Raw genomic sequence first — 144,179 nt, forward strand, 5'->3', positions numbered from 1 at the left:
TCAGAATAATGGTTTGAAGCGGAATCAGATGGCTATTTATAGACCATCTGATTTTGCTTGAAATGGACATGAAAGCTGTTCAAGCGGAATCACTTAAGAAGCGTCTTCAAGCGGAATCAGCCATTAAGTGTAAAAATTGTGTTTTCAAGCGGAATCAGAATTAACCTTTTCAAAATTTTAACTTTTTGACATTTTCTGATTTTTTACCGACACACCCAGTTAACCAAGTCCAAGTTAATGACCTCGGTCAACTGTTCAGCCCACCAAGTCCAAATTAATGACCTTCGTTGACCAGATTATGAAGTAGGCTGACTTTTTGATTTTGAAAACAGTTCAAATTAATGAACTTTCGAACTTTTCCACCTTTCAAACATGTACCAGTCACTTTCAGAAACTCCTGCTTACCCAAACCTCATGAATTAGACATGTTCTGCACAAAGCTTTGATCATCTGATCCCCAACGTCTGTTGTCGAAAATAAGATGAACAATAAAATCATTTTGGATTTTAGAAACAGATAAACAGAAATCTGTACACACAATATTTTTGTGAGCGTGTTAGGGGATCATATCAGCTGCCGACAAGACACTAGCACCGTTAAGCTTATATTTCATACTCAGCTTTAAACAATTCGCTTAGATTGTCGATATACTGATCCTCTTAAATTTTCACAGAATTTTCAATTTGTTGGGGATACAATTTAGTGTTTTAAGACTTAAACTTCTACATGTGTCCCACCTCAGAATATACTCCCGTATCCAGATCCCAATATTCAGTCTTGTAGGACCGTTTCTTGACCCGACGAGTCGATCAGAAGAGCGCTTAGACTAATTCAGAGGCGGAATTCATTGAATTAGTCTTCGTAAAGCTTGATTTCACTATTTAACGTCTCGTTTATTGATTATTTGACAAATATACAAGATTCGGAGACAAACGGGCAGGGCTTCGCCGTTTCACACACACATACACCGTTATCACTACTGGGTTCGCTCGTCCGGATGGCTTATATAGCCCAACCGGTTCGCTCATCCGGACGGACAAAAAAGCGAACCGAACAAGTCCATACGAGCGGACCAGAACAAGTCCATACGAGCGGACCAGTTGTCCTGCCGTTCGAGCGGACCACCCATATGTCCGCTCGAGCGAACCTAACTCTAATGGGCCTAATGAGCGAACCTATTGTCTAATTTCTATACAATCTCGTTTTCCATTCACAATACAATCTGCCCTACCCTAAGACTCGAACGAAGATGTAGTCGACAGACAACTGCACCAACAGACTCCCCCTTGAATGTTGACGGAATCTTCAGTGAGAGTCTTCAATCATTCACAGCTCTTCAATCTTGTTCGATCTTCTTCAGGAACTCTGCCTGGAATCAAATCTTCTTCAGAAACTTCTTCCTGGAAATATATGCCTGGAGCTTTCACTGGCTCTAACTTTCATCAGACTCCCCCTATCATCGAGCTGGGATCGCTGTCTGACATTTGTTATCACCATTGAAATCAAATCCTGGCTTTATCATTTTAAGCTCTCCTCAGGTTCTGCTGTACCTCCTTGCTTTCCGTAGCAACAGGATCAGAAACCTGCAAAACTCAAACACTCTATAATAAACCAAAATAATTGTGATTCAACTTAATGAATCAACTAATCTTTTGAGACTTTTCACAATTAAAACTTTTTTAATATTTGACACATTCCAATTACTGATTCAACCTAATGAATCATTTTAAACATTTCAAACCACTTAACCAACCTGTCTGTTCATCAAGTTTAGCCTTTGAGATTTTGAAAATCAGCTCTTCAACATCAGTTGTCGAAAATCTTTTTGGATTTTTCAAAATATGAAACGTAAATGCAAAGACAGAAATTTAAATGCAGAACAAACATATTTTTGTGAGTTTGTGCAAGAGGATCATATCAGTTTTTGAGACACCTTACAAGCACCGTTAAGCTTCTAATCGTTTTAAGTTCTAAACGATTCACGTAGATTGACGATATAGTTGTCCTCTTAAATTTTCATACAATTTTCAATCTATTCAGGATACTATTTAAGTGTTTTATGAACTTAGTTCAATTCATGTGTCCCACCTCTTGAATATACTCCCGTATCCAGAATTCCAATGTTCAGTCTTACAGGTGAGTATACCACAGCTGATATCTGTAAAGGGGTAAATGCGAAACCGTGAGAGCTCAGGTCAGAACTTTCGTTCAGCAGAGAGATGACGGCTCGACTTTTGGTGGGTCCCCTTTAGAGGATCTTTTTTACAACAGCAATGACTATCAATTTTATTGTTTAATCAGATTGCTAAGGGCGAGCTTGTGTTTCAAAGCTTTTAGCAGAAAGTATTATTCGGGGACTAGGTCAGTATTTCCATACAGCAGAAGTCCCGGAATAATACCCCAGATATCACTGAGTATAAAGACCTAGTATCTCAGAATACGGGACCTTTCAAACAAGATTTCGGGGGTTACCCATATATTACCACTTGTAGGACCGTTTCTTGACCTGACGAGTCGATCAGAAGAGCGCTTAGACTAATTCAGAGGCGGAATTCATTGAATTAGTCTTCGTAAAGCTTGATTTCACTATTTAACGTCTCGTTTATTGATTATTTGACAAATATACAAGATTCGGAGACAAACGGGCAGGGCTTCGCCGTTTCACACACACATACACCGTTATCACTACTGGGTTCGCTCGTCCGGATGGCTTATATATCCCAACCGGTTCGCTCATCCGGACGGACAAAAAAGCGAACCGAACAAGTCCATATGAGCGGACCAGAACAAGTCCACACGAGCGGACCAGTTGTCCTGCCGTTCGAGCGGACCACCCATATGTCCGCTCGAGCGAACCTAACTCTAATGGGCCTAATGAGCGAACCTATTGTCTAATTTCTATACAATCTCGTTTTCCATTCACAATACAATCTGCCCTACCCTAAGACTCGAACGAAGATGTAGTCGACAGACAACTGCACCAACAAGTCTTTTAGGTGAGTATACCTAGATGATATCTGTAATGGGGTGAATTGCGAGGCCGTGAGAGCTCAGGTCAGAACTTCCGTTCAGCAGAGAGATGATGGCTCGACTTTTGGTGGGTTCCCTTTAGGGAATCTTTTTTACAACAGCACATGATTAACATTTTGCAATGTGTCATCATTTTTATGCTGAGGGGAGGCTTTACAAGTAAAGCATTGCGTAAAGTATTATACGGGGACTAGGTTAGAATTTCCATTCAGTAGAAGTCCCGAGATAATACCCCAGATATCACTAAGCATAAAGACCTAGTATCTCAGAAAAAAGGGGCCTTTCAAACAAGATTTCGGGGGTTACCCATATATCCTGCAGATGTTCCCCACGTAAAAGCAAGTAATTTTTATGTTTATATCCCAAACAAACCTACTAATTTTGTAGAAACCTATCGGCACATCAACAACGAGACTGCTTAACGCATATTAAACATTACATTTCTTTGGCGTACCTTGTCTGTCCAGCTAATGTACTATCATTTCCCCTATTATACATAAACTCTTTTTCAGATTTTTTCAATGTTTTTGGATTTTTCAAGTTTTCTATTGTTTTTGGATTTTTGAAATTTTATCATGTTTTTGTATTTTTCTGCAACTTTCTCCCCCTAAAAATAAAAACATATTTTTGAGTTTTTGTTTTTATCAAAAAGCAGAAAATAAACTGTACAAACAAAGTTGACAACATGACGTAGTTCACATTTGATCGCCGCCCTCCTCGGCTTCACATTCTTCAACCCTCCCAGAACGCATATTTTTCTACCATTCAATTTTAAAAGATAATAAAATCTCTTTTTATCAAACGGTTTTGTATAGAAATCAGCCTTCTGATCATCGGTGTGTATATGTTCGATTCGTATCAACTTCTTCTCGTGACAATCAAGGATGAAGTGATGACGAATCTCTATATGTTTCGTTTTAGAATGTTGAACCGAGTTTTTAGTTATATTGATTGCTGCTTCATTGTCCACAAATATCGGTGTATCCAAGAATTGCAAACCAAAGTCACGCATTTGCTGTTGGATCCAAAGGATTTGTGAGCAGCAGCTGGAGGCTGAAACGTATTCAGCCTCACAAGTATAAAGCACCACAGAGGTTTGTTTCTTGCACTGCCAGGTAACAAGTCGAGTTCCGAAAAACTGACACCCAGTAGTTGGTGGACTTAGCGTTCTGCTTGCAGCTTCCAAAGTCAGAATTAGCGAAACCTGTTAGAGAGAAGTCACCCGAGCGAGGATACCACAAGCCGATGCTTGGGCAGCCTTTCAAATACCGTAAAATCCTTTTGACAATCGTCAGGTGTGACTGCTTCGGGCTCGACTGATATCTGGCACAAAGACATGTCGGGTACATGATGTCCGGTCGGGACGCAGTGTGATACATTAAGAATCCGATGATTACGGGTACAATGTCTCTTCCACCTTTACACCAGTCTCGTCAGGACAAATGCCATGATTCTGTGCTAGGGGGGTTGTTGCTGGACTGCATTGAGCCATATCAAACTTTTCAAGCACGTCCTTCACATATTTTGTTTGGTGAATGAAGATTCCGTCGGGCATCTGCTCTACCTGCAGCCCGAGGAAGAACTTCATCTCCCCCATCGAACTCATTTCAAATTTCTTCTTCATAACCTTCTCAAACTCTTTACACAACTCGTCGTTGGTCGAACCAAAAATGATATCGTCAACGTAGATCTGCACAATTAGGAGATGTCCTGCAACTTCCTTTGTGAACAATGTGCTATGGACTGTCCCTCTGGTGAACCCGTTGGCCAGCAGATGTTGGGAAAGCGTCTCGTACCAGGCTCTCGGGGCCTGGTGAAGTCCGTAGAGCGCCTTATCCAGCAGATAAACCTTGTTCTTGTGCAGTGGATCAATGAACCCCGGTGGTTGCCCCACATACACCTCTTCTTTAATCTTTCCGTACAGGAAGGCATATTTAACATCCAGTTGGTACACTTTCAAGTCTTTCCATGACGCAAACGCCAGGAAGATCCGAATAGCCTCAAGCCTAGCAACAGGCGCATAAACCTCATCATAGTCGATGCCTTCTTGCTTACTAAAGCCTTGTACCACTAATCGTGCTTTGTTTCGAACCACGACTCCTCTATCATCTCTCTTGCACTTGAAAACCCACTTCGTTTTGATCAACTTTTGATTTTCAGGGAGGTCAACTAGTCTCCACACTCCCAGCTTCTCAAATTGTTGCAGCTCCTCCTGCATCACATTCACCCAGCTATCTTCAGTCAACGCTTCTTTATATGTTCTGGGTTCGATCTGCGAAATAAAACATTTGAGTGAGAATTCTTCCTGTAAATGTGCAACCGACAAATAAAAAACATGTAAGAGCTTTGTTGATTTGGTCTCTTGTTTTAACACGATTTTGTAGGTCACCGATAATCTGCTTTAAAGGATGATAAGACAAGGTTCGAGGCATGACGGTGTCAGGCACGTCAACTTCCGATTGCAAGCTCGTTATGTCTAGATTACCGGTGTTATCCTCAGCTTCCGTTGTAGTAACGTTTGGTTCCTCATCAAAAGTAGGAGCAGATTCCTCTTCTGAGTCGTCAGAGTTGTCAAATGTTGGAGCTGGTTCCTCTGGTGGTTCGTGAGCTGTTCCACTTGGACCGGCTTCGTGATCGTTTGTGCCACCTGTAGGAATGCTTGCATCTGCCTTTGGTTGTGAAACTACTAAAGGTCTTGGCACTTGATCTTGTGAACTAGATTGTTGCTGTTGATATAGTAGAACAAGTTCATCAATACTTGGCTCGGTAGGAAGGTGAAACGACTCCCAGAGTTTGTCATAATCGAACAGAAATCTTTATCCAGGAAGTTGTGGTGAAGCAGTGTGCTTCTGACAATCCACATGCTGAACTTGTATTACTTTTCCCAGGCAAGGTACGAACACCCTCTTCAACGGGCTCGCGTAACCTACAAAGAAACCATCATTAGACTTAGCACCGAATTTACCATTTTCATCAATAAAAGTACATGGAGACCCAAATGGCTCCAAAAATTATAGATTTCGCTTGTAACGGTGTAGCAACTCAAAACTTGTTTTCTTGTACTTCTTAACGGTGAGCACACAGTTCAAAGTATAACAAGCTGCAGCCACTTCTTCGCTCCAGAAGAAAATTGGTAACTTGGAATCGACTAACATTGTTCGACCAATTTCTATTAGGGTTCGATTCTTTCTTTTAGCAACGCCGTTCTATTGTGGTGTGTATGGCGCGCTGAATTCATGAAGAATCCCCTTTTCATTGCAGAACTCGAGCATCTTGTTATTCTTGAACTCCGTTCCATTGTCACTTCGTATTCTTCAGATGGGCAGCTTATACAGCGTCTCTATCTTTTTGAACAGAACCATCAGCGACTCAAATGTCTGATCTTTTCTTTCCAAGCACACTACCCACGAAAACCTTGTGTAGTCATCAGTAACTACCAAGCAGTACAAATCTCCACTGATGCTCTTCACATTGACCGGCCCGAAGAGATCCATGTGGAGTCTCTCAAGTGGTACTCTAATCGAATTCAGTAACTTCTGTGGGTGTGACTTCCGAGTTTGCTTTCCCTTCTTACAAGCTACACAATCATCAGACAAATGAAAATTCTTTAAATTTACACCTTCTACTAAATCATTGTGCACCAGAAAATTCATTTTTCTAACATGAATGTGGCCCATCTTACGATGCCACATAATAGACTCCTTTTCTGTTGCTTTCGCTTTTGAAACAAAACATTGTTTTTGATGATTTGTTGGTGTTGCGACACTCATTTCAAGAATATACAAGTCGTTCTCTCGTGGAGCGCGCAACAACACCATATCATCAGGGATTTTAAACCCAGGTTTTAAAACCAAACATTCGTTTTTCGTGAAGTGTACAGTAAACAATTTATCATAGATTTGAGAAATACTAAGCAAATTGTTTTCCAATTCTATGACGTAATTCACTTTCTCAAACGAAATGACCCCATTTGTCAGGGTTCCTTGGCCCACAATCCTGCCACCCTGATTTTCGGCAAATCACACGTAACCTCCGTTGGTTAATTTTACGCCATAAAGCAGTGCAAGCATCCCCGTCATATGTCTTGAGGCCCTGCTGTCCATAATCCATTTTGAAATGATTGACCTTGGCAGCCCCTGCAAACATTACAGCAACTCATTCAAACAATGATACCCAAGACTTCTTAACGGTTGACACACTTCCAAACACTAAATCACATGGCACATCAATCTTTGGAAAGTTAAACGTGACATTCGGAACATCAGTTTTTACTTTTGGTTTTACTTCATTTGTGATCGGGGGAAACTCTGCAAGAAACTTATCAAGCTCAGACTCAAACTCAACAACATCACTTTTCAAACCTTTTGTTTCATTTTTTAGAATCTTTTCCATCTTTTTCTTCTCGACCGATGGTTTTGATTTCACAATCCATGATTGGTTTTCAAAAACTTTCGTTTTTGGATAAATCTTTGAAGTCTTTTGAGTCTTTGAAAATTCGCCAACCTCAAAGGTCGATTTCGGCTTATCTTCCGACTTCAAAGATTCACCTCTCTTTAAGATGCGGATTGGTGAAACCATTGGTTTTTTACCCTTTTTGTCAATTGGTGACTTAAGTTGTGGTTTTTGAACAACAGGTTTTACGACGGGTTTTTCAAAAACTTTCTTGCATTGTTTAGCCATGTGTCCGATCTCATTGCAGCGATAGCAAACTCTTTTGTCATACTCGACAAAAGTTGATTTGAATGACTCCTCTTTCAGTTTCTTCGCCGCATTGAAATCGTCAACGGCTTTCTGACTAAAGATGTATTATTTCTCATCATCCACACTTGGTCCAACAACAAAGACATCATTCATTTTATCCTTTGGCTTAACAACCTTCTTAGCCATCTTTTTCTCAAAACCAATTCCTTTGTTTTTAAAGTTGTTACCATTTTTCTTGTTGTTACCATTCCCTTCCCACTCCTTTTTACCCGAGTTGTTAGAACGTGACGTAACAAATGACTTTTTCGGTTTCGAAAAGAATTCTTTGTTGTTTACTTCAGCAATGTCAATTTCAACCAATTTGAAAACCTTATCAACATTTTCAATCTTTGCGTTCTGAAGCGGATACTCGAAATCAGAGTAAAGCTTGTCAGTTCCAATCATAGTGTAAACCACCATGATCGGATCATCATTCACACTCTTGTCTGATTTCGGTATGAAATGATCTAAAAAGTTACCCTCGTCTTTAGAATCAGTAACAGACTTCTCAGAATGAGATTTCATAACTTCAACCTCAGAGTTATCACTCTCTTCATCTAACACCTGATCGACAACAGTCTTGATGACCTGTGACTCGTTGTCTGTGTCGGATGCAGAGAATGTAACATCAATGCTCTCTGGCAATTCATCCTCAATTGTCCTTAGCTTGAGGTTCAATGCAGCTTCCACCCCATCTGGATACTTTTGAGTATAATGATTCCACATTGGGGGTGGAACACTGTTAAAGACCAGGGTTGCACTGGGCTGTTGTGGAACAATCTGCTCAAGGACATAGGATGATGCAACATAGCTCATCAATTTCTTATCAATTCGCTCATTTTCAATTTTAGTTAATTCTAACTCTTTCTTTAATGATGCGATTGTGTCAAGATGAAAATTAACTTCCACTTGTTTATCAAAAAGTGTTGCTTTTGCTAGTTTCGTGGCTTTATCATTTTCGACACTTTCCTTTTGAATCATTTTAATTGATCTGGCTAGTGTATCATATGCCTCTTTGACTTGTCCTAGATCAAATTTTAACATGTCAGCATGTTGTTTCAATTCCTGAAACTTAGTATCTTTTTCAAGACACTCCATGCACGGTTTTAAACACTTTTGGCATGGGGTTTCAGATATTGAATCCTTTTTCTCAACAACCTCTGCTTTATGAGCAGTTTTCACTTCCTATTTACCGACATCTTTGGACTCTGACTTAGACACTTTCTCAGATTTGATCTCCTCAATTCCTGACTCCATATCCGACTCCATTTGAACTGATTCGGTACCGACAGACTCGGGTTTCACAAGTTCTGTGTCTACCTCTTTCAGTTTCGCCATGAGAGCCTAGTCAGCAATTTCTTTCAAAGTGTCTTCGGTCATTTCTTTTGTCACATCGATCATCTCCTCGACAGACTCTATCTTCTCCTCATATCGTGGACACAATCCAGTCGTCGGTTCTTCAAAGAAACCTGCAAAAGATTCAAAGATTTTAGGAGGCATGATAGATCTCAATGAACTGGCTAATACCTCCTGTTCAGACTGATAGTAATACACTTCTGCAGCTAACTCCTCAATATCAGTCACACTATCTACAGTAAAATTTTCAACAACCACTTCAGGCTCAACCACACTCTCATACTCTTCAATTATCTAAACCATCATAGCCTGTCTATCACTTCCAGGGATGTATTTATCCCAGCTAAATCCCTCGGCTACTTTCTCGTCATCCTGGTTCACAATGAGAGCTTTCTCAGGTTTGTTCTCGATTTGTGGCCTTTGAACTACAGGTTGCTGATTCGGTCGGTGATAGATTGCCTGTCTGTAATAATCATTCGTGAACGGGTTCTGATGATTATTCACTTCTCTATTTGGGCATTCTCTTTTGAAGTGGCCTCTCTCTTTGCACTTGAAGCAGGTTACTTTAGACTTGTCGAAACCTAGCTTTTGATCTGGTCCAGAAAGACTGTTCCTGCCAGTGATCTCCATAAAGCACTGTGCTCTCCTCACAAGACTAGCCATGCCCCATTTAATGTCTATCAATTCAAGCTCCTCTGGGTCAATTTGATCGTAATCCTCTTTGGTCATGTCCGGATTCCCGATCTGTTGGTGCACTACATCTGTTGATTCCGTCTAGGATCAGGTCTTGCATTGTATTGTATAGCATACGGCACGTTTTACGAGAAAACAGGAGTCTGTATAGGTTTTAGGAGCATGGATCACTCATAGGGTCTTTAGAGGCTTGGGTCGCTTATTTGGCACATGTGGGCCGCTTTTGTGAACAAGTCTGGATCGCTCATATGGACAAGTGTCACATGAGCGGTTCCAGAGGTCTATATATAGGTGAGTAAGAGCGATCCTTAGAAGTCAGTCCTTATATTCCACGCCGAAGCTTTGCCGGTGTGAAGATCGAGCTGTAAATCATTTCAAATCAGTAAAACAAGCAGTTAGGAGGAAGAACAAGCTATATCTACTTGCATTTCTTATTATTCCGCATCTGAAACGCAAGAGTTAACCTCTGAACGACTCGTTTGGGTCAGCATTCGATCCTACAAGTGGTATCAGAGCTTGGGAGGAGGTTTTCTGCAGATTGTAGCTGATTTTCAGTGTTTCTTCTCACTTCTACACCTTCTTTTCTCATTTCAGGGAGATTTCACGGTTGAATTTCGTTCAAAAGCTCACAGACTGTGTAACATCATACTTAGACAAACCCTTGGAAGTTTCAGACCGAAATTCAGCGTAAAAACAGATCAAAACATGTTCGGAATGTGGACCGCTCGAAGTGACGTCATCTTGAATCGCCCTTAGGTCACTGTTTGGACCGCTCATTCGTTCACATTTTAGCTGGACCGCTCGTAAATTTGCTTCTGGATCGCTTATTAGACAGTTTCTGGACCGCGCAAGTGAACATATCTTAGACCGCTCGAGTGATCAATTTAGTTTCTGGACCGCTCGAAATTCTATTTCTGGACCGCTCGAAATTCTGTTTCTGGACCGCTCAAGTGTAAACTTTAGGACCGCTCCAAAGATATTTTCTGGATCGCTTCAAAGGAAATTGTTAGTTCGCTCCAAAGGACATATCAAGATCATTCATTTGGTTATTATCTGGGATCACTTATTTGTTCAGTGTTTGAATCGCTCGTTTGTCATTTGTCTTGAAAATCGTGCTAAGACAACATGAATTCTGAGTTTTACAACGCCTTTGCTACATCGACAACTCCAGCCGCAATTGCTCAAGCAAGAAAATGAGACAGGAACAACTCAAAATCCCCCTAGATTGATGAGCATTGAGGAGTATTATGGGTGGAAAGATAGATTTGAAAACTGGGTTCAAGCTAACCATCTTAGATCTTGGGAGTGTATATTGAAGAAATACACTTTGCCTAGAACAGAGTTGCAAGTTATTAAAGAGATATCTGAGTTTACTGAACAAGAACGAGCAATGTATAGAGCCGAGAAAATGATGATCAGTTTGTTGCAGCAGGCTATTAAAGAAGATATATTCATCTTGTTACAGCACGATAAAACTGCTAAGTCGATTTGGGATGCATTAAAAGTTAAGTTTGAGGGAAGCGAAAACATGATTAAAAGCAAGAAAGCTTTTTTAAAGAAAGAGTTCGATTTGTTTAGTAGTTTGCCAGGAGAGGATACTAAGAAATTGATTGAAAGATATTGTCACCTGGTGCGATCGTTATCGATGTTAGGAGTTGAAAAAGGTCGAGAGGAATGGGTGGATAAGTTGGCGGATGCGTTACCTCAGAAAGAGTGGGGAACGTATTTGATGATCTTAAAGAATACTGGTGTGTATGATGGGCTGACAATTTCACAGTTTATTGAGAAAATTGAGAGTCAGGATCTTGAGCAGCAAAAGATCGCTAGAATGAACAGTCCGAGTGGTCAACAGGACGTGAAGATGTATTACAGGGGTAGTATTCCAGCTACTGAATCTGAAAGAAGTCCGAAAATTCAAACCGCTTTCAGTGCTGGTGATTCATCTGAGAAAGCTGATCAGGGCTCGAACAAGAGTAGCAGCGGATTTTCATCGTTTCCAAGTGTGAATCCGAAAGAGACTAACACAAGTTTTCAATCTCAAAATACAAAAACTGGAAACGGATATGTGATTCAATGCAACATAGCTCTCAACCTACCAGAAGGTCAAAGCTTTTCTGAAGACACTGCGAAAGATCATATGGCACTTCTGGGTTCAGTTCTGTTATCCTATGAAGGTCTAGTGGCTGGTCGGATCGGAAATCCTATGCTCACTAAAGAGGATTACGATCAAATAGACGCAGAGGAAATGGAACTTATGGATATCAAATGGTGTGTTGCAAGTGTTCTTCGCCGGGCTGAGAAATTCAAAACCATTACCGGGAGAATGACTTTTTAGATGCTCATGTTTCAACTTTAGGTTTTGATAAATCTAAAGTTACTTGTTTTCGATGCAGGGAAAAAGGCCATTTCAAGCGGGAGTGCAAAGGAAGAGAAGCTAGCGGAGCACAGAATCCATTCGGGAAAGATGATTATTATCGCAAAGCTATCTATCAGCAAGTTGGACAATCCCAAGAACCTCAGACTGCTCATGGGAGAAAGATTGAAGATCCTAAGAGAGCATGTTTGGTAGATTTCAGCTGGAGTGATTACATATCATCTGAAGCCACAGAAGCACGCATTATCGATCAAGATGATGAGAAATTACCTGAAGGTTTCAGTTGGGATATGTTTGTGGATAAGAAGGGAGAGTTCAAAGCCTTCATTGCCAAAATTGTCCGAGAACCAAATTTGTTTGCTACTTGGATGAGATCTATCGGAGAGAATGTGAAAAGTGAAGATGAAAAGTCTGTGTCATCTGATGAAAGTTCAGACAGTACTGATAAACTTTCAGAACATTCTGGAGATGTTTCAGATAGCTCAGATGATAGCATACAGAGTTTTGACGAACTTGAGCAAAATGAAAATGTTCCAGAAAAGGAAGTTGTTTTTGACAAAACACCGTCTGATTCTGATATATCAGATGGTGATTCTGATAAATCTGTACACTTTGATAAATCACCTGATAACAGCAGCAGTGATGATGAGAAAGAGAAGCACATAAATATTGCAAAATCTCATTTGTCTCCAGAAAATTTTCATTTTTATTTTGCAGAAAGAATGAAGAAACTGAAGGAAAAACAAGCTGCAAAAGAACAACAATCTGAATTTGAAGGTGATGTTCAGAATGCTGAAAGGGTAGCTGAGAAGATTACTAAGATTGTGAATGAAGAAGAAAAGGTGATTGAAGTAGAAAAGGTGATTGAAGTAGAAAAGGTGATTGAAGTAGTGAAAACAATCGAAGTTGAAAAAATTGTTGAAGTCGTCAAGCCATGTGAGAAGTGTTTGGAAGCCTGCAAAGAATGTGCAGCAAAAGGTGACATCATAGCTGAGTACGAGAAAAAGAAAGAGCAGTTATTGTTCAATCTCAATTATGTGAAGGAATCGTACGACGTGTTGAACAAAATAGTAACTGGTCTCCAAACAACAAACTCAGAAAGAGAACAGGCGCTGACAATGATGAATGCAACTTTAATGTCGAAGCAAAAAGCTATAAATTTTTACATTGAAGAGAGTGCCAAATGGAAGCAAGAGTTGGAAACTGAAAAGATTGAAAATGAAAGAATTAGGAGGTTATTGTTGAGTTATTCTACCTCTGATTATCTTATTGATCGTGTTTATCCAACTGTTGCAGGTATGGAAGCTTTTCAAGACGAGAAGCCGAAAGAAAAGAAAGACTGTGGTAAGAAAACAACTGTTAGCTATAACAAGTGTCCGCCTCCAATTTGGGATGGGTATTCACCTAGGAAACCAAATGAGGAGCAACTTGCAAAAGCAGTCAATATAAAGCGTAAAACCGACACAACTGATGTCTTACCAGAAAACATTGATGTGACGTTTGCCTCATCCGATACTGATCATGAGTCTGAATTAATCAAAAAGGTGGTCGATCAGGTGTTGGATACTGATGAGGAGACAGAGTCGAAATCTAAGTCTGAAAAGCCAAAGTCGTCAGTCAACAGTCAAAATTCGTCGGTTAAACGGTCTTATAGTAAAGAATTTTTGTTATGAAAGGCAGATTTGAATGATGAAACATTAGAAGTTGTGTATACTTTGAATGGTTCTGACAAATTATATTACAACAAAGAGTTTCCGATAATGAGTATCAAAATGGAATTAATCAACAAAACGTTTAAACTAATAGAGGTTAATATTCCTGAATTAAAAGTTTTGAAAAGTTTTGATAAACCTAAAAAATATACTTCTAGAGTTCAACAACGTCTAAACAAGAAAAAAAGTAACAATTCTGGTTCTGGTTTTTCAAAGAAACTTAACCAAAATCGTAGCTACAAAAAGAAAGGTTTAGGTTTTGTTCCACCAGAAAATCATAAAATTGAGAAAAATTCTAAATCAAACACTGAATTTGTATCAGGTGGAAGCTCGGAAGATGAACAGCAGAAACCATTTTGGAGACAGTCTAACAAAGAGTTTCTTGCTGAAAGGAGAAGGAATGGAACTGGAGTATTTCATCCGAGAAATATTCAAACCTGTTTTAAATGCAATAAAGCTAGTCACATTGCATCAAATTGTCCGAAAGATATCAAAGCAAAACAGGGAGTTTCTCAGAAGTTGAAAGAAAAAGTTGTTGAAAAATCTAAAATTTTTGAAAATTCGAAAAATGAGGTTGGGGAATGTTCAAAGAAACATTTTTACCAAAGGAAAGGAAAAGACAACCAAGTGTGGGTTGCAAAAAAGGTAGAAGAAAAAGTCGGCGATGAATCTGGTTCCACAAAGCCAGAAGAGCCACAAGTTGTGGAGAAAATTTCAGTAAATGATGATGTTTTTCCATCACTGAAGTTTGAGGAAGTTAAAAAGAAAATTGGTAAAATTGAAATTTCAAATCAATTTTATGATGATGAAAAAGAATTTGATGTCGAGAAAACATTCAACGGAAATGTTAAGAAAATATTTGGGAAAATGTTGAGTGGGAGAGCTAAAGGGGTAAAAGATTTTTACACAACTAAAAAGCCGACATACAACCCTACAGCTGAAGAGTTGAAAGCCCTCAAGTCTGAGAAGACTTGGAGGGAAGTTTGTCTTCCATGATAGTCTTAGGACTACGCCGGAGATCCCAAGTTTATATCGTGGATCAGGAATCGGCATCTTTCTAGTATTTGAGAAGTTTGTTTGTAAAATTTTGAAATGTTTGGATGTGTGTAGGTTGAAGGACTACGCCGGAGCTTTCAGGTTGGTAATTGCGAAGCAGGAATCGGCATCCTGATTGGTAAAATGGTGATGTAGACGTAACATTCCTACAAGTGGTAACCTTGATATTACAAGTGATATTAGTGGTTATGGTTTGAGATGTTTACATTTACAAGTGGTACAGAAGAGTCTAAGATGCAAATGGTAAATCAGGGATATTAATTTGTACTTGATTTACTATTCATTATGAAAGATAGACAAGATGATGAACCACATCCCCGTTCTTAAAATTGATAAACCTAAAATTGGTTTTATCAACACAAATTCATTTTCCGGAAAAATCATTTTGATTAAAACAAACTTAAGTGTTTTGAAATCTAAATGAGAAAATGATTTGTGAAAGGGGGAGTTCAGATTGTTTATGCCTAGTGAATGGCGATTTGATGTGATTCAGTGTCAGTTGTCAAGTTTCTGTACAGTTCCTTTTTATGTTTCTAGTGGGTCAAGAGTCTAGAAGTTTTCAAATTTTCTTTAAAATGTGTTTGCATTTTAGGGGGAGTAGAAAATTTCAGAAAATCCAAAAACATTTGAAAATTTGAAAAAGCCAAAAACATGATAAAATTCAAAAATGAGTTTTGGTGCGAAATAGAGGAAATGATAGTACATCAGTGGACTATCACGGCACGCTAAAGAAATGTAAAGTTAAAAAGTGTTAAACAATCTTACTGCGGATGTGTCAGTAGATTTTCGCACATTTAGTAAATTGAAACGAGATATAAACCTAATTCAAACTTGCTTGATTCGTGGGTAGCTATTCTTGAATATATGGGTAACCCCCGAAATCTTGTTTGAAAGGTCCCATATTCTGAGATACTAGGTCTTTATACTCAGTGATATCTGGGGTATTATCCCGGGACTTCTGTTGTATGGAAGTACTGACCTAGTCCCCGGATAATACTTTCTACAAATGCTTGAAAAAGCGCCGCCCTCAGCAATCTGATTAAACAATAAAATTGATAGTCATTGCTGTTGTAATTCAAAAGATCCTCTAAAGGGGACCAACCAAAAGTCGAGCCGTCATCTCTCTGCTGAACAGAAGTTCTGACCTGAGCTCTCACGGTTTCGCACCTAACCCCTTTACAGATATCAGCTGTGGTATACTCACCTGTAAGACTGAATATTTGGGATCTGGATACAGGAGTATATTCAAGTGGAGTGATACACAATTAAGTTTAAGTCTCTAAAACATTAATATCGTATCTCGAATCGATTGAAATTTGTGTTGAGAATTTAAGAGGACAAACATACTGACAATCTAGGTAAATTGTTTAAAGCTTAAAATGAAATCAAGCTTAACGGTGTTGGTGATTTGTCTCATAAACTGATATGATCCTCGTGCACGAACTCACAAAAATATTGATTGTAAATATTTCATTTCTATATGTTTGTATTTTTTAAATGGTGTCTAGTAATGTCTCTCAGAAAATCCAAAAAGATTTTCAGTGTGTTTTAGTATAAATTTTAAAAAAAAAAAGTCAAAAAGATTTTCGACAACTGATGTTGGAGAACTGATTTTCAAAATTCCGAATGCTAAACATGATGAGCAAACGTTGAGGGGGAGTGTTTGTGTAAATCTAATTGTTTTCATTAATTCTAATCTTCTTCAAGTGGTTCATCATAAATTGTTTTGAGGAGAGTTATGTGTTAGTATATAGTGATTTGAAATGTTAGTGAAAGAAATTTATTTCTAGGTTGAGATTGTGCAGGTAGCCAAGTTTCAATCTTGGAAATCAATTCTGAAGATTTCTGTTAGAGTCAGATTGATAGATTCTGAAAGCTTGTGAAGATCAGATTATGATTCTAAAGATCATGTCAACTGTTGATGCTGATGAACTTAAGGAATCAAGAGATCTGATCAAGAGAATTAGAAAGTTTTATAGCCAGGCATTGATCCTGAAGATGTTACTGAAGAACAAAAGAATGCCAGTAAATCGAGAGGGGGAGTCTGAAGATAGAGAGAAAGAGAAAGCCCAGAGACTGATTTAGACTGCAGAAGTGAAGACACAGTTTTACAGTAAAGGTGTGTTAGCGACTCCATCAACATCTAAGGGGGAGTCTGTTGGTGCACTACATCTGTTGATTCCGTCTAGGTGTCTAGGATCAGGTCTTGCATTGTATTGTATAGCATAGGGCACGTTTTACGAGAAAACAGGAGTCTGTATAGGTTTTAGGAGCATGGATCGCTCATAGGGTCTTTAGAGGCTTGGGTCGCTTATTTGGCACATGTGGGCCGCTTATGTGAACAAGTCTGGATCGCTCATATGGACAAGTGTCACATGAGCGGTTCCAGAGGTCTATATATAGGTGAGTAAGAGCGATCCTTAGAAGTCAGTCCTTATATTCCACGCCGAAGCTTTGCCGGTGTGAAGATCGAGTTGTAAGTCATTTCAAATCAGTAAAACAAGCAGTTAGGAGGAAGAACAAGCTATATCTACTTGCATTTCTTATTATTCCGCATCTGAAACGCAAGAGTTAACCTTTGAACGACTCGTTTGGGTCAGCATTCGATCCTACATCTTACCCGCTACCAGAGACTCATACGACTCTAACACGGAAGCCAACAATGCAATATGTTGTTTCGCAGCTGATTCGGTGAACTCATTCCCATTCTTGATAGTGACTGCGATGTTGCATTGGATCCCAGAAACATACGCCTGATTGTTTGAACTAGACGTACTCTGAGGGGACGTCTGTTCAGTAGCTTTGACGTTTGGATCATAGCTGACAAATGGCGAAGGCTTGTTTGTTTATGAAGTATTTGATGAAGCACTTGATGTTGTATCAGCACTAAAACCAGTTTGTATCTTTGGGCTCTGGTTTGTTGTAACTGGAGTACTGCCTCTATAGTACAAAGATACATCTTGTTGAACATTTGCTGAGTTCATCTTTTTAATCTTCACCAACTCCAACTCATGAGCTTCAATCTTTTCTATGAACGAGCTGAGATTCAGATTCACAAAGTCAGAATTGTTCTTCTGCATCATCAGATAAGTGCTCCACTCGTCATATGGTAATGCATCAGACAACTTATCAATCCATTCTTCATTGGTCTTTTTGATTTCTAATCTCTTCATCTCAAGTACTAAATGGCAATATCTTTCGATCAGTTGCCTTGAAGTTTCACCCTTCATGCCGGTAAAAATATCAAACTCCTTCTTGATCAAAGCCTTCTTGCTCTTGATCATTGACACACTACCTTGAAACTTTACGTGCAATGACTGCCACATAGATTGAGCATTGTCTTCATGTTGCAACAACACTAAAATATCCTCTTTGATAGCCTGCTGGAGGATACTAATCATCTTTTTCTCGGCTTTGAAATCATTCTGTTCTGTCTCTGTCAGACTCCCAATACCCTTCTCCATACCTAAACCATCAATCGGTGGAACGTACTTTTTCTCTATCTTCATCCAGCATTCGAAATGGTTAGCCTGAACCCAGTTCTTAAATCTGCCTGACCATCTCGCATATTCATCCAGGTTCATTAACTTTGGAGGCTTTTGCATCGTTCCCAATTCATTTCCCATGTTGACGTTTTGAACGATACTCGCTGGACTCTGACCTGCTGTCATACCACTGCCCGCGAAGAAGTTATAGAAATCTTGATTTTCCATTTTAGGTGACAATTACTAAAAACTTTTCACCTTTTTGAAAAACAGGTGACTTTACTAAAAACACTTTCCACACAAACTGAACTTCGAACAAAATATCACGAACAAAATGGACTTTTACGATAAAACCCTAATTTCAAGTTGAATTAGGTATTACAAGCGAAATCTGAGTTTTAACTTTCAAGTGAAATAAGAACTGCAAGATTCAAGCGGAATCTGCAATTGAAGCGGAATCAGAATGATATCTCAAGCGGAATTACCACTCGAGCAGAATCAGGTAAAATCCTCAAGCGGAATCAGATATTCAAGCGAAATCACTGATTTCGCTTCAACTGTTCAAGCGGAAACATAAATTTTCAGGCGAAATACCTAATTTCGCGTGAAATGTCAAGCGGAATCACAAAAACCTCGTTCAAGCGTAATCAGGTTTCAAGCCATTTTTTACAACTCTTAAGCTGAATTTTAAGCTGATACTTTCAAGGGTTTGTTAAATGTCACTTTTACACAATATATCACAAACTCAGTCCATTTTGCTCGTGGAAATGTACAGAAATCCAAAAAGTGTAGTAAAAAGGCTCTGATTCAGGTATTTTAGCTCATAACTGGCTCTGATGCCAATTGTAGGATCGATATTGACAATCTAGTGCGTCAATCAGAGTCAAAATACCACTGTTTATGTGGCGGAATCACACAAACAGTTTGAATCAAAGAGAATGGAGTAGAAATAGACGGAATATCACTTTAAACACTGTTTCTCATTAATTGATCACAGAAAAATTTGGCAACAGTTCGGTATACAACTTGACAATTCTGTACCAAATGAGAAACAGACACGCATATTTATACTGTTCTGATTTCGCTTGAAATGACATGCTGTCATTTCGAGCGTAATCACAACTTCCTGATTTCGCTTGAAATGACAACATGTCATTTCAAGCGGAATCACTTCCTTAAACCATAACTTTTACATTCAGCCCCCTACACTATACATAGCTGACATATTTGACCCCTAGACCCTATACAAGCATGACTAAGACTAAGACGTAGGCTTTAGACATCGTGCACCAACAGTAGGCCCCTCTTTTGAAGGTGACGTTACCCTCAGCTAAGTGGTTTGAGTCAGCAAGGATACAATCCCAAGAATCCAGTTTAATGTATTAATAGTAGTTTACAAATGAGAGGTTCAAGCTATTCGCACCCCCGCCATCCAATACCAGTGGGTATTGAAGGAGGTCCTAGTAAGCTTGAACCAGTTCTTTGCAGGATCTACACACTGAGCAAGGCAAGAACCTTACCAAACCATTCCCCTAACCCCCGACCAGGTAGTCAACATGCCTTTATATAGACCGTAAAGACATTAATGATGCAATCTTTTACTTTATAAAGACAATAAAGTAACTTCAAGACACCACGGAAAAATGAGAGGAAGAATTCACCTTCAACATAAGAAACTAGTTATTAAAGTCATTAATACAAACCCAAATAAAAAGTGCCGAAAGATTAAATATCAAAAGTAATACATAAAAGACTTGTCTTCACCAAGTGATGTAAGAGGCTTAACCAAACATGGCCTTTGATTGGCAAGAACCCTTACAATCAATCTTGGATCCCGAGACTACTACACACTCTAAAGATGGGTGATGGATGATGGTGGTGGGTGTTGGTGTTGTAGTGGTGGTGGAGTGGTGGCAAAGTGGGAGAGTAGTGGTTTGCCAAGGGATGCCTTTGTAGTGAACCAAGCACCCTTATTTATAGACTGCACAGAACTCTGGGCACGGCCCCGTGGCCAGCCTTTTCTCTTCCTTTATTAATTGCAAGTGTCAGCAGAGGACCCCACATGGCTCCGTGTCTCCTGGGCACAACCCTGTGATCAACTTCGTATCTGTACTTGTTGGAACCTTGAGGTTTATACATAGAGAATTATGAAAGTACAAGGTTGACTTTGTTGAGTTTTAACTATTTCATTTGGGTCGAACTTTGTTGTGGGTTGGGAGATCTCGAGTGGGCCTTGGACTGTTTACGGTCCATTGTAGTTAGTATATAAGTTACCCTTAGTAATAGTTTAGGGGTTACTGTTTGCGCAGAAGCTGATAGAGGCCACTCGAGATCTCGGTTTTGTAATCTTGTATCCGTCATCAACTTAAGGTGAATTCAAGAGTATTTTGATTTGATTATCTCGTTTACATATTCAATTGTTTTCTTGAATCCACTTGTGTTTGGTTTCCGTACTTACACAAGTTAATCTTGATATCATTAAGAGATCCTATCGGGTTTTACAATTGGTATAAGAGCCAACAAACCAAGTCTTGGTTCGGTTTTGATATCATTGGATTCAAGAAAACATTCATCGGTACTAATCTTGTTTGCTAAGTGTTTTACAGATTTTTATCTTTGTGACTGTGTTCGGATTCAATTGTTCTTGTCAAATATTGTTCAAAGTCGCTGATTGTGGATTGTGATTCATTGTTAAGGTGTTTGCTGAAATTACGGAAGGTTGTTGGGGATAAAAGATTCAAAGATATCATATCTTTGAATTTTGGGAAGCTGCTGAAAATCAGGAATCACGGTTGCTGTTATCTCATCAATTTGTTTTGCAGGTCTCGACTCGCAACAGAATTGATCTCGAGTATTGAAGTTTTGATCTCCACATTGGTCTCGACTCGCAACTGCTTTAATCTCGAGTATTGAAGTTTTTGCTCTCGACATCGGTCTCGACTCGCAACCGCTTTGTTCTCGAGTATTGAAGTGTTTGTTCTCGACATCAGTCTCGACTTGAAACGATTATGTTCTCGAGTATTGAAACTGTGGTCTCGACATCAGTCTCGACTTACATTTGCTGTAGTCTCGAGTTGTTTCTGACTCGCAACCTCAGTTTCGACATACGGTCTCGACTCGCAACGTCAATTGCAACGTTAAATTTGGACCTCTGGACTTTTGAACTCAATTAATTAATTAATCAACAATTTAATTAAGAATTTAAGTAACCATGACCTCGAACAATCAAACTGTGGACTTGGCAGCTATGTCTAAACATCAAGAGCTGGATTCCATCATTGGAACTACCACTCGTGTTCCCCGGCTGTTGGATGGAAATGAATTCCCTGAGTGGAAGTGGCGTTTCGAGAAACATGTTAAGGTCAAAGATGCAAAAATCTGGCGTAGTATTTTAAGAGGACCAAGAGAAATTATGATGGACAGTCCAATTGATGAGAATGTGAAAGTAAAAAAACCGGTTGATAAGTATACTGAAGAAGAATTTAAGATTGTTGAGGAAGACGAGATGGCCTTTTCTTATTTGACCATGGCATTGGGACCAGACATTGCCATTGGTTTTCGCACTTGCAAGTCAGCTAAGGAATTGTGGGAAGCATTGATAGATGTCTACGAAGGGAATGAAGATATGAAAGAAAGTCGCAGAAATCTATTGAGTCAAAATTTCAACAACTTCAATCATATATATGGAGAGACTGTTGACAATCAAATTCAGAGATTTGTTAAGTTGGTTACTCAAATGCAGATGGAGGAAATGCCGACAACTAATGCTTCAACAAATAGGCAGCTTCTAAATGCTTTACCAAAAAGCTGGGATCATCACGTAGCAATGATAAAGAAAACCAAGGATCTGGCAAGATGCAGCTTATCTGAAATGATTTCTCACATTAAGGCCTGTGAGCTAGATGATAAACAAAGAGAAACAAATTACAAGAATAGTATGTTGGCTGCAGGATTCACCGCAACAAACCCAAATTCAAGCAACAATACTGCCTTTGTATCTCATGTTGGTTTTCAAATGTTCAGCAACTCTGCTTCTGCTAAAGCAGCTCCTACCTCACCAGGTCTGTACTACTCTGGAACTCCCGCTCCTGCTGTTGCTACACCACCTTCTGCTAATGCTAATGTTACTCCTACTGCTGTTGCATCGTCAAGTCCCACTGCTACAAACGAGATGATTGCTTTCTTCTCGCAACAGACAAAGGAAAATCTTGAAATAGCCGCTTCTGTCATAAACTGCTTGAATGCTTTTGCTGCTGGTAAACTCGGTCCTCCTAAGTTTTCCATGGATGATTTGGATCAAATTCATCCCGAAGATGTAGAAGAAATGGATATAACTTGGCAGATGGCTATGGCAGCATTTAGGGCTAAAAACTTTGTGAGGAAAACCGGGAAGAACAAACGGCAAGGTCTTACCTTTACAGGACCTACGAAAATGCCATTTGAGTTTCGTTGCTACAACTGTCATGAACAAGGTCATTTGGCTAGAAACTGTACCAAACCTAAGGTCAATAGTGAACAAACTCCAGTCCAACCTGCTGCACCTGCTACACCCAATCGAGAAAGAGCTCTTGTGACCACATCGAGCATGTCGGCTGATGCTGCTAGCAGTGGAAGTCCTCAACCTTTGGGATGGGCTCAAGCCTTGGTAGTTCAGCCTGATTCGCACTTCGATTGGTGTTCGGAAATTGAGCGACTGAACATCTCAGCTCCAGAAAATCAAACCAACTCGAGCAACATCGCTTTCATGGCCACAGATGATCAAGTTCCAGTAAATGCAGATGAGACGCCAGCATCTGAGGAGGAGCTTTCAGCTGAAAATATTGCCTTCATGACTCAGATTCTGTCAGCTCCTGTCAAGGGTCTCACGAAAGAAGAGGTAATTTCCGTTTTCTGTACTCCTGAATGTAGAGAACGGGTTGAAGCTTATAGAATACACAACGCTGAGCTAATCGAAGATTACAATGAAACTAAAAGGAAAACTTTTACCTTAACAAATAACGAAAAACTTTTCAAAGAGAAAATCGAAGCTCAGCGTAAGGACATCATTCAACTTAAGGATGATGTTAGTGTAGCTACAGCCCAACTTTTTATGGTTAAAGAAAAATTATGCGTAGTGACTAAAGAACTGGAGGATATCAGGGATAAATATCAAATTAATCAGTTAAATATTAAAAAATTTGATTCCTCTAGCAAATTAGTCAAAAATCTGTGTGATCAACAACTAGCATATCATAAAAAGAAAGGGTTGGGATTGGGTTACCATCAGGCTCCTCCTCCGTATAACAACAATTATACTTACCTGCCTATGACTGAGGAGGAGATGTTGAATGAAAGCAAAATGACATATGGTCCCAAAAATAACAAGCCTTCAGTAAATGTCAAATCTGCTGAAGAACAGGTGAAACCAACAGCTTGTTTTGTATCAAAGGGTACTTTTGATCATAACATTTCTTCATCATGTGCAGATAAAGTACCTTAAGTGATATGGGGAGACTTGTTTGGGAATGAACAAGTTTTAGATTCTGATTCTTCTAAAACATCTTCTGATGATACTAATTCTGGTTGTGTGTTTGGACAAGCGTTTTTGAACTCGTTTCATAGTTATGTTTCGTCTTCTTTTGGGCCTGATGTTTTGGGCAAAACTGTGAATGCTTGTGATGAACCTTTTAAAAATGCGTGTGATGATGAATGTTTTTCAGTCGCTGAAAATTGTGATTTTAATGTTTCTAACTCTTCAGCTGAAAATAGTGTGACAGGTGAGGTCCCTCAAGACACATCCAGTGGAACCACTGAAACTGTTTCTCAAGAGAATCAACAGCATTCCGATTTTTCTTCAGAATCGATTTCAGTGGATGTCCCCACTGTTGAACCTAGTGAGACCTCATTAGATGCCAAAGTTGAAAAGGAACCTTTATTCGTTGATGAAGTCTCAACATCTACTGAGATTAAAACTGATAATGATTTTCAAAAGGAGAAGAGGCCGTTTTAAATGATAATTTGAAAGAAAATTTTTGTTAAGAGAAATTTGAAACGAAATCTGAAACATTTTCTCAAAATGGTTTTGATGAAGTAATAACCAAAGATAATACTAATTCATCTAAACCTCATGCTTGTGCCAGTGCTAGTTCTGATCAACAGGTATCTAAAAGCTCAGAAAAGGCACAAGTAAGTCAAACAAGACAGAACAAGCAAGCTCAATCTTCAAGACCCAAGAGACCCGCATCTGCTGTGAAGCATCAAAACTTTCCCATATTGAAACGACAAACTTGTTTCAATTGTGGAATTGCTGGACACATCGCCAGAAACTGTGTTCATTCTCCTTCTGTGCAGTCTAAAAATAAACATGCACAAAATCAGAAAGTCAAGCCAAACGGATATCGTTATTCAGAGTCAGTGACGACTGATAAGTCTAAGACAATGAAGAATAACTATCGTAAGGTCAGGCCTTCTGATCAAGATTGGAATGCAGCCAAACGTAGAAATCAAAATCAACAAAAGGATTTTTCAAAAAATCAATCTAAGGCGTTTGGTAATTACAACTCTAAATGGTCGAACAAGCATTGGAAACCTAAAGCTAAGGCCATGCATTCCAACTTGCCTCATACATTACATCAAAGCTCTGCCAATAAAACTCCTTCGAAATTCTTAAATAAAGAAAATTTAGTATGGCAGAGAGTATCTTACGTTGATGCTCAAGGGAAACCCAGATCCACTATGGGCTGGGTTCCTAAATCTAACTAATCCCGCTATTCGTGCAGGAACAGCTGTGGAGGACTACCGTGCGCCTCTGGTACATGGATAGTGGCTGTTCCAGGCATATGACGGGAGACTTGTCTCAACTGGTCAATGTTAAAGAATTTGACGGTGGATATGTCTCTTTTGCGGGAGGAGAATCTGGAAGAATCACGTTGAAGGGAACTGTAAAAAATGGCGTTTTAAGTTTCGAAAATGTGAATTATGTCCCTGAACTGAAACACAATTTACTGAGCATCTCACAAATTTGTGACCGGGGAAATTCAGTTCTTTTTACAAAGAAGGGATGCTATGTACTGAAGCCAGGAATCGTTATTCCTGAAGATTGGTTTTTGATGACAGCTGAGAGACGGGGAAATGCTTATGTCATTGATATGAACAAGAAGCCATGTGAAGAAATTACTTGTCTCTTTTCGAAGATATCAGAACATGATGGTCTATTGTGGCATCGTCGTCTTGGACATGTGAATATGAAGAATTTGAATCGCCTTGCCAAAGGTCAACTGGTCCGTGATCTGCCAATCAAAGATTTTATGTTGGTAGAAAAATGTGTTGCTTGTGCTAAAGGAAAAGCTCATCGGAAGCCTCATAAATCCAAGTCTACACCGTCAACCAAAGCTGTGCTTGAATTACTTCATATGGATCTGTTTGGAACAGTGAATGTGTTAAGTATTGGCAAGAAGGCATACTGTCTTGTGATTGTCGATGACTACTTACGTTATACCTGGGTGTATTTTCTAAGTCACAAGAGTGAGGCTGCAGGCTTGATCAAACAATTTATTACTTTGGTGGAAAATCAAGCTAGTACGAAAGTGAAAGCTATTCGATCAGATAATGGGACGGAATTTAAGAATGTTACCATGGATATATTCTGTGCAGAAAAGGGAATAGATCAACAGTACAGTGCACCACGAACTCCACAACAAAACGGAGTGGCTGAAAGGCGAAATCGTACTCTTATGGAGGCTGCGCGTACTATGCTGGCTGACTCAAAGCTTCCTAGTTTCTTCTGGGCTGAAGCTGTTAGCACGGCGTGTTATGTCCAGAATCATGCCTTAGTTAATAAACGTCATATGAAAACTCCTTATGCGATTCTGGAAGGACATAAACCTTCGGTTTCACACTGTCGTATCTTTGGTTGCTCATGTGTGTTACTACTAATGGACACCAATGGAAAGTTTGAAGTCAAAGGGGACGACTGTTACTTTGTTGGATACGCTAAAGGTTCAGCCTATAGAGTATACAACAAGGTAACTAAAAAGGTCGTTGAGTCGTGCAACATTGAATGGTTAGAAGAAAACACTACTGATGCTAGAGTTGGACCTCATTGGTTATATGATTATGCTGGATTATTTAAATCATTTAACATGTTGTCAGGTTTCCCTACAGCTGCAGGTGTGTCTACTCCAAAACAACCGTTGTTATTCGGTGACACTGAAGAAGAAGAACAAGCTGAAGGACGATCAAGAAATCATACCATTGATCCACCGGGAATGATTTTTACTCGAAATCCTACGTCTCAGCTCCCGTCCCATTTATCCCCTGAAGGTGTTTCATCGGGTGGTACTGTCTCTGATAGTTCAGGATCTGCATTGTTTCCTGAATCAATTCCTGAAGACTGCACTGTTACCACTCCATTCGTTCATCATACTGCAGCATCTAATGAGGGGGAGTCAAGCAACGCTAATGATGACAATCAAGATGCTATTCCAGAAGATGAGACCGTACCTGACATGGCTATACCCACTAACGTCCAACGAAATCACCCTATGAAGAATGTGATTGGTCCTGTCAATGCTGGAATTTTGACAAGGAGCCAATCGGGAACCATCAATACATGTTTATATTCCTGCTATATTTCTCAAATAGAACCTAAAACTGTTGACATAGCTTTGCAGGAACCAGGCTGGGTAGATGCTATGCATGAAGAGCTGAACCAGTTTGAGAAGCTTGGAGTATGGAAACTTGTCAAGTTACCAAAGGGAAAGCGTAAACTTGGAATAGATGGGTGTTTTGAAACAAGCAAGACTCTGCAGGAGTTATTGTTCGAAATAAAGCAAGACTGGTGGTTCAGGGTTTTCGACAGATAGAGGGTCTGGATTACGATGAAGTATACGCTCCGGTTGCTCGACTTGAAGCTATCCGGATCTTCTTAGCTTACGCGTCATATATGGGGTTCACTGTATATCAGATGGATGTCAAGACAGCGTTTCTATATGGAGATGTGAAGGAAGAAATCTTTGTTGAGCAGCCACCGGGTTTTGTGCATCCGGATCATCCAGAATATGCCTACAAGCTCGACAAGGCATTGTATGGATTGCACCAAGCACCACGAGCATGGTATGCCACATTAACTGAACATCTTTTGGCTCATGGGTACACACGTGGCACAATACATTAGACTCTATTTATCAAGAAAGTGGGCAAGGATCAGATCTTGGTTCAAATTTATGTCGATGATATTATCTTCGGATCTACAAGCAAGGAGCTGTGCAGAGAGTTTGAGAAAGTTATGAAAAAGAAGTTTGAAATGAGTGCTCTAGGGGAGATGACTTTGTTTTTGGGTCTTCAAGTGAAACAGAATTCGCAAGGCATTCTTATTCATCAAGGGAAGTATGTTGATGATGTGTTAGCAAAATTCAAGTTTTCGGACGCAAAGCCAGCTGAAACACCAATGGCAGAGAGACCATTATTGACTGAAGATGAAGAAGGATCTCCTGTTGATCAACATCAGTATAGGTCTATGATCGGATCGTTGATGTATTTAACAGCCAGCCGTCCGGATATTATGTTTGCTGTCTGTAACTGCGCAAGATATCAGGCTAACCCTAAAACTTCTCATCTTATTGCTGTTAAAAGAATCTTTCGGTATCTTAAAGGCCGACCTCGGTTTGGTCTTTGGTATCCGAGGGATTCTAATTTTGACTTGTTTGCGTTTTCTGATAGCAATTTTGGAGGTACTGATAGTGACAGGAAATCTACATCAGCTAGATGCCAATTTCTGGGTGATAGGCTTATCTCTTGGCAATGCAAGAAACAACAAACGGTGGCGATCTCTACAGCTGAAGCTGAGTACGTTGCTGCTTCTGCCTCTTGCTCTCAAGTGGTGTGGATGCAACATCAATTGCAGGATTATGGTTTGACTTATCTCAATACTACAATTTACTGCGATAATGATGCTACAATACAAATTGTTAGAAATCCTGTTTTTCACTCAAAAACCAAGCACATAGACATAAAGGTTCATTTCATTAGAGACTGCTTTGACAGAGGTCTTATTACACTTGAACAAATCGACACAGATGCAAATGCTGCCGATTTGTTTACTAAACCTGTCAGCAGCTCAAAATTCAAAGTGCTTGTTGATTTTCTGAAAATGATCCAGTATACCGACTGAGCATGGTCGTTTGTATTTAGGTAAATTCGTTCATAAAGTTTTCTTTTCTTAGGTAGTTTTTATTTATGCACAAATTTAGGGGGAGAAATTCCAAAAAAAAAAATTGAAATTGAAAATCCAAAAAAAGAAACTTTGCCATGACTGGGAGATGAAATGAATTCACATTATGGTCAAGGGCTGACCCATGTAAGACCAGTATTGAAACCGTCTGACTCTAGAACGATGTGTTGGTAGGCTCAATCCATAATGACTGAAATCATTGACTGTTCTGTTCAGAACGAATTAGTACCTGGCCTCAGGAAAGAAAATCACTTGGGATTAGCTCATTTCTATTTGAATGCTTGTATGTTGTCCCGATACACACAATTTTGGTCTGACTCTGAATTTTCTCTGAAAAAGTCGTGTACCTCCTCTACTGCATCCAGATACATGTTGACCTGGAGGTGCTAGGCAACGACAGCTTCTGCTGCATCCAGATACATGCTGACCTAGCTGTACGTTGTCGCGCTATAGATCTAATACACCCGAAAGAGGCCCTCTAGTGCCCAAAAGAAACCCTAAGAAACCTATATCAAATTGAGAAAAACTCATTTGATCTGTATATTACATCATCTCTGCAAAAGATCTATTCTGTTCTCTTCTCAACCTATTCCCAGTTAAAATTTCAGAGATCTGGATTGGACTTGTGAAATATGTGGTAGGGAAGCTACTTGTGTGATAGAGTGTGCTGTTTACATATTTCCGGGATTTGATTAGTATTTGTCTGGGTGTTTAGTGTTAAGAAATCAAAATATGATAAATTTATTGCAGACAGTTACTTGAGAAGGCATAGGGAGATGAGTTTAGGTGGACAAATATACTAGCAATCGTGTAGATCTTTCAGTGGTAAATCAGTGTTGATAAGTGTGGTCAAGCCCAAAACCTAGTGATTTGATCCCTGAGGAATTATAGTATTTCCTATTTATTTTTGTAAATAATATCTTTATTATTTATTTTGTTTTAGGTTTTTGCTTTTGTGAAACATGCTCAGGAAGTAGAGGGGTCATATAAGAGATTATTGTTTTTTTAAAATTGGATTGCTAAAATAAATGAAAATTATTATTTGAATCCAAATTTTAAAAGGAACAGTGGTCTCGAATCGAGACTGTGGACTCGGCCCAATTCATTAAAGGCCGGCCCACAGACATAGTATTTAAACGGGATCTTGACTCGAGACCCCATTATGCACTCGAAAACGATTTCAGTCAACGTTGAAGACTCTCTCAATTCTCCGGCGACTGTTTGTGTTTTTCCGATATATCTCCGGTATCGACTTGTTGATTAAGGTAATCTTTGGGTTTATTGTTATCTTGTAGAAGGTTTGATTGAAGATTTGCAGGTTTGTTTGAAGTTTTGATGAAGATCGTTGAAACCTTATGAATGTTTGAAGATCCTGATGAACCCTAGTTTGAGTATATGTTGGTCTTCATAAAATCATGGGGTGTTTGTGGTGTTTGATCCAAAAACTCAGTGAACTTGAGTTGTTTGTAGGGTCTCGACTGAGATTGCGACTGAACACATGTGGGGACTCGAGACTTATAGTTGCGAGTCGCAACCTCGCTTGTCTCGACTGGGGTCTCGACTCAAAGTAGTGTGTCTCGACTGAAGTCTCGATTGAGGTTTCGACTCGACACCTCATGGTCTCGACTCGCAACCTCTTGGTCTCGACTCAAAATATTAAAGTCTCGAGTTGACTCATATGTATTTCAATAGTCTATGTTTTGACTGCTGATTTGTGTTATTTGTTTTTATGTTAAGTGGATTAAATTTTACTTTCATATTTGTGCTAAATGTTTCCGTTTGGTGCAGAATATGGACTTAAAATTCATTTCATCTCATAATCAAGCAGGTTATCTGGCTGCTCCTCCAGCAAAGCATAGAGAACTATATACATCGCTGATTAAAGGATTAAATAGCTGCAGATTGGTTCATGCACTACGAGAGAATCCAGTTGTCTATGAGGATTTAGTTCAAGCGTTTTGGAAGACTGCTAGTTTTGACGCTCTTGGAGCTGAAGGAAAGGGAGCACTAATTGCTGAAATTGAAAAGAAACCAATCGCTGTGACTGAACAGATGATCAGGGAGGTACTGCAGTTTAATGATCAGGAGACAGATCCTATTGAGCTGCCATCTGGTACAGTAGAAGCAATTCTGCCAAGACTTAGCTATGAAGGAAAGTACCCTCCATTGGTGAAGAAGTTCGTGCACCCTTATTGGCGATTGTTGGTACACATGTTCATTCTATGTATGACTGAAAATCGAGGGGGCACTGATCAATTAAACATCACTCAATCTGCTGCATTTACTTGTTTGATAACCAATGCACCATTCAACTACTCGAAGTACATATTCGAAGGAATGAAAAGGAATGTGACAGGAGTCCGAAAAGACAAATTTCTGATGTATCCAAGGTTTTTGCAGATGATTTTTAATGCTCGTTATCCAGACTTAGTGCGATCTGGTGACACTCTGGAGTTGAAACCTATGGGTCCTGCTTGCTTTGGTGCTCTAACTCCAAAAAAGGGTACTGAAAAGAAGTTCGAGGGTTTGATTCCTCTGGAGAAATTTGGTCAATTTGCTGAGACAGAGGATGTAGTTGCTGATCCAGTAATAGTACAACCTGTGCCTGTTAATGCGATGGTAGCTGAAGAGCATGACGTTCAGGGTGCAGTTGCTGATGAGCCTGAGACAGAGATCTTGACAATTAACTATGACGATGAAGGCATAGAAATTATGTGTGATTCGGGAGACGATGAAGAACTTCCTCCCGAGAATGAAGCTGAAACTGCTGTTTCTACTGTTCCTCCGGTGATTACTGCTGAAAATCTGGCTTTGTTATTAAAATCAGTGACTGATAAGATAGGAAATCCTCCTTCCAATCTTACAGTATCGAATGAAGAGCCTGTTGAAAACCCAAGAGATCCTGATTCTTTACCGTTGAAGCGAAAAAGGAGGGATCCTCGACTCGGTATATATGTTGAGCAAAGCAAAGATCAACCTGTGAGTGCTACTGAAGATGAAGATGGTTTGTATGATTTCAATTTTGAGAAAAATCTCACTGATACCACCACCACAATTGAAGATATCTTTAAGTCCAACACTGATTCTGAAAGGGATGATTTGGAGACTGTTACTGCAGATGTTTAGGTTTCAAATGTTAGTATTGATGCTACTGTTGATACAACGCCACCGGGTGTTTCTGATTCTGCTGGTCTGTCTAGAGTTGATCTTGATATGCCTAGTAGTTCAAGTGGTAAGAGACCTGAAGAACCGTTTAGAATGTTGTTTGATGATTCAAGTGATGATGGTGAGTTTATTAGTATGAGAGAGATGAAGAAACGGTTAACGGTAGTTGAGCAAGATTCAATTCATAAAGAAGCCAAAATCATTCAACTTGAAGATACTATAGTTCAAAAGAATCAACAAATTGAACAACTTCAAGGAGATGTTAGTTTGTTGTTCAACATGGTATATGATCTACGTGGAAAGCTGGAGAAGAAGTTTGGGAATGAGTTTTCTGATCCAACAGATGTAGAGAATAGAAGAAAAGCCTTTGATAAAGATGATGCTGAACGCAGTGCTGAGATGGAAAAGTATTTTGAGAGAGTGATTGATCCTGTTGCAGAGAAAGAAAAGGCTCAGAGAATAAAGAAGAAAAGGGAGTTTGTGATACTGAAGAACAAGAATCTTAATCCTGATTATGATGATGCTCAAGCAACTCATCATTTAATGGATGTTGGAGAAACTCTCTATGACAAAGTTGGAAACAGATCTGGTGTTGTTAGCTGGGGATTTGATCATGATCGTAAGAGATGGTGGATTAAGAGAAACGTTGGTCCTGTTGAATGGTACAAGGCTCCAGCTCAGTTTCAGACATTTACCAAGATTGATCTGACAAACTTGGCTAATGCACCTTATGTGGATGACAAGCCTGGTGGTCGTGGTCATTTATTTTGTGAGAGGTTGAAGAGGGAGGTTCTCCGTGGGTTTCCTTCAATGCACACTGCTGAATCTCTTGTAAAACCACTTAAAGGTGTTCGAGATCCATATACTAACAAGCGAATGAAGGCGGTTCATTGGCCTGCTACTGACAAAGAGAAGGTGATTCCATTAGTCAAAAAATTCCAAAAGGCGCCTTGAAATCGTTGCATTTTTGGGCATATGATGAACGACTGGGGCAGGCAGTGATCGTTTGTGATGACGATGTGAATTTCCGCTTGGTGGATCAAGTTGATTTGTTGAATGTTGATTATGAAGATCTGCAGGTATTAGCTCAGAATCAAATTAGAGCTACTGAGAAGTACGAAGAAGTTGCTAAAGGTTGGACTGCGGCTGTTGCCTCAGTTATTCATATACGTATGAAAGGTTTTGGTGGACTCAAAGATCGTTTGGGTGGTGCTCGTGAAGAATGATGTCTCAAGACTCTCTATGCATAATCCTAGGGGGAGATTGTTGGAACCTTGAGGTTTATACATAGAGAATTATGAAAGTACAGGGTTGACTTTGTTAAGTTTTAACTATTTCATTTGGGTCGAACTTTGTTGTGGGTTGGGAGATCTCGAGTGGGCCTTGGACTGTTTACGGTCCATTGTAGTTAGTATATAAGTTACCCATAGTAATAGTTTAGGGGTTACTGTTTGCGCAGAAGCTGATAGAGGCCACTCGAGATCTCGGTTTTGTAATCTTGTATCCGTCATCAACTTAAGGTGAATGCAAGAGTATTTTGATTTGATTATCTCGTTTACATATTCAATTGTTTTCTTGAATCCACTTGTGTTTGGTTTCCGCACTTACACAAGTTAATCTTGATATCATTAAGATATCCTATTGGGTTTTACAGTACTATCAAGATTTGGCAAGATTCTGCGTATCTTTGCGTTGACCACGCCCCGTGCTGAGCTGGGCACGCCCCCGTGGTGGGCGTGGAAGCTTTTACAGGTTTGTCTTTTGTGCAGGTCCCTAACCACTCCCCGTGTTCAGCTAGGCACGGCCTCGTGGTTAGTCTTCTGATTCTTTGTTTTTTCGGGATGCTGCCGAGGGGTCGGGCATGTCACATTTATTCCTTTTCTTTGTATTTATGTTGGTTTTGGCTGCTTATTTGCTCATTTTGTTCGTTTAAGCTCATTTGGTCCTGTAAATTCAAAAGGAAGACAAAAACACGCTTTTTCCAACATTAGTACTAAAAAAGGATTAGTTTTATGCCTCATTTGATGTAATTTATATGTTACATTTTGCATAAATCTACCCCCACACTTGAATCTTTGCTTGTCCTCAAGCAAAACTCTTTGATATGTGGCTTACACACCCAAATGGAACAGGTAGAGGAGAAGTTTTGGGCTTATCTTGAGTGTCGGGAATCCAAGATCTTTATTGAGTTTTATTTTTTTTTTTTTTTACAATCCTTATTCGTCATGATTTATTTAGAACACTTTACAAGAAAAAAATACTTATTTGGGCATAACATGCCTCTTTAAGATTCCTTTTATATACAGTTCACATACCTCACGGAAGATCACTCAACACTCGGCCGAAGATGTATTTTTGTGAAACACTTGAGACCGGCATGGAACTTGCTTCTACCATATGCTTTCCAAGCGATCAAACCTCCTCCTTTTTAACTGTAAACCTTCGTAAATATCAAGAGGACTTTGTGAAGGGTTAGGCTTGGGCTAAGGGTACGTGGTTTTGGTTAGTTGTTAGTAAAAATGGCTAAAAGCTTAAAAAGCGTCGGTCGTCGTAAAACTTTTTATTTTTATGACTTTTATTCAAACTAAGCACATTCAAACAAGATTTCTTTGAGGAACTTGTTTGTTTATTGCAAGAATTTCATTTTTTTTTCGTGTCACAAGATAACCGAGCTTTTTACTAAAACAAAGGGGTTGAAAAGAAAAAAGGTTTTGGTGGGTAAAGGGTGTTTGTTTTGTGGGTTTTGAAATGAAAAGGTATAGGCTCTGAAGGGGTATGGTCCCAAAAACCCTACGCAAGCGCATAGGACCATACCCTAACTTCATTCCAAAGAACATCTTAAACAAAACCTTGCGCGGCTACGCAGTGGTTCTAAACAAGATTTGGAAGAAAACTGTGACACCCCAGGAAAACTAGTGAACTATATAGCTTACGTTAGTGAGTGCATACAAAATTTCGGGACAAAATTTCTTTTTAGTTGGGGATACTGTGACAACACGCAATTCGAACCTATTTTGTGTAACGATACATGCTTATGTGATTTATTATAATTATTAATTGTTATGTTGTATGTGTTATGTGTTATGATTATGTGATATGTGTTAGTGAATGTGTAAATGATATGTTATATGAATACATGATCCGATCGCACAACAATCCACACACCCACTCGACCGCACAACAACCACGAATCACACAAGCCCTTTGGGCCGTAAAGCTTGTAACTGGACTTAAAGGCAGCCCATGTTTGGGTCGGCCCATTCCCCTTTACTCGTATACACTTGAGAGATGATTATCATCTCACACTTTTACACAACACAAAACACACACAAGTTTACAAAAACCCTAGACTTCCTCTCTCTCTCTCTCTCATTTTGCTCGGAACCCGACGGCAGCCCCTCCCCACTCGAAGCTTTGCACATCGGTTCATTCAACCCATTCGAATATCACGGTTAGTGTTGTATTGTTAATTGCTTTGATAGATGATGTCTTGATTATATATGATTATATGATAAATCATAATGTTTTGTGTGCATGGTTAATCGGATGGCTCGTAATATGTTGTTGCTGAATGTGTTGATGATTTAGATAGGATGCATGACAAATCGGCTGTTGTGTGATGTTATTTGGATATTGTTCACATGTGCGATGATAGGGATCAAGAACACGGATCTAGGATTTACATGTTTAAATGTTTTGAATTTTGTTCATGATCGAATCGAACTAGGGTTCATACGAATTCTTGATGTAATGGCCTGTTTGATCGATATTAGATTAATCATATGTTTGGATATTGTGTTAATTGATTGATATGAAAATAAGGAAACTGTTAGTGATTGTTGTAACCGATTTTGCTTGATTATGGGAATGATTGAACTAATCGCACAAAGAGCCAATCGCACAAGACTAGCCGGTCACACAAGGGAGCCCACTCGTACAAGGCTCCTGGTCGCACAAGGCCTCTAGTCGCATAAGACCTCCTTCGCACAAGGCTGGTCAGCCGTACAAGACACATCCAGTCGCACAAGGTTTGCTGGATCGCACATGCGTTAACGATTGGGCCTTCAAGCCCAAAGTGGGTCGCACAAGATACATGGACGGGCTGATAGTTGTTGTTTGTTGTGACTGGGCCGCACAAGCCCATATCTGATCGCACAACCCAACTCAGTCAAGATTGTTATATGTTATTTCACTTTGGGCTGTATGTTAGTTATTGGGCTGGGCTAGCTCATATCGCACAACTCGGCCGGATCGCACAACTTGATCCGGGCCGCACAAGTCGCTTATGTGTTAAATAAATTTATACGGGCCGCTTATGCTATCGGATCACGTATATTATTTGGGCCGGGTACCTTTGGGGTTAGTCGTTCAATCGCACAAATGTATGATTATACTACACTGTTGACTGTTAGCGTGCAATAAGTGTTGCCATGATCCATACGTGTTCCTAACATGTTAACTTATTTGATACATACGTGCATTACTTGAACCAAACCTGACTTGTATGGTAACCCTGTTAGGACGTGTTTGATCATTCTTAATTCAAGTAACTTTGGTATAACCTGCCGAGCAATCCCAGGTGAGTTCATTGCATTTTTCTCAAGCATGCGTCCCGGTGGTTTGGGACAACTGGTAAACATTTGGAAGGGAAACATTGGGTAAACAACTTAATCGGTTTTGGTTATTGCCTGGAGGGCAATGGGGGTAATTAGTTGATAGCGCTATTAGGTGGGAAACCTCACACCGGGCCGTAGGGACGGGGTGAACTAATTATCTGGGTTTCACTATGGTTGTTAAGAGGCACACTCCTCGGTTACGTAAGGGCGTTTTCCCTATGGTAACTAGCGTGAACAACATAGTGGGTTGCTAAGAGGAACACTCCTCGGTTACGTAAGGGCGTAGTCCCTAGGGTAACTAACATGAGCAACATCGTAACACAACATTGAATCGCACTAACATATATCTGGTAACGCAACACGTTAACGAAACCTCGAACTCACCAGCGTAGTCTGACACACTTGTTTGCATGCTTGTAGGTCGTTAACCTTGGAACATGGACTTGCTATCTGGGAGTGCCGGAGTGGTCATGGATCGAAGCTATTGGATTACTTATAATTGATACATTGGTTTTGAGTTTATTTTGAAACAATTGCTAAACGACTTATCATATGCTTCCGCTACATAACTCTTTGTGAATTAATATTGTGTTTGACATTTAATCTTGGCCATTAATGACATGTTTTATTTAAGTATTTACAATTGGTTCAATGTGATTGGTGGCTCAGACTCTGATGTGTAACACGCCTCGCGGGGTTTCCGCAGGTGGTATTTTGGGGGTGTTACAGTTTGGTATCAGAGCCACTGGTTATAGTGAACTGGGTTTTAAAACGTTTTGTAAAACCAGACTATAACCGAACAACTTCGAAAATCGATCATGACACTCAGCTCCAGATTGCAAGGTTCGTTTCTCTCTCACTTTATACATTACTTGCTTAGCAGTCACACACTCACAGCATATATGAACTGAAACATTTAACACCATAGTGACTTGATAGTGTGACACTACTCTTCGACTCATGTGAACCATAGACCTGTGATACCATCTGTTGTGTTATTTGAACGGGGGAAACTTTGAGCGCAAGCTAAGAGGCACTGAGATAAGCATGCAAATTGCCTTATTATTATGGGTGCACACTTAATAATAACGCGGGGTGCATGCAAGTCCCAGTGAGGCTTATCGAGCGTGAGAAGGGTTCTGCCTTATTATGTGTGAACTTGGTAGTACGTAAATATCAACCTGATACTTGATATCCATCTTGTTTCGATTTCCTGAGTTGGTTCATCTATAAATATAGAATCATGAGTGGACGAGGACACGGACGTGGCAACATCAACATGACTCAGGCTGAGTTGACTGACCTAATCAATACCCGCGTGGCTGAGGCTTTAGTAGCCTATCAAGCTGGTCAGCAAGCGCAACCTCAACCTAATCAGCCTGCGTGTACGTTCAAAATGTTTATGGACTGTAAGCCACAGACCTTCACCGGGACTGAAGGGGCTGTGGGACTTCTGAGATGGTTCGAGAAAGCAGAGTCTGTGTTTGCTATCTGTAACTGTCCCGCTGGGGACAGGGTGAAATATGCTGCGGGTACCTTGGCGGATGGTGCCCTAACATGGTGGAACGCCCAGGTACAGTTGTTGGGCATCGAGGCAGCGAATGCCACAACCTGGGAAAACTTTAAAGAACTGATCAGGGAGGAGTACTGTCCTCGGGATGAGGTCCAGAAGTTGGAAAACGAATACTACGACTTGAAGATGGTTGGATCTGAAGTCGAAGCGTATGTGAAGCGATCGTATGAACTGGCCGACATGTGCCCGAACTTGTCCCGGCCTATGTCTCGGAGGATTGAGTTATTCATCAAAGGGTTGCCTCCGCGTTTGAAGAGCTTGGTCACTGCAGCCCATCTCAATGATTTGACACAGATCGTTCGTCTGACCCATAAGATTGTGGACCAAGAGGTGGAAAGCAATTCGTTACCCCCGCGTATTTCGGCCACTACTGCTGCTACACCCACTGCCACTGCGCCCGCTAATGATAACAAGCGGAAGTGGAGTGATTATGACAAAGCATCCAGTGCTGGCCAGACTCAGAAAAGGCCAGACAACAGCAACCGCAACATCAGCCAGTCGTCTTCTATCAATCAAGGCCAGGGAAGTGGCCACAGCCAGGGTTCGTATGCAGGGAGAAAGCCACGGTGTAACAGGTGTGGCTATCATCATTGGGGGCCATGTGGTCGGACGTGTAACAAGTGTGGTAAGCCAGGCCATGAGGCCAGGGATTGTAGGACCTCACAACCCAAACACCAGCAGCAACAGAACCAACAGAACCAGCAAAACCAGAGACAACAGGGGCAACCACCCTAGCAGAACCAAGGTTTCAGGAAGGGGTGCTATCAGTGTGGCGACGAGGGCCACTTTAAGCGGGATTGCCCTCAGTTAAACCAGAACGGCAACGATAACAACCGCCCGAATAATAACAATGCTGGGAACAACGACAACAACAACAACAACAACGGCAATAACGGGGGGAATGGTGCTCGCGGTAGAGTGTTCCAGCTTGGAGCAGGGGATGCCAGGAATGAAGGCAACGTTGTAACTGGTACGTTTCCTGTTAACAATCGTATTGCTTCTGTATTATTTGATTCGGGTGCCGATTGGAGTTATGTGTCCCTAGAGTTTAGTCAACGATTAGGGATAACCCCAACACCTTTAGAAGTTAAACAAGTAGTAGAACTAGCAGATGGTAAAACGATAGAAGCCTCAAATGTCCTTTTTGGATGTAAACTAGATCTCGTGGGTCAGGTGTTTGACATTGACCTTCTTCCCGTTACGCTCGGTAGTTTTGACATAGTGGTAGGCATGGATTGGTTGTCTAAGCACCAAGCAGAAATTTTGTGTAAGGAGAAAGTTGTGCGTATTCCTCTCCCTGATGGGGAGTCACTGTTAGTTCAAGGGCATCGTAGTGGGACGATGGTTGGGATTATCACGGCCATGCGCGCACAGCAGTATCTACAAAAGGGGTATCCTGCACTGTTAGCGTTAGTCACCAACGCTCAGTCTGAAGAAAGTAAGACCGAGGATCTACCAGTGGTGCGAGAATTCGCTGATGTATTCCCAGAGGAGCTACCAGGGTTACCTCCTCATCGTCAAGTAGAATTTCAGATTGATCTTGCACCGGGAGCGGCTCCAATTGCTCGAGCTCCTTACCGGTTAGCACCTGGAGAGTTACAGGAGTTGTCCAATCAACTACAGGAATTGTTGGATAGGGGTTTCATTCGACCCAGTTCTTCGCCTTGGGGAGCCCCAGTTCTGTTCGTAAAGAAGAAAGACGGGTCATTCCATATGTGTATCGACTACCGAGAACTCAACAAGGTGACCATTAAGAACAGCTATCCCTTACCACGCATCGACGACTTGTTTGACCAGCTGCAAGGGTCAAGCTTCTATTCCAAGATTGACTTAAGATCGGGGTATTACCAGGTAAGGGTTAGGGAAGAGGATGTTCCCAAGACGGCTTTTCGAACACGCTACGGACACTATGAGTTTTCGGTCATGCCGTTTGGATTAACCAATGCACCAGCGGTTTTCATGGATCTCATGAACCGCGTATGTAAGCCATATCTTGACGAGTTTGTTATAGTGTTTATTGACGACATCTTAGTCTATTCCAAGAACAAGGAAGATCACGAGCGCCACCTACGTCTCATCTTGGAACTTTTGAGAAGGGAACAGTTATATGAGAAATTTTCTAAGTACGACTTTTGGATTCGAGAAGTGCACTTCCTTGGGCACGTTGTTAACGAGAAAGGGATACATGTGGATCCTGCGAAGGTGGATGCAGTTAAGAATTGGGCGGCACCAAAGACTCCGTCTGAGGTGCGACAATTTCTTGGTCTCGCAGGGTATTATCGAAGGTTCATTAAAGATTTCTCGAAAATCGCGCAACCTCTCACCTCACTGACACAGAAGAACACAACGTACTCTTGGGGAACGAAGCAGGAAGAGGCCTTCCAAGTTCTGAAGCAGAAACTTTGCAGTGCACCGATCTTGTCTTTACCAGAGGGCACCGAAGATTATGTGGTATATTGTGACGCGTCAATTCAGGGTCTCGGTTGCGTGTTGATGCAACGCGGGAAGGTAATAGCTTATGCTTCTCGTCAGCTGAAGGTGCACGAGAAGAACTACACAACACACGACTTGGAGTTAGGAGCGGTGGTATTCGCGTTGAAGATTTGGAGGCACTATCTGTACGGTACCAAATGCACCATCTACACCGACCATAGGAGTCTCCAACACATCTTCGACCAAAAAGAATTGAATATGCGACAGCGACGATGGGTGGAATTATTGAACGATTATGAATGTGCCATCAAGTATCATCCGGGCAAGGCGAACGTTGTAGCTGACGCCCTCAGCAGAAAGGATAATGCACCTAGGCGTGTACGAGCATTGCAACTCACGATCCAGTCCAACCTTCCTTCCCAGATACGAGACGCTCAGTTAGAAGCGTTGAAACCGGAGAACGTTCGAGCTGAAGCTTTACGTGGCTCGAGGCAACGATTAGAACAAAAGGGAGACGGTGCTTACTACGTAACTGGGCGCATTTGGGTCCCATCCTTTGGCAACTTACGAGAACTTGTAATGGAAGTGGCACATAAATCACGCTACTATGTACATCCTGGATTAGATAAAATGTACCACGACCTGAAAACTACATACTGGTGGCCTAGCATGAAGGCTCATATAGCAACCTACGTCAGCAAATGTTTGACTTGTGCTAAAGTCAAAGCAGAACATCAAAAGCCCTCGGGTCTACTGCAGCAACCAGAGATACCCACATGGAAGTGGGAACAGATCGCTATGGATTTCGTGACAGGACTACCAAGAACTCAGGCTGGGAATGACACTATTTGGGTGATTGTTGATCGCCTCACGAAATCAGCACACTTCCTAGCAATCAAGGAAACAGACAAATTTTCTCAGCTGGCAGCAGTGTATCTTAAGGAGGTGGTTTCTAGGCATGGGGTGCCAACTTCTATCATTTCAGATCGAGATCCGCGTTTCACTTCAGAGTTATGGCAGTCAATGCATAAATCGTTCGGTTCCCAACTCGACATGAGTACTGCTTACCACCATCAGACGGATGGTCAAAGCGAACGCACCATCCAAACACTTGAAGACATGCTTCGGGCATGCGTACTCGATTTTGGGAAAGGGTGGGAGAAACACTTGCCGTTGATAGAGTTCTCCTACAACAACAGCTACCATACAAGTATTAAGGCAGCTCCATTCGAAGCACTGTACGGCCGGAAATGTCGTTCACCTCTCTGTTGGCATGAGGTGGGTGATAGTCAAATCACAGGCCCTGAGTTTTTTCTTGAGGCATCAGAAAGCATTGTGCAGATCCGAAACCGTATGGCCGCAGCTCACGACCGTCAGAAAAGCTACGCCGACAAGCGTAGTATGGGAAACGCGGCAAACTAAACCCTCGTTATGTGGGACCGTTCAAAATTCTAGAACGAATTGGAAAAGTGGCCTACAGGTTGGAATTACCTGCTGAGTTGGGTAATGTCCATGATGTATTTCACGTATCGCAGCTAAAGAAGTGTTTGGTTGATGAAACACTAGTAGTACCATTTCAAGAGCTGAAGATAGACGACAAATTGCAGTTTGTCGAAGAACCAATTGAAATTATGGATCGGGAAGTTAAAGTTCGTAAGCACAGCCGCATACCGATTGTGAGAGTTCATTGGAACTCAAGACGGGGTCCAGAGTTCACATGGGAACGCGAGGACCAGATGAAACTTAAGTATCCACATTTGTTCCCCACAGATCAGGCAGAACCTAGCAAACTTAATGTTGATGCAACTAGTGAATTTCGGGACGAAATTCCCATTCAAGTGGGGGATGATGTGACACCCCAGGAAAACTAGTGAACAATATAGCTTACGTTAGTGAGTGCATACAAAATTTCGGGACGAAATTTCTTTTTAGTTGGGGATACTGTGACAACACGCAATTCGAACCTATTTTGTGTAACGATACATGCTTATGTGATTTATTATAATTATTAATTGTTATGTTGTATGTGTTATGTGTTATGATTATGTGATATGTGTTAGTGAATGTGTAAATGATATGTTATATGAATACATGATCCGATCGCACAACAACCTACACACCCACTCGACCGCACAGCAACCACGAATCACACAAGCCCTTTGGGCCGTAAAGCTTGTAACTGGACTTAAAGGCAGCCCATGTTTGGGTCGGCCCATTCCCCTTTACTCGTATACACTTGAGAGATGATTATCATCTCACACTTTTACACAACACAAAACACACACAAGTTTACAAAAACCCTAGACTTCCTCTCTCTCTCTCTCTCGTTTTGCTCGGAACCCGACGGCAGCCCCTCCCCACTCGAAGCTTTGCACATCGGTTCATTCAACCCATTCGAATATCACGGTTAGTGTTGTATTGTTAATTGCTTTGATAGATGATGTCTTGATTATACATGATTATATGATAAATCATAATGTTTTGTGTGCATGGTTAATCGGATGGCTCGTAATATGTTGTTGCTGAATGTGTTGATGATTTAGATAGGATGCATGACAAATCGGCTGTTGTGTGATGTTATTTGGATATTGTTCACATGTGCGATGATAGGGATCAAGAACACGGATCTAGGATTTACATGTTTAAATGTTTTGAATTTTGTTCATGATCGAATCGAACTAGGGTTCATACGAATTCTTGATGTAATGGCCTGTTTGATCGATATTAGATTAATCATATGTTTGGATATTGTGTTAATTGATTGATATGAAAATAAGGAAACTGTTAGTGATTGTTGTAACCGATTTTGCTTGATTATGGGAATGATTGAACTAATCGCACAAAGAGCCAATCGCACAAGACTAGCCGGTCACACAAGGGAGCCCACTCGTACAAGGCTCCTGGTCGCACAAGGCCTCTAGTCGCATAAGACCTCCTTCGCACAAGGCTGGTCAGCCGTACAAGACACATCCAGTCGCACAAGGTTTGCTGGATCGCACATGCGTTAACGATTGGGCCTTCAAGCCCAAAGTGGGTCGCACAAGATACATGGACGGGCTGAATAGTTGTTGTTTGTTGTGACTGGGCAGCCCATATCTGATCGCACAACCCAACTCAGTCAAGATTGTTATATGTTATTTCACTTTGGGCCGTATGTTAGTTATTGGGCTGGGCTAGCTCATATCGCACAACTCGGCCGGATCGCACAACTTGATCCGGGCCGCACAAGTCGCTTATGTGTTAAATAAATTTATACGGGCCGCTTATGCTATTGGATCACATATATTATTTGGGCCGGGTACCTTTGGGGTTAGTCGTTCAATCGCACAAATGTATGATTATACTACACTGTTGACTGTTAGCGTGCAATAAGTGTTGCCATGATCCATACGTGTTCCTAACATGTTAACTTATTTGATACATACGTGCATTACTTGAACCAAACCTGACTTGTATGGTAACCCTGTTAGGACGTGTTTGATCATTCTTAATTCAAGTAACTTTGGTATAACCTGCCGAGCAATCCCAGGTGAGTTCATTGCATTTTTCTCAAGCATGCGTCCCGGTGGTTTGGGACAACTGGTAAACATTTGGAAGGGAAACATTGGTAAACAACTTAATCGGTTTTGGTTATTGCCTGGAGGTTAATGGGGGTAATTAGTTGATAGCGCTATTAGGTGGGAAACCTCACACCAGGCCGTAGGGATGGGGTGAACTAATTATTTGGGTTTCACTATGGTTGTTAAGAGGCACACTCCTTGGTTACGTAAGGGCGTTTTCCCTAGGGTAACTAGCATGAACAACATAGTGGGTTGCTAAGAGGCACACTCCTCGGTTACGTAAGGGCGTAGTCCCTAGGGTAACTAACATGAGCAACATCGTAACACAACATGGAATCGCACTAACATATATCTGGTAACGCAACACGTTAACGAAACCTTGAACTCACCAGCGTAGTCTGACACACTTGTTTGCATGCTTGTAGGTCGTTAACCTTGGAACATGGACTTGCTATCTGGGAGTGCTGGAGTGGTCATGGATCGAAGCTATTGGATTACTTATAATTGATACATTGGTTTTGAGTTTATTTTGAAACAATTGCTAAACGACTTATCATATGCTTCCGCTACATAACTCTTTGTGAATTAATATTGTGTTTGAAATTTAATCTTGGCCATTAATGACATGTTTTATTTAAGTATTTACAATTGGTTCAATGTGATTGGTGGCTCAGACTCTGATGTGTAACACGCCTCGCGGGGTTTCCGCAGGTGGTATTTTGGGGGTGTTACAAAAACAGTCTTCAATAACCATGCGCCGGAGGAAAAGAGAGACAAACACTCAATTAACACCCTTGCGCAGGCTCGTGCAAGGGCACAATTAAGCTTAAAGAGTAAAACCTAAACATCTCCGCGCGCCTGAAGTCAAGCAACAAAAGGAATCTTTTCTATTATAACAGAATAGACACATGGAAAAGGCATAAAGGTTTACAGCTGTAGATCTTCTAGAAGGACTTAAGTGCTCATCGTGCATGGCCATTCGGTTACAACTGACTGTGACGTGGCACAATCGTGGACGCCCATCTAGATCACGATTATGGCACTCACTTGAAGGAGGATCTACACAAAACCACTTTCCATGTGGCATCTCCCTAGCCGTTGATCAAGCTCCCAATCCGTGTGCATGGATGTGAAGTTAACTATTAACGAAAAGTAGAATAACCGCTAAACGAAAAAGTGCTTTCCGTTACGTTCTCCATTACACCATTTTCCCGCCAAAAATCGGTTATAAATAAGGTACTGCAGGTATGATCTCACAAGTTACTTTTCACTTACTCTCACTTTTACTACTTTATCTTCTTCTCGAGATCACTGTACTTATTCTCACACCGGAGGGTGGTCACGGAGAGAACCCCCATTCTCCCTGCGGTGAGTCTAACGGCTTTCTGTTTTGCAGCGATCATCGGAGAAGGAAGCTAGCTAACCACTGAATCGACGAGAGGATTAACCCTTTTATGCAGAGACAAAACCCCCAATCTGATTGACTCCGGTCTAATTAGATCTCTGTTTCTTCAGGCTCAAAGGGGTTAACTAGGGGGGATTTTGGGTAGGTGATAAAGAAATGAAAAATAATGGTGTTGAAAGAAAAAAAAAGGTTAGTCCTAATGCATCCGTCATTTACTTACTTTGGTTTAAGTTGGTAACGACCGGGAATGTATCGTTGTGGCAAGTTCTAGAGTCGTAAGAACCAAGCGGCTATTCACACAAAAAATGAAAAATGAGCATTTAGTTAAACGATATATGCTTGGATGCTCAATAAAGGCTCAAAACTCACTTGTTGTGGGAATGGGTTTATAATGTGATCAAATATATATAATCAAATTTTAATTAGATTTGTCATGCCTTTTCATAATCTTCTTATTCGGTTAGTTTTATCACGACGCTATCAGTTGTAAATTTCTAAAAATATAACCTTTTTAGAACTTGTTATTCCCGAATTAAACCAAGACAAGTAAAAAAAATGAAAATTTTTGAAAAAGATTTGGGGTGATTAGCGGTTCCAATAGAGTTTTGTGTAAGGCTTGTTATTAGGACTTGCAAGATTCAAGGTTTTAGCATCCCCCAACACTTAAATTACACATTGTCCTCAATGTGTCCCAAAAATAAGTTTTTAGGTTGATTGAATGTGTAAAAAGGTGTTGAAAAACAAAATTTTATGGTACTGGCTGTCTGGCCACGGCCCCGTGTGGTCGGGCACGGCCCTGTGGTCAGATCGCCAGTACCAAAATTAAACAGAAGGCTGGCCATGGGACGTGTTCAGCGAGCATGACCCTATGGCTAGTTACCTGAACTGGGCAATTTTCTGTAGAGCCTGGGTACGGGGCGTGTTGGGCTGAGCACGGCCCCATGCTGAACTTGCTGTAATGCGAGAAAAGTTATCGGGAGGCTCTGTTTTCGTGCATGGGGTGTGGTTTTAACGTTCGCTTGGTAACCTTCATCTTTCCTTGTTTGTTAAACCATTATAACACCATCCAAACATTATTCAATAACTTAAACCATCATTCATTAAGAGTGCGAAATACATAGTTCATAAAATTAAAAGTGCAAACTAGAAGTTAAGATAGATAGGTAGGTCCTAGAATGCAAGAAATCTAAACCATGAAGAAGTTCTATCCTAGATGTTTTCATGACAAGAACAACAAAAACCCGAAAAATGATTTTTTTTGGTTGACTAAGGCTCTTAGAACTTCTATCCGGAGGGTGCTCCTCAAACATCATTGAGCCACTCCTCTATCTCCCAAGGGAGAAGGAAGACGAGCTCATTGTCCAAATCCTCTTGTGGGGGAGGTGCGACATCCACCGGAACCTCGTGTAATGCGTCTAGAGGAGGCTCCAGAGGAATGTCATCCCATCCGGTTGGATTGACAACTTCTTGCGCAAAGTTCCAATCTTCTTGTGGGAAGATTGCTTCCATAGGTGGCATTGCAAGAATGTTCAACCTCTGGTACAAAAGGTTGATTTCTTGAAAGCTACTCTCCAGCCCCACCGTCAAATAGTTGATACGGTCAATGAGAACCTCTTCCACTGATGTCATCTCATCAAGTGCTTCCCTTAGTGCACACACATATCAGACAAGGGTAGCTTCTATCGACGGCCTTCTCCCCCTTCGACTGTTTCTTGAGTGAGCTGAAGATGTTCCACTGTTTTGGCTTGACATTCTAAGAAACAAGTCGAAAATTTCAAAAGAATGAAACTGTAACTCCGGCCACGGTCCCGTGTCCGCTGGGCATGGCCCCGTGGTCATAACTCTGCAGATTTTTGAACCAAGGACTTTCAATGTTTTAAATTATTTTTTTGAATTTTGAAATATTTCTGAGCATAAATAACTTAAAACAGTGTTGTAAAAATTATTTTTAATAAGATTCCTTGGTTAAAAACCTTGCAAATATCACAATAAAGCTTGAAACTATGGATGTTTCAAACTTTAATGGAGGTTGAGGAGTTTTGGAGAAGAAGGTAAGTGACAAAAGTGGCAAAGACATGATGGTTGTTGAGAAACCTTCTTTGGAATATACCTTTTAAGGTATGTGTGAAGATCCCAACAAATCTTGGTCTTTGGAATGGGTCCAAATGTGTAGGAATCATGCTGACTTTATAGAAAACGACATCACGCAAACCACGCCCCGTGTCGGCTGGACACAGCCCCGTGGTCAGACAAGACTCTGACACAATTTGTCCATATTCTGAGCACGGGGCGTGTTGTCCTGGACACGACCCCATGGTCAATTTTGTGGTGGGCACGGGCGTGTTGACCTGGGCACGGCCCCGTGGCTTGAGTGTTTTATGAAGCTGCGTCTTATTTGAAGGTTTTTATTCGGATCGGGTTGTGATAATTCGAGCTTCCAAGACTCCACTATTGCATTAACATTAATTGTTTAAGTTGTTTGTTTACATGACTTTGTAACCGTACATGTTTAATATGTTAAATGATTATGTGAATTTTGTGTCGATATGCTTGGTGATGTGATATGTAACATGTATGAATAGGTTGAAACCCTAAGTTAATTCACCTTGTATAAGCTCGACAAAACCAAGTGTTTCGCCATAACAAACCTCGACGAAACAGGATTCGTTTCGTCATAAACATCTCGACGAAACAACTTGTTTCACCGGCCCAATGTTTCGTCGAAGCCCATTAAGGGCCCAGTACGATTACGCGTATATTTATAGGGTATCACTATTTCTTTCATCACACTTTTAGCAAATAAGAAACCCTAGACCTCTCTCCCTACTGACGGCGACTGTGTGCCCTCGAAGCCACCTGAAATCGATCGAGTTATTGTCCCGTTCAACCGGTTAGTGTGTAATATCTCGGATTGATCAAGCTGTTAAGTTGTTGTGTAGATGGTTGTCATTATGCTTGAATTTCATTGACTGTTGATGATGTTTATTTGTGAATCTGTTAACGAGTAGGGTTTCATAGTATCATAGATTTGAATAGACCTTGGGTCAATGAGGAAGGATGTCTGTAATGATAAATCTGTGAATATTGTATTGTGCAACGGCTATCTCATATGCTAGATTGTTAAGGTTGGCACATGGTTACTGTACGATTGTACGTTTTCTGTATAATCATTGATGATTACATGTTTGTATGTTTTATGTATAATGATTGATGATTACAGCATTTAGATGATTAGATGATATCTCGTTGTTCGAGATTAGTATAAAACGGCTGTTCAGAATGATTAGGGTTTCTATGTGTAACTGATAACACGACGTAACTGATTTATTGGACGAAACGGTTATGCCGACGAAACTGATGTCGACGTAACAGTTGCTTGTCGACGAAACACATGTCGACGAATCCGGAGTGTTTCGTCGATGGGGCTTACGATGAAACAGGGGTGTTTCGCCAGGAGAAATCACGACGAAACCGAGGGGTTTCGCCGAAGGGATTCATGACGAAACATGTATATTTCGTCAAGTTACTTAACTGCACAGAGAACTCAGTTAAGTCTGTTAAGGGTTAACTGGGTTAGTTAGCTGTTGTAAAATGATAAGTATGACTTGCATGAACTTGTATAACTGATAAAATGCTATGCGTTACTTGTTACTTGCATGCACGTGATGATCTTGCCTGTTAGTCAAACATTTGATTGTCAAATGATTTGTGTGTATGTGCAAACTATAGGCTTTGATTGAATTAACTGTGCAAGTAATTAACCATACCGAGCAAACCGAGGTGAGTTCACACTTTCTACAAGGCATGGGATTCCCAAGGGTTGGGGATGGGTTAATGAACTAAACGACACTCTACATATCCTCCTTGGGTAGGATGCCACTATAACTCCTACATATTCTCCTTGGGTAGAACTACGTACGCTCGTCCTCCTTGGGTAGGACAGAAACCTAAACTTACTAGACAAAACTCTATCATGAAGTCCCTCCTCTCTATATCGACTTAATCGCCGAGGCCGATGGCGAGCGGGTCATTAGTTCATAGCGCTATTAGGTTTAACAAACCTCACACCGTGTCGTTCGAACAGGCGTATACTAATGGACTATGGCAAACTGTCAGTGATGATAGACACTGATGTAGGGCACAACTTATATTTCGTTAGTGGTCGATATGGTACGGTCTAGTGGTTCACAGGGGAAGCCCCCCCTCCCACTGATTATGGTTATGTTTGGGTAAACAGGGTAAATTGGTAACTCACATGGGAAGCCCCCACCATCTATAAACATGTTTAGGAAACAAAAGTACTGATTAACTCGTGGTTTACGAAATAACTTATGATTTCAAAACAAACTGGTAAAACTGATCAACCAACTGTGAACTCGCTCAACTTTGTTGTTGACTCGTTGTTACATGCCTTGCAGGTCGTTAGGTACCTTGGAGCTTGCACGAGGAGGCGTGGATGTTGTGGGGCATGGGTAGTCATACGCCATGTTAAACATTTATTATACTTTTGAACTTACACTTTGGTTTTGGACATTATGCTTCCGCTTACAACTTAAACTATGTTTTGTTTTGAACACCAATTATATTTTGTTTGGGTTTGTGTTGAATTATATGCTATGTTCAATATGATTGGTGGCTTGATCCTGGTCAGTCACGCCTGCAGGCGGTGATACTTCGCATGTGGATTTGGGGGTGTGACATGGGTGGTTCCTTACTGGAGGGAACAACACCGAAGTGCCTAAGGTACCTTAATTGCTCTTGATTTAAACAAGAACACAAGAGGTCGTCAGAAAGGGTAAAACCTAAACTAAATACCGGTGGGCGAAACCAACCTTTATTCCCCTTATCCGGGCTCTTGTTAAAGAAGATATATGTCGAATCGCTCAGGTCTATGAGCGCATCGGTGGGGACCGATGGAGACTCCTTTACGGCATAATCAACACAGGGATGACTATCGCTCATGTTTTCACATGAGGTTGAGGTGCTTTCGGTATCGTCGATGTTGTTAGAATGCGAATGTGACCTCAACAATTCTCCTTTATTGTTGCCTTGGGATGAATAACTTGTTTTCATCTCAAGCTCTAATTCTTTTAATTTTAGGAGAATTACTTCTCCGAGTTGGCATAATTCTTCGGAAGTTATGTCGTCTGAAAGAGATGGTTGAGGGCATTCGGGCGAGAGATAGTGATCGTTTTTACTTTCGCCCGTCTTAAGGTTATCACAGGAAAACGATGGGTCTAAATAGTGGGGAGTGCAATTTAGAAAGAAACATTCTAAATCTTTATGGAATCCGCCACATATTTGACACCACTCACTGTAAAAGGAGCGAAAGTAAAAAATAATCAATATCACTCATATTTTTGTTAGAAATTACCAACCGTCGGGATCTTGCGGTTCTGTTTTCGGCAGCAACTGGAGGTTGGACACGGGGGCGTGTTCAGTGCGCACCGCTCCGTGGTCAGCTACTGTCCGACTTAAAACAGGATTGCCAGTAACGATTATTGGACACGGCCTCATGTCTGGCTGAGCATGAGAAACTGAAAAATTTAAAAAAATCCTAAAAAAATAGAAAAATAAGTAAAAATAATTAGGCCGTTGATTTTAAACTTTCTTAAAATCATTGTGTCCACGACAACAACGACAAAAACTTGGTGTGTGCAAAGCCTGATATATTTTTACTGATATTTTAAGCCCATTTTACAAATTAGTCAAGTTTTAAATTTATAAAACACAATATTCTACTAACAGTAAAAACACACTTGGGCAAGTGCACCAATCGTGAGCGTAGTATAGCGTTGGTAAGATTATGAGGTCATCCAAGGACACAAGAGCTTTTAGTACCGGTTTATCCTCAACGTCTGATCAATCTAATTTTTTTGAGAAAAGTTTTGAAACATAAAAATAAAAATAAAAAATGCAAATAAAAATAAAGTAAAAACAAAAGACAAGATAGAATCACTTGGATCCGACTCACCTTTAATGTATCCTTTGATGATTTTCGCACTTTCGGACTCTTTAAGAGATTATCTTAATTATAGTAGTAGGCCCCTCTTTTGAAGGTGACGTTACCCTCAACCCAGTGGTTTGAGTCAGCGGGGATACAATCCCAAAGGGTCGGAACATTGAAAGATAATTAAGTAAGTTATTAATGCGAAAAGGGGTAGGCCCCTCTTTTGAAGGTGGCGTTACCCTTGACTAAGTGGTTTGAGGCAGCAAGGATACAATCCCAAGAAGCTGGTTTAATGTATTAATAGTAGTTGTTTACATATGAGGGGTTCAAGCTATTCGCACCCCCGCCATCCAATACCAGTGGGTATTGAAGGAGGTCCTAGTAAGCCTGAACCAGGTCCTTGCAGGATCTATACACTGAACAAGGCAAGAACCTTACCAAACCATTCCCCTAACCCCCGACCAGGTAGTCAACATTCCTTTATATAGACTGTAAAGACACGAATGATGCAACCTTTTACTTTATATAGATAGTAAAGTAACTTCAAGACACCACGAAAAAATGATAGGAAGAATTCACCTTCAACATAAGAAACTAGTTATTAAAGTCATTAATACAAAGACAAATAAAAAGTGCCGAAAGATTAAAAATCAAAAGTAATACATAAAAGACTTGTCTTCACCAAGTGATGTAAGACGCTTAACCAAACATGACCTTTGATTGGCAAGAACCCTTACAATCAATCTTGGATCCCGAGACTACTACACACTCTAAAGATAGATGATGGATGATGGTGGTGGGTGTTTGTGTTGTAGTGGTGGTGGAGTGGTGGAAAAGTGGGAGAGTAGTCGTTTGCAAAGGGATACCTTTGAAGTGAACCAAGCACCCCTATTTATAGCCTGCACAGAACTCTGGCCACGACCCCGTTGTTGGTGCATCCGTCTGTCGTCTTCGTCTTGTATCAAGTCTTGTATAGAACATGCTAGGTTAGGGCACGAAAATCAAGATAATGGAAATAGGAGTGATTCCACTTGAAATGACTTAGGTTATGAAGGGGTAAGGTCCCAAAAACCTCATTAAAAGGATTTGAGACCATACCACAAACTGGCCTTTCAACCTTTTAACCTTGTGCGGCCGCGCATTGGTCTTACAAAAGGGAGAAGCTAATCAACAATTTATAGTCGCGCGCCCAAAGGATAGCATAAAATCCTTGCGCCTTCTTCCATTAGCAAAGGATTGAAATCCTGAGGATCAATACTTCCGCCCAAATATCCAAACTTGGATATTATTTTGCCCAGACTTGGGATCTACACATCTGTGTCCACACAGTAAGGTGTCACACTAGATTACAGCAGTAATCTTCTAGAACGAATATAATCGTACACCACCCAGACGGTTACAACCGTCTGGACACGTGTCATTACCACAGGCATCCCTGAAACCACAACAAAAGCATGCAATTGGAGAATGATCTCCACTTAATCACTTTGCACGTGGCAATCCTCCAGCCTTAGATCAAACCACGATCCGTGTGCATTCACGTCGGATCGAGGCAACTTGACGTGGGATCAAAGAATTTAACGGGAGAAAATATAACCGCTATGGCGTTAGCATCTTCTGTCATCTTTTCAATGACAGGTTTTCCCTCCCAAACTCCCAGTTATAAATACGAGAACTGTTCAGGTAAAAACTCAGATCACACTCACTTCTCAAATACTATCTCTTCTCCATTACCAATACTTATTCTCACACCGGAGTCGGGTCAAGGAGAGAACCCTCTTCTCCCCTTGGCGAGGCTAACGGTGCTCTTTTTTGCAGAATCACCGGAGAAGAAGTTCGGCAACAACTGAATCAACCGAGAGAGAGCTAACCCTTTTATGCGGATTCAAACCCCCTAGATATTTCGGTTCCGACCATTTATCTAGTGTTTCTTCATTGGCGCCCACCGTTTTCTCAGTTTTTCTAGTTTCTACCTCGTTTCGATTCAGTTCATTCCATTTTTCTGTTTTTGCACATGGCAGAAAATTCATCATCTCACCGGCAACCTGGTCCTCGACCAAAAATCGGAAACAATTTCCAAATAGAAGGATCCCCAGAACATTGGGTTAACAGATGCCAAGCTGCTTTAGACACAATCGTTATGCAAATCGCCAGATCTGATTTCCCAAACATCAGATCTGAAAAAGAAATCAATACTACAGAATTGGACCCACCAACACCACGTTGGGGGGACATCCAATCCAGCCAATCCAGAAATAGCAGTTATCAGAAACAAATACACATGGCTCATGGAGGTCCGTCACGAAGACCAAATAAACGAAACTATGATCAACATTGGAGAGAACAGCAAGTCGTGTTCCCTGTTGTTCCTGGGGGCCCTCAGGAAGAACGACCAGTGATTATCACTGGTATTTTCGGTCATTACCGAACGGACTATATGTTCATAGATCCAGGAAGCTCGATGGACATCATATACGAACAGTGCTTTAAACAGCTCGATTCAGAAGATAAAACACGTTTAGAACCGGTCGATTTTCCCCTCACCGGATTCTGTAATGAAGCTGTATTCCCATTAGGGCAAATCGCTTTCCCGGTGACTTTGTCAGATGGCAAACATTCACGAACAGTTACAGTCAATTTCATGGTCATGCCAGCAACATCACGTCATGATGTTTTGCTCGGGAGAAGGTCACAAAGAGAATTCAGCATGATCACTTCCATTCCACATGCTGCTTGTGGATTTCCGACAGAAACCGAAGTTGCAATTCTCTATTCAAGCGAAGAAGTCATGTCCGTGGACGATGAACCACCAGCAAAGGTAGTCAAATCTTCGGCACCGAACGAACCAGAGAAATGGGTTTTGAACAACGAATACCCAGAGCAGACCATTCTGCTAGGACAAGCCATTTCACCAGCATAACGCATACAACTGAAAGAGTTGTTGTTTACAACAAAGATATATTTTCCTGGTGCCCAGCAGACATGACTGGAGTTCCACGCGACATCACGCAACATTGTCTAAACATCAAACCATCAGTAGAACCTGTTGCTCAGGGGAGGTGCAGCTTCAGTGAAGAAAAAGCAAAAGCAATGGACGGGCAAGTAATAGAGTTACTCAATGCGGGAATCTTGCGCGAAGTGAAATACCATACATGGGTTGCCAACCCAGTGATGGTACAAAAACATAGCGGCGGGTGGAGAATGTGTGTCGACTTCAAGGACCTAAACAAAGCATGCCCCAAAGATTGCTACGCGCTCCCAGAGATTGACAAAAAAGTCGACTCTCTAGCATCATTCAGATGGAAATGCTTTCTCGACTGTTATAAGGGTTATCATCAGGTCCAGATGAAAAAAGAAGACGAAGATAAAACCGCGTTCCGCACAGATAAAGGCATCTACTGCTACACGAAAATGTCGTTTGGCTTGCGCAACGCAGGCGCAACTTATCAACGCCTAATAGACACAGTCTTCAGCGGGGATATTGGCAAAACTGCGAAGTATACATGGATGACCTCGTCATCATGAGCCATGAAGAGGAGACAATGCTCAACAATATCCAGCGCACGTTCGATTCCTTACGTAGCGTGAACTTAAAACTTAACCCGACAAAATGCTCCTTCGGCATGGAAGAAGGAAAATTTTTGGGTTTCATAGTTACAAGAGACGACTTTAAGGTTAATCCAGAAAAAGTGCAGGCCATCCAGCTAATGCCATCACCTACAACAGTCAAAGAAATGCAAAGGCTCGCCGGACGATTAGCAGCTCTGAACAGATTCTTGGCTAATCATGCGGCAAAATCTTATCCATTTATCAGTACGCTGCGAAACTGCGGAAAGAAAACTCCTTTTCAATGGACGCCTGAAGCAGAAGCACCATTCAAGCAAATGAAAGAATGTTTAATTCAGCTGCCAACACTGACCGTGCCAAAAGAAAAAGAACCGTTAATCTTGTATCTGTCAGCCGCGGAAGTAGTGGTAGGCGCAGTATTAATGGTAGAACGGGAAAATATCCAGACTCCAATCTATTATATCAGCAAAATGCTCACTGGCCCCGAAACTCGTTACTCAATGATAGAAAAATTGGTTCTAGCACTAATACACGCATCCAGACGCTTGCGCAGGTACTTCTCAGGCCATGTCATCACAGTTCTCACGAATTATCATTTAAGCCAAATCTTGTCAAAACCCGATGTGGCGGGAAGATTAGCTAAATGGGCCATTGAGCTGGGAGGCTACAACATTTTTTACAGACCAAGACAAGCAATCAAAGGGCAAGTTCTAGCAGATTTCGCCACTGAAGTTCCCATCGATAAAATACAAGAATGTGAGGCAATCCAGAACCCAACACATGTTTTCGATGACAGAGTCTGGACCTTACACACAGATGGTGCTTCCAATGATGATGGAGCAGGAGCAGGCCTCCGATTAGTCAGTCCGGATAATCACGAACTTACATATGCCATACGCTTAGATTTCCAAAGTACCAACAATGAAGCATAATACGAAGCATTTTTAGCACGTCTCCGTCTAGCACTTAAAATGGGGGCAAGAAACCTTGAAGCCAACGTTGACTCAAAGCTAGTAGCCGAACAAGTTAACGGTCGTTATGATGCGAAAGGGGAAGCTATGGCGTTATACCTTGAACAAGCACGAATGTTAATCAACCAATTTCAAACATTCAAAGTTAATCACATAAACAGAAGCGAAAACAAGCACGCTGACGCGCTAAGCAAGTTAGCTGCTACCAGCTTTAAGCACTTAGCAAAGGAGGTACGCATAGAGGTATTATCCAACCCTTCCATTCATTTCAAGCAAGTAAGCGTCATAGAAATGGGAGATCCATCCTGGATGTCTCCAATTATCTTGTACCTTCAACACGGAAAACTTCCGGAAGGAAAGGCAGAAGCTCGAAAAATACAACACAAAGCACTAAATTACGAGATGGCGGATGGCGTCCTTTATCGAAAATCATTCATGGGCCCATTACTACGCTGTGTTAATAAAACAGACGCCCAATACCTAGTCAGAGAAATCCACGAGGGATTATGCGGAATACACGCGGGACCGCGCATGGTCGTGGCAAAAATAATGAGCGCCGGATACTACTGGCCAGGAATGCACGTAGACGCAGTTGATCTATTAAGAAGATGCGAGGCATGCCAACTCCACGCACCAAAGACATTCCGACCCAAAAATCCGCTAATTCCCGTTACTTCCGCCTGGCCATTCCAACAGTGGGGCATCGATCTTGTTGGCCCATTTCCTGACGCGCCAGGTGCAGTAAAATTCATCATCGTCACGGTGGATTACTTCACAAAATGGGTAGAAGCTAAAGCTTTGGCCTCAACAACAGCAATGGTAATCCGCAAATTTATATGGGAACATATCATTTGCAGATTTGGACTACCATTGCGCATTATTTCCAACAATGGTACAAACTTCGCCGCAGAAGATCTTCAAAAATGGTTCAAAGAAATGAAGATCGAGCACAACTTTGCCTCCGTTGCGCATCCTCAAGCGAACGGTCAGGTAGAAAGCGTAAACAAACAAATCGTTGACGGCATAAAAGCGCGACTTGGGACAGCGCGCAGAGGGTGGGTTGACGAACTTCCCAGCATCCTCTGGGCGCATCGAACAATGCCAAAGACTAGCACCGGCGAAACTCCGTTCAGTCTAGTCTATGGATCTGAGGCCGTCATTACAGCTGAGTTAGGTTTACCGTCACCGCGCATGATAGCCATGGAAAAACAGAACAATGAACAAGAGCGAAGAATGGATTTGGATCTTCTGGAAGAGAGGCGCGAGAACGCCGCCATAATGGAAGCAAGGTACAAATCCAAGCTCGAAAAATATTACAATGCGCGCGTTTGTTTGCACCTTTGTCCCTGGCGATTTTGTCTTGCGCGATAATGAGGCTTCAAACGCTGAAAAGCCCGGCAAATTAGCGCCAAGATGGGAAGGACCATACGTCATTAACGAGGTCCTAGGCAAGGGGGCATATACCCTAAAAAGGATCGATGGAACCCTAGTCCCCCGCACCTGGAACGCACAACAGTTTCGCAGGTGTTACATATGAACCAAGTCTACAAAAGCGGAAAGAACATACAGCAATGTATTTCTTTATTATGTCTTGTATCACAAGCCTTGCGCTCTTATCAATACAAACATCATTTTTACTTATATCACTGTTTATTACAAATTGCATGTAATTTCTTTGGTTCGCGCGAAAACAATATGGTCAAACATTGTACACCTCATGAACAGTCTAAAACATGCAAGCTGTTGTGCCTTTTAGACAAACGTTCACACATGAGCACAATACCATCCCTCATTCGCCTTACCTATCCAAAAGCAATTATACACATGCAACATATTGTAATCCACACATACAAGAATTAAACCCTACAGGAGTAGAAGTATATCACAATATACATCATCAAAAAAGTGTAACATAAACACTTAACAAGATCATAGCAATGATCTTCAAAAAAAAATTTGTCCAGTACCAAAAAACTTACAAAAAGCATTAACAAAATCCGAAAACTGGTCCTAAGGTTAAACACCTAACCAGCATCGGAATCATCATCAACAACAGACACCTGATCACTCTGACGAATTTTCCGGCGTCGATATACTGACCGGCACTCCCCTTTTTGAAGCATCGGGAACCGAGCCATCAACCCATCGGCATCCAAAACAATACTAGCACCAGCAGTAACATCCGTATGCTGAAGAGCCTTGCAGTCAGAATCAACAACCACCGGAGAAACAAGTTTGACCAGATTCTTTACCGGAATAGTAGTAAGTGGCGGTGAACAAGAAAGAAGTATAAGACCTTTAGCAGCTTCATACACCCTAAAAATATCCAGCAAGAGACGAGTATGGTAAGAACGTTTCATCTTCTTTGATAAGAATCAACTAGGAGACAAGGTATCTCGAAAATACATATATATAAAGAGAACTCAACCTCGGGAAAGGAGAAACCTACCCATCATTAACTGTCAGAATTACATCACATCCAAACGGCGCTACACGAACCAGGGTCATTTCCTCATTAATGAAGTCTGACAAGCGCCACTACAAATCTCAAGACCAAAGAGAAAAATACCCACTCTTACTGCCAGCTGACGTCACTACATGTCAGAGCATGATTACAAAGTCACGTTTTTTCCTTTTCCAACAAAATAAAGCTTCCAAGAGAAGATTTCTTACGTCTCGCGCACAAAAAGCATTTCCCTCTCATAAGTCCAGTGCTCCACTTATTTGCATAAGTACAACACTAGACTCGGGGGACTTGAAGGGGTAAGGTCCCAAAAACCTCATTAAAAGGATTTGAGACCATACCACAAACTGGCCTTTCAACCTTTTAACCTTGCGCCGCCACGCATTGGTCTTACAAAAGGGAGAAGGTAATCAACAATTTATAGTCGCGCGCCCAAAGGAAAGCATAAAATCCTTGCGCCTTCCTCCATTAGCAAAGGATTGAAATCCTGAGGATCAATACGTCCGCCCAAATATCCAAACTTGGATATTATTTTGCCCAGACTTGGGATCTACACATCTGTGTCCACACAGTAAGGTGTCACACTAGATTACAACAGTAATCTTCTAGAAAGAATATAATCGTACACCACCCAGACGGTTACAACCGTCTGGACACGTGTCATTACCACAGGCATCCCTGAAACCACAACGAAAGCATGCAATTGGAGAATGATCTCCACTTAATCACTTTCCACGTGGCAATCCCCCAGCCTTAGATCAAACCACGATCCGTGTGCATTCACATCGGATCGAGGCAACTTGACGTGGGATCAAAGAATTTAACGGGAGAAAATATAACCGCTACGGCGTTAGCATCTTCCGTCATCTTTTCAATAACAGGTTTTCCCTCCCAAACTCCCGGTTATAAATACGAGAACTGTTCAGGTAAAAACTCAGATCACACTCACTTCTCAAATACTATCTCTTCTCCATTACCAATACTTATTCTCACACCGGAGTCGGGTCAAGGAGAGAACCCTCTTCTCCCCTTGGTGAGGCTAACGGTGCTCTTTTTTGCAGAATCACCGGAGAAGAAGTTCGGCAACAACTGAATCAACCGAGAGAGAGCTAACCCTTTTATGCGGATTCAAAACCCTAGATATTTCGGTTCCGACCATTTATCTAGTGTTTCTTCAGGTTATTTTCAAGCAAAATCAGCAAGTGTCCTTATTCCGCTCGAGATGGTTAGCAATGATTTCGCTTGAATGTTTATGTTGTAATTCCTCTTGGAATGCTCTTGACATGTTCAAGCGGAATCAAAGCCCTATAAATAGGCTGGCCCAAGCGAAATCAGTAATAGTTCATTCCGGTTTGCAACGAAGTGCTGCCGAAGTGTCGAATAGCTGTAAACGGCATTATTATCAATCAAACGACAGTTTAAAGTGTATTGCTTGCTGAATTGAACTCAGTTTCTTAGTTTCCACCTCTGAAACTGAGATAAACTCTTCTGATCGACTCGTTCGGGTCTGAAAACGATTCCATAAGTGGTATCAGAGCTCAGGAGGAAGAGTTCATACTAATTCAGCTGCATTTTCTGTTTTTCTACACCTTCTTTCAAATTGAACAATTTTTCACGGTCGAAAAGTTATGATTTTCTCACAGTATACTCGGAATTGGCTTTTATCAAAGCCTTAAAAGTTTCAAGTTAAAATTCAATCTAAAACATGAGTTTTTAGTAATTTCGCTTGAAAAGTTTCGATTGAATGATGACGTCACAGTGATTCCGCTTGGAGTTGATTTTGATTTTGCTTGAAATCATGTTCTTCCGCTTGAGTTTTGGATCTTATTCCGCTTGAAAATAAGATCCCGCTTGAGATATCAGATGATTCCGCTCGGACAGTGATATTCCGCTTGAAAGTTAGGATTGATTCCGCTCGAACTGAGATTCCGCTTGAATCATCTTTTGTGATTCCTCTTCAAAAGGTTATTTCCGCTTGAATTGTGATCTCGCTTGAACTAATATTTCGCTTGAAAGGACAGTTTTGATAAATCTTGATATCCGAAACATGGAGGAGGATTTTTATAACGCATTCGCTACCCCGGTTACCCCGATCACTATTGCACAAAACACGATGTTGGAAAACGAAACAGGGACTATGCAAAAGCCGCCTAAGCTAATGAATATCAAAGAGTATAAGGGTTAGGAAGGTCGTTTTGAGAACTGGGTACAAGCAAATTATCTAGATGCTTGGGAATGTGTGGAGACAAAGTATGTAAGACCGACAAATGACGATGAAGAGGTGATTGCTATTAAAGATCTGAGTGCTGAAAATAGAAAGAAATATAAAGATGAGAAAATGATGCTAAGTCTACTACAACAAGCAGTGAAGGAAGATATTTTGGTCTTATTGCAACATAACGGAAGTTCTTATTCGATTTGGAAAGCGTTAAGATCAAAGTTTGTTGGTAGTCAGAAAATGATTAAGAACAATAAATCACTTTTAAAGAAAGAATTTGATTTATTTCGAGGGTTGAAAAATGAGAGCACAAAGCAGATTATTGAAAGATATTGCAATCTTTTAGCCAACATGAGGAGGTTAAGCATTGAAAAAGATAATGAAGAATTGATTGAAAAACTTGCTGATGTGTTGCCACACGAGACTTGGGGCACTTATCTCATGATGCTAAGGAACAAGAAAGGGTTCGGTAATCTGACACTTAGCAAATTTATTGAAAAGATTGAAGCTCAGGAAATGGAACAGAGAAAGATCTCCAGGATGAAAGACTTCGATGGTGAACAAGACATCGGGCTTTACTACAAAGTAGGATTAAATGACAAAACCACAAGTTTTTCTCCAAAGATTGAAACTGCTTACAATGCAAAGAATTCATCCGCAAGTTCTTCAACAGGATCAAGCAGCAAAACAAGTTTCTCATCATATCCTTCATTTGATCCAAACTTGACAGTGACAAAGAGTGGTAGGAAGCTACAATGCAATATTGTTCTTAATCTGGAAAATGATCAAGATTATACTGAAGAAGTTGCAAAGAGCCACATGTCTCTGTTAGGAGCTGTTTTAGAATCATATGGAAGTTTTGTTGCAGGTCGGATCGGGAATCCAATGCTGACTAAAGAGGATTACGATCAGATCGATGCTGAAGAGATGGAATTAATGGATATAAGATGGTGTTTCGCTAGTGTGTTGAGAAGAGCTGAGAAATTCAAGCAGATCACAGGACGAGATGATTTCCGTGATGCGTGTGTTTCTACTTTACGGTTTGATAAATCTAAAGTTACTTGTTTTCGTTGCACGCAAAAAGGACACTTCAAGAGAGAGTGCAAGAACCGCGAAGCAAGTGGTGCTCAAAATCCGTTCAACAATGACAATGATTACTATCGGAAAGCAATCTATCATCAAGTTTCGCAATCATCAAGTCAACAAGAACCACAGGTTGCTCATGGGAGGAAAGTGATTGAAGATTCTTCAAAAAGAGCATGCTTGGTGGATCACTATGAGAAAAAGTCATCAACAAATTTCAATTGGGATAAGTATATTTCAGCTGATGGCAAAGCATTGGTATTAGATCAAGATGATGAGAAGATGCCTGAAGGTTTTACCTGGGAAAACTTCAGCTGGGATGACTATTGTCCAGACAAAGAAGTATTAAAAGCTCACTCAGCGTTTGTTGCTCGAATAGAAGAAGATAGTGATGATGATGTAAATGAGTATTATTCTAAACAAATGAAAGATCATTTGAAGATGATGGCTGAAAGTGATAGTGAAGACGAGAAAGCCAAGAAGAAAAAGAAAAAGGCAAAGACGCCGGTGAGTAGTGACGATGAGACTGTATCGGTAGTGAGACAAAGAGTGAAAGAAGTTCCAAAGTTTAAAATTGATGAACAAGTTGTTGTAAAAAAGTGTCCAGTAATGTGTGAAAACTGTGAAGAAATGAAGAAACAAAACAGTTTGTTGATTCACAATATGAACCATTTGAAGGAATCTTATGATGTTCTGAACAAAGCAATGAACATGTATAATGACACAAGTGAAGAGCAGGCTACAACAATGAAGACACTTCAAGGAGCTTTCATGACAAAACAAAAAGTTATGAACAACTATATCGAGAAGTGTGCTGCTGTAGAACAAAAGCTAGAGTTGCAAAGGATTGAGACTGAGAGAGTAAATCATTTGTTGAAAAGTTACTCATGTACTTCTTATGTCATTGATAGGATCTATCCGACTGTTGAAGGCATGAAGGCATTTGAAGATGATGAAGTAACTGAAGAAAAGAATGCTGGAAAAGTTTCTGAAGAAAAGACTCCAGAGAAAAAGACTGAAAATAAGAAAGACACTAAGAAAAAGGCTGACAAAAAAAATTCTGGTAAGAAACAAGGTGTCAGTTACAACAAGTGTCCATCCCCGCTGGAAAATGGATATTTGCCCAGAAAACCAAATTCTGAAAGAGTCATAAAGGCTACAAACTTACAGTGGGAGTCAGAATCGTCAGTCAATTTGCCAGACAGTATTGATGTCACGTTTACATCTTCTGACACTGATCAACAATCTCAATTGATGAAGAAAGTGGTAGATCATGTGTTAGATAACGATGAAACTGAGGAGTCAAAGTCGGAGTCCATGTCGGAGTCAAAGTCCGAGTCCAGCACTCCGGGTCAAAATGAAAAACAGGGCAAAAGAGTTTATAGTAATGAATTCCTGTTATCAAAATCTAATTTGGATGATAAGACATTTAAAGTTGCATATACTTTGAATGATTCGGACAAATTATATTCTGATGAGGAATTTCCAATAAGAGGTGTCAAAACTGAGATGATAAACAAGGTTTTCAAACTAACATAAATCAATATTTCTGAAATAAAAGATTTTAATCTTAATGATAAACCTAAAAAATACACCTCAAGAGTTAAGCAAAGAGAAAACAAGAAAAAAGGTTATGGTACTGGTTCTGGTTTTCAAAAGAAACCTAACCATGGTAATTTCAAAAAGAAAGGGTTGGGATTTACCCCAACAGAAAAACAGAAAAATGAAAAATATGTTAGTGATTTTAAATCAAAAATGATATTTGTTTCAGGAACATCATCAGAAGAAGAAGAAAAGAAAGCATTTTGGAGACAGTCAAACAGAGAGTTCCTTGCAAAGAAGCAAGAAGAGATGAAGAGAAAGAAAACTCGAACCTGTTTCAAATGTGGTAGAATTGGACATCTTGTGGTGAACTGTTCGCAAGCAATTCAAACCAAACAGGGAGTTTCTAAACTCAAAGAGAAAGTGGTTGAGTTTGAACCACTTATTGACAGAACAAAATTATTCAAAAACTCAAAATTTGAAATTGGTGAATGTTCAAACAGGTTTTACAACAAAAGATCTAAATCTAACAACCAGAAATGGGTGGTCAAGAAGTCTGTTGATAGCTCTAGCGATGATTCTGATAGGTCAAAATCAGAGGAGCTATCTTCTGGCGATGAATCTGATTCCACAAAGTCAGATGAGCCACAAGTTGTTTCAAAAGGTGAAGAATCAGTTTCGACTGTGGATGATGAGAATTTTCCACCACTTCGGGCTGAAAATTTTAAGAAGAAAATTGGTAAAGTGGAAATTTCAAACCAATTTTATGATGATAAAAAGGTTTTTGATGTTGAAAAGGCCTTTAACCACACTGTAAAACATATTTTTGGAAAAATGATTGACAAAAAGGTCAAATGGGTTAAAGAGTTCTATGAGAAGAAGAGGGGGGGTAAGAAACCGAGTGATAATGACTCAGTAACACCCAAGGCTCATCAGGCTTGGGTGGATATTTTCTTTGAATAGAAAAACCTGACTTGCCGGAGTTCTCAGGTTCGTAAGCGTGGAACATGAATCGGCATCATTCTTTATATTTGATTGTGTTTTACGTACAAGTGGTAAATCAGGGACATTAATTTGTACTTGATTTCCTACAAGTGGTTAAAAGACAAAATGATGAACCACATCCCCGTCCTTACAAATGGTAAAATCAACTAAGCTTATTTTCCGGAAAAACCATTTTGATTAAAACAAACTTAACTGTTTTGAAATCTAAATGGGAAAATAGTTTGTTGAAAGGGGGAGTTCTGTTTGTTTACGCCTAGTGGATGGCGAATGGATGTGATTTGATATCGGTTGTCAAATTTCTGTACAGTTTGTTTTCAAATTTCTTTATATGTGTTTGCATTTTAGGGGGAGTAAAAATTCAGAAAATCCAAAAACATTAGAAAATTTGAAAATGTAAAAAACATGATAAATTCAAAACGAGTTTTGTTGTAAAAAGAGGAAATGATAGTACATCAGTGGACTATCACAACACGCTAAAGAAATGTAAAGTAAAAATGTGATAAACAATCTCACTAAGGGTTGCACATTCAGTAAAGTGTTTTCGAGATATAAACCTAAAATTTCAAACTTGCTTATATCGTGGGGAACAACTTCTTGGATATATGGATAACCCCCGAAATCTTGTTTGAAAGATCCCTCTTTCTGAGATACTAGGTCTTTATACTCAGTGATATCTGGGGTATTATTCCGGGACTTCTGCTGAATGGAAATTCTAACCGTGCTTAAGACGTGACCATTTCTTAATAAATGATGCCAAGGATATCCGGAACAGGGTCATTAACCCCCAAATTCTTTGTTTCAAACAAGACAGATTAAAACGGGTTACCTCAATAATTTAACCACTAATCGATTAAACATTCATTACCCGACCAAGCGGTATTATTATAATACCGTATCCCAAGCCCGTATAGGGAAAATAAGTTAAAAGTATTTACCTGAGCTTAACATTCAGGCGTATATTCTAATCAGCAAGCACAAGTACCTCTACTGGGGCTCTCAATCTGGAACGAAGTTAGGGGGAGTAAAAATTCAGAAAATCTAAAAACATTAGAAAATTTGAAAATGTAAAAAACATGATAAATTCAAAACGAGTTTTGTTGTAAAAAGAGGAAATGATAGTACATCAGTGGACTATCACAACACGCTAAAGAAATGTAAAGTAAAAATGTGATAAACAATCTCACTGAGGATATGCCAGTAGGTTTTTGCACATTCAGTAAAGTGTTTTCGAGATATAAACCTAATATTTCAAACTTGCTTACATCGTGGGGAACAACTTCTTGGATATATGGGTAACCTCCGAAATCTTGTTTGAAAGGTCCCTCTTTCTGAGATATAGGTCTTTATACTCAGTGATATCTGGGGTATTATTCCGGGACTTCTGCTGAATGGAAATTCTAACCTAGTCCCCGTATAATACTTTCTACAAATGCTTGAAACATAGCACAGCCCTCAGCAAAAATGATTAAACAATAAAATTGATGATCATTGTTGTTGAAGAAAAGATCCTCTAAAGGGGACACACCTAAAGTCGAACCGTCATCTCTCTGCTGAACGAAAGTTCTGACCTGAGCTCTCACGGTTTCGCATCTAACCTCTTTACAGATATCATCTGTGGTATACTTACCTGTAAGACTGAATATTGGGATCTAGATACGGGAGTATATTCAAGTAGTGGGACATGCAAATAAGTTTAGTCTCTAAAACATTAATCTCGTATCTTGAAACAGTTGAACTTTGTGTGAAAATTTAAGTGGACCAATATACTGACAATCTAGGTGAATTGTTCAGAACTTACACAAACTCACAAAAATACTGTTTGTAAATATTTATTTACTGCATTCCTTATATTCAAAGATCCAAAAAGATTTTAGTGTGTTTTAGCTTAAATTTTGAAAAATTCAAAAGGATTTTTGACAACTGGTGTTGAAGAGCTGATTTTCAAAATTCCAAGTGAAAAACATGATGACAATTGGTTTGGGAGATTGTGTTTAAAAGTTTAAATCTTTCAAGTGGTCATCAGAATTTTTTTGTAGAAAAAATGTTTTTGCAAATGGTAGAAACTATATTCCTCCAAATGGTTCATCAGAGACTAAATGATAGATCATTTTATGATTGTTTCAAGTGGTCTGAGTGAGTTGAAGGTTTATATTAAAGACTTATGTTTGAGGTAGAGATTGTGCAGATAACCTGAGCTGGAAGAGAGCCAAGTCACGATATTGGAATGGATTCTGAACCTGTGAAAGCCAGACTACGATCCCAGCTGATTAAGAAGAGGAGTCTGAATGACAAAGAGCCCGGTTCTGATCCTGAGATTGTTTCTGCTGATGAATTTAAAAGATTCAACATTTGAGAGAGAGTGATATGTTGGTGCTGATGAAGAAGAGAGATCAACATCTGAGAGAAGGAGTTTGTTGGTGATGATAGAGAAGAGAAGATAGAGATTGAGGATACTTACATCGCCAGATACTTCAAAGAGAAGCCCAAAGGCTGATAAAGACTGAAAGTGCGAAGACTCGACACTGAAGACTCCGTCAACATCTGAGGGGGAGTTTGTTGGTGCATCCGTCTGTCTTCTTCGTCTTGTATCGAGTCTTGTATAGAACATGCTAGGTTAGGGCACGAAAATCGAGATAATGGAAATAGGAGTGATTCCGCTTGAAATGACTTAGGTTATTTTCAAGCGAAATCAACAAGTGTCCTTATTCCGCTCAAGATGGTTAACAATGATTTCGCTTGAATGTTTATGTTGTAATTCCGCTTGAAATGCTCTTGACATGTTCAAGCGGAATCAAAGCCCTATAAATAGGCTGGCCCAAGCGAAATCAGTAATAGTTCATTCCGGTTCGCAACGAAGTGCTGCCGAAGTGTCGAATAGCTGTAAACGTCATTATTATCAATCAAATGATAGTTTAAAGTGTATTGCTTCCTGAATTGAACTCAGTTTCTTAGTTTCCGCCTCTGAAACTGAGATAAAATCTTCTGATCGACTCGTTCGGGTCTAAAAACGATTCCACACTCGTGTCCAGCGGGCACGCCCCCGTGGCCGACCTTTTCTCTTCCTTCATTAATTGCAAGTGTCAGCAGAGGGCCCCACACGGCCCCATGTTGTCACACCCCGACCTCGTTAAAACAACAAACCGCGGCAGAAACGTCGGGGAGTGTCGTAACAGAATCATTGTTTCACAACACATGGATTTAAGTTTCGTTTTATTGAATTAAGTTTATTACATTGTCTCGAAATTAAAAGCAATACATGAACATATTGTCCTTCATTGTTATTAAGTTACTAAGGCCTCGTTCATTCCTATGTGAGCATGCATCAAAATCATCATCAAACATCATCATACAACAGTACCTGAAACATATGTGAAAATAAGTCAGCATAAAAATGCCGGCGAGTACATAGGTTTTGTGAGTGTGTCAGATTCATGGCTTTGAGTCCATATTGCAATACCTCGTCCAACTACGAGAGTTGTCGAGTGTGTACCTTGAAATCAAAAGAGTTTGATATTGTAGTATGTTTTATCAACTTTACAAGTTGATATATGTGTAAACCAAAACCATTGTAGCCATGAATCTTGACTGAAAACATTTGGCTTTGTAAACCAAGTAGTAAATCGTCGTTGAAAGTAAACATTGTATGGTTTATATCTTTAAGTAAATCTTGTAGTGTAACTTCGTTTTGAAAACATTTGTCCAAGTGATCTAGATAACGCAACGACATGTAATGTGTTAAAAGCACTTATATATAAGAAGTACTAGCGGCATATCCACCATGCTTTTATCACATTACACCCGCCCCGTTACCTAATCACCTACCGTAAACCAACCGTTCATTTCGTTCAAATCGTTCACATAGTTCAAATAGTTCCAATCGTTCAAATAGTTCAAATCGTTCACATAGTTCAAATAGTTCCAATCGTACAAATAGCTCAAATCGTTCACATAGTTCAAATAGTTCCAATCGTTCAAATAGTTCAAATCGTTCACATAGTTCAAATAGTTTCAATCGTTCATGTTTTAATTATGAAAACTAACTTTTGGTCGTTCTCGTTGAATACATTCAAACCTGTGTGACTCGTCCATCGTTCAACTCGTATTAACAAACCACCAAAGGGTAAGTTAACAATCATCAGGTTCTGTCGTTACCCACATTACCCCCATAACCATGGTGATAGTCTGATAACAGAATTTGTCAGGTCCTATGGTATCATAACATCCTATGGTACCATAACATACTACTGGTCAGCTTGATCATAGTTAATGAATGTCATTCAATTGTCTTTCGACCAACGCCCCAACAAGTTCGTTCATACTATTGAAATCGTTGGGTTTAATATAAAGCATTGCATTCGATTTAGAAAACGCGAAATCGTTTAGCACATATGAATCACCCCAAATCAATTGAAAGCTGTAAAATAGGGGAACTATGTACTCACTTGAGATTGCAAGGTATCTTCGATTTAAGTGAACTAACAAAGCTCGGTAATCAAGGAATCAAGTGGCACCTAGTATCGGATCACTATGTTAATAAATCGACACATAAATCGGGAGATCGGGTAGAATGAGGTCTTGTAAACCAAATGAGTATTGGAACTCACATGATATGGTTTAACAAAGCCTACATTCTGATTTGGAACCTATCCTAAGTGCTTACGACCCGTTATGACCCGTTAAGGTAGTCTACGCTACTTTAACGCGTCATTCGCGCGAATGCACGTTCGAGATGCCTAACTAGTTCTATGGCAAGTATTATATGCCCTAACATGTTTAGATATGTCGAATAATCAGTTTCGTTAGTGCACTATGTCTGTTGACTTCGTCTTGTATCATGAAATGTAATAGGATTGATAGATCAGGGTTCGTAGTACGAGAAATTAGGTTTTATGTGGTTTCGGGTAATTCCGCACGAAATTACCAGATTGGTAATTCCGATTGGAATAGGTAATTCCGTTTGAAGTTAATTTCGCATGAGAGTTAACAGGTTAATTCCGTTTGAACCAAACCATGTTAATTCCACACGGAATTACCCCACTATATATACCATGTGATTCCGTTTCATTTGTAACGGTTTTCTGATTTGGTACCGAAGTGCTGCCAAATCGTCTCGAGGTGCTGTAATACTATTACATCATTAATAGAGACATATTAAAGTGAATCAAGTTGTTATCTTATCCGTTTCATTTATTCCGCCTTTGATTCGGATCCAAAACTCTTCTGATTGACTAATTCGGGTCATACAACGATCATACAAGTGGTATCAGAGCTCAGGAGGAGGAGTTCTACCAAATTCAGCTTGATTTCATCAGATTTTCTTACTTCTACACCTTCTTTTCTTAATTGAATAAGATTTAACGGTCAAAATGGATTGAATTTCACATATTTCATGCGAAATAGTGTTTTAACTAATCCTTGAAAGAATTGGACTAAAATTCGATCTAAAATTGTTAAAAACTTGTAATTCCGCTTGAAAAACTGTTCGGACAAAATGACATCAGCATAATTCCGTTTGAATTGGTTCTTAATTCCGCATGGAATTACCTAGTTTGGATTAATTTCGCTTGAACATGCAGTTAATTCCGCATGGAATTTAATTTCGTCTGAATCATTTCATACGAAATTATAATTTCGTTTCAAATCAGTTAATTTTGTTTGGGTTAAAGTTAATTCCATATGGAACTATATTTCGTTTGGACGAGTTCACACGGAATTAGTATTTTCGTTTGAAAAGGTTATTTGTTGATGCATTGATTGTCTATCGCCTTCGTCAATCCGAGTCATAGTGAGAAGCCGGAAGAAATCAAGCGCATAATGTCATATTTAGTTAGAAATGGCAAGGTGGCAAACTTGTAATTAATGAGAACTTTCATTAAGTTGCCTTGACCATATAAATAGAAGGTTATGTCATGATTTTAGTTAGATTTGGTGGAAAAGAGTTTAGTAGAAGAAGTAGAAGACTTTCTAGAGAGAGAAAGTGTAGAGAGAGAAAGTGGTGTAATCGTGATTCTTGTACCGTTCAAGTCGTATTTCTTAATGGAATCACGTTAGTAGTACGTTATTGTGTGTTTGGTCATGCACGTTCACGGATTCCGCACGTGAAACGTTTGTTACGCAATCGAACGACGTAAAAACCGGTCCTACAATTGGTATCAGAGCTAGGAGCTCGATTGCACGATCAAACACATCGTTTTTGTACCAGATTTCAACGATTTCAGAGCCAAATCAGATCCGATTTCATCGATTTCTTCATCTTCTACTCATTTCTTACGTTTTTTACTGAAAAACGTCAAATTGAACGAGTTTTCACGGTCCAAATCGTCTGATTTTTGGATATGTTGTGCGTATAGACCTGTTCTACAACCCTACCAAGTTTCAGATTGAAACTCCAAGTCGTTTAGGAGAAATCGCAGTTTTTGGGTCCGAATTTGCGTCACACTATACAGATCCGCTCGTTTGGTATTGTTGTGGTCCGCTTATTTGGTCAGAAGTTTGGTTCGCTTATTTGGAATTGATTTGGTTCGCTCATGTGGCATTAGTTCAGGTTCGCTCAAAGGTCTGTGCTTATTGGTCCGCTTATTTGACTTTTTGGTTTGCTTATTTGACATTTGGGTCCGCTCCAAATGTCTGATATTGGTTCGCTGTTTTGTCATCTTCTTCACGAGTTTGTCTGATGATTACAGGTTATCAGTTGTTGTTATGGCTTGCACGTGAAACATTAAACATCGGCCTAATCCCAATTTGTTATTTTGCACCGTCACTGTTAGCCCATGTGTTGTTGTCGTTGCCTGCATGTGATGTGTAATAGTTGTTGTTGACTATTAATGTGCCGCCCAAATTAAACAACATCAGCCAAAACTTTGATTATACATCATCATTAAAAACTTGGCCCAATCCCAGTTAAATCTTTTGTCACCGCCCCATATTAAAGAATTAGGTTGTTTGTTACTGTGTGATTGTAGGCCCTTTGCACCGCTCCACTATATACCTTTGGCCCAATCACGTGTAAAGGCCCACTAAAAGATTTGTTGTTATTTGTCATTGTTAAATAAGTGTTGTCGGCCGATCGTACAACAAGTTGATTTTTTGTGTGACTCACTCGATCGAATAGCGTTTTTTTTCCGATCGCTCAGCATACTATCCGTTCGATCAACTTTCCGTCCGATTCAGTTGATTGATATTTTTACTGATTGTTTATTTGTGTGTTTGCAGGTAATTCAAAATGATTTGTTGTCACCGGATTTTCATCAATCGGATATTCATCAGATTTTTGTTTGTGTGAAATTTTTTGAATTGATTGAAAATCTGTTGTTGTGTATTCCTTATTACCAAGACATGCATTCTGAAATTTATATTGCACTGAACAAGTTCAATAATTTTTCAGGTATCGATGGAGAATCAATTGAAGAATTGATCAAAAGGTATGTCGAGTTGTATTGGGAGATGGTGAGATTGAAGATAACCAAGACCAATGAGGAATTGGTTAACAAGTTAGCAAATGTTTTACCGGGTGATGGGTGGAGAACGTATTTGTCAGATTTGAGAAAGATGTACTTAGACGTGAATTTGAGTTTGTTTATCGAAAAGATTAAAGAGCGAGAACTTGAAATACAAAAGATTAGTAATGCAGAAGCAGCTGATGAAGCAAAATTCAAATCTGAGGAAAATGTTCGAGAGGTAGAGGAACAGGTTAAAGAAATTTCAGCTATCAGGGTGGAAACGAAAACTGAAGCTGTAAAAACGATCGAGATGTGCTCAAATTGTGAAAATCTGAAAGCTGAAAATGCCAAACTCTTGAGGGATTTAGAGAGTTTGACATTAAAAAACGAAAATCTTAAAAATTCAGAAAATGTTTTGAAAAATCAAATAAAAAATTCAGAAATTGAAAAAGTAAAAATGGAAAAAGATTTTCAAAGTCAAATAAAAATTCTTGAAGATGGGAGAGATGCGTTTAGTAAAAATAACATCGAAAAGCAAAAAAAATGATAAATTCTCATCTTCAAAAGATTATCCAACTTGAAAATGAAGGAGAGCAAGCTCGAAAGAAAATCAACGAGCTTGAAAATAAATTGAAAGGTTTTGTAATTTCTTCAGCGTATGTGAATATTTCATGTCCAAAACCGATCAATGAAATTCCAATAAGTGACAATGTCACAAACTTTGACAATGTCAAAAGTTGAAGATTGTGATGAGAAATCTGATGATGAAATTGAAAAAATTGAAAAACAAAAATTGTTTTTAGAATTAAAAGAAAAATTCAAAAATACAGTTTTGCAATCTACTGAAATAGGTGAATGCTCAAAGCAAAAAACCTGTTAAGAAGATTGTTGAACAAAAACAAATTGTTGAAAAATCGAAAAATGTTCAAAACAAAAATAAAAGCTCATCAGATCAATCATCCAATCGCAATCAAAAATCACAAAAATTGAAAAACGAAAACTCAAAAATTGTTGGTAATAAGTGGTGCAGGTTTGACCACAGTGCTCAAAAGCCAAATCTAACAATCAAGAGGAGGAAAGTGTATCACCAAGCCAAACAGTGCTTTGATCTGAGCGTTTGGTATGAAAATGGTGATTGGTATGATAACAGAGTGTGTTACAAATGTGGCTATCAAGGACACATTGTTGTTAACTGCCAGAATTGGAGTTATGAGACGAGGAGATGCTATAATTGTCAAATCAAAGGTCACATTGCCAGAGATTGCCCAAGGAATTCAAATGAAAGATTGAGGGTTATTTCTCAGAAATTGGCAAAGAAACCAGTCACTGTCAAGCCCAAGGAACTGAAAGTTTCAGAACAGAAAGTCAAAGAACAGAAGGTTCAAAAACCTAAAGTTCAAGAAACGAAAGTGAAGCTTTCTCAGGGGCAAAAAGACAAACTGCGAAAGAAGAGGAAGAAGGCCAGAGAATATCTGGAGAAGATTTTGTCCTCGGGTTCACCGGACAGATCTAATAAGAGTGCTGATGAATCAATTCACTCGACTGCAAAGTCAAGTAAACCGAATTTGTCAGATGCAAATCTGAGGACAAAAGAGGAGCTAAAGGAAAAGAAGAAAATGGTCGGCGATGAATCTGACATGTCGAAGTCAGACAAGCCACCTTCCGGCGATGAATCTGACTCATTAAAGTCAGACAAGCCAAATTCAGAAGATGATTCTGATTCGTCAAAATCAGAGGAGCCACAAGTTGAGCTCAAAAGTGAAAATTCAGTTCCACCAATGGATGACACAAACTTTCCACCATTGCGAACTGAAAATTTTAAACAAAAAGATGGTAAAGTGAAAATTTCGAATCAATTCTATTCTGAAAAGAAAGAATTTGATGTCGAAAAGGCTTTTAATGGAAAAGTGAAAAATATTTTTGGAAAGATGGTTGAGGGAAAGGTTAAAGGGGTTAAAGAATTTTATGAAACAAAAAGGAATGTTCAAACCCCGAATGAAAATAATTCAAATACACCCAAGGCTGGTCAGGCTTGGGTGCCTGCATTAGTTGCCGGAGTTCCCAGGTTGGTAAGCGTGGAACATGAAATGGCACATTTTTTGAGAAATTTCACTCTGGTGATTTTTCGTCTTTCAAAAGATAAATCAGGGACATTAAGTTGTACTTGATTCATCATTCCTACAAGTGGTAATTTGAAAAACAAAGTGATGAAACCCCGAGTTTATGAAATGTCACACAAAACTAATTTTCCAGAAAAACCATTTTGATTAAAACAAAATTAAGTGTTTTGAAATCATAATGGGAAAATAGTTTGTTGTGAGGGGGAGTTCTGATTGTTTACGCCAAGTGGATGGAGAATTGAAGTGATTCTCATCAAGTTGTCAAGTTTGTACAGTTTGTTTCAAATTTTCTCAGAAAATCAAAATTGAAACATATTTTGATTTTAGGGGGAGAAAAATTTTAAAAAAATTAGAAAATTTGAAAAAGTCAAAAACATCGAAAATTTAAAAACGAGTTTTGTTGTGAAAAAGAGGAAATGATAGTAAATCAGTGGACTATCACAGCACGCTAAAGATATGTAAAGTCTAAAAGTATTAAACGGTCTCACTAAAGATGTGACGATAGGCTCAGCTAGACTAGTAGATTTGCAATAACGATACAAACTTAAATGTAAAAGCCTAGTTCTAGTGGGAAACATGGTTGAAAGCATAGTACTTAGTTTTGTCCTTCTTGACTGTGTGCCTACTCAGTAATCGCTGAATGCCAAAAAGCATAAAAACTGGTTAAGTCTGTGAACTTTCACTACTTTGCTGAAAAATCGCCGTGATTGTGCATTTCATTTTGCAAAGATTTAAACTTGTTTGATTTCTTTATTTTGTTTAAGCATCGGACATCCTCTGCGTATACGTGAGTATCGACCTGGATGTTCTTGCATAAACGTTCTGCTTTATTTTCTTTGGTGTTTCGTTTAAGCTTTGGACCTCCTCTGCGTATACGGGAGTATCGACCTGGTGGTTAAAGCCTAAACAACTTCAACTTGTTTTATTTTCTTATTTTGTTTAAACATTGGACTTTCTCTGCGTATACGGAAGTATCGACCTGATTGTTAATGTTTAAACATTCTGCTTTATTTTCGCACATATCACAGTTGATGAAAGTTTAAAGGCATTACTTGAGTTAGTGTATTGCATGATGAGGGGATATGCTGAGATCGTGGGGTCCATAAGAATCTTAGCGCAAAATTAATATACCTTAAACGTATCGGTAAGCATTTCAAAAGTTTTTAGATTGAGCTTAAGTGGACAACAATATCGCCAATCAACTTGAATCGTTTAGAACTTAAAACGATTAGAAGCTTAACGGTGCTCGTGACGTGTCTCAAAAACTGATATGATCCTCTTACACAAACTCACAAAAATATGTTTGTACATATTTCATTTCTGCATTTAATTTCTGTTATTGCATTTATGTTTCTTATTTTCAAATATCCAAAAAGATTTTCGACGACTGATGTTGAAAAGCTGACATTCAAAATCTCAAAGGCTAAACTTGATGAACAGACAGGTTGGTTAAATGGTTTGAAATGTTTAAGATGATTCATTAATTTGAATCAGATTTTGGATTGTTTCAAATTTTGAAAAGTTTTAAATGTGAAAAGTCTCAAACGTTTAGATGATTCATTAATTTGAATCGCAACTTTATTGGTTTGTAATAGAAAAGGTTGAGATGTGCAGATTTCTGAATATGTTGATACGGAAAGCCAGGCGTCGATCGCAAAAGCACGGAAGCTTGACGAAAGGGGGAGCCTGAAGAGACTGAAGAAAAAGAGCAACGGAAGCTGAAGACAGATCCACCGAGATTCTGTTCAAGCAAGAAGACTCAAGAGAGAGAGAAAGACAAGTCGCTACGAGTTTCACTACGAGATTGACTACAGCAATATCCAAGGGGGAGATTGTTGATGCATTTATTGCCTATCGCCTTCGTCAATCCGAGTCGTAGTGAGAAGCCGGAAGAAATCAAGCGCATAATGTCATATTTAGTTAGAAATGGCAAGGTGGCAAACTTGTAATTAATGAGAACATTCATTAAGTTGCCTTGACCATATAAATAGGAGGTTATGTCATGATTTTAGTTAGATTTGGTGGAAAAGAGTTTAGTAGAAGAAGTAGAAGACTTTCTAGAGAGAGAAAGTGTAGAGCGAGAAAGTGGTGTAATCGTGATTCTTGTACCGTTCAAGTCGTATTTCTCAATGGAATCACGTTAGTAGTACGTTATTGTGTGTTCGGTCACGCACGTTCACGGATTCCGCACGTGAAACGTTCGTTACGCAATCGAACGGCGTAAAAACCGGTCCTACATTATTCCGCTCCAAAAGTAATTTCGTTTGAGACTTGATTTCATTTGAAAATTGTGTCAAGATCATTTCACGTCAACCGAGTGTCAGTTTATTTCAGTTGTTTGATAGTGTTTAAACCGATAAGTGTTTGTTTGCATGTTTGTTTGATTCGAGTGGATTCAAGAAGAAAACATCATGGCTGAAATCAAGGTGACCCAAGATCGTTATGCTGACGTGTCATTAGTTTGCTTGTTTGTTTGTTTATTTGCTTGTTTGTTTGATCGTTAAACTGATAAGTGTTTGTTTGCTTGTTTGTTTGATTCGAGGTGATTCCACCATTACAAGCCGCGAACCAAAAATCAAAAGGTGTTGATACTGAAAAAATGTTTAATAGTAATGTTAAACATAGTTTTAGTAAGATGGCTAATGGTAAGGAAAAAGGAGTAACAGAATTTTATGAAGAAAAGAGAAAAGCTCAAAAAACGCCTAAGACTGGTCAGGCTTGGGTGTCAAAATTGGTTGGTTAAAATTCTGACTTGCCGGAGTTCCCAGGTTGGTAAGTGTGGAACAGGTATCGGCATCTTTCTTGAGAAATTCACAGGTTGGTAACTGTGATATTTCGAATTACAAAAGACTAATCAAGGACATTTAGTTGTACTTGATTTCTCTTTCCGTCAAGTAATTAAAGGAAAACAATGTGATGAAAGAACCCCGAATTTGTGAAATGATACACAAAACTAATTTTCCGGAAAAACCATTTTGATTAAAACAAACTTAAGTGTTTTGAAATCATAATGGGGAAATAGTTTGTTGTATGGGGGAGTGTTGATGGACTACGCCGAAACCCTCACGGCTGAACAAGCATGATTACTGTCACAGATTGAAAAACGGTTTTCTAACTGTCAAAATCAATGGGTTGTAAATCATGGGGGTACTTGATAATAGATTTTCTGCAAATCAGAGCACTTTAAGCAGAAAATGGATGGCGAGACAAAGTTATCAGTGTCGGTTTGTCCAATTTCTTTAATGATTTTGCATTTTAGGGGGAGAAAAAATTGTTAGAAAATACAAAAACATTAAAGAATTTTGAAAAAGCCAAAAACATGATAAAATTCAAAAATTTGAGTTGTTGCGTAAAAAAGAGGAAACTATGGTATATCAGTAGACAGTTACAGTATGCTAAAGAATTGTAATGATTAAATAGCGTTAAACAGTCTCACTGATGATATGTCGATAGGTTCTTATACACTTAGTAAACTTTTTCGGGATATAAACCTAAATTCAAACACTTGCTTATTTTGTGGGGAACACTACTTGAATATATAGGTAACCCCTGAAATCTCGTTTGAAAGGTCCCATATTCTGAGATACTAGGTCTTTATACTCAGTGATATCTGGGGTATTATTCCGGGACTTCTGCTGTATGGAAGTACTGACCTAGTCCCCGAATAATACTTTGTACAAATGCTTGAAACACAGCATCGCCCTCAGCAAGCTGATGAAACAATAAAATTGATAGTCGCTGCTGTTGTAACTAAAAGATCCTCTAAAGGGGACACACCAAAAGTCGAGCCGTCATCTCTCTGCTGAACGGAAGTTCTGACCTGAGCTCTCACGGTTTCACATTTAACCCCTTACAGATATCATCTGTGGTATACTCACCTGTAAGACTGAATATCTGGGATTCTGGATACAGGAGTATATTCAAGAGGTGGGACACATGAATGAGTTAAGTTCTTAAAACATCTAATTCGTATCCTGAATCAGTTGAAATCTGTATGAAAATTTAAGTGGATCAGTATATCGACAATCTAAGTGAATTGTTTAATTCTTAACGTGTAACTAAGCCCAACTGTGACAACTCAAATTTCCAAGATTCTATTTCGCATTTATTGCACGTTCATGTATTTGCACAACTGATTGCCATGGAATTATATATGTTGTGATTGTTTGATTGTGCATAGTTGGTTGTTAATTGTGAAATTGGTAAATATATGAACTTGGTGGTAAAATTATGAAATTGTTATGAGATGGTGTACTATTGTAAAATATAATACTTGAGGATGTAGAGGACAATTAGTGAAATTCTAGTCATACTTAACCCTAATCTCATTTCACTAATCACATTCACAAAAACCAAGGCACGTACATTCACTTTCTCTAACAATCATCATCACCAAATCATTGGCAACACATCACAAGTTTGATTCCTCTCTAGGATCAACACAAGGTAAATGATTATTGTTTATTGATTTCTTGATGCTATCAAAGGATTATTGTTTTCTTGATTATGTGTTCATGGAAAACCCTAGTTTCTCATGTGATAGTCTGTGATTTGATCTTGAATAGTTGAGATTATGACATGATTAGATACTTGCTGGATAGGTTATCATTGTGATAATTGTTGTTGTTGATTAGCATTTGGTGAATTGTTATGTTCTGCCGTCATTGTGTATGAAGTTAGGGTTTGTCCAGAATCGTATGAAAATGGAACGTAACTGTTACAATCTTCATTACTTGTAGTCTGAGTTTAATCCATGAAATGTTACCCGAATTTGTTAGTGATTATTGTCTGAGTTTTGTAATCAAGCATGCATGATCTGAGTTTATGTTAATATGTTGCCTGAGTTTAATATAATGACATCCAGTCCGAGTTTATTGAGTGGAACATGTCTGACCTTGTTCAAAGGGTTAAGATGTCCGAGTTTCTTGATCACACTAGCATGGCCGAGTTTCCTCATATGTGGTCCGAGTTTATGTTGGACATGGGGTCCGACTTTAAACTCATGTGTGGTCCGAGTTTAATGTTAGATCACCTAGACCGAGTTTAGTTTTATGATCACACCATATCCGAGTTTAATATCACACCATATCCGAGTTTAATATCACACCATATCCGAGTTTAATGATCACACCATGTCCGAGTTTAATATTACACCTAGTCCGAGTTTAGTGTGATGATCACCTTGTCTGAGTTTAATTAAAGCATGATGGTCCGAGTTTATGGGGTGGCCATATGTCCGAGTTTGTGAAGCCCCCATCCCCTATCCGAGTTTCTTGACACCCACCCCCACTGCCCGAGTTTGTCAAAGAGAGGATGGGTTGTCCGAGTTTGATGCTCATGTGTGGTCCGAGGTTCCTCATAAGATCCCTAGGTCCGAGTTTTGGCAGTAGATGAGGGGTCCGAGCTATTGAACGCTTAGATTCCGAGTTTGTTAAGGGACTTGTTTGGTCCGACTTTAAATTGTTATATGTCCGAACTCATTGACTTGTTATTGCTCCGATCTTGTTTACTTGTATGTATGGCCGTGACAGTGAGCAACCAAATTCATAATGTTATTGCCTGATGAACTGTGATATTAAGTGTTATGCTTATGATGTGATTTCATGTTGATATACAATCTGAGTTGAAGGTGATACATAATCCAAGCTTCCTGTTAACACTAAGTCTAAACCCTGGAGGGTGAACATGCTGCCTGCTACCTGTTAATTGTTACTGCATGTTAAAACATTGCATGTCACTGAATAATACTGCTTAGTACTGTATGATATTATAACTACTACTGTGTGATATGATTCTGTAACTTACTGGTTGAGCATCAAGAACCTGTAAACCCTAATTGGATATCGACGCTCATCATGAATTCATGTGCAATATATCCTAGGTCGTGTGTAACGGACTTAGAGATTTATAAACCCTAGAAGCAATAACATACCGAGCAAACCAAGGTGAGTTCACACAGCCAAGGCATGGGGTTCCCAGGGTGGGAATGGGATTTGAATATTTACTGGTACTTGTCTATAATGGAACGTGGTGATGTGATTTGATGAACTATGGTACATACTCCACTGTTAGAACTACTACTAGACTAGTAACACTTATTGAACTGATCTTCGCACACCTGCCAAGGGTTGGCCGCGATAATATGACTGACTTCGCACACCTGCCTTTGGAAGGCCGCGAACTGTAATTTACTAACCTTCGCACACCTGCCTGGTAGGCCGCGATACGGATAAACCTAGTCTAGAATACTCGGGATGAACATCCCCCTAATATCTTCGCACACCTGCCTGGGAGGCCGCGATGGAAACTGATACGATACACGACATAACGAACGAACATACTACTACTCACACTATACTATTACTGAACTGTTAACTGTGAACTCGCTCAACTAGTTGTTGATCCTCTGTTACATGCCTTGCAGGACATTAGGTGCATATAGAGCTTGGACAGGGAGGAGCAGGTCGTTGTGGAGATTGGATCGTGGATGTTATGTTATACTTACAACACTTGAACTATTTACATACATTGGATATCATTGTTACGCTTCCGCTACTTAAATTATGTTTTGTTGGAACATCAATCGTATTGAATAATTGGTTTACATTTATTATACTTGACATTAACTACAGGTTCGATATGATTGGTGGCTTGATCCTGGTCAGTCACGCTCCCAAGCGGTGATACTCCGCAGGTGGATTTTGGGGGTGTGACAGATTGGTATCAGAGCCATTGGTTATAGAGAACTTGGTTTTAATATGGGAAAACGTTTTTATTAAAACCAGACTATAACCAGAACAGTGCTCTCAACGATCCACAACGACGCTTCGCTCCACGTGCAAGACTCGACATCCTAGGTAATAAGGTTTATGTTTATTACCTGCTTGCTAGAACAGCATAGAACTTTGCTCGTAGTATGCTTACATTACTTTGCTCACTACTTGTTATTGCTTGAGAACACCTATGTGCTTACACTCTTCTGTCATCGCACTATTCGCGAATCTTTCTCACTTATGTTGCCTTTGATGTGAAGATCAATGGCCGGACGAATTAACATAACTCAAGCCCAGCTAGAGGCTCTCGTTCAAGCTCAAGTTGCTGCGGCACTTGCAGCTGCTCAAGCAGGTCAACACGCGCAGCAGCCTGTCTGCACTTTCAAGAACTTCATGGACTGTCGTCCAAGTACTTTCAGTGGCACCGAGGGGGCAGTGGGACTCCTCCATTGGTTTGAGAAGCTAGAGTCAGTATTCGAAATGTGCGAGTGCCCTGGGCTCGCAAGGTCAAGTATGCAACTGGCACCTTGGAAGGAATAGCGCTGACTTGGTGGAACGCCCAAGTCCAGATCTTAGGGTTGGCAGCTGCTAACGCCACACCCTGGAACGATTTTAAGGAACTTATCAAAAGGGAGTACTGCACACGTGAAGATATTCACAAGTTGGAAGACGAGCTGTATAATTTGAAAATGGTTGGATCAGAGATCGAAGCGTATACTAAACGGTCGAACGAGCTAGCCGTGCTATGCCCAACTATGGTAGACCCTCCATACAAGCGTATTGAGATGTATCTCAAGGGATTGGCGCCAAAGATCCAGAGCCATGTGACATCGGCCAATCTTGACAACATTCAGGCTATTCAGCGCCTCGCTCACCGTATTACAGATCAGGCAGTGGATCAGAACAGACTGCCAAAGCGTGTCAAGGCTACTGCTACTGCTATCACCACTTCTGCTACTCCCAGTGACAACAAGAGGAAATGGGAGGGGGATTCCAGCAAGGGATCGGTTTCTGTTCAGTCTCAGCAGCGCAAGACAAATGACTATCAGAACTCGAGTCAGCAATCATCTGGCAGTCAGGGGCAGGGTGGATATCGGGGAATTCACCCACTGTGTAATAAGTGCAACAGACACCACAGCGGAAGATGTCGCAGGGAACAATGTCAAAGATGCCTCAAGATGGGTCATGAGGCTAAGGATTGTAGAAGCTCTCGACCAGCAAATCAGAACCAGCAACTCCCACCGCCAGCTCCACAGAGCCAGCAGCAGCAACCACAGCGTGGAAACCGGGGATGTTTCTAGTGTGGGGCAGAAGGTCATTACAAACGCGATTGTCCTCAGTTGAACCAGAATCAGAACCACAACAATAACCAGGGCAACGGGAACAACAACAACAACAGGGGAAACAACAACAACAATGGCAACGAGGCAAGAGGTCAAGCTTTCGTGTTAGGACGAGGAGACGCAATGAATGATATTTGAATTTATAACTTCTTTTTGGGTTTTTCATTATTATGTTTCCGCTACTCGAACAAAGTTTGGTTTGAACATCAATTGTATTGGGTTTTATGAATTATTTTAACTACTATACTTTATGTTTGATATGATGGATGGTTTGATATTATTGAGCGCACCTGCCGTATTTATGGACCCTATGAACAGGGTGTGCAAACCTTATCTTGACAAGTTCGTCATTGTCTTCATCGACGGCATTCTGATCTTCTCCAAGAGTCAGGAGGAGCACGAGCAGCACTTACGTCTTATCTTGGAACTTCTTCGAAAGGAACAACTGTACGCAAAGTTTTCTAAATGCAACTTCTGGCTTCGTGAAGTCCACATCTTAGGCCATGTGGTGAACAGGGATGGGATTCATGTCGATCCATCCAAGGTAGATTCGATCAGGAACTGTCCTGCACCGCGTACACCGACGGAAATACGTCAATTCTTGGGTTTGGCGGGGTATTGCAGACGGTTTATTAAAGACTTTTCGAAGATCGCGCAGTCGCTTACTATGCTGACACAGGAAGGTGTCACCTACCGTTGGGGAGATTCCCAGGAAACCGCTTTTCAGTACTTAAAGGATAGGCTTTGCAGTGCACCTATTCTCTCATTGCCAGAGGGCACAGACGATTTTGTGGTCTATTGCGACGCATCGATTCAGGGGCTTGGTTGCGTATTGATGCAACGGGATAAAGTTATTGCCTACGCTTCGCGACAACTTAAGGTTCATGAACGGAACTACACGACGCACGATTTAGAGCTGGGAGCTGTTGTTTTCGCGCTTAAGATATGGCGACACTACCTGTACGGTACCAGGTGCACCATTTACACCGATCACAGGAGCCTCGAGCATATTCTTAAGCAAAAGGTTTTGAACATGTGTCAACGAAGATGGGTTGAACTACTGAATGACTACGAATGCGCCATCAAGTATCATCCAGGCAAGGTCAATGTTGTGGCCGACGCCCTCAGTCGAAGGGACACCCTACCTAAGCGCATGCGAACGCTACAGCTTACTATTCAGTCCAGTCTTCCTACACAGATACGAGATGCTCAGATAGATGCATTGAAATCCGAGAACGTCATGGCTGAAGCCTTACGCGGTTCAAGGCAACGAATGGAACAAAAGGAAGACGGCGCCTACTATGTGACAGGACGTATTAGGGTCCCACTATATGGCGGTTTACGAGAGCTCGTGCTGGACGAAGCACCCAAGTCTCGCTACTCGGTACATCCAGGGTCGGGTAAAATGTACCACGACATTAGAACTACATACTGGTGGCCTAGCATGAAGGCCCACATTGCAATTTACGTCGGCAACTGTTTGACTTGTGCGAGAGTCAAGACAGAGTACCAGAAACCCTCAGGCCTACTTCAACAACCCAGGATACCACAGTGGAAATGGGAAGAAATTTCCATGGATTTCGTTACGGGTTTACCTAGATCTCAGCGTGGGAATGACACTATATGGGTAATCGTGGATCGACTCACCAAGTCTGCACACTTCCTGGCTATAAAGGGAACAGATAAGTTCTCCACTCTTGCAGACATCTATCTTAAAGAAGTTGTTTCGAGGCACGGGGTGCCCACCTCCATCATTTCGGATCGGGATGCACGATTCACGACAGAACTATGGCAAGCGATGCACAAACCTTTCGGCTCACGATTAGACATGAGCACAACGTATCATCCTCAGACGGATGGGCAGTCTGAGCGCACGATTCAAACTCTAGAAGACATGCTTCGAGCATGTGTTATCGATTTCGGCAATGGCTGGGAAAAGCACCTCCCTTTGGTGGAGTTTTCTTACAATAATAGTTATCACACCAGCATACAAGCCGCTCCATTCGAGGCATTGTACGGACGTAAATGCCGGTCACCTCTCTGTTGGGCAGAGGTGGGGGATAGTCAGATTACGGGTCCAGAGATTGTAGTGGACGCCACGGAAAAGATTGCACAGATACGACAACGCATGGCGGTAGCACGCGACCGTCAGAAAGCCTACGCGGTCAAGCGTAGCAAGCCTTTGAAATTTCAGGTCGGGGACAGGGTGTTATTAAAAGTCTCACCCTGGAAGGGTGTGGTTCGATTTGGTAAACGAGGCAAATTCAATCCACGGTATGTTGGACCATTTGAAATCACTGAAAGAATAGGCCCAGTAGCCTACAGACTGAACCTACCAGCTGAACTCGGTGCAGTTCACAATGTATTTCACGTGTCGAATCTGAAGAAGTGCCTGTCAGATGAGACCCTCATAGTTCCTTTTAAGGAACTCACTATCGACGAGCGGTTGCAGTTCGTCGAGGAGCCAGTTGAAATCACGGACCGGGATGTTAAGGTCCTCAAACACAAGAGAATCCCTCTTGTTCGAGTTCGTTGGAACTCCCGACGTGGCCCAGAGTACACCTGGGAATGCGAAAATCAGATGACAGAAAAGTACCCCTAATTATTCGAAACCAATGCAACCACTACTGAGGCTGAAGCTACTACTACTGAATTTCGGGACGAAATTCCAAATCAACGGGGGGATGATGTGACACCCCAGGAAAAACCAGTGAACAATATAACTTACCTAGCTTCCTCAGTGAGTGCGTACCAAATTTCGGGACGAAATTTCTTTTTAAGTTGGGGATAATGTGACAACTCAAATTTCCAAGATTCTATTTCGCATTTATTGCACGTTCATGTATTTGCACAACTGATTGCCATGGAATTATATATGTTGTGATTGTTTGATTGTGCATAGTTGGTTGTTAATTGTGAAATTGGTAAATATATGAACTTGGTGGTAAAATTATGAAATTGTTATGAGATGGTGTACTATTGTAAAATATAATACTTGAGGATGTAGAGGACAATTAGTGAAATTCTAGTCATACTTAACCCTAATCTCATTTCACTAATCACATTCACAAAAACCAAGGCACGTACATTCACTTTCTCTAACAATCATCATCACCAAATCATTGGCAACACATCACAAGTTTGATTCCTCTCTAGGATCAACACAAGGTAAATGATTATTGTTTATTGATTTCTTGATGCTATCAAAGGATTATTGTTTTCTTGATTATGTGTTCATGGAAAACCCTAGTTTCTCATGTGATAGTCTGTGATTTGATCTTGAATAGTTGAGATTATGACATGATTAGATACTTGCTGGATAGGTTATCATTGTGATAATTGTTGTTGTTGATTAGCATTTGGTGAATTGTTATGTTCTGCCGTCATTGTGTATGAAGTTAGGGTTTGTCCAGAATCGTATGAAAATGGAACGTAACTGTTACAATCTTCATTACTTGTAGTCTGAGTTTAATCCATGAAATGTTACCCGAATTTGTTAGTGATTATTGTCTGAGTTTTGAATCAAGCATGCATGATCTGAGTTTATGTTAATATGTTGCCTGAGTTTAATATAATGCCATCCAGTCCGAGTTTATTGAGTGGAACATGTCTGACCTTGTTCAAAGGGTTAAGATGTCCGAGTTTCTTGATCACACTAGCATGGCCGAGTTTCCTCATATGTGGTCCGAGTTTATGTTGGACATGGGGTCCGACTTTAAACTCATTTGTGGTCCGAGTTTAATGTTAGATCACCTAGACCGAGTTTAGTTTTATGATCACACCATATCCGAGTTTAATATCACACCTTATCCGAGTTTAATATCACACCATATCCGAGTTTAATGATCACACCATGTCCGAGTTTAATATTACACCTAGTCCGAGTTTAGTGTGATGATCACCTTGTCTGAGTTTAATTAAAGCATGATGGTCCGAGTTTATGGGGTGGCCATATGTCCGAGTTTGTGAAGCCCCCATCCCCTATCCGAGTTTCTTGACACCCACCCCCACTGCCCGAGTTTGTCAAAGAGAGGATGGGTTGTCCGAGTTTGATGCTCATGTGTGGTCCGAGGTTCCTCATAAGATCCCTAGGTCCGAGTTTTGGCAGTAGATGAGGGGTCCGAGCTATTGAATGCTTAGATTCCGAGTTTGTTAAGGGACTTGTTTGGTCCGACTTTAAATTGTTATATGTCCGAACTCATTGACTTGTTATTGCTCCGATCTTGTTTACTTGTATGTATGGCCGTGACAGTGAGCCACCAAATTCATAATGTTATTGCCTGATGAACTGTGATATTAAGTGTTATGCTTATGATGTGATTTCATGTTGATATACAATCTGAGTTGAAGGTGATACATAATCCAAGCTTCCTGTTAACACTAAGTCTAAACCCTGGAGGGTGAACATGCTGCCTGCTACCTGTTAATTGTTACTGCATGTTAAAACATTGCATGTCACTGAATAATACTGCTTAGTACTGTATGATATTATAACTACTACTGTGTGATATGATTCTGTAACTTACTGGTTGAGCATCAAGAACCTGTAAACCCTAATTGGATATCGACGCTCATCATGAATTCATGTGCAATATATCCTAGGTCGTGTGTAACGGACTTAGAGATTTATAAACCCTAGAAGCAATAACATACCGAGCAAACCAAGGTGAGTTCACACAGCCAAGGCATGGGGTTCCCAGGGTGGGAATGGGATTTGAATATTTACTGGTACTTGTCTATAATGGAACGTGGTGATGTGATTTGATGAACTATGGTACATACTCCACTGTTAGAACTACTACTAGACTAGTAACACTTATTGAACTGATCTTCGCACACCTGCCAAGGGTTGGCCGCGATATTATGACTGACTTCGCACACCTGCCTTTGGAAGGCCGCGAACTGTAATTTACTAACCTTCGCACACCTGCCTGGTAGGCCGCGATACGGATAAACCTAGTCTAGAATACTCGGGATGAACATCCCCCTAATATCTTCGCACACCTGCCTGGGAGGCCGCGATGGAAACTGATACGATACACGACATAACGAACGAACATACTACTACTCACACTATACTATTACTGAACTGTTAACTGTGAACTCGCTCAACTAGTTGTTGATCCTCTGTTACATGCCTTGCAGGACATTAGGTGCATATAGAGCTTGCACAGGGAGGAGCAGGTCGTTGTGGAGATTGGATCGTGGATGTTATGTTATACTTACAACACTTGAACTATTTACATACATTGGATATCATTGTTACGCTTCCGCTACTTAAATTATGTTTTGTTGGAACATCAATCGTATTGAATAATTGGTTTACATTTATTATACTTGACATTAACTACAGGTTCGATATGATTGGTGGCTTGATCCTAGTCAGTCACGCTCCCAAGCGGTGATACTCCGCAGGTGGATTTTGGGGGTGTGACACCAACGGTACTTGTAACTTGTCAAAAACTGATATGATCCTCTGTCGCATACTCAAAACAAAAATATTATTTGTAAATATGTTTGTACATATTTCTTTACTGCTTTATATTTTCAGAAAATACAAAAAGATTTTGATTTCTGCTTTATTTTCGATAAACCGATGTCTGAGTTGCTGAGTTTCAAAATCTAAGAAAGCTGATTGTGTTTCTGAAAATAAAACAAGTTCATTAATTTGAAACTTGAAATTTCTAGAAAAGTTCAGAAACAGTTTGTGATATCTCCAAGGTCATTAATTTGGACTTGGATGACAAACTGTGAGGGAGTTGGATTCTTTAATGCTGCCATATTTATAAAGTTTGTTGATAGGGGGAGTGTATTAGAGAATTTGATTGATGATTTTAAAATGTTGTTACTTATCATTTGTATGAGTGATTGCAGGAAAAGATCCAGACTACTATCCCAAAAGCAAAGTCTGAGGGGGAGTCTGATGACAAGCTGGAAGAGAGGATGAGCTTGTAGCTGGAAAGCTAGGTGTCGATCCCTAAAAGCACGAAAGCTTGACGAGAGCTGACAAAGGAAAAGTTGATGATAGAGCTAATGATGAGATCTTGGTGAAAAAGTCAAAGAGAGAAGATGATCAAAGAGAAAGATTGAAGGATACTTACATTGTTACAATCTGAACAAGATGGCAAGATGATCAAGACTGAATAGGTGGCATAACAGAGAATGGTCACTGAAGACTTCGTCAATATCCGAGGGGGAGTCTGTTAGTGCACTACGTCTATTGACTTCGTCTTGAATCATGTAATGTAATAGGATAGGATAGAATATCGAGTGCACGAGGGTCGAGATACGAAAAGTGGTGGTTAAGCAAGTAGGTCCGCTTATATGGACATTGTCCATATGAGCGAACCACAAAGCAACTAGGTCCGCTTATATGGTAGACCATATAAGCGAACCACCATCAATCACACAGGTTCGCTCATATGAGCATCCACATAAGCGAACCTGGACCACTATAAATAGTGCACATGTTTAGTTCATTTGGTACGGATCTGAAAGTGTAACGAAGTGCTGCCAAATTGCTTCCAGGTTGTAAACATTGTCAAGAATCAATATAAGAAGCATTATATTTAGTTTGAGCGTCTGATTCACTGATTCCGCCTTTGAATTAGATAAACGACTCTTCTGATCGACTCATTCAGGGTCAACGACGATCCAACAACTTTAAATGTGCAGGTGCTCGACAAAATCAAAGATTGTGAGAATGGAAATTGGAGCAGCCTGGCACAACGAGGAGAGGAGGCTGCTGAACCCTGTGTTGGTTGAAACAAGGAGTTTGTTTGTTTTTTGTTCATAAATAAACAATATTTCAAAAACTCTAAAAATTGAAAAATTAAAAAAAAACCAAAAATATGTTTTCATTTTGTCAAAAATTTGAAAAATCAAAAATATGTTTGTTTTTAATTTTTGTCAAATATTCAAAAATACAAAAATATGTTACTTGAATATGCTGAAACCCTCACGGTGGAACAAACATGATTAATTTCACAAGATTGAAAAACGGTTTTCAAACTGTAAAAGATCAATGTGTTGTAAATCATGGGGGTATTTACTGCTTTTCATGAAATTCGGTACACATTAAGCAGAAAATGGATGGCGAGACAAAGCTATCAGTGTCGGTTTGTCAAAATTTTCTTTGAATGGTTTTGCATTTTAGGGGGAGTAAGAGTTTCAGAAAATACAAAAACATTTGAAAATTTTGAAAAAGCCAAAAACATGATAAAATTCAAAAATGAGTTTTTGTGTAAAAGAGGAAATGATAGTACATCGGTAGAAAATCATAGTACGCTAAAGAAATGGAATGTTTTAATGTGATAAACGGTCTCACTAATGATGTGCCAGCAGATTTTTACACTCTTAGTAGATTGTGTTCGATATATAAACCTAATAATCAAGATTCACTTATTTCGTGGGGGAACATCTCTCGGATATATAGGTAACCCCTAAATGTTGTTTGAAGGGCTTTCTATTTCTGACATACTAGGTCTTTGTGCGTGGTGATATCTGGGGTATTATACCTGGACTTCTAATTTTGCGGAAGCAATAGCCTAGTCCTCGTATAATGCTTTGCATTGCTTTAATCATAAAGCTAGCCCTCAGCATAAAAATGATGAAACATTGAAAAATGCTAATCATGTGCTGTTGAAGAAAAGATCCCCAAACGGGACACACCTAAAGACGAGCCGTCATCTCTTTGCTGAACGGAAGTTCTGACCTGAGCTCTCACGGTTTCACATTTACCTGATTACAGATATCATTAGTGTACATTCACCTGTAAGACTGAATATAGAAGTCTGGATACATGAGTATATTCTGAGGTGGGACACGCAAATAAGTTTAAGTCTTATAAAACACTAAATCCGTATCTCGAAACAGTTGAACTTTGTGTGAAAATTTAAGTGGACAAGTATACTGACAATCTAAGTGAATTGTTTAGAACATAAAGCGTTTAAAAGCTCAACGGTGCTAGTGATTCGTCATAAACTGATATGATCCTCTGACAGGATGTCACACCCCCAAAATCCACATGCGGGGTATCACCGCTTGGAGGCGTGACTGACCAGGATCAAGCCACCAATCATATTGAACATAGCATATAATTAAAAGTAGTTTATGAAATCCAACACAATATAATTGGTGTCCAAACAAAACATAGTTTAAGTAGCGGATGCATAATATGAAAACCCACCATAAGTATTAAGTTCGAAAATGTTATAATGTTTTAACATGGCATCCACTGTCCATGTCCCACAACGACTGCGCCTCCCAGTGCAAGCTCCATGAGTACTTAACGTCCTGCAAGGCATGTAACAGAGAGTCAACAACAAAGTTGAGCGAGTTCACAGTTGATTGTTCAGTTAATGAGTTCGTTTCAGAGATCGTAAGATCGTTTCATAGTCATGCGTTACCCAGTACCCTTGTTCCCAAATCTTTACAATAATAAGTGGGGGCTTCCCATGTTGTATGTACTTGACTAGTTGTACCTATAGGTGTCATTCCCAACCCGAGGACAGTGATAAGTATGAGTTTACGTAGGTTTTACGTAAGTGCCCTTCCCTAACCGAGGACGGTAGTACGTAACGAGTACGTAGCTTTTAGCGCTGGTGTCCTTCCCTAACCGAGGACAATAATACGTAGGTTTTACGTAGGTTCTAACACTGGTGTACTTCCCAAACCGAGGACAATAGTACGTAGGTTTTACGTAGGTTTTAGCACTGGCGTCCTTCCCAAACCGAGGACAGTGTTAAGTAGTCTAGTAGTGATGAACGTACGGGTAGTCATACAAATCCTATTCCCAACCCACCAGGAATCCCATGCCTTGGAAAGAGTGTGAACTCACCTTGGTTTGCTCGGTTTGGTTAACTACTTGGTTCCAATTAATCAGTCAAGGCCTATGGTATGCACGTGTACATAAATAGTTTATATTCGCAAAGTTCACGTATAAGTACAATCACAGTGGGCATAGAATCAGTGGTCACCAAATAACACAAAGCACATATTCAATCTCATGCAATTCATGCTTATCATTTAACAACAGTTAACTAACCCAGTTATCCCTTAACATACTCGAACTTAGTTACTGTGCAGATTAACCACTCGAGGAAACAACCCTGTTTCGTCGTGATTTCCCTTCGACGAAACCCATCCCTTTCGTCGTGCATGTTCTCGGCGAAACACCCTCCTGTTTCGTTGTAATTACCCTCGGCGAAACACATCCCCCTGTTTCGTCGTGACATCAGTTACGTCGTGTTATCAGTTACACAGAAAACCCTAATCATCTACAATCGTTACACAATGATCACCAACATCACACATCAAACATACAATCTGAATTAATCATACAATCTGAATCAAGCATTCAATCAATAACCACGGTTCCAATACTTAACATCCGACCGACAAGAATAACGAACCCACTCACATACAATCATGGTATCAGGTTTAACAATATCAGTTAATCTATATCATCGATCAACATCCTATTCGGCTCAACAATAACAAGAACCCTAATCAAACATTAATCAAATCATCATGATCACAAACATCCATCACTATCCATCATCATTAAACCCTATTCTATACCAAACTGTTAATGAGCAATCATACTAGTCATGTATTCAAGGATCACCGCGATAAACATAATAATTTCATAAGTAATCAGATATTATTAAATAATTAACCGAAGATATAAGGAGTAGAATAAAGAACTTGAAAGTCTCAAAGGATGATAGTGATGGTTGCTGTCACTCAGAGGAATAGTTCTAGGGTTTCTTATTTGCTAAAAGTGTGACGAATGGAACCGTAATACACAATAAATAGTCGCGTAACGTACTTGGCCCTTAATAGGCTTTGGCTAATCATGGGCTGGCGAAACACCTTGTTTCGTCGAGGTGTGTGTGACGAATCACACCTGTTTCGTCATCGCGGTTTATGGCGAAACACTTTGTTTCATCGGGTCTAATCTCAACAGTATACAAGTTCATGTTCATGAAATCAAATAAATCAAACACTTTAATCACATTACACAGATAACCTATCAACAACCATCTCAACTTATAATCCAGTGTACGATTACAAGGCAAACAAGTCGTGTAAGCAACAATTAAATAATTAACGATCAATTAATGCGAAAATGGAATCTTGGAAACTCGTGTTGTCACACTAACCCGAACTTGAAAGAAATTTCGTCCCGAAATTTAGCATGCGGTTACTGAGGAAGCTAGTTGTGTTGTGTAGTTTACTTGTTTTCCTGGGGTGTCATCATCCCCCCGTTGATTTGGAATTTCGTCCCGAAATTCTGTAGTAGCTTCAGCCTCAGTAGTGGTTGCATTGTTCTTGAACAACTGGGGATACTTGAGTTTCATTTGATCTTCTCGTTCCCAGATGAACTCTGGGCCACGACGGGAGTTCCAACAAACTCGAACAAGAGGTATTCTGGTATGCTTAAGGACCTTAACATCCCGGTCTGTGATTTTAACTGGTTCCTCGACGAATCACAACTGATTGTCGATAGTGAGCTCCTTCAAAGGAACTATGAGGGTCTCATCTGACAGACATTTCTTCAGATTTGACACGTGAAAACGTTGTGAACCCCACCGAGTTCTACTGGTAGGTTCAGTTTGTAGGCCACCTTGCCTATTTTCTCGATGATTTTAAACGGTCCGACATATCACGGATTGAGTTTGCCCCGTTTGCCAAAATGAACTACACCTTTCCAAGGTGAGACTTTGAGTAGCACTCGATCCCCAACCTGGAACTCGAGTGGTTTCCTGCGCTTATCAGCGTAGCTTTTCTGACGGTCACGAGCTGCCGCCATTCGTTGTCGTATCTGGGCAATTCTTTCCGTTGCGTCTACTACAAGTTCTGGACCCGTGATCTGACTATCACCCACCTCTGCCCAAGAAAGAGGTGATCGGCATTTACGCCCGTACAATGCCTCAAATGGAGCGGCTTGAATGCTGGTGTGGTAACTGTTATTATATGAAAACTCCACCAATGGGAGATGTTTTTCCCAGCCATTGCCGAAATCGATTACACATGCCCGGAGCATGTCTTCTAGGGTTTGAATAGTGCCCTCAGACTGCCCATCCGTCTGAGGGTGATAAGCTGTGCTCATGTCTAATCGAGAGCCAAAATATTTGTGCATTGCCTGCCACAGTTCCGAAGTAAAACGTGCATCACGATCGGAAATAATAGAGGTTGGCACCCCGTGCCTCGAAACCACTTCTTTTAAGTAAATGTCTGCTAGAGTAGAGAACTTGTCTGTTTCCTTCATAGCCAAGAAGTGTGCAGACTTAGTGAGTCGATCCATGATCACCCAAATAGTATCATTCCCATGTTGAGGTCTAGGCAGGCCAGTAACAAAATCCATGTAAATTTCTTCCCATTTCCATTGTGGTATCTTTGGTTGCTGGAGTAGGCCTGATGGTTTCTGATATTCCGTCTTGACTCTCACACAAGTCAAACATTTGCTGACGTAAGTTGCTATGTGAGCTTTCATGCTAGGCCACCAATACGTAGTTCTGAGATCATGGTACATCTTATCCGAACCTGGATGTACTGAGTAGCGAGACTTATGTGCTTCATCCATCACAAGTTCTTATAAATTGCCATAGAGTGGGACCTAAACGCGTCCTGTTACATAGTAGGCGCCGTCTTCCTTTTGTTCTAACCGTTGCCTTGAGCCGCGTAAGGCTTTAGCCCTGATGTTTTCTGGTTTCAATCCTTCTACCTGAGCATCTCGTATTTGTGCAGGAAGACTAGATTGAATGGTGAGTTGCAACGCTCGTACACGCCTAGGTGTAGTATCCTTTCGACTGAGGGCGTCGGCCACAACATTAGCTTTGCCCGGATGGTACTTTATTGCGCATTCATAATCGTTTAAAAGCTCGAACCATCATCGTTGACGCATGTTTAGTTCCTTCTGTTTGAAGATATGCTCGAGACTCCTGCGATCGGTGTAGATGGTGCACTTGGTACCGTACAGGTAATGTCTCCATATCTTGAGCGTGAAAATAATAGCTCCCAGCTCCAAATCGTGTGTAGTATAATTCCTTTCGTGAATCTTAATTTGGCGCGAGGCATCAGCAATGACTTTATCCCGTTGCATCAACACACAACCAAGACCCTGAATCGATGCGTCGCACTAAACCACAAAGTCGTCTGTGCGCTCTGGCAATGAAAGAATGGGTGCACTGCAAAGTCTATCCTTTAAGTGCTGAAATGCTGATTCCTGTGTATTACCCCAACGATAAGTGATGCCCTTCTGCGTCAGTAGAGTAAGCGGCTGCGCAATCTTCAAGAAGTCTTTGATGAACCTTCTGTAGCAGCCCGCCAAACCCAAGAACTGGCGAATTTCTGTTGGTGTGTGAGGTGCAGGCCAGTTCTTGATCGAGTCTACCTTGGATGGATCAACATGAATCCTATCCTTGTTTACCACGTGACCTAGAAAGTGGACTTCACGAAGCCAGAAGTTGTATTTTGAAAACTTGGCGTATAGCTGTTCTGTTCGAATGAGTTCCAAAATGAGTCGTAAATGCTGCTCGTGTTCCTCCTGACTCTTAGAGTAGATCAGAATGTCGTCGATGAATACAATAACAAACTTATCCAAGTAAGGCTTGCACACTCTGTTCGTAAGATCCATGAAGACTGCAGGTGCGCTTATTAACCCGAAGGGCATGACCAGAAACTCGTATTGGCCGTCGCGAGTTCTGAATGCTGTCTTGGAGACGTCCTCGTCCTGGACTCTCAGTTCTTGGTAGCCTGACCTCAGATCAATCTTCGAGTAGTAGCTCGACCCTTGCAACTGGTCGAATAAGTCATCGATGCGTGGAAGAGGATAACGATTCTTCACGGTCACCTTGTTGAGTTCGCGGTAATCTATGCTCATACGGAAGGTACCGTCTTTCTTCTTCACAAACAACACTGGAGCTCCCCAGGGCGAAGAGCTAGGACGAATAAAACCTTTATCCAACAGTTCTTGCAATTGTTTGGACAGTTCTTCCAGTTCGGTTGGAGCTAAGCGATAAGGTGCTCGAGCTATGGGTGCTGCTCCAGGAGCTAGTTCGATCTCGAATTCGACCTGGCGATGAGGCGGTAGACCAGGTAAATCTTCACGAAATACTTGAGGGAAGTCGCGTACTACTGGAATATCCTCTATTCTCTTCTCTTTCGTTGATGCGTCAGTAACAAGTGCTAAAATAGCGGTGTGGCCCTTTCGTAAACACTTCTGGGCCTTAAGAAAGGAGATGATGCCCACCACGCCACCACTCTTGTCGCCTTGAACTTCGAGAGGTTCTTTACCAGAATGGGGAATGCGAACAATCTTTTCCTTGCATAGGATCTCTGCTTGTTGTTGGGATAACCAATCCATCCCAATGACGATTTCGAAACTACCCAGAACTATAGGAATGAGATCGATAGAGAAGGTCTGACCAGCGAGGACAAGATTACAACCCTGAACTATGTGTGTGGCCTCTAGACTTTTACCATTTGCTAACTCTACGACATGCTTGGTGTTCAAAAGTGTTGGTGTGCGCTTGAGCATTTGACTAACTTTTAGAGACACATAACTGGTATCGGCACCCGAATCAAGTAAAACAGTAACATAAAAGTCGTCGAGAAGAAACTTACCCATCACCACGTTAGGATCATTCCTTGCTTCACCTTGACCCAGCATGAACACACGACCCCTAGCACCGTTGTTATCATTGTTTCTCCCATTGTTGTTTCCATTATTGCTCCCATTGCCTTGGTTATGGTTCTGATTCTGATTCTGATTTAGCTGTGGGCAGTGTCTCTTGAAGTGACCTTCAGTGCCACAATGAAAACATCCTTTGTTGCCCTATTGTCGTTGCTGATTTTGTGGTGCTTACTGTTGCTGATGGCGATTCTGGTTTGCAGGCTGTGAGCTCCTGCAATCCTTAGCTTCATGACCCATCTTGAGACACCTCTGACAACGACCCTTGTTGTACTGACCACTGTGGTGTCTGTTGCATCTGTTGCACTTTGGGTGATTTCCTCGATATCCACCCTGCCCCCGACTACCAGAAGATTGTTGACCATGACTCTGGTAGTCATCAGTCTTTCGCTGTTGTGCCTGGGACTGAACTGTAGTCGAACCCTTGCTGGAATCCCCATCCCATTTTCGCTTGTTGTCACTGGGAATAGCAGAAGTAGTAGTGGTAATAGCACTGATACGTTTAGGCAACTTGTTCTATTCCACTGCCTGGTCTGTGAGACGATGAGCAAGACGAGTAACATCCTGGATAGTAGCAAGATTAGCAGAGGTCACATGGCTTTGAATCTCTGGTACTAAGCCTTTAAGGTACAACTCAATGCGCTTGATAGGAGGATCCACCATAGTTGGACACAAGATGGCCAGCTCGTTTGACCTTTTCGTATATGCCTCTATCTCTGACCCTGTCATCTTCAGGTTAAAGAACTCCACTTCCAACTTGTGGATGTCATCACGAGTGCAGTATTCCCGCTTGATCAATTCTTTGAAGTTGTTCCATGAGGTGGCATTAGCAGCCGCTAACCCCAACATCTGAACGTGCGCATTCCACCAAGTCAGCGCAATGCCTTCGAGAGTACCAGTGGAATACTTCACCCTACGAGCCTCAAGGCATTCACACATCTCGAAGACCGATTCGAGCTTCTTGAACCAGTGGAGGAGTCCAACGGCTCCTTCAGTGCCACTGAAAGTGCTAGGACGACAGTCCATAAAATTCTTGAACGTGCATACAGGTGGCTGAGCGTGCTGACCTCCTGCTTGGGCGGCTGCAAGTGCCGCAGCAACTTGTTCGTTAATCAAAGCCGTCAACTTGGCTTGAGTCATGTTGACACGTCCACTCATGATCTTCATATCAAAAGGGAAACATGAGTGAGAGAGGTTCGCGAAAGTGCAATGACAGAAGAGAGTAAGCACACATGTGTTTCAAACATTAGTTGCTACGTTTATCTAAGCATACCATGAGCAAAGTTATATGTTACTAACAAGTAGGTAATAAAACATAAACCATATCACCTATAGTGTTGAGTCTTGCACGTGGAGCGAAGCGACGTTGTGGATCGTTGAGCACTGTTCTGGTTATAGTCTAGTTTTTTTCCAAAAGTTTTCCCCCTTTTTTTTTAAAACCAAGTTCACTATAACCAATTCTCTGATACCAATCTGTCACACCCCCAAAATCCACATGCGGGGTATCACCGCTTGGAGGAGTGACTGACCAGGATCAAACCAATCATATTGAACATAGCATATAATTAAAAGTAGTTTATAAAATCCAACACAATATAATTGGTGTCCAAACAAAACATAGTTTAAGTAGCGGAAGCATAATATGAAAACCCAACATAAGTATTAAGTTCGAAAATGTTATAATGGTTTAACATGGCATCCACTGTCCATGTCCCAAAACGACTGCGCCTCCCAGTGCAAGCACCATGAGTACCTAATATCGTGCAAGGCATGTAACAGAGAGTCAACAACAAAGTTGAGCGAGTTCACAGTTGATTGTTCAGTTAATGAGTTCGTTTCAGAGATCGTAAGATCGTTTCATAGTCATCCGTTACCCAGTACCCTTGTTCCCAAATCTTTACAATAATAAGTGGGGGCTTCCCATGTTGTATGTACTAGACTAGTTGTACCTATAGGTATCCTTCCCAACCCGAGGACAGTGATAAGTATGAGTTTAGTTAGGTTTTACGTAAGTGCCCTGTAGGAACGTTTTACGACCTGACGAGTCGATCAGAAGAGCGCTTAGACAGAATCAGAGGCGGAATTCATTGATTTGGTCTTCGTTCAGCTTGATTTCACTATTTAACGTCTCGTTTATTGATTAATCAACTGTTTACAAGCTCTGGAGACAAATTGGCAGGGCTTTGCCTAACCAAACAAGACCAACACCTATCCCTTTTCAGATCCGCTCAAGCTACCTATTTATAGGCTCCTGGATTCGCTTATACCAGATGTATGGTTCGCTTATATGACCTGGATGGTTCGCTTATATGGACATGTCCATATAAGCGAACCTCATATGTACAAATAAGCGGACCTACATCAATATGTACATATGAGCGAACCTAACACTCTAAACCCGTACAATCTCCTGTTTTCTTGTACAATGAGCCCTAAAATAACATTCTAAGACTAAGACTTGATCCAAGACGAAATCAACAGATGAAGTGCACCAACAGACTCCCCCTCAGATGTTGATGGAGTCGTTCATCAAGTCTTTGGCTGCTTCCTATCTGTACCTCTTTTAGTCTTGATCAATCTCTAGGCTCTTCAATTTTGGTCTTCTTCAGGAAATTTTCCTGGAATCATTTCATCTTCAGGAACTTCTGCCTGAAATAATGTGCCTGGATCTTTCTCTGGCTATAATTTTCATCAGACTCCCCCTATCATCATGCTGGGATCACCGTCTGGGATTTGTTTCCACCATTGAAATCAACTCCTGGCTTTTCTCTGATCAGTTCAAATATCTATACAAACCTCAAACACTTATAAGAACATTTTCAGATTTAACATTAAACAAACCTATGAAGATCTAAAAGTAGGTTAACATTCAACATAAACTTCAAGTTTAATGAACCATTTATCCGTTTTAAAATCTTCACGTTTTCACACTCTCTCTCCCAAACCACAAGTTCAACATGTTTAGCACTTGAAATGAAGAAAATCAGCTCTTCACACTCTGTTGTCGAAAATCTTTTTAGAATTTTCAAATTTCAAACAAAAATACAATACTTTTGGATTTTTGAATTTAATGAAATACAGAAATGAATCACTATTTTTGAGAGGTTGTGCAAGAGGATCATATCGGTTTTTGAGACACATCACTAACACCGTTGATCTTAATTAATCAGCATATGTAAAAACAAATTTACTTCTGATTATCAGTATTGTTATCCACTTAAACCTCTACACAAGTTTTCAATTAATTCAAGATACATATTTAATGTTTTAGAACTTAGACTTATTTGCGTGTCCCACCTCTTGAATATACTCCCGTATCCAGATTCCAATATTCTGATTTACAGGAGAATATACTACGAATGATATCTGTATATAAATTAGGGGATATGCGAAAACTGAGGGATCTCAGGTCGATACTTCCGTATGCGCAGAGAGATATCAGTTTCGACTTTAAGGTGTGTCCCCTTTAGGAGATCTTTTAGCTACAACAACTGATTATCAATTTTATTGTCTAATCAGCTGAGGGCTTTATGCTATGTTTCAAGCATTTTGCAGCAAGTATTATCCGGGGACTAGGTCAGAACTTCCATTCAGCAGAAGTCCCGGGATAATACCCCAGACATCATTGAGTAAAACACCTAGTATATCTGAAAAAGAAACCTTTCAAACGAGATTTCAGGGGTTACCTATATATCCAAGTAGAGTTCCCCACAAAATAAGTAAGTTTGAATTTAGGTTTATATCTCGAATACAATTTACTAATTGTGTGAAGCCTACTGACACATCATTAGTAAGATTTGTTTAAAACACTTTTGACTTTACAAATCTCTAGCATGTTGTGAAAGTCTACCGATTTACTATCATTTCCTCTTATAGCAACAAATCTCATTTTGTATTTTTCAATTTTTTAAATTTTTCAAAATTTTACTACTCCCCCTAAAATCAAAATATGTTTCAATTTTGATTTTCTGAGGAAAAATTGAAAACAAACTATACAAGAAAATTGACAACATTATGTGAATTACCTCAATTCACCAATCTCATGCAAAAACAATCAGAACTCCCCCTCACAACAAACTATTTTCCCATTATGATTTCAAAACACTTAAGTTTGTTTCAATCAAAATGGTTTTGCCAGAAAAATTAGTTTGTTTACCAACCATTTGTAGGTTCGGGGTTATCTCATCATCTTATTTTCTTCAAACATTTTTTTAAAGATTTATCATTTCCAGTTTCAAAACCCGAATAACATTTGTAGAAAATCAAGTACAACTTAATGTCCCTGATTTACCACATTTGAGGCGAAAGATCCCCAAAGTGAAATTTCTCAAGAAATATGCCGATTCATGTTCCACGCTTACCCACCTGGGAACTCCGGCAAGTCAGGTTTTTTTTTTTACTTAAACAGATTCACCCAAGCCTGACGGTCCTTGGGTGATTTCGAATTCTTATTCAACAATGGTGGAAAATTTTTCTCATCCATTGTTAAACCAGAATTCTTCTTTTTTACCTCAACCAATGGCTCCTCTGGCTTTGACGAACTAGAATCATTGCCCGCAGGTGGCTTGTCTGACTTTGACCTATCAGATTCATCGCCGACCATTTTCTTCTTCTTCTTTTCCTCTTTCGTCCTCAGATTTGTATCTGATGAACTCATCTTGCTTGACTTTGCAGCCGAAGAAGTTGATTCATCAGAACTCTTATTCTTTCCAACGGATGAACCCGAAGACAAAATCTTCTCAAGATACTCTCTTGCTTTCTTTTTTTTTTCCTCAGTCTGTCTTTCTGCCCCTGTGAAAGTTTAACTTTCTTTTCTTGAATTGACTGTTCTTGAACTTTAGGTTTCAGAAGCTTCTGTATCTGGGGCTTGACTTTGACTGGAATCTTTGCCACTTTCTGAGAATTAACCCTCAATCTTTCACATGATTTCCTTGGGCAATCTCTGGCAATGTGACCTTTGATGTTGCAATTAAAGCATCTCCTCATCTCAAAATTCCTGCTTTGGCAGTTAACAGCAATGTGTCCTTGATAACCGCATCGGTAACACATTCTGTTATCGTACCATGTACCACCTTCACACCAAATGCTCAGATCATAGCATTGTTTGGCTTGATGATACGCTTTCTTCAAGTTTGCTGGATTTGGCTTTTGAGCACTGTGGTCCGACCTGCACCACTTATTACCAACAAATTTTGAGTTTTCATTTTTTACTTTTTGTAATTTTTCATTGCGATTGGATGATCGATCTGATGAACTTTTATTATCTTTTTGTTTATGTTCCACTTTCTTCTTCAAAGGTTTCTGTTTAGAACATTCACCTTTTTCAGTCGATTGTAGAACAGTTTTCTTAAATTTTTCTTTCAATTTCAAAAACAATTTTTGTTTTTCTAATTTTTCATTTACATCATCAGATTTTTCATCACAATCTTCAACTTTGACATTGTCAAAGTTTGTGACATCGTCACTTATTGAAACAGAATTGATCGGTTTTGGACAAGGAAATTTCAAACCGTCAGATGAAGTCACAAAACCTTTCAATTTCTTCTCAAGTCCATCAATCTTGTTTCTAGAATCCTCAGCTTCTTTTTCAAGCTAAGATATTCTACCAAGATGAAACTTGATTGAATTTTCATTCTCATTTTTCAAATTTTCAAGAATAGATTTTTCATTTTCCAAAACTTTTATCTGTTCTTGGAATTTTGATTCATTTGCTTTCAGATTCTTGTTTTCCAGCTTAATCCAGAAATCCTCATCTTCTGAAGATTTCTTTTTGCTTTCAAACTCTTCAATTTTCTTTCTAGCACATTCACTTTCTTTCTCCAATTTTATAATTTTCTGAAGATGTGAATTGATCAATTTTTGCTTCTCAATGTTGTTTTGGCTAAAAACATTTCTCCCATCTTCAAGAATTTTCATTTGATTTTGAAATTCTTTTTCACTTCTTGTTTTTTCAATTTCAAATCCTTTAATCTTTTCTTCAAAAACTTTTTCCTTATTTTTCAAATTTTTGTTTTCAAATGTCAAACTGTTCAAGTTAATTAACAGTTTGTCATTTTCAGCTTTCGACTTCTCACAATTTTCTTTCAACATAAGAATCTGTTTAATATCAGCTTGCTTCTCGTCTTCCAACTTCTTGACTTTCGATGTCAAACTTTCCGCATCCTTCAAGAGTTTGTCATTATCAGTCTTGAAGTTGTCACATTCGAAGCATACTGTTTCAGAGCATGAAGTTTCATTCTTCACAGATTCTTCAACTTTCGGGGTATCCTTTGTTTCCATCTTGTATGTTCCTGCACGAAAGAGTTTAACAAAATCAATAGGATTCATACTATCATCAATATATCATTTCCTTTTGATATCATATTTCAGAATACTCTTTGTTGCAAGAAACCCACGAACTCTTTCATCAATTTCAGTAAGTACATCCAACTCCAATTTATTTAAATTCTTTTCCATTTCGTTCACAAAGTCTCTCCTTTTCTTATCTTCCTTACGAACCTCTGCTTTAACCTCATTAAAGAACTGATGTGGATAAAGCTCTTGAAAAAAATCTTTCTGTTTTAGCTCAACCATAAACTCATCCCATTTAGCAGGTAATGCAGTTGTCAATTTCGATATATGCTCATCATTTGTCATTCTAATACCCGTTCTCCACAAATTGTCCGGTAAAATTTTAAAACGTGTTTCCATCTCATTCAACGTTTCATCCTTTTGACATATGAAAAGTTCAAAACTTTTAATCCAAATGTCCCTACTCACATTCCTAAAATTGTTATCCACAGTTCTCATATACCAACTATTTAAACATTCAAGATCATTGTTTTCCTGCTCATCAAACTTCATTGTCATTTTACCGATAATCCCGACAAATCTTTAGTGAACACAAAAGCGAACCACCAAGGATGACAGAAAAGCGGACCAGACAACAACCTTAAAAGCGAACCAGAAATGCAGTTCGAGCGGACCAGATGTGCACTTCGAGCGGACCAGATTTGTTCGTTCGAGCGGACCAGTTTATGTCTTAAAAGCGGATCTAATGCAATATTTGGAGCGGACCAGACCAAAATATGTCCCTAAAAGCGAACCTTTAGAGCGAACCTAAAATGATGCCGTAAAAGCGGACCTTATTCGGAACACATTTTGACCCATTTTTAGTCCGTATTTCAGTCCAAAACTTTCAAGGGTTTATCTTTGTTCAATAATACACAATCGGTGAAATTTTGGTCCAATTTTGTCCGGTAAAATTCCCTGAATTGATGAAAGAAGGTGTAGAAATCAGAATTTTGAGCGAAAATCGAGCTAAACGGTAAGAACTTTTCCTCCTAAGCTCTGATACCACTTGTAGGAACGTTTTACGACCTGACGAGTAGATCAGAAGAGCGCTTAGACAGAATCAGAGGCGGAATTCATTGATTCGGTCTTCGTTCAGCTTGATTTCACTATTTAACGTCTCGTTTATTGATTAATCAACTGTTTACAAGCTCTGGAGACAAATTGGCAGGGCTTTGCCTAACCAAACAAGACCAACACCTATCCCTTTTCAGATCCGCTCAAGCTACCTATTTATAGGCTCCTGGATTTGCTTATACCACATGTATGGTTCGCTTATATGACCTGGATGGTTCGCTTATATGGACATGTCCATATAAGCGAACCTCATATGTACAAATAAGTGGACCTACATCAATATGTACATATGAGCGAACCTAACACTCTAAACCCGTACAATCTCCTGTTTTCTTGTACAATGAGCCCTAAAATAACATTCTAAGACTAAGACTTGATCCAAGACGAAATCAACAGATGAAGTGCACCAACATGCCCTTCCCTAACCGAGGACAGTAGTACGTAACGAGTATGTAGGTTTTAGCGCTGGTGTCCTTCCCTAACCGAGGACAATAGTACGTAGGTTTTACGTAGGTTCTAACACTGATGTCCTTCCCAAACCGAGGACAATATTACCTAGTTTTACGTAGGTTTTAGCACTGGCATCCTTCCCAAACCGAGGACGGTGTTAAGTAGTCTAGTAGTGATGAACGTACGGGTAGTCATACAAATCCTATTCCCAACCCACCGGGAATCCCATGCCTTGGAAAGAGTGTGAACTCACCTTGGTTTGCTTGGTTTGGTGAACTACTTGGTTCCAATTAATCAGTCAAGGCCTATGGTATGCACGTGTACATAATCAGTTTATATTCGCGAAGTTCACGTATAAGTACAATCACAGTGGGCATAGAATCAGTGGTCACCAAATAACACAAAGCACATATTCAATCTCATGCAATTCATGCTTATCATTTAACAACAGTTAAGTAACCCAGTTATCCTTTAACAGACTCAAACTTAGTTACTGTGCAGGTCAACCACTCGACGAAACAACCCTGTTTCATCGTGATTTCCCTTCGACGAAACCCATCCCTTTCGTCGTGCATGTTCTCGGCGAAACACCCTCCTGTTTCGCCGTAATTACCCTCGGCGAAACACATCCCCCTGTTTCGTCGTGACATCAGTTACGTCGTGTTATCAGTAACACAGAAAACCTTAATCATCTACAGTCGTTACACAATGATCACCAACATCACACAGCAAACATACAATCTGAATCAATCATACAATCTGAATCAAGCATTCAATCAATAACCACGGTTCCAATACTTAACATCGACCGACAAGAACAAGGAACCCACTCACATACAATCACAGTATCAGGTTTAACAATATCAGTTAATCTATATCATCGATCAACATCCTATTCGGCTCAACAATAACAAGAACCCTAATCAAACATTAATCAAACTGTTAACGAGCAATCATACTAGTCATGTATTCAAGGATCACCGCGATAAACATAATAATTTCATAAGTAATCAGATATTATTAAATAACTAACCGCGATAAACATAATAATTTCATAAGTCTCCAAGGATGATAGTATTGGTTGCCGTCACTCAGAGGAATAGTTCTAGGGTTTCTTATTTGCTAAAAGTGTGACGAATGGAACCGTAATACACAATAAATAGTCGCGTAACGTAATGGGCCCTTAATGGGCTTCGGCAAATCATGGGCCAGCGAAACCTTGTTTCGTCGAGGTGTGTGTGACGAATCACACCTGTTTCGTCGTCGCGGTTTATGGCGAAACACTTTGTTTCGTCAAGTCTAATCTCAACAGTATACAAGTTCATGTTCATGAAATCAAACAAATCAAAAACTTTAATCACATTACACAGATAACCTATCAAAAAACCATCTCAACTTATAATCCAGTGTACGGTTAAAAGGCAAACAAGTCGTGTAAGCAACAATTAAACAATTAACGAGCAATTAATGCGAAAATGGAATCTTGGAAACTCGAGTTGTCACACACGAACTCAAAAAAAAATATTGTTGATGTGTGTAAAATGCAACATATAAATTACATCAAATAAGGCATAAAACTAACCCTTTTTAAGTACTAGTGTTGGAAAAAGTGTGTTTTTGTCTTCCTTTTGTATTTTCAGGATTAAATGAGCTCAAATTAACAAAAGAAGCAAAAAGACAGCTAAATCTAGCATAAATACAAGTAAAGGAACAAAAGTGGATTGCCCGACCCCTCAACAGCATCCTCCCAAGCAAAACAGAGAAGGCAGAAGACTGAACACGCCCAGTGCTCAGCGAGCATGGGGCTGTGCCCAAGAAGCAGCAGAAAAGACAAACCTGTAGAAGCTTCTATTGCTCACCACGGGGCCGTGCCCAGTGAACATGGGGGCGTGCCCAAAGTACTGCAGGCGCATTAATTGTAATTGCGAATTACAATTAATGAGGAGAGATAGTGTCAGACGGGCACGGGGCCGTGCCCAGCGGATACGAGGCCGTGCCGAGGCCTCTGTTCAGCCTATAAATAGGAGTGCTTGGCTTCATTGCAACTCATCCCTTAGCACACCACCTCTCTCACACTTCATCCACCACCCACCACCATCACAACACCATCATCCACCACCATCATCCATTGTCCATCATAGAGTGTGTGAGTCGTCTCGGGATCCAACATTGATCTTAAGAGTTCTTGACAATCAAGGCCATGTTTGCCTAAGTCTCTTACATCACTTGGTGTAGACAAGTGTTTAGTATAATACTTTTTATTTTTAATATTTTGCACTTTTTATTTGGTTTTGTAATAATGACTTTAATAACTAGTTTCTTATGTTGAAGGTGACTTTTCCTTATCGTTTGTCCGTGGTGTCTTGGCATTATTTTACTGTCTATATAAAATAAAAGATTTTCACCATTCATATCTCCACGGTCTATATGGAGGTATGTTGGCTACCTGGTCGGGGGTTAAGGGAACGGTTTGGTAAGGGTCTTGCCCTTGTTCAGCGTTTAGAGGTCCTGCAAGGGACCTGGGTCAAATTTAGTAGGATCTGTAGGATCGTTTTTGACCCGAATGAGTCGGTCGGAAGAGCTCTAGTTCGTTTCAGAGGCGGAAACTAAGAAACGAACGTGAAAACCAGCTGAAAATACACTTTAATACTCTTTTGCATTGATATGACAGTGTTTACAGCGAGAAACAATACCGGCAGCACTTCGGTATGACTTTTCTAACCGTTACAAATGACACGACATGACAGCTATTTATAGTAGAGCCCTATCCGTTTGAAACATCTCAAACGGTTACAATCAATTCAAACGACACGGTTCAAACGGCCACATGTTTCAAACGGAGACTTTCAAACTTTGGGCTTCAAACGGTGGGCTTGTCTTCAAACGGTGGGCTTGTCTTCAAACGGTCAAGAATGGTTACACTTCAAACGGTAGTCTTCAAACTCTTGGATTCTTCAAATACTATCAGCTCATTGGGCCATCTTTTGGTGGGCTCTCATTGGACCCTCAAATGGTCCAATAGTAACAAACTGCCACAATTATTAACCATTTAATCATATTGCATCTTGTCGTTTTGTTGTTCCTTTAATAATGATCATATTATGATGATGTCACAAGTGTGATGTCATGATTAAACATGATGACATCATACTTGATCAGATCCGCAATGAAACCCGGACTCGACATTAGACGAAGACGACAGATGACTGCACCAACAGACGACAGATGACTGCACCAACGACATATGCTCTGATACCACTTGTAGGATCGTTTTCGACCCGAATGAGTCGGTCGGAAGAGCTCTAGTTCGTTTCAGAGGCGGAAACTAAGAAACGAATGTGAAAAACAGCTGAAAATACACTTTAATACTCTTTTGCATTGATATGACAGTGTTTACAGCGAGAAACAATACCGGCAGCACTTCGGTAAAACTTTTCTAACTGTTACAAATGACAAAGAGCTGAACCCTATTTATACTAAAACCTGTCCGTTTGAAATCCTCTCAAACGGACATCAATTCAAACGATGAACAGTTCAAACGACGGGACAATACAAATGGGTGCATGATTCAAACGGTGACTTCATGTTGGGCTTGACTTCATGTTGTTGGGCTTTCAAACGGCACTTGTGATTGGACCTTCAAATGGTGAGCTTTCATTGGACCAACATGAGGCAACACCTTATTGGACCAATTATAATTTTGTCTTTAGTGATGTTCATATGATATAATATGAAAACGGCCAACATTGTATTTTTTTGTATCATGACATCACTTGTGATGTCACCTAGGTGATGTCACTCGTGATGTCATGCCCGATCGGATCCGCAACGAGACTGAGACACGACATAAGACGAAGACGACAGATGACTGCACCAACAGACTCCCCCTCAGATGTTGACGAGTCTTAAGTGTCGAGTCTTCAACGACTTCAGTCTTTATCAGTCCTTTGAGCTCCTCTCTCTCTCTGTCTTCAAACTCCCCCTCTCGATTTGCTGGTATTTCTTTGTTCTTCAGCAACATCTTCAGGATCGTTGTCTGGCTTTCACACCTCACAACTTTTCATCTAATCCTGCAAACACTCTACCTCAAAGTAAACTTTTCTCACATATATCTCAAACATAAACATATGCACTAACACTGACACTCTCTCAGATTACACACACATGATGAACCAGTTGTTGATTTAATTTTTTTTAAAAATATCTTGACAATTTATACACACTTCCCCTCAAAACAAAGTCATCATGTTAGCACTCGGAATTTTGATAATCAGCTTTCCAACATCAGTTTGTCGAAAATCTTTTTGAATTTTTCAAAATTTTGCTAAAACACACACAAAATCTTTTTTGATTTTTCAATGAAAAGAAATGAAATGCAGACAATGAAATATTTACAAATATATTTTTGTGAGTTCGTGTAAGAGGATCATATCAGTTTATGAGACATGTCACTAACACCGTTAAGCTGATTTCATTTTCAGTTCTAAACAATTTACCTAGATTGTCAGTATATCGGTCCACTGAAATTTTCACACAAAGTTCAACTGATCCGAGATACGATATTAATGTTTTAAGAACTTAAACTTATCCGTGTATCTGTGACAACCCTCACAAAACCAGGTATCCGTACGACTTAATTATCTATTAATTGTTGCCTAATTACTGTGCTTAACTGAGATTTCTGATAAACTGCTACTTGACTGTTGATACTTGTACATATCTGCATCATACTTTGATTTTCCGTCACTACATTATTTACTTACTGAACTCTAGTGACAAACATGATGCACAATAGCACAGTAGCATTTGAACGGATAACCTATTTGACATGCTGATATAGCCAGCATCAGGCAAACACTGCCTCTAAAGGCCTGAATGAGCCAAAAATATTTTACTACACCCATAGTGTGTGTAAGGATACAAGGGTTGTATAACCGCGTCTCTAGGAATAAGATACAGAGATTGGATGTGCCTAAAACGTATTCTAAGCACAAAACACAGCACTTTTTATCAACACACTAGCTTCTAGCTAATTAATAAAGTGCCAAAATATGGGGAAATATTCCTGACACTTTGCAGAATAAATTGTGTCGCTAAAAATATTATTTACGACGCTTAAAGGATTACGTAAGCACTTTAACGGATTACTATCCAACCGAACAACCGGACTATACCCGGAACATAAAAATATTGCCAGAAATATTATTGGTCTTTTTCTGAGCCAGTTAGGGTCCCTGATTACCCTAACACTCGCTTTATAACGCGTCACACAACTAACGGGGTTAAGCTCTAAAAGTAACCAACTTAACTTAACTGAACTCTAACTGAACAATCAAGATCCAACCGAGTACCCCCCCCCCCTTTTGGGCCGGTTCCATCCTAATGGAACTAGGAGTACAAACTTTTGATTATTTTATTTGAATTGTGGATATCTAGAGAGCATAAAAATCCGTTGGACGATGAACCAAATTTTGTCTATAAAATCAACCTTGAGCACAAGAGATTTACACACACAAAACACCAACTCACTCTCACTCTCTCTTGCTCCCTATTCTCGGCCGAGAGCTCCTCACATCCATCCATCCATTTCGGTTTTCATCTTGCAAGTTCCAAGCTCATACAAGGTATTCGGGTCACGTACGAGGAAGCTTGAAGCAAGCGGAAGTTGAAGGACCTCGTTCATTTGCTTTTATCCACGCCATTTTCGACTAGATTCTTCCCTAGCCCCGAGCTAGAGGTATAACATTTAAAACTTGCTCTTGTTCGTATCTAAAGTGGTTAAAATGATTTTTAACGGTTAAAAGTCGGAAACCCATCTTTTAAATCTTTAGAGGCTACTAAAACTCGAATATCGTTGGATAAAAGGTCATGTCTTGTGTAAAAGTTGTAGTAATCGAATATGTTGGTTATTGAGGCCCGATCTACGATGTGGTGGCTCTTATCATCGTTTAACCCGACCTCGTTAAGATCATGTATCTTAACATAAGCTTGTTTCTAGCGGTACAAGGGTTAAAAGGTGAAACTCCACCACACGAGAAACATGAACTTGTGTAAAAGTTGTAGTAATCGAATATGTTGGTTATTGAGGCCCGATCTACGATGTGGTGGCTCTTATCATCGTTTAACCCGACCTCGTTAAGATCATGTATCTTAACATAAGCTTGTTTCTAGCGGTACAAGGGTTAAAAGGTGAAACTCCACCACACGAGAAACATGAACTTGTGTAAAAGTGTTTTGACATGTAAAATAGTATTTAAAACGAGCCGATCTACGTATGTACAAGTGGTACATCCGTAGAACCATGTGTCGAGAAAATCATGTTTTATAAAAGTTGGATAACATGTTAACAAAGATGATTTTTTTTAACTACAAGTGTATAGAAACTTGTGAAACGAAAGATCCGACAAAATAACAATTTTTATAAAAGTTGTCGGGAAGTTGTAAAGAGTGATTTGTTCCAAAAACGGGGTTTTTACAAGACTAAATTATATTATACATAGATCCACTAAATATAAGGTGATCTACATTACGACTTTCGGAAAAACTACAAGTTCATGTAATAATGCGATTTTACATACTAGTCTACAAGTTTAATGTATTGAAACTGGTTTGAAGTATCGGAAATTGATTGGTTGATTTAAAGAAATTGTTGAAGTGATTTTGTAAAAGAAAATGATACGCTTGAAAGCGTGGCCACCTCCAGTTACAGGGGAAACTCTGGCGAAATTTTTCTAAAAATCTAACACTTAGAATTATTTACAAGTGTTAAACTATTTTGAAATGTTTTCAAAATATATTTCGCCATGACTTTATTTATTAAATAATCGGAGGTGGGATTTTCACAAAAACTAAACGTGATAAATATTTATTCAATAGATATATTTTTCACCACACTGTTTATGATTATTTTGTGAAAATATATAAATATTATTTTTAGGGTAAAAATAATATTTACAAACTTTGTCGAACCCAAAATAATACCAACGCCTACACGACAAACATATAAGTTACAACGGTAATTATTATTACCACTAAATCGCCAAAACGTAACTTACGCCTTATACGGAAATATTCATAAATGCGGATATTGTCAACGTATTATTTTGGAAAGTTTTATACGAAGAGAAAATATATTATTTTTGAGAAAAATAATTATATTTTGGAATGAGAAATAAAATATATTAAGTGAGACTTGATATCATAAACGCACATGTATTAAATCCCCCATCCTTGGGAAGGAGATTAACTACCAATTATGTACAAGGAACAGTTGTCTAACTGTTTCCCGAAAATTAAACTATAAAGCTAAAGCACGGCCATCCATCTAATAGAATTAGCACATGTAGGTCGTTGCACAGCTTTCGGACATTTGGAGTGCTTGATTTAGCTACGCACTGACTGTGAGTTCATGTCCCCCTTTTCTCTTAACTGTTTTCAGTTTTCTAAACTGCGGGGGTGAAATACATGTTACTATGATTATGAATATGTTTATACATGGTATGGTTAGCGTAAGGAGGTTTGTTACTTAGATCATGTGAGTGGGTAGGCGGAAACTTGAGGCCATTAATCCTCATAGTAGGACCGAGGGACAGGAGCGGTAGATCTATCTGGGTGTAGCGAGCCCAGCCCCAGGTCCAGCTGAACGGACCTCGGGGTGACTTAGTGCCCGACGCATAAATTCGCTAGGTTTGAGTCATCCCTACTTGCACTTCACACATATCAATGGCCTTGCAAACCATTGGTGATCTCTTTTTCCTTATTTGCTACATACCAGGTTTTTGATAAAGACAAAGGTTTGTTTACTCACTTTCGCATGAACTCGCTCAACATTATTGTTGATTTTTCAACTTACATGTATTTCAGGAAACTAACGATCTGGCGCGGTATGGCTTGTTTTCCGCTGCATTAGGCCCGAGGTCATCCAGGGTTCGAGGCTTGTGACTCTTTCCTGGACAAGTCACAGTCCCCGAACCATGTTTACTTTAAGTTTGCATTTGTAATGTTTAGACAAGTTATGGTTGTTGGGTGTTAACCCATTAAGACAATGTTTAATATTTTTATTATCAATGGATGATCTTGCATATTTTTAATTCTTATAGCTTGTTATGATTAAGCTATGGTATTAAGAAGTCACACCAAACTAACCACGCTTCCGCAAAGCCAGGGTGTGACAGCTTGGTATCAGAGCTCTGATCATAGCAAACTAGGATTCTTTCTTGAGTCTAGACTATGATCACTAGGGCTCTCACGAAAACATTTTCCTGCATACCACTTAAGTCCAGATCCAAAACCTTTTTATAAACAAATGTTGAGCATATTTTATTTATTATTTTTTTAGGCTCAGTCTGGGAGGCTGAGGCTCGGTCTGGGAGACTGAGGCTCGGTCTGGGAGGCCGAGGCTCGATCTAATGGATCGAGGTAGTTGTCTAGTGGGACTAGGGAGTCAGTCTGGGAGGCTGGGAGAATTTGCTAGTGGGACTAGGGAGTCAGTCTGGGAGGCTGGGAAAGTTTGCTAGTGGGACTAGGGAGTCAGTCTGGGAGGCTGGGAAAGTTGGCTAGTGGGACTAGGAAGGACAGTCTGGGAGGCTGGGAGGCTAGTGGGACTAGGTGGATTATGTGATTATTATTTGGTAACTTATGTGATTACCCGATTTACTGATTATTTTGTGCATATTTTGTGTTTATGTTACAGACCCATGGACTCACCAGCCACTGGTGATTCGGATACCACCGGACCTTTACCCGTAGTATTAGACGATATTGTGTCTTCAGAGCACGAGGTGCATACCTCCGACTTCACCAGCACCGATGATGATGACTTCCAGCCCTTCGCTCTGCCCGACGGTGCTGATGAGCATATGGATGACTCCTTGCCCTTCGCTCTACCCGAGGGTGCCTATGAGCCTATTGATGGCGATCCTGCTGAGTATCTTCCCTTGGTAGCGATTCCAGCTCCTATACCCCTTGCTTCTTATCCAGCATACGACTTGCTACCCGACGCCGAGGCTGACGGCGACATTGATCTCTCTGAGGACGAGCCTTACGAGGATGAGATTCCTGATGCAGCCCCTCTTCCCGCTGGCGATCTTTTGATGATCGCTGGTGCTCCAGTTGAGGACTCGCCCGCCCATTCGCCAGTCCCGGACTCCTTTGAGTCTGTGGCATCTGTACCGTCTCACGAGGTGAGCACGCAGCATTTTGTACATGACTCGGACCCCGATCAGGCATCTTCTGCCGCACCCATCCCGAGCTTTGAGGATTCTGATCCCGTTTTTCCTCCAGGATTTGATCCTGACCGCGATATTGAGTATATTCCTATGGACCAGCATATGGAGGACCCTGTCGATCCCGTTGATCCTATCGATCCCTTTGATCCAGAGTTTGATTTTGACATGGCTTTTGATGACCCAGAGCCTGCCTTGGCCCCAGAGCAGGCAGCTGCTCTCGATCCTGTGCATGAGCATGACTTGGTACATGCTGACGTTCCTGTTGAGCCCGTTTTGGCTGACCCACCTGTTGGTGATGTTCCTTTGATAGTTGATGATCCTGTTGTTGATCCACCTTTTGTTGATCCCCCTTTGATTGCTGATATCCCTGTTGACCACCCAGTTGAGCATATTGCACCCGTTGATCCTGTCATTGCTCCGTTTGATCCTGTACCCCTCGAGCCTGAGCACGCTCTATTTGCAGAGCATATGGATCCACCCGATGAGGAGGCTCAGCACGGTTGGATACCTGCTGACGAGGATGTTCCACCGTTTCCCCCACATCACACTGATGCACAGCATACTGATTTTTCATTTCAGATCCCACCGTTTGTACCTCCAGCGGGGCCCGGAGAGGGCTCTTCAGCCCACCCTTTTGGGCACATACCGATGCCTATGCCTTTCATGCCCCAGATGACATCTGTTCCATCTTCTGTTCATGTAGCACCATTCGATCCCACCAGTACGCCACTGCTTTGGTCATCTTCCTCTCCGATGCCACCCACTGATCCATATCATCCATTCCATATGGGACATACCATAGAGGACGTCTTGATGTCCTTTGTCCATCAGCATGAGTCCCATACACAGCGACTCCAGGAGCTCGAGGGAGCTCAGTTATCTCTAGGTCCATATCATGGTCAGACATCTTCATCTTTTCAGCCTTTTCGATCACTACCCCCGGACTTTGCTGCCCGACTTACGACTATGGAGCAGCAGATCGCTTCTGTTATTCGCACTCAGCAGGCGATGGAGGAAGATTGGCTTCATTTACGCCGCTTACTCTACACTCACTTTCCCCTCCTCCACCCCCATCTGCATAGAGCTCATTGGTGCCATAGTGGTAGACGATGGTGAGACGACAGCGATTGTGACTGCACAGCCTTTTGGAGACCATCTGATGATTTCTGACTTTTGTTGATACTTATTTGATGTACCTGATGTATGTGATACTGATGTGATATAGTTTTGTACAGGGGTGATGTAGCCCCTAATTGATTGATGGTTGTATGACACACTTACTACACTTATGGTCTCGATATATGTAGCAATCGCGGTATTCTCACCATATCTGATGCACTTGATTTCTTATTTATATTTTTGGGACATGGGATGTTGTATGTATGATATTTGCAACATGGGATGTTGGGACATGGGATGTTGTATGTATGATATTTGTGACATGGGATGTTGGGACATGGGATGTTGTATGTATGATATTTGCAACATAGGATGTTGGGACATGGGATGTTGTATGTATGATATTTGTAACATGGGATGTTGGGACATGGGATGTTATGTGCTATTATTATTACTATATACGTACGCTTTATTATGGCCTGACCGACGTATACATCTTTAGAAGATGGCGCCAAGACGACAACCTCAGCCAATGCCTACTACTCAGGACGAACTACAGCAAGTCATTGCTGCTGCTATTGCTCAATATGCTGCCTCTCAGGGAGGAATGAGTGGAAGCAACTCCGGCAACACGGGCAACAACAACAATCCACCGCATGGGTGTACCTACAAACAATTTTTGGACTGCAAGCCCATAAACTTCTATGGCACAGGGGGTGCTGTTGCTTTCGTCCGCTGGGCTGAGAAAACCGAGTCCGTACTTCGCATGAGCAAATGCGCGCTGGATCAACAAGTCACTTACATCTCAGGTCTATTTGTGGATGGAGCCCTATCCTGGTGGAATCTACAGGTCCAGACCCTTGGCGAAGCCCCAGCTTACGCACTGACCTAGACTGAATTGAAAGAACTCATGCGCAAAAAGTATTGTTCTCGCGCTGAAATCCAGAGGTTAGAGACCGAATTCTGGCACCTGAAGATGGAAGGTCCCAAGATAGCTGAGTATGTTCTGGGGTTCCACGATTTGTCGCATGTGGTACCTTACATGGTTACGCCTGAGTTCAAGAGGATTGAACGCTTCATTTGGGGATTGGCTCCTCAAATAATCAACATGGTGACCTCTTCCAAACCAGCAACAATCACTGAAGCCATTGATTTGAGTGTGGCTCTCACCGAAGAGGCAATTCGGTTGAACAAGTTTGATGAAGGCGAGCCGAAGAAGAAAGAGACTTACGTGGAGTCGTCAGGTGGAAACAAGCGAAAATTTTCGAATTTCAAGCAGGGCACCGGGATGGTGGTTAAGAAAGGAGAGCAGAATGCGCCAGCTCAAGATACGGCTGGTAGTAAAAAGAAAGGGAAGGGATACATGGGTGCACAACCCAAGTGCAACTCATGCCAACGACATCACTCTGGTCGTTGCAGCCTCAGAGTTTGTGAATCATGTGGGAAGACTGGACACACGAAGGATTTTTGCTGGGCTAGTGCTGGCCGGGGAGGCCAGGGAGGATCTGGGAATAGGAATAACCGTGGTGGTAATGGGAATCGCCCACAAGGAAACCATGGAGGTGATGGGAACCGTGCCAATAATGCTAACCAAGCAGGCGCCATGAATCGGAATCAGGGAAACCATCAAGCTGGAAACAATGGTGGGAACGGGCAGAGGCCCGGATGTTTCAACTGTGGAGATCAGGGGCATTACAAGAGGAATTGCCCAGAATTAAACCAGGCACGTGGAAGAGTTTTTAACATGGAAGCCAGGGAAGCGCGCCAGGATCCCAATGTTGTCACTGGTACGTTCCCTGTAAACCAACGCTATGCATCCGTTTTGTTTGATACTGGTGCCGATTATAGCTTCGTATCGTTAGAATTTAGAAACATGCTTGGTTTAGCTGCTAGTAAGTTAGATATTCCATACTCGATCGAATTAGCGAATGGGAAGTTAGTAGAAGCTAACGAGGTGATTCGAGGTTGCGTAATCGAACTGGGAGAGCGTGAGTTTGCTCTCGATCTACTACCAGTCCAGTTGGGAAGCTTCGACGTGGTAGTAGGGATGGATTGGTTATCGAGTAACAAGGCATAGATAGTTTGTCACGAGAAGGTTATTCGTATCCCGACCGATGATGGTGAGACCATTGTTGTTCATGGGGAGAAGCGTGAGACGCCGTTAAGGATGATTAGCTGCCTGAAAGCGAGAAAGTGTTTGCAGAAAGGATGTGTTGCTTTTCTGGCACACATTGTGGATAAAAAGGCTGCTGAGCCGAAGATCGAAGACATCCCTGTCGTGAGGGAATACCCAGAAGTCTTTCCAGAAGACATGCCTGGCTTGCCACCTCAAAGGCAAGTGGAGTTTCGCATCGACTTAGTTCTAGGCGCTGCGCCTGTGGCTAAGGCACCCTACAGACTTGCTCCGTCTGAGATGCAAGAACTGTCGACACAACTTCAAGAGTTGTTAGACAAGGGATTTATCCGACCAAGCTTCTCGCCTTGGGGAGCTCCAGTTTTGTTTGTGAAGAAGAAGGACGGTAGTTTCTGTATGTGCATTGACTACAGAGAGTTGAACAAGCTGACGATCAAGAATAGGTATCCCCTGCCAAGAATCGATGATCTGTTCGACCAGCGTCAAGGTTCAAGCTTCTATTCAAAGATCGATCTTCGATCTGGATACCATCAGCTACGGATACAGGAGGAGAGTATCCTGAAGACAGCCTTCAGAACTCGATATGGACACTACGAGTTTCTCGTTATGCCATTTGGATTGACAAACGCACCTGCTGTGTTCATGGATTTGATGAATCGAGTTTGTAAGCCATACCTGGATAAGTTTGTGATCGTATTCATCGATGATATTTTGATTTATTCAAAGACGAAGGCTGAGCACGAGCAGCATCTTAGAGCCATTCTGGAGCTGCTAAAGAAGGAACAGTTGTATGCCAAGTTCTCTAAGTGTGAGTTTTGGCTAAGAGAAGTGCAATTCCTTGGGCACGTGGTGAATGGAGATGGAATCCACGTGGATCCAACCAAAATCGAGGCGATCAAAGATTGGGAAACGCCAAAGACGCGAACCGAGATCCGGCAATTCTTGGGTTTGGCTGGTTATTATCGAAGGTTCATCGAGAACTTTTCAAAGATCGCTCAACCGTTGACACTCCTCACGCAGAAGGATAAGAAGTTTGATTGGGGAATCAAACAGGATGAAGCGTTTCAGATATTGAAGAATAAGCTTTGCAACGCGCCAATCTTAGCTCTACCAGAAGGCACTGATGATTTCGTGGTATACTGCGACGCATCGCGTCAAGGATTGGGTTGTGTGTTGATGCAACGTCAAAAGGTTATCGCCTACGCATCACGCCAACTGAAAGTGCACGAAAAGAACTATACCACGCATGATTTGGAGCTAGGCGCAGTGGTCTTTGCCTTGAAGATCTGGAGACACTACCTTTACGGTACAAAGTGTATGATTTTCACAGATCACAAGAGCCTCCAACATATATTCAACCAGAAGGAGTTGAACATGAGGCAAAGACGATGGGTCGAGTTGTTGAACGATTACGACTGCGAGATCAAGTATCATCCAGGGAAGGCGAATGTGGTCGCTGATGCCCTAAGTCGTAAAGAGAGAATCAAGCCCATAAGGGTTAGGGCTATGGAAATGATAATTCAAACCGACCTTTCCTCACGCGTTCGTGCAGCACAGAAGGAAGCTCTCAAGGAGGGAAACCTTGAGGAAGAATATCTCCGTGGGATGGAGAAGATATTGGTGCCAAACAGGGAAGGAACGTTATGTTTTGGGAAAAGGATTTGGGTTCCTCTGTTTGGTGGTTTAAGAGAGGTTATCTTTGATGAGGCTCACAAGTCGCGGTACTCTATCCACCCTGGAGCGGATAAGATGTACCAGGATCTTAAGGATTATTACTGGTGGCCTAGGATGAAAGGCGATGTTGCTATTTACGTGAGCAGATGTTTAACTTGCGCCAAAGTTAAGGCCTAAGGATTATTCCTGTGCACTACAAGTCGTTATTACGTGGGCCCCCGTATTAATAAATTGTCTTGCACAGTTACCCCAATTTTCTCTCGTCCAAGCAGATGATCGGTCTAGGAGGGGACACTACTGTCCTTTTACTCCTTGCCATGGAAAGGACCATTGCGGCGGTCCTCGCGCTAACATTCGTTACCGTTACGCGCGTATAGGCACGATGATTAGATGGAATAGGAATAGAGAGGATTCCTAGTAGTTGGAGGGGCACCTTCGTGATGAATACTTCATCTTCCTTTTCTGGTCAAGTATGTCATCAATTTTGCTTCATATAAGTCGCAGGGATCTCGTCCCGTTGATTAAGAGTTCGCTCAAGGTCGCCGCCTCTGCCTCGTCATCACCACCGTAGTTTGGCATCTTCACGTTCGAGAGGGAAGAGCAGCCATCTCCTACGGAAGTAAGCTCAGAGTCTTGTCTGGTAATCACTCCCAGCCACGAGCTTTGCAAAGGACGCGAGGTCGATAGCTTCATCGTGCGAGTCACGTATAGTAACAGAAGTCGGAGTCGAAAGTATCTTATTCACGTCAATAATCATTCCGTACACTTATTCGTATGTATGTATATTAATAACAAATATGCTACTTAGCATAATCAAGCAATTTAATGTATCATATCATGTATAACTCTCGTTTTTAGGGGGTCCTTTTGTCTTTGGCAAGTCTAACTTGTGTAGACTATGCCTTGGTTGGCACCTTATTCTATGGGTATTCCTCACTAATGTCCTTGCCTTGTCTTTTCTTTGAAAAGTGTATGACTCGTGGATCTTGGCGCTTTCGTGAATGCAATGAAAACCATTTTGTAAAATGTTTTTGTGAGAGAACTTTAGTGATTGTAGTCTAGACTCGAGAAGGAATCCTAGTTCACTACAATCGAAGCTCTGATACCAAACTGTCACACCCTGTCTTTTGCGGAAGCGTATGATGTGTGACTAGCTTGTTATCATTGCATTCAATCATAATAAACAACTACATGATTTAAAACGATGTTCATCCATTCGGAAAATTTTGAGTATTACAAACACTTGTTACTTAAGTTTTAAAACACAACCTTCATCTAGGTTACACTTCAACAAAAGCGGATGACATCTAAACTTGTAGTCTACTTCTAGTTACGACACTTGCGCCCAAGATCCATCCTGTCACCTGAAATACATGTAATTTTGGAAAAACATCAACATAAAGTTGAGCGAGTTCATGCGTTTTGCATACCGTGTGTGAAAACCTGGTATGTATCTTGTATAAATAAAGTATTCTTGCAAAAATCAATTTTTCTTGTGTACACCATGTACTAATTGAATGTTTGTTCAAAGACATTACGGCATGTGAGGACATATGGAGCATTAGTGTTGGCTCCTTTAAGGCATGTGAGGACTTATGGAGCATTAGTATTTTCTCCTTTAACTGTGTCGATTACCCTCGACTGTGTCGATTACCCTCGACTGTGTCGATTAACCTCGACTGTGTCGATTACCCTCGACTGTGTCGATTAACCTCGACTATGTCGATTAACCTAGACTGTGTCGATTTCCCTCGACTGGGACACCGAAGCACTCAAGAGGTCACATAAGGACCATGAATGGGGCTCGGCCGTACCCGTTAGATCTAACCCTCGTCCCTAATTACTGAATGTTTTTAATGGCTTGGTACTAGTTTTCACCAAGACTTTATGGCATTTTTAGTATTAAGTCTATGCTCACATGATCTAGTATTTTCTAGGCATTTCTTAAAGCACATCATACTCGGTTCTCTTTCTCACCAAGTGTACTTCTCGTATTTTTGTATTCTCGATTCGTATTGCACTCGGTACTCGTTCTCACCAAGAGTGCTTCTTGTATTTTTACCAGTTGTAAAAATTATAATATTTGTAACATGTATTTCACCCCCGAAGTATAAAACTGAAAACAGTAAAGAGAAAAGGGGGACATGAACTCACAACTTTGCGTTCCTGCGTCGTAAACTTCACCGGATTTGCTTTGCTAGCGTCGTGACCTAAACGTGTTTTATTAACGTTAGTCACTAGACTTGTGTCGCACAAGTACAAGTCACTATCTTTTGTGTACGTATTCTTGTGTTAAAAATAAGTTATATTTTTAAGTAAGCGCCTTACTTATATTATTTTCTCAAAAATAAATATAAGTATTCTGTATTTTGCACTTTGCACCCGAATTATGTATCTTGTGTGTCGTATGTGTATTTTCATGTTTAAACTCCTCATGAGTATTTGGTGTATTTTTAAGTCTTAATACACTAGCACGTCTAACACATACTATATACACTTAGCACAAAAGTTGGTGATCAAATAATATATATTCTAAATATATATTTAACAAGTTCCATTTATGAAAATCCACCTCCGGTATTTGGTATCTTGTACTAAAAATCATGGCGAAGTTTTTATTCTGAAAACAAGTTAAAAATATATTTATAAACACTTATCACAAAAATATTACTAAGTGTTATATTTCTAGAAAAATTTCGCCAGAGTTTCCTCTGTAACTGGAGGTGGCCACGCTTTCTAGCGTATCATTTTCTTTTCAAATTTCAACCAGCAATTTTCCCAACATCAACAAACAAAATTTCAACATCAAACTAGTTCAAAATATACATAAATCGCAAACACATGAACTTGTGGGTTATCTCAAAATATGAAGTAACTTTCCATTACTTTTAGTGAATCTTTGGATAAATCAACTCGGTTTCTTAAGAGTCTCGTTTTTAAAGAAAATAAATTTCCACAACTTCTTGTCAACATTTACAAAAATAGTTCTTCTGTCAAAACTTTGTGTTACACAAGTGTCTACACACTTGTGTGTTTACAAAAATCACTCTTGTTAATGTAAAACTCGGTTTAGAAAATATGATTTCTTTTGACGCTTGGTCCTTTGAAAATACCACTTGTAGATCCGTAGATCTACTAGTTTTGAACACTTTTTCATAAGAAAAATTGTTTTTACACAAGTTCATGTTTAATGTGTAGTAGCGTTCATCCTTTAACCCCTTTCACACTTTAACACACTCTAAGTCATGATTCATGAACATGACTAATCCGGGTTAGACGATGATCCGAGCTACTACTAACATAGATCGACACTAAATAACCATAACAAAACAAGTCTTACAAGTTTTACACATCTCTATTGTTTTTATCCAACATAATCATCATCTTAGTAGACTTTTAGTGTGTCATCTTGTAAGTTCATGAATTTTAACCGACAAAGATCATTTTAACCACTTTAGAATAGATCAAGAGGGTAATTAGAAGCACTTACAACTAGCTCAAGGCTAGGGAAGAAACTAGTCGAAAAACGGGTGGTTAATAGCGTTGTGGTGAGGTACTTGGCAAACCGTAAGCTCCACGCTTCATGATTCACCTTGTAGCACCTTGTTGTACACTTGGAATGCTTGGACAAGAATCAAAAATGGTGAAGGTGATATAGGGGGTGTTGGCCGTAGCTTATTGTGGAGAGGAGAGAGATGGGTGAGTGTGAAATATGGTGTGAGATGATGAACTTCATGCTTACTTATAATCTTCAAATTCTATTATATAATGGTCCATGTGTTGGTGAAGTACAAGACAAAATCTCTAAGTAAATCATGCAATATCACGTAATATCTTAGCAAGATTATGTAGATTCCATTCTATAGGCCATGTGGCCAATTTCTAGTGTGAGGTGGAAGAGGTCTTAGTGTAAAATTGTAACAAATTAGTATCTTGCAAGTACAATACATATCTTTTACTAAATCTTGTGGGATCTTATAATATTTAGTAAGATCAATAGAGATTTAGTGGAATCTTGTAAGGATAATGGTGGGCCATTCATTCTAACCGTCCACTATATATGGGGGGAAATTAGATGTAACTTTGTATGATAATGTGAGTAATTAGTTGGGATCTAAGTGTGGTATTTAGTGTTTAATACATACCATGTGTTACATAGCGTGTTAAGGTGTTCGGGAATCAATACTAGCTCAAAAATAAATAAACAATGCTTCAAGCAATATTTTAGTGTTCCAGGTAATATCCGGTGATTCGGTTACATACCGGTTCGTTAAGGTGCTAAATCACACTTTTTAGTGTCTTTTAAGTACCTTTTTGTGTCCTTTCAATTCCCAACACTTAGGGAAATATTCTGGATAATAAAACGAAATTTCTGCATGATATTTATATTGTTAAAAGCTGAATTGTGCTGAATTTAATAAAATTCTGCCCTTAAAGTGCGTTTCGGGTGCTTTTTAGTGCGTATTTTTGCTTCCGTAATGTCTATATATTAAACCCTTGTACGTATTCTTGGGTTTTAATGTATTTTTGTCGTTGGACCTACACCTAGGCTCCAATTCTAATGTCTGACCGCTTTCTGCAGCTTTGCTGACACAGTGTGTCTTACCGGTGAGTTTACTTATTTATGACGCAACGCTCTCGCTTATGCAATAAGCAATATTTTGTAGTATAAATCATGCATGAATTCACTTGTATGGAATTCAGAAACTTATTTGTCTTGTAAACTAGATCATGTACGTTCATTAAAGCACATATCACTGTTCATTTAGTGTACGGAATGTACGGAAAAGTGACGGTTGTCACAGTCTCCCCCCGTTAAAAGAATTTCGTCCCGAAATTCAAGCGATGCCATCGATCGCAGGGGAGTTGTGAAACCAATATGGTCACTTATATTCGAAACACGTCTTCGTGTTCTCATGTCATGTATTTTATCATGCTCAAGTAAATCAATCATGTCTTTTCTACATCTTGTGGACTCTTGGTCCGAAACCTCAACAGGTTCTATAGTATGTCATTGATGTGAATCTTATTTGTGGGAACTATGACTGGTCCTTGAGTCAGACTCCTCTAAAGACTAGACACATGACTGTGTCGCGATCACTTCTGATCTTTTTCTGGAAGCTTCATCTTGTGAACAATGGTTCTGATCCCTACACCGGGGATTCAACCTTTTCGTTTTCCAAATCACACTACGCCTTCTCTAGGCACAGCTCTCATTTTAGACATACTTCTTGTCTCAAATTCTGAACGACCTTGCCTTAGATTTTCCTGGACCATCTCGGCCAGTTGGTTGTTTATTTCCGGTCTCCGTTCAACACAACGGGAATTGACTCATTATGTTCCATCTAAAGCTTCACACGAAGTGGTTTAGACGGCGACTTGATAAATACTTTTGTAGGAAGACTCCACTAAGGGCAAGCGAGTGTTCCAACTTTTTATCAAAGTTTATCACACAAGCACGCATCTTGTTCACACATTCTGCATCGTTCAACAGCTCAGTTCATATTCGAGTTCTTACGATCATCGGTGTGCTGCATTCCTTGTGATCAGTAAAGATCGTGCAGTGTTTTCTTACAGGTAATGACGTCCAGTTTGCGGCGCGCAATTACTGTATCTATCTCAAGGTCTCTTCTCATGATCCCTTAATCAATGTGCCGCGTATGCAATGTTGTGGTCTCGTTGCATCGGCGTACAATCGAGACTTTGTCGAGAAGCGTCACATAATTGCAACTCCTTAGCTCTTGGTTGCAGGGTTGGCATGAATCCCGTTCTTTATCCATCATGTATCTTAAAGTTTTAACTTCGCGAATTTGAAATCCGCTTTTCGTTATCATAGCGCATACTGTTCTTTCTCTAAGAGTTACAAGGTAAATTGCAACTGTTGCTCACGACCTTCCTTGATCGTTGGCCATATGAGAATGTAGTCAATAAGTATATGGCTTATTTAGGTATGGCTTACACGTTCGATTCATGAGGTCCATGATTGTTGTCGATGCATGTGTTAAGCCTAATGGTACGACAAGGAACTCGTAATGCTCGGAGCGAGTTCTGAGTGTTGTTTTAGGGATATTTCCTTCTAGTATACACAGTTGAGGACATCCTGTCCACAAATTGGTCCTTGAGTGGCCACTAGGATCTTAAGATTTTGTCTGTTAATGTTACCAGTCCTTGGCAATGGATTATGATTCTCAATTCTCTGGAATTCACGCAAAATGGAACTGCCAACTTTCTCCTCATATCCTTAACCAAGGGCGTTATGTCCTTAATTTCCCCTGTCTAGCAGCTCTTGCAGTTATGTCCGAAGCTCATGCTTTACGGGCGAAGCTAGTCGGTAAGACGTCATTCGGCACTGGTGCTGCTCCTGGCACGAGGTTTATCCTAAACTTCTCTTGTCGCTGCAGAGGGGCATTCCTGGCAAGTCTTTAGAAAAGGCTACTGGAACTTCTTCCATCGCGGGGATGTTCTCAGGTTTTGCAGTCTACTCAGAGGCGTTTCTATGCCTCTTCGACCAATGAAGGATGTCGTAGATCCGCCGCCTTATGGGGTCTAGCATCCTCGCGCCTATTGCAGTAAAGTTGGGTTTCATCATTCGCAAGAGGGATGCGTCTGATTTTCTCTTATTGACGGCTTCAGCTGCATACTTGGATTTCCGACCCATGCTGACTATCATATTATGACTTCACGAGTCAATGGTAACAGAAGGTTCCGGCCCTTTGAGTCCCTAAATACGATCCTTAATCGCTTCGTCTGTTTAATCTATCCTTCTATATGCCCATTCCTAAAGAGTATGGGACGTCTATCTTACTTGAGACTAGGCCAAGCAATTTCATAAGTTCTAAGCATGCAAGGTTAAAGTTGTTGCCAGTATTAACTAAAAGTAGATGCATTAGGTTGGTTAATAGGGAACGTACCCGTAACCGCATCTGGATCCTGGCGTGCTTCACGAGTTTCGATCGCGAAAACCCTTCCTTGCTTGTTTCTTCTTTGGGCAATCTTTCCTATAGTGCCCTGCCTCACCACATTTGTAGCAACCGGGTATTCTCTTATTTCTTCCATCTGGGTCCTTCGCCCAACATGCGTCCTTGTTGTGCCCTTCTTTTCCACACCTTCCACACCTAGGCTTCAGACATCGACCTTTATGGTGAAAAGTGCATTCCCCGCACCTCGGCTTAGTCCCCGAGTAAACTTTACCACCGGCCCTATTAGTGGCTCCATCAGTGCTCCTGCCACGTGGCGAATTCACTTTCTTTCTTTTGTTTGCTTTAGAGCTTCCACAGCTGACTTGGGTGCTCATCTTTAGATTTGAGGAGTTCCTCTTCTTGTTGCCTGATGACTCCACATGAGTCCCTTTCTTGTTATTCTCAGATTCCGAAAATTTTCCCGCACGTAGAGCCTCTTCAGTAAGAGTGATACTCATATCGATAGCCTCTGTGATAGTTGAGGGTTTTGAGGTGGTAACCATGCCCCTGATCTGGGGTGCAAGTCCCCAAATGAATCGTTCTATCCTTTTGAATTCTGGTTTAACTAAGTAGGGGACGACCCTAGACAAGTCGTGAAATCGCTGGACGTATTCAGGAATATTCGGTCCGTCCATTTTCAAATTCCAGAACTCCACCTCAATCTTCTGGATTTCAGCCCTAGAACAGTATTTCTTTTCCATCATTTCCTTGAGCTCATCCCAGCTCAGTGCATAAGCAGCATCTGCACCAAGGGTCTGAACCTGAAGGTTCCACCAAGAGAGTGCGCCATCTAGAAATAACCCTGAGATATAGGTAACACTCTGTTGGGGTGAACAGTTACTCATTCTTAGAACTGAGTCAGTCTTCTCTGCCCAACGAACAAATACAACAGCACCACCTGTGCCATCAAAATTCAAAGGCTTGCAGTCCAGGAGCTGTTTATAAGTGCAGCCAGTTGGACGGTTATTCCCAGTAGTGCCATTGCTATGCTTAGAGCGGAGGGCTTCATGTCGTGCAATTGCCTGTGAGATGCATTCTTGCAACTTGGCTTCTGTTCTTGGTAGCGTACTGGTGTTTGTGTCTCGCCTAGGCGACATTCTCTCCTGCCAACATGGTATGAAGTAGGTTAGACAACATTCCAGGTGTCTATGAGGTACATAGCACCATAAGCCACTATGTAATCACCCAATTTCACATGTATACATATATACTCAATGTATGAGCGGGGAAGCAGTTGCCAAGCCTCCACACAGACTTGCCAACTTGGCTTATTGTTTGTCACGAAATGGACTCGAGGCTACATCGCCTTGATCATTCAAGTTTTAGTTATTTCCTGCTACATTGGTTTTCTTAGGTCTTCAGCTTTACTGGTGCGTATATTTTCCCTTAGAGGGGGTTGCTCGTGTAGGGGTGATAGAGAGTGTAAAGTCGCTGAATCTTTTGAATGCTACTCATCTTCACTTGTTTAAATGTCGTTTTCTCAAACGTCTCGTACGCAGGTAGAAGTGTCAGTCACGAAGTAGGCTGAGACAGGCTTCCTACTATCTAACGTGCTAAAGCACTGATCTATGTGTTATTCTACCAGATGAAGGTGAGGACACCTATACATTGAATTTGGTGTGGTTTTCATTAGCTCGACACGCAGGGTCCACCAGGATTCCTGTGCACTACAAGTCGTTATTACGTGGGCCCCCGTATTAATAAATTGTCTTGCACAGTTACCCCAATTTTCTCTCGTCCAAGCAGATGATCGGTCTAGGAGGGGACACTACTGTCCTTTTACTCCTTGCCATGGAAAGGACCATTGCGGCGGTCCTCGCGCTAACATTCGTTACCGTTACGCGCGTATAGGCACGATGATTAGATGGAATAGGAATAGAGAGGATTCCTAGTAGTTGGAGGGGCACCTTCGTGATGAATACTTCATCTTCCTTTTCTGGTCAAGTATGTCATCAATCTTGCTTCATATAAGTCGCAGGGATCTCGTCCCGTTGATTAAGAGTTCGCTCAAGGTCTCCGCCTCTGCCTCGTCATCACCACCGTAGTTTGGCATCTTCACGTTCGAGAGGGAAGAGCAGCCATCTCCTACGGAAGTAAGCTCAGAGTCTTGTCTGGTAATCACTCCCAGCCACGAGCTTTGCAAAGGACGCGAGGTCGATAGCTTCATCGTGCGAGTCACGTATAGTAACAGAAGTCGGAGTCGAAAGTATCTTATTCACGTCAATAATCATTCCGTACACTTATTCGTATGTATGTATATTAATAACAAATATGCTACTTAGCATAATCAAGCAATTTAATGTATCATATCATGTATAACTCTCGTTTTTAGGGGGTCCTTTTGTCTTTGGCAAGTCTAACTTGTGTAGACTATGCCTTGGTTGGCACCTTATTCTATGGGTATTCCTCACTAATGTCCTTGCCTTGTCTTTTCTTTGAAAAGTGTATGACTCGTGGATCTTGGCGCTTTCGTGAATGCAATGAAAACCATTTTGTAAAATGTTTTTGTGAGAGAACTTTAGTGATTGTAGTCTAGACTCGAGAAGGAATCCTAGTTCACTACAATCGAAGCTCTGATACCAAACTGTCACACCCTGTCTTTTGCGGAAGCGTATGATGTGTGACTAGCTTGTTATCATTGCATTCAATCATAATAAACAACTACATGATTTAAAACGATGTTCATCCATTCGGAAAATTTTGAGTATTACAAACACTTGTTACTTAAGTTTTAAAACACAACCTTCATCTAGGTTACACTTCAACAAAAGCGGATGACATCTAAACTTGTAGTCTACTTCTAGTTACGACACTTGCGCCCAAGATCCATCCTGTCACCTGAAATACATGTAATTTTGGAAAAACATCAACATAAAGTTGAGCGAGTTCATGCGTTTTGCATACCGTGTGTGAAAACCTGGTATGTATCTTGTATAAATAAAGTATTCTTGCAAAAATCAATTTTTCTTGTGTACACCATGTACTAATTGAATGTTTGTTCAAAGACATTACGGCATGTGAGGACATATGGAGCATTAGTGTTGGCTCCTTTAAGGCATGTGAGGACTTATGGAGCATTAGTATTTTCTCCTTTAACTGTGTCGATTACCCTCGACTGTGTCGATTACCCTCGACTGTGTCAATTAACCTCGACTGTGTCGATTACCCTCGACTGTGTCGATTAACCTCGACTATGTCGATTAACCTAGACTGTGTCGATTTCCCTCGACTGGGACACCGAAGCACTCAAGAGGTCACATAAGGACCATGAATGGGGCTCGGCCGTACCCGTTAGATCTAACCCTCGTCCCTAATTACTGAATGTTTTTAATGGCTTGGTACTAGTTTTCACCAAGACTTTATGGCATTTTTAGTATTAAGTCTATGCTCACATGATCTAGTATTTTCTAGGCATTTCTTAAAGCACATCATACTCGGTTCTCTTTCTCACCAAGTGTACTTCTCGTATTTTTGTATTCTCGATTCGTATTGCACTCGGTACTCGTTCTCACCAAGAGTGCTCCTTGTATTTTTACCAGTTGTAAAAATTATAATATTTGTAACATGTATTTCACCCCCGAAGTATAAAACTGAAAACAGTAAAGAGAAAAGGGGGACATGAACTCACAACTTTGCGTTCCTGCGTCGTAAACTTCACCGGATTTGCTTTGCTAGCGTCGTGACCTAAACGTGTTTTATTAACGTTAGTCACTAGACTTGTGTCGCACAAGTACAAGTCACTATCTTTTGTGTACGTATTCTTGTGTTAAAAATAAGTTATATTTTTAAGTAAGCGCCTTACTTATATTATTTTCTCAAAAATAAATATAAGTATTCTGTATTTTGCACTTTGCACCCGAATTATGTATCTTGTGTGTCGTATGTGTATTTTCATGTTTAAACTCCTCATGAGTATTTGGTGTATTTTTAAGTCTTAATACACTAGCACGTCTAACACATACTATATACACTTAGCACAAAAGTTGGTGATCAAATAATATATATTCTAAATATATATTTAACAAGTTCCATTTATGAAAATCCACCTCCGGTATTTGGTATCTTGTACTAAAAATCATGGCGAAGTTTTTATTCTGAAAACAAGTTAAAAATATATTTATAAACACTTATCACAAAAATATTACTAAGTGTTATATTTCTAGAAAAATTTCGCCAGAGTTTCCTCTGTAACTGGAGGTGGCCACGCTTTCTAGCGTATCATTTTCTTTTCAAATTTCAACCAGCAATTTTCCCAACATCAACAAACAAAATTTCAACATCAAACTAGTTCAAAATATACATAAATCGCAAACACATGAACTTGTGGGTTATCTCAAAATATGAAGTAACTTTCCATTACTTTTAGTGAATCTTTGGATAAATCAACTCGGTTTCTTAAGAGTCTCGTTTTTAAAGAAAATAAATTTCCACAACTTCTTGTCAACATTTACAAAAATAGTTCTTCTGTCAAAACTTTGTGTTACACAAGTGTCTGCACACTTGTGTGTTTACAAAAATCACTCTTGTTAATGTAAAACTCGGTTTAGAAAATATGATTTCTTTTGACGCTTGGTCCTTTGAAAATACCACTTGTAGATCCGTAGATCTACTAGTTTTGAACACTTTTTCATAAGAAAAATTGTTTTTACACAAGTTCATGTTTAATGTGTAGTAGCGTTCATCCTTTAACCCCTTTCACACTTTAACACACTCTAAGTCATGATTCATGAACATGACTAATCCGGGTTAGACGATGATCCGAGCTACTACTAACATAGATCGACACTAAATAACCATAACAAAACAAGTCTTACAAGTTTTACACATCTCTATTGTTTTTATCCAACATAATCATCATCTTAGTAGACTTTTAGTGTGTCATCTTGTAAGTTCATGAATTTTAACCGACAAAGATCATTTTAACCACTTTAGAATAGATCAAGAGGGTAATTAGAAGCACTTACAACTAGCTCAAGGCTAGGGAAGAAACTAGTCGAAAAACGGGTGGTTAATAGCGTTGTGGTGAGGTACTTGGCAAACCGTAAGCTCCACGCTTCATGATTCACCTTGTAGCACCTTGTTGTACACTTGGAATGCTTGGACAAGAATCAAAAATGGTGAAGGTGATATAGGGGGTGTTGGCCGTAGCTTATTGTGGAGAGGAGAGAGATGGGTGAGTGTGAAATATGGTGTGAGATGATGAACTTCATGCTTACTTATAATCTTCAAATTCTATTATATAATGGTCCATGTGTTGGTGAAGTACAAGACAAAATCTCTAAGTAAATCATGCAATATCACGTAATATCTTAGCAAGATTATGTAGATTCCATTCTATAGGCCATGTGGCCGATTTCTAGTGTGAGGTGGAAGAGGTCTTAGTGTAAAATTGTAACAAATTAGTATCTTGCAAGTACAATACATATCTTTTACTAAATCTTGTGGGATCTTATAATATTTAGTAAGATCAATAGAGATTTAGTGGAATCTTGTAAGGATAATGGTGGGCCATTCATTCTAACCGTCCACTATATATGGGGGGAAATTAGATGTAACTTTGTATGATAATGTGAGTAATTAGTTGGGATCTAAGTGTGGTATTTAGTGTTTAATACATACCATGTGTTACATAGCGTGTTAAGGTGTTCGGGAATCAATACTAGCTCAAAAATAAATAAACAATGCTTCAAGCAATATTTTAGTGTTCCAGGTAATATCCGGTGATTCGGTTACATACCGGTTCGTTAAGGTGCTAAATCACACTTTTTAGTGTCTTTTAAGTACCTTTTTGTGTCCTTTCAATTCCCAACACTTACGGAAATATTCTGGATAATAAAACGAAATTTCTGCATGATATTTATATTGTTAAAAGCTGAATTGTGCTGAATTTAATAAAATTATGCCCTTAAAGTGCGTTTCGGGTGCTTTTTAGTGCGTATTTTTGCTTCCGTAATGTCTATATATTAAACCCTTGTATGTATTCTTGGGTTTTAATGTATTCTTGTCGTTGGACCTACACCTAGGCTCCAATTCTAATGTCTGACCGCTTTCTGCAGCTTTGCTGACACAGTGTGTCTTACCGGTGAGTTTACTTATTTATGACGCAACGCTCTCGCTTATGCAATAAGCAATATTTTGTAGTATAAATCATGCATGAATTCACTTGTATGGAATTCAGAAACTTATTTGTCTTGTAAACTAGATCATGTACGTTCATTAAAGCACATATCACTGTTCATTTAGTGTACGGAATGTACGGAAAAGTGACGGTTGTCACATGGTTGAATTTTCATACAACAACAGCTACCACACCAGTATTGGTGCCGCGCCATTCGAAGCGTTATATGGGCGCAAGTGCAGGTCGCCGCTCTGTTGGTCTGATGCAGGTGATAGACAATTGGTAGGTCCCGAAGTAGTTCAGGAAACTACAGATAAGATTGCGCAAATCCGAGATCGCATTAGTGCGGCTCGTGACCGTCAGAAGACCTACGCAGATCTGAAAAGGAAACCTCAGGAGTTTGAGGTTGGGGATATGGTTTTGTTGAAGGTATCACCCTGGAAGGGTGTGGCACGATTTGGGAAACGTGGGAAGTTGAATCCGCGCTACATTGGTCCTTTCAAGGTTTTGGAAAGAATTGGGACCGTAGCATACAAGTTGGATCTACCTGCCGAACTGAATAATGTTCACGATACATTTCATGTATCCAATCTGAAGAGAAGTCCAACTCAAGTTAACGTTGCCATTCCTACCGACGAAATTCATATTGACGACACGCTCCACTTCGTTGAAGAACCTGTCGAGGTCACGGATTGGAAAGTGAACAAGACCCGCCGGAGCAGTGTCAAGCTCGTCAAGGTTCGCTGGAATGCTAGACATGGTCCTGAGTTCACCTGGGAGCGTGAAGACCGAATGAAAGAGAAATACCCCCACTTATTTCCTGAGAACCCTGCTTCTACAAGCAGAATTTAAAATTTCGGGACGAAATTTATTTAACGGGGGGAGAATGTGACAACCCTCACAAAACCAGGTATCCGTACGACTTAATTATCTATTAATTGTTGCCTAATTACTGTGCTTAACTGAGATTTCTGATAAACTGCTACTTGACTGTTGATACTTATACATATCTGCATCATACTTTGATTTTCCGTCACTACATTATTTACTTACTGAACTCTAGTGACAAACATGATGCACAATAGCATAGTAGCATTTGAACGGATAACCTATTTGACATGCTGATATAGCCAGCATCAGGCAAACACTGCCTCTAAAGGCCTGAATGAGCCAAAAATATTTTACTACACCCATAGTGTCTGTAAGGATACAAGGGTTGTATAACCGCGTCTCTAGGAATAAGATACAGAGATTGGATGTGCCTAAAACGTATTCTAAGCACAAAACACAGCACTTTTTATCAACACACTAGCTTCTAGCTAATTAATAAAGTGCCAAAATATGGGGAAATATTCCTGACACTTTGCAGAATAAATTGTGTCGCTAAAAATATTATTCACGACGCTTAAAGGATTACTTAAGCACTTTAACGGATTACTATCCAACCGAACAACCGGACTATACCCGGAACATAAAAATATTGCCAGAAATATTATTGGTCTTTTTGTGAGCCAGTTAGGGTCCCTGATTACCCTAACACCCGCTTTATAACGCGTCACACAACTAACGGGGTTAAGCTCTAAAAGTAACCAACTTAACTTAACTGAACTCTAACTGAACAATCAAGATCCAACCGAGTACCCCCCCCCCCCTTTTTGGGCCGGTTCCATCCTAATGGAACTAGGAGTACAAACTTTTGATTATTTTATTTGAATTGTGGATATCTAGAGAGCATAAAAATCCGTTGGACGATGAACCAAATTTTGTCTATAAAATCAACCTTGAGCACAAGAGATTTACACACACAAAACACCAACTCACTCTCACTCTCTCTTGCTCCCTATTCTCGGCCGAGAGCTCCTCACATCCATCCATCCATTTCGGTTTTCATCTTGCAAGTTCCAAGCTCATACAAGGTATTCGGGTCACGTACGAGGAAGCTTGAAGCAAGCGGAAGTTGAAGGACCTCGTTCATTTGCTTTTATCCACGCCATTTTCGACTAGATTCTTCCCTAGCCCTGAGCTAGAGGTATAACCTTTAAAACTCGCTCTTGTTCGTATCTAAAGTGGTTAAAATGATTTTTAACGGTTAAAAGTCGGAAACCCATCTTTTAAATCTTTAAAGGCTACTAAAACTCGAATATCGTTGGATAAAAGGTCATGTCTTGTGTAAAAGTTGTAGTAATCGAATATGTTGGTTATTGAGGCCCGATCTACGATGTGGTGGCTCTTATCATCGTTTAACCCGACCTCGTTAAGATCATGTATCTTAACATAAGCTTGTTTCTAGCGGTACAAGGGTTAAAAGGTGAAACTCCACCACACGAGAAACATGAACTTGTGTAAAAGTTGTAGTAATCGAATATGTTGGTTATTGAGGCCCGATCTACGATGTGGTGGCTCTTATCATCGTTTAACCCGACCTCGTTAAGATCATGTATCTTAACATAAGCTTGTTTCTAGCGGTACAAGGGTTAAAAGGTGAAACTCCACCACACGAGAAACATGAACTTGTGTAAAAGTGTTTTGACATGTAAAATAGTATTTAAAACGAGCCGATCTACGTATGTACAAGTGGTACATCCGTAGAACCAAGTGTCGAGAAAATCATGTTTTATAAAAGTTGGATAACATGTTAACAAAGATGATTTTTTTTTTAACTACAAGTGTATAGAAACTTGTGAAACGAAAGATCTGACAAAATAACAATTTTTATAAAAGTTGTCGGGAAGTTGTAAAGAGTGATTTGTTCCAAAAACGGGGTTTTTACAAGACTAAATTATTTTATACATAGATCCACTAAATATAAGGTGATCTACATTACGACTTTCGGAAAAACTACAAGTTCATGTAATAATGCGATTTTACATACTAGTCTACAAGTTTAATGTATTGAAACTGGTTTGAAGTATCGGAAATTGATTGGTTGATTTAAAGAAATTGTTGAAGTGATTTTGTAAAAGAAAATGATACGCTTGAAAGCGTGGCCACCTCCAGTTACAGGGGAAACTCTGGCGAAATTTTTCTAAAAATCTAACACTTAGAATTATTTACAAGTGTTAAACTATTTTGAAATGTTTTCAAAATATATTTCGCCATGACTTTATTTATTAAATAATCGGAGGTGGGATTTTCACAAAAACTAAACGTGATAAATATTTATTCAATAGATATATTTTTCACCACACTGTTTATGATTATTTTGTGAAAATATATAAATATTATTTTTAGGGTAAAAATAATATTTACAAACTTTGTCGAACCCAAAATAATACCAACGCCTACACGACAAACATATAAGTTACAACGGTAATTATTATTACCACTAAATCGCCAAAACGTAACTTACACCTTATACGGAAATATTCATAAATGCGGATATTGTCAACGTATTATTTTGGAAAGTTTTATACGAAGAGAAAATATATTATTTTTGAGAAAAATAATTATATTTTGGAATGAGAAATAAAATATATTAAGTGAGACTTGATATCATAAACGCACATATATTAAATCCCCCATCCTTGGGAAGGAGATTAACTACCGATTATGTACAAGGAACGGTTGTCTAACTGTTTCCCGAAAATTAAACTATAAAGCTAAAGCACGGCCATCCGTCTAATAGAATTAGCACATGTAGGTCGTTGCACAGCTTTCGGACATTTGGAGTGCTTGATTTAGCTACGCACTGACTGTGAGTTCATGTCCCCCTTTTCTCTTAACTGTTTTCAGTTTTCTAAACTGCGGGGGTGAAATACATGTTACTATGATTATGAATATGTTTATACATGGTATGGTTAGCGTAAGGAGGTTTGTTACTTAGATCATGTGAGTGGGTAGGCGGAAACTTGAGGCCATTAATCCTCATAGTAGGACCGAGGGACAGGAGCGGTAGATCTATCTGGGTGTAGCGAGCCCAGCCCCAGGTCCAGCTGAACGGACCTCGGGGTGACTTAGTGCCCGACGCATAAATTTGCTAGGTTTGAGTCATCCCTACTTGCACTTCACACATATCAATGGCCTTGCAAACCATTGGTGATCTCTTTTTCCTTATTTGCTACATACCAGGTTTTTGATAAAGACAAAGGTTTGTTTACTCACTTTCGCATGAACTCGCTCAACATTATTGTTGATTTTTCAACTTACATGTATTTCAGGAAACTAACGATCTGGCGCGGTATGGCTTGTTTTCCGCTGCATTAGGCCCGAGGTCATCCAGGGTTCGAGGCTTGTGACTCTTTCCTGGACAAGTCACAGTCCCCGAACCATGTTTACTTTAAGTTTGCATTTGTAATGTTTAGACAAGTTATGGTTGTTGGGTGTTAACCCATTAAGACAATGTTTAATATTTTTATTATCAATGGATGATCTTGCATATTTTTAATTCATATAGCTTGTTATGATTAAGCTATGGTATTAAGAAGTCACACCAAACTAACCACGCTTCCGCAAAGCCAGGGTGTGACAGTATCCCACTACTTGAATATACTCCCGTATCCAGATCCCAATATTCAGTCTTACAGGTGAGTATACCACAGCTGATATCTGTAAGGGGTTAGGTGCGAAACCGTGAGAGCTCAGGTCAGAACTTCCGTTCAGCAGAGAGATGACGGCTCGACTTTTGGTGTGTCCCCTTTAGAGGATCTTTTCATTTCAACAGCAGCGACTATCAATTTTATTGTTTCATCAGCATGCTGAGGGCGGCGCTTATGTTTCAAAGCTTTGCGGAAAGCATTATCCGGGGACTAGGTCAGTACTTCCATATAGCAGAAGTCCCGGGATAATACCCCAGATATCACTGAGCATAAAGACCTAGTATCTCAGAATAAGGGACCTTTCAAACAAGATTTCAGGGGTTACCTATATATCCAAGCAGTTTTGTTAACCCACAGAATAAGCAAGTTTGAAATTTAGGTTTATATCTCGTCACAATCTACTAAATGTGTAAAAACCTACTGACATATCTACAGTAAGACTGTTTATCACATATTATCTTTCCAATTCTTTAGCATGTTGTGACAGCTCACTGATGTACTATCATTTCCTCTTTTCACATCGAAACTCATTTTTGAATTTTATCATGTTTTTGTCTTTTTCAAATTTTCTAATGTTTTTGGATTTTCTGAAATTTTCTACTCCCCCTAAAATGCAAACACATTTCAAAGGAAATTTGAAAACTACTAGACTATTTACCCACTTGAAAACATAGAAAACAATACAAACTGTACAGAAACTCGACAACTGATATCGAATCATATCAAATCTCCATTCACTCGGCATAAACAATCAGAACTCCCCCTTTCAACAAACCATTTTCTCATTTAGATTTCAAAACACTTAAGTTTGTTTTAATCGAAATGATTTTTCCGGAAAATGAGTTTGTGTGTACCACTTTTAAGTTTACCACTTATAAAGCATGGGGATATGGTTCATCATCTTGTTTATCAATCTCATATGAATAATAAATCAAGTACAATTTAATGTCCCTGATTTATCATTTGCAGTTCAGAATCACTGTACCACTTGTAAATGTAAATTCTTCAGAGTATAACTACAAATACCACTTGTAGATCAAAAATACCACTAGTAGGTTTTGCTGTAGAAATTAAACATCTACAGAAACCTCTTTACCACTTGTCAAATTATTCAGAAAGATGCCGATTCCTGCTTCTCAATTACCAACCTTGAAGCTCCGGCGTAGTCCTTTAACCTGAAAAAATTCAAACACTATTCAAAATCTTTCAAACAAACTTTTTAAACACTAGAATGATGCCGATTCCTGATCCACGATATAAACTTGGGATCTCCGGCGTAGTCCTAAGACTATCATGGAAAGCATACATCCATCCAAGTCTTCTCAGACTTGATGGATTTCAACTCTTGAGCAGTAGGGTTATATGTCGCCTTTTTAGTTGCATAAAAATCTTTAACCCCCTTTGCCCTTCCACTTAACATTTTCCCAAATATCTTTTTAACATTCCCGTTGAATGTTTTCTCGACATCAAAATCTTTTTTTTCATTGTAAAACTGATTTGAAATCTCAGTTTTTCCAACTTTCTTTTTAACTTCTTCAAACTTCAGTGATGGAAACTCTTCATCATTCACTGAAATTTTCTCCTCAACCTATGGCTCTTCTGGCTTTGTGGAACCAGATTCATCGCCGACATTCACATCAACCTTCTTAACAACCCACATTTGGTTGTCCTTTTCTTTCTTTTTATAAAAATTCTTTTTAGAACATTCACCAACCTCATACGTTGAATTTTCAAAAACCTTAAATTTTTCTGTTGGTGGTTCAACAACAACAACTTTTTCTTTTAGTTTTTGAGAAACTCCCTGTTTTGTTTTTGCATTTGTCGAACAATTGCATGCAATGTGACCAGTTTCATTGCATCTGTAACAGGTACGAGTCTCCCTTTGGTAAAACACTTTAGTTCCATTCTTCTTTCGCTCAGCAAGAAACTCTTGGTTTGACTGTCTCCAGAATGGTTTCTTCTGTTCCTCATCTGAGCTTCCACCTGACATAAATTTTGTTTTTGTTTTAGAATTTTTATCATTTTTATAGTTTTCTGGTGGAACAAAGCCTAATCCTTTCTTTTTGTAGCTACGATTTTGGTTAGGTTTCTTTTGAAAACCAGAACCAGAATTGTAAACCCTTTTTCTTGTTTAGACGTTGTTGAACTCTTGAAGTGTACTTTTTAGGTTTTTCAGTAAGATTTAAATCTTTTATTTCAGAAATATTGATTTCTGTCATTTTGAAAACCTTTTTGATCATGTCAAAACGAACACTTCTTATTGGAAATTCTTTGTCATAGTATAATTTGTCCGAATCATTTAAAGTGTATGCAACTTCAAATGTTTCATCATCCAAATTAGCTTTCGATAACAAAAATTCTAGACTGTAAGACCGTTTAACCGACGAATTTTGACTGTTGACTGACGAATTTGACCCTTCAGACTCAGATTTTGACTCGGATTCCTCATCAGTATCCAACACCTGATCGACCACCTTTTTAATTAACTCAGACTCATGATCGGTATCAGACGAGGTAAACATGACATCAATGTTATCTGGTAAAACGTCAGTTGTGTCGGTTTTTAGCTTTATATTGACTGCTTTCTCAAGTTGTTCCTCGTTTGGTTTCCTAGGAGAATACCCATCCAAATTGGAGGCGGACACTTGTTATAGCTAACAGTCGATTTCTTACCACAATCTTTCTTCTTCTTTTGCTTCTCGTCTTGAAAAGCTTCCATTCCTGCAACAGTTGGGTAAATACGATCAATGAGATAATCAGAACTAGAATAGCTAAGCAATAAATGTCTAATCCTCTCATTTTCGATCTTCTCGGTATCCAACTCTTGCTTCCACTTTGCACTCTGTTCGATGTAAAAATTGTTCGCTTTTTGTTTTGACATCAAAGTTGCATTCATCATTGTCAGTGCTTGTTCTCTTTCTGAGTTTGTCTTTTGGAGACCAGTTACTATGTTGTTCAAGACATCGTACGATTCTTTCACGTAGTTGAGGTTGAATAGTAACTGCTCCTTCTTCTTCTCGTACTCAGCTATAATGTCGTCTTTTGCTACACATTCCTTGCAAGCTTCCAAACATTTCTCGCAAGGCTTGATGACTTCAACAACCTTCTCAACCTCGATTGTTTTCACAACTTCAATCACCTTTTCAGCTTCAGTCACCTTTTCTTCTTCTTTCTCTTTCTCAACTTCGGTAATCTTCTCAGCATCACTTTCAGCATTTTGAACATCACCTTCAGATTTCTTTTGTTGTTCTTTAGCAGCTCTTTTCTCCTTCAGTTTCTCCATGCGATCTGCAAAATAGAAATGAAAACTTTCAGGAGAAAGATGAGATTTTGCAACATTTATATGTTTTTCTTCCTCATCATCACTGCTACTGTCAACTGGTGATTGATCAAATTGTACAGATTTTTCAGAATCAGCATTTGATACACCAGAATCAGACGGTGTTTGATCAAATACAACTGCTTTTTCTGAAATAACCTCATTCTGTACACTCTCACATGAACTTTGTAAACTTTCATCGGAACCTTCTGAAATATCTCCAGATCTTTCTGAAAATTCATCAGTACTTTCTAAATTTTCATCAGATGTAACAGACTTTTCATTATCACTAGTTACATTCACTCCAATAGATTTCATCCAAGTAGCAAACAAATCTGGCTCTCTGACAATCTTGGCAATGAATGCTTTGAACTCTCCTTTTTCATCAACAAACATATCCCAGCTGAAGCCTTCTGGTAGTTTCTCATCATCTTGATCGATTATGCGTGCTGCTTTGCCTTCAGATGATATGTAATCACTCCAGCTGAAATCTACTACACATGCTCTCTTGGGGTCTTCAATCTTTCTACCATGAGCCGTCTGTGGTTCTTGAGATTGACCAACTTGCTGATAGATAGCTTTCCGGTAGTAGTCGTCTTTTCCGAATGGATTCTGTGCTCCACTAGCTTCTCTACCTTTGCACTCCCGTTTGAAATGGCCTTTCTCCCTGCATCGAAAACAAGTAACTTTAGATTTATCAAAACCTAAAGTAGATACATGAGCATCTAGAAAGTCATTTCTCCCGGTAATGGTTTTGAACTTCTCAGCACGTCGAAGAAGACTTGCAAGACACCATTTGATATCCATGAGTTCCATTTCTTCGGCGTCTATCTGATCGTAATCCTCTTTGGTGAGCATAGGATTTTCGATCCGACCAGCAACAAGCCCTTCATAGGATAACAATACAGAACCAAGAAGTGCCATGTGGTCTTTAGCAGTGTCTTCTGAAAAGCTTTAACCTTCTGGAAGGTTGAGAGCTATGTTGCATTGAATCACGTATCCATTTCCAGTCTTTGTACCCTGAGACTGAAAGCTTGTATTTGTTTCTTTAGGATTTACACTCGGAAATGATGAAAACCCGCTACTACTGTTGCTCAAACCCTGATCAGCTTTTTCAAATGAATCCCCAGCACTGAATGCAGTTTGGATTTTCGGACTTTTCTCAGCTTCAGGAACCGAAATACTACCTTTGTAGTACCTTTTCACATCCTGTTGACCACTCGGACTGTTCATCCTAGCGATCTTCTGCTGTTCCAGATTCTGACTCTCGATCTTTTCGATAAACTGTCCAATTGTTAATCCATCATAAACACCGGTATTCTTCAAAATCATCAAATACGTTCCCCACTCTTTCTGAGGTAACGCATCAGCCAACTTATCCACATACTCTTCACGACTTTTATCAACACCAATCATTGTCAATGATCGCACTAAGTGACAATATCTTTCAATCAGCTTCTTAGTATCCTCTCCTGGTAAGCTGCTAAAAAGATCAAACTCTTTCCTAAGCAATGCCTTTTTGCTTTTAATCATACTCTCACTTCCCTTGAATTTGACTTTAAGAGCATCCCATATTGACTTAGCAGTTTTGTCGTGCTGTAGCAGAATGAATATATTTTCTTTGATCGCTTGCTGCAACAAACTAATCATCATCTTCTCGGCTTTGTACATCACCCGTTCCTGATCTGTGAATTCGGATATCTGTTTGATAACATTCACCTCTGTTCTCGGTAACACATACTTCTTTAAGATACATTCCCATGATCTAAGATGATTTGCTTGAACCCAGTTTTCAAATCTATCCTTCCACCCGTAGTATTCTTCGATACTCATCAATTTCGGGGGCTTTTGGGTGGTTCCCGTCTCATTCTCTAAATCATGGCCTGAGCAATCGCAGCTGGGCTTGACGGTGTTGCAAATGCGTTGTAGAACTCAGTATCCATGTTTCGGTATTGAAGAATTTCTCAAACAATCTTCCACACGAACTTATTTTCCTCGTAACACAATAATACCTGACACACAAACAAGCAAACAACCAACAATCAGTTTATAGATTTTTCAATTAACAAGATAAAACTGGTACTCGAACTAGTGAATTTTCTTTACGGACAGAAGGTTGACACACTGAACGGACAGCTATGACTCGGATCAAATACAAATGGCTTGACCCTTTTTCGTGTAGACTGACTGACTTTCAAATGATCTTGCCCGACTTCCAATCGACCTGACGGACCCTTGAACACTTTGAATTTCAAACCGTGAGATCAAGACCTTTGACAAATTGATGTACTGATTTTAACACACACTATCAACTCTATCACATGCACCAGATGATCAACAATCAATTTAACATGACATGGGATTAGAATTTGGGCCGATTACTTACAATATCAAAATGATGATTTTTTTTTTAAAAAAAATTAATGAATCTGACCATATTTCACTTTTGATATCTTTGTGTAGTGGGCCGATAGGGTTATTGGGTCGGTATTTCTTTAGATGGTGGGCTTGACACTAATTAGCCGATAATTAATGATTCGATATAATAAAACTCCAAACTGCCGTTCAAAAAAAAAAAAAAATAAAACTCCAAACTGAATGTAAAAAAAAACTTATGCGGCTATTTTTAATTTCTATTTGACCACACTTTCAACCAATTACATGCAGCTTGACAAAAAGGATCTGATCACACAATTCACTGATTGGACCGATTTTCATCACAAAGATAACTAATTAGTGAACCACCCTAATTGAATTCACCCTAATTATTGATCCGATTTTCACTGGACGGCTATATATTCTTTTTTAAAATCCGATTGGGCCTTTAACAACACTTTTTAATTTTGTATGCATAAAAGATGGGTGGCCGACAAAATTTATTAAATGGGCTGCTCAAAAATCCGTGATTGGACCAACAACATAAAGTGGGCGGCAAAAACTTTTATAGAACCTATTAAATGAAGTAAACACATGTGCCGACAAGTCCACTTGATTGATATTATATATTATGGACGGCTATCTTTAATTGGGCCAAAGAATTGGGCGGCAACCTAATATGATTTGGCCGTATATCATGCACTATTATTATGCTACCTTCTACTGCTTGCCGACAATATCAAAAGATCAATAATTAGAAACTGACAATTTTATATTAGTGTTCACATGCAAATGTTTAATGTCTAATTTTATATGATGTCAACAACTCAACTTCACATGCAAACTGACATGTTTTTGAATGACCTGAACACTTTCACGTGACAATATTTCAAACGGTGACACCTTTCAAGCGGTCAGTTTAATTTCAAACGATTGTTCAAACGGTGTGAGTTTCAAACGACGATTTCAAACGGTGAGTGACAATTTCAAACGATAGAACTGATTTTCAAACGGAAAAGACAATTTTCAAACGATGAAATAGCAGTTTCAAACGGAAGGTATCTGATACGTTCAAACGGACATCAAATTTCACACCATTTTGACCAGTTTTACGTTGAGATTTAAGCTGAAACTTTCAAGGCTTTGATAAAATGCACTTTTACACGTTCTGTGAAAGTTATAGCCGATTTTAACCGTGAAAACTAGTAATTTTCGAAAAAGAAGGGTGTAGAAGCAGAAATTTCAGCTAAATTGCATAGAACTCTTCTTCCTGGGCTCTGATACCAATTGTAGGATCGTTTTTGACCCGAATGAGTCGGTCGGAAGAGCTCTAGTTCGTTTCAGAGGCGGAAACTAAGAAACGAACGTGAAAACCAGCTGAAAATACACTTTAATACTCTTTTGCATTGATATGACAGTGTTTACAGCGAGAAACAATACCGGCAGCACTTCGGTATGACTTTTCTAACCGTTACAAATGACACGACATGACAGCTATTTATAGTAGAGCACTATCCGTTTGAAACATCTCAAACGGTTACAGTCAATTCAAACGACACAGTTCAAACGGCCACATGTTTCAAACGGAGACTTTCAAACTTTGGGCTTCAAACGGTGGGCTTGTCTTCAAACGGTCAAGAATGGTTACACTTCAAACGGTAGTCTTCAAACTCTTGGATTCTTCAAATACTATCACCGCATTGGGCCATCTTTTGGTGGGCTCTCATTGGACCCTCAAATGGTCCAATAGTAACAAACTGCCACAATTATTAACCATTTAATCATATTGCATCTTGTCGTTTTGTTGTTCCTTTAATAATGATCATATTATGATGATGTCACAAGTGTGATGTCATCATTAAACATGATGACATCATACTTGATCAGATCCGCAATGAAACCCGGACTCGACATTAGACGAAGACGACAGATGACTGCACCAACAGGATCTCCTTCAATACCCAAAGGTATTGGATGGCGGGGATCCAAACTCTTTGACCCCCTCATAAGTAAACTACTATTAATACTATAACCCGGCTATTTAGGACTGTATCCCTGCTGACTCAGACTACTTAGTCGAGGGTAACGTCACCCCAAAAGAGGGGCCTACCATAATTTGCATTAATAACTTAATTCATTATCTTTCAATAATCCGACCATTTAGGATTGTATCCTTGCTGACTCAAACTACTGGGTTGAGGGTAACGTCGCCTTCAAAAGAGGGGCCTACTACAATAACTAAGATAATCTCTTAAACAAGTGCAAAAGTGCAAAAATAATCAAAGGTTATACTAATACACGAGTCGGATCCAACTGATTCATCTTGTCTATCTGTTTTTATTTTTATTTTATTTTTCAGCATTTAGTTAGTTTTATTTTCTTAGTTTAAAAATCTTTTTCTAACATTTTGATTTGATTAGACGTTGAGGATAAACCGGTACTAAAAGCGCTTGTGTCATTGGATGACCTCGGTATCTTACCAACACTATACTACGTCCACGATGGTTGCACTTGCCCATATGTGTGTTTAGTGTTAGTAAATATCGTGTTTTATAAATTTAAAACTTGGCTAAAAAGTATAAAAAGGGCTTAAAATATATACCAAAAATATATTACACTACACGCACATCAAGTTTTTGGCGCCGTTGCCGGGGACACAAGGAATTTAAGAAAGTTAGGAATCAACGGCCTAATCATTTTTTCTATTTTTTTAATTTTTTAGGATTTTCTTAGTTTTTCAGCTTCTGCAGAGCTCAGCATGGGCCGTGCCTGCTGAACACGCCCCCGTGCTCAATCATTGGAACTGGCAATCTTGTTTTAAGTCAGACAATAAGCTGAACACGGGGTCGTGCTCACTCAACACGCCCCCGTGCCCAAGATTCAGTTACTGAAAACAGAACCGTTAGATCCCGGCGGTTGGTAATTTCTGACACAAACATAAGTGATGGTAATTCTTTTTACTTTTGGCACTCTTATGGTACGTGGTGTCAATTATGTGGAGGTGTTAGTGCACTACATCTGTTGATTGCGTCTAGGTGTCTAGGATCAGGTCTTACATCGTATTATATAGCATAGGGCACGTTTTACGAGAAAACAGGAGTCTGTATGTGTTTCATGAACTAGGTCCGCTCATAGGGACATAGGATTCTAGGTTCGCTTATTTGGCATATTGGTCCGCTTATGTGGACTAGTCTGGTCCGCTCTTATGGTCATACGACACATGAGCGGACCCAACTGCCTATATATATAGGAGTCGTTTGAGCGGACCTCATAACGTTG

The sequence above is a fragment of the Helianthus annuus genome, chromosome 5 (genome assembly GCF_002127325.2).
Source record: "Helianthus annuus cultivar XRQ/B chromosome 5, HanXRQr2.0-SUNRISE, whole genome shotgun sequence".
NCBI classification, from domain to species: Eukaryota; Viridiplantae; Streptophyta; class Magnoliopsida; order Asterales; family Asteraceae; genus Helianthus; species Helianthus annuus.